Source organism: Hyperoodon ampullatus, assembly GCF_949752795.1.
Source record: "Hyperoodon ampullatus genome assembly, chromosome: 3".
NCBI classification, from domain to species: domain Eukaryota; kingdom Metazoa; phylum Chordata; class Mammalia; order Artiodactyla; family Ziphiidae; genus Hyperoodon; species Hyperoodon ampullatus.
Window position 1 is genome coordinate 172,362,407 of NC_136916.1, and position 144,179 is coordinate 172,506,585.

At 42.5% G+C, this 144,179-nt stretch overlaps 2 protein-coding genes across 3 annotated transcripts; one reads left to right on the top strand and one right to left on the bottom strand.

Moving 5' to 3' along the window:
* Positions 1 to 12,778: 12,778 nt before the first annotated feature.
* VRK1 (VRK serine/threonine kinase 1) lies at positions 12,779 to 56,662 on the top strand (the record flags this gene model as incomplete). 2 transcript variants are annotated; one of them, XM_079699359.1, is made up of 12 exons in its annotated part: positions 12,779 to 12,943; positions 17,725 to 17,780; positions 25,713 to 25,782; positions 26,703 to 26,790; positions 30,719 to 30,827; positions 30,947 to 31,039; positions 33,056 to 33,188; positions 33,979 to 34,099; positions 34,395 to 34,453; positions 38,234 to 38,412; positions 51,586 to 51,676; positions 56,576 to 56,662. In XM_079699359.1, the coding sequence occupies 12 exons, from the start codon at positions 12,784 to 12,786 to the stop codon at positions 56,605 to 56,607; spliced, it is 1,191 nt and encodes a 396-aa protein (XP_079555485.1). In that variant the 3' UTR covers positions 56,608 to 56,662. The 2 variants fall into 2 exon arrangements, with proteins under 2 accessions (XP_079555485.1, XP_079555486.1); XM_079699360.1 differs by having other exon boundaries at positions 12,784 to 12,943; positions 51,589 to 51,676.
* Positions 56,663 to 67,258: 10,596 nt separating this feature from the next.
* On the bottom strand, positions 67,259 to 68,329 carry LOC307049357 (poly(rC)-binding protein 1-like; the record flags this gene model as incomplete). Its single annotated transcript, XM_079698873.1, has 1 exon — positions 67,259 to 68,329. One exon carries the CDS (start codon positions 68,327 to 68,329, stop codon positions 67,259 to 67,261), a length of 1,071 nt encoding a protein of 356 aa, XP_079554999.1.
* Positions 68,330 to 144,179: the final 75,850 nt, after the last annotated feature.

Below are 144,179 nucleotides of genomic sequence, written 5' to 3' on the forward strand. Positions count from 1 at the left end.
GCAGGGTTAAAATGGAAGGTGCTGGGGCTCTTGTGGAGAAGGGCCTTTACTGTTTCAGAGTTCCCCTGGTAACCATGATGTGTAGCCAGGATTGAGAATTACTGCCTCTGACAATGGGTAGTTATGTAATCGAGTTTATACTTCTGCTCTGAACTTCCAGGCACTCACTGAAAAAGGGGAAACAGGAGTTTCATAGCTCTTAATGTCTTAAAAACTTGCATCACTGGAAGAGGCACTTTTTTCCCACCCTGAAACTAATAGAGTTGATGTGTACAACTGCTCACTGTCTTTCATAAATAGTTTTATCAAAGGATTCAGAAACATTCTTTACCTGGAGGGCTTTTTATTGATCCTTGTTTGAAGCTGATGGTATAATATTAAATCATTAACTGTGTGATGGTGTTTTTGCATGAAGCTAAGTGCAGCTTCTTGAAGCCAAAGGTTGCATTTTATTTGTGTTTATATTTCCAGTCCCTAGCACAGTTTCGAGCACATATTCTGGAGGTGTTTTATAAATGCCTTTGTAATCAATGAGTTCAAATGTTTAATTTCCTGGTGAACTAAATTGCCATAAAGATAGAACTTAGAAAATCTAGAATATGAGATGATTAGCATGTTTCCTAGACCATCTGCCACTAATATTGTTTGTTTCTACTTGGCACTATAGACTTGTTTTTCTGGGGGTGGGTAGCTTGTGTAAAGTTAAAAAACGTTTAAAAAACCTCTTATGTTCTTCTGTACCCCTCTCTTTAGCAGCTTAAAATCAGTTCAGTTCGTAAAAAATTGACATCCTTACTATTCAGTAAGGATGAATGCAGTCAGCAGTTATTCCAGTAGCAACACCATTGTAATAACTGGTAGGTGTTTCTGCCTTGCCCCTTCCAGTCTGTTTGACGCATCAACCAGAGTGACCCTTTGAAAACCTAAGTCAGAGCATGCCACTTTTCTGCTCCAAACCTTCCCATGATTTCCCATCTGACTTAGATTCAAAGTCAGTGTCCTTACAGGGGCCTGCATGTTGGACGTGATGGCCACACCTTGCCCTTTTATGTCTCTGACACCAGCTAGTGTTCTCCCTGGGCTCATTCTCTGCCAGATGCACCAGCCACCTTGCTGCTGCTAGGACAGGCTGGGCATGTCCTGGCCTTAGGCCTTTGCACTCGCTGCTCCCTCAGTGTGGGGAGCTCTTCCTCTAGATCACTGCATGGCTGACTTCACTCACTTTATTTACAGGTCTTTGCTTAAATGTCACTTTCTTGTGAGGCTTTACCAAACCATCTTTTCGGTTTCATCTCTGCCCCCCCACCACCCATGTCCCTGCTTTGTTACTTTTCTCCTTTAGCACTTATTACCGTTGGACGTAGCTCATGTTTTAATTTTGAAAAAAATTATCTGTCTCTCCTGAACAAAATGTTAGCTCAACGAGGGCAGAGATTTTTGTCTGATTTGTTCACTGCTTTATTCCCATCTTCTAGACAGTCCCTGGCACAGAGTATGTGCTCAATAAATACTTGTTGAGTAAATGAATTAATGAAACAGACACTGTGAATTGTAATAATATAGAATTCTGTGGGTTTGAGTATTATTTTTATTTTGAATTTAAAAGGATGGTAAAAGAATGGTAGAAGTTTTATATTTCTTGTCAAAAAGTTGCAACCATCTACTCTAGTAGCACTACCAAATAACTTAGTTTAAGTTAAAGGGAGAATAGGGCCTAGTCCTATCCTGTACTTTTGAGAAATGGAAGCTGATCCATTATAAAAACCATTCCTACCTTGAGGTGACTTTAGTGACAATGGCACTTAAGATTTTGGTAATCATGATATCAAGTTTAGCCTACAGATGAAATGCATTTTGAGGATGGAATAATACACGTTAGCCAGAAATACAAAAAAAAGTAAAAATTTTGGTGAGAAATTGGTCAGTGGGAGAATTCTTCTTGAGTGTTCAGAGTATGATTTTCATTTTGATTCATTTTGATTCATTTGAAGGACTGTGAATTAAAATGCAAGTATAAACCCGTTCCAAATATTATGTTTACCCTTTTGCTAAAGTCAGAGTCCTTATGGTGGCCCCTGGGGCTCCACTTGATCTGTTGCTCCCGTGTTCCCTCTCTGACTTCTCCTCCATCTTTCCCCCTGCTCAGTCCACACCAGTCACACTGGCATCCTTACTCTTCTCTGGTTGCGGGGCACGCTCCTAACTTAGGGTCTTTGCACCACTCATCCCTCCGCCTAGGATATCTGCCCCAGATACTCACGTGGCCTCCGTCCCGTCTTTGCTCAGATCTCACCTCCTCAGTGGGGCTGACCACGACCTCTCCGTTAATACTGCACGCTGCCCCCGGTCCCCTTGCACTCCCCGTCCTCTGTCCCCTCCCCCCAACCTGCTCTACTTTCTTCTTTTTTGAAACATAGCATCTACATTCTCTAAAATACTACCCATTCTCTAAAACTTACCCATTATGTTAGCTTTTATTATCTGTCTCTTTCTTCTCGAAAATAAGTGTCAAAAGGTAGGACCTTTTTTTTTTTTTTTTTTTTTTTTTTTTTTTTTGCGGTACGCGGGCCTCTCACTGCTGTGGCCTCTCCCGCTGCGGAGCCTCTGCGGAGCACAGGCTCCGGATGCGCAGGCTCAGCGGCCATGGCTCACGGGCCCAGCCGCTCCGCGGCATATGGGATCCTCCCAGACCGGGGCACGAACCCGTATCCCCTGCATCAGCAGGCGGACTCTCAACCACTGCGCCACCAGGGAGGCCCCAAAAGGTAGGACCTTTGTTTTGTTCCTTGAAGTATAACAAGTGCCTAGAACAAGTGCTTGGCCTGTGGCAGATTATCAATAAGTGTTTGTTGAGTGAATAAATGAACAAATCATTACTCTTCTTCATAAGTTCACATAATTCACCGTTAACCTTTATTTACTGCTGTGAAAACAAGTAGATTTATGTAATTAGCATGTATAAGAACAATCTTTGAAATAATACCACTTGTATTTGTACCTCCATGTTATAACATGAGTCGGAATTCCCTTCCTTTTTAAGGCTGCATAATACTGTGTTGTACATCTATACCACATTTTGTTTATCCATTTACCTGTGGGCGGACACCTAGGTTGCTTCCACATTTTGGTGGTTGTCAATAGTGCTGCTCTAAACATGGGTGTGCAGATATCTCTTCGACACTATCAACTCTTTTCAGATCTGTTAGCTTAAGGGAATATTCATATCAATCAATTATATTTTTTGTATATGCCTCCATCTTAATTTTATAGCTATTAATTTTATTTCCAGAGGTCTTAATTTTATTTAATGGCATGTTTTTCTTTTATGTAATTTATTCTTAGAGAATTTGTATTTTGATGTATTTGGTGTAAGACCATGTACGATGGTCTGCTTTTTTTAGCATGATACAATCCTGGAAAACTATACATCAGAAAGTGGAACAAAATCCTTGAAAGAATGAGCTGTTACTCACCGTTGTGTCTCCCAAAATACCTAGACTTTGAGTGGCCGGAAACAGTAGAGTGAAAACCAGTAGAGTGTGGTATTGTGAAAGCAAAAGGAAAGAACATTTCAAGAAAGAAAGAATTAACCGCAGTGTCGAGCACTGCTGGGTAATGAGCGGGGGTTCAGTGCCCTGAGCAAGAGCAGTTTGAGTGGACTTGTGAAGGGAGAGTCCTGGTGGAGTGAGTTGTGGGGAGGGTGAGGGGAAAGGACGCGTTCATAAGTCCAGGTTTGGTGCTGAAAGGGAGAAGAGAGTTAGGATGATAGTGCAGGGGGGTTAAAAAACATTTTTTTTTCCCCAAAGGCCAAGCCATGAGCATATTTAAAAGCTGATGGGAAGGATCTAGTTGAGGGAGATGTTGAACATTTGACAGAGGGGTTAATTAACGGTTTATGTCAGGACGTTGGAGGGGACGGGATGCAGGTGAAGAAGGAGCTGCTGTTTGATGGAGGAGGAGGGCTTCCCTACGTTGTGATCACAGAAGGAGGATGAGATGGATGTAAAGTTAGGCCTCAAGTGGGTGCAGGTGGTTTGTAGGTTTGAGTCTTGGAAAGATAAAAGGAATTCCCACTTGAAGTTTGTGGCTTTTTTCTCTCAACCAGCAGATGAGGTCATGTGTTGAGAGTTATGAGTTAGGAGGGGGAATTACACTTTTGAGGAGAATAAATCGGGTTCAACATGGATTTCAATTGCTGGGCTTTTAAAAGGAATGGGATTATATATTAAGGATAAAGTTAGATGTCAGGTACTTGAGGAAAAGAAACTTAGCCTTTCTGCTGTATAATTTTACGCATTTATTGAAATCCTACCAAGTGCAGTGTATTGTAAGACAGCTCTCTTACCTAGTGAGTTCATAAACTTACAGGGAACATTTATCAAATGCAATAAGAGGTAAGAACAGTGCTGAAGCTTCAGAGGTCGTATCTGACTGCAGAAGAGCTAGATCTTACGTTTGGTAGTGTATATAAGTCCATGCCACTCTCTCACTTTGTCCCAGCTTACCCTTCCCTCTCCCCGTATCCTCAAGTCCATTCTCTAGTAGGTCTGCATCTTTATTCCCGTCTTGCCCCTAGGTTCTTCATGACCATTTTTTTGGGGGGGAAGCAGCCGCATAGCACAGGGAGATCAGCTCGGTGCTTTGTGACCACCTAGAGGGGTGGGATAGGGAGAGTGGGAGGGAGGGAGACACAAGAGGGAAGAGATATGGGGACATGTGTATATGTATAACTGATTCACTTTGTTATAAAGCAGAAACTAACACACCATTGTAAAGCAATTATACTCCAATAAAGATGTTAAAAAAAAGAAAGAACTAGATCTTTGCATATGGAAAAGATTTCACAAGTGTAGATAGGGGAGGGTGAGAAAGTGCTTTCTACTACAAAGAGTGGAGCTGAGAATATGCTGGTACCATGTTAATGGCATGGTGAAAATTATCCTTGAATCACTGTGTTTCTATACAGTTTTAAAACATCAGAGAAGCTTATGACTTTAAAGAAAATTTCATAAAAATATATGACCCCCTCAAAGGAACTTACGTGCATACCTGTTTTAGGGAAAATTTATGACTAGTCATCCAGTATGTGACAGGATTTATACAGCATTGTAATTTCCCAGTTTGGGTATGATGAATTCATAGAGCTTATTAAGTGTAAGTGGCATTATTTGATTCATTCAAGCTTTTTTCTCTCCTCAGCAGAAGATTAAAAAAAATATTCCAAACTTGAATCCAGGACTTGGAAAATGCCGGTTGTCTAAATACAGTACCATATTGTGATAAATATAGCTATTGGAATTTTAAGACTCTTTTCACAAAACTTTTAATATTCACAGCAGAACTTTTTTTGGAATGTTATCTGAAAAACAGAGGACCATTTTATTACCAGAGCTGACTATTAATTAGGGTATTGTTTCAGATATAAAAGTTGATCTGCCACTGAAATTCTATTTGAATATGTATAGTCCCAAGCTTGCTTTGTGTATTTAATAACTTCAGTACCATAATTACTCTGTTTACAATTAAATTTTGGTGAATATGCTAATATGGGATATACCAGCAAGTGATTTCAGTAAAGGGCAGTGTTGATTTGCATTTTCATGTGCTTTTCACTTGCATCTGAATTTCATTTAATATCAGTGGGAAAAGAAGTGGTCAGTTTATGTAATGGTCAGTGACGGTAAACTTTCTTCTCTTTGAAATCTCTCTGTTGGATTGGCCGTCATAACCTGCTTTGCTCCAGGTGGGCAGAAATTATGCAGAAAGATTTAATTTGGTGGAGGTTTGTGCCCTCCATTTTATTCTTTAATAGAAACCTTAATGTAGGTATTGGTTTCATTATTAGGAGAAACCTATAATGTACTAAAGCAATGGTTTAATTCCAATGAGTATTTTAAGTTCTTTACTGAGGTAAATGTTTATAGTCATGTTATTACAGTTTTTGAGCAAGGACTTCTGGTTTTAAATAATTCTCCTTTCTTCTTTTCAGAAATCCTCTGAAAAGGAACAAGGAGATTTGAGACACATCGATTTCATATTCTCTGAAACTCAGAGACTTGTTTTACTCTGAACCAGAAAATAAGAGGGGCTGCCAAGTGCAGTGAAGGTCAGGTGGGGTTGTGGGAGGATGCTGAAAGGTGGCCCTCTCAGGTCTGGGACCCATCTCAGGCAAAACTGGCAGAGTAGGGTCCTCCAAAGGAAGTGGCCCACCCTGAGGGGCACAACCAGTGGCCTTTGTTTGGAAGAACAGGAATGGGTGTTGGCAGAAAAGGGCCCTAGGACACTTGATGGCATGATGAAATGTTCTGTATCTTGATCAGGGTGGTTGGTGCTCAAGTGTGTATGCATGTGCAAACATTTGTCAACCTGTGTATACATTTGTGCAGGTTATCAATTTATTGCTTCTCAACTCCAAATACACTTTTTATTGCTCTGTTGGTGATACTTGAACTAGACCCTATAAACATGTTTTCTTCCCCAGCACAAGGTTAGGTTAGTCAGTAGAGGGGGAGGGACAGACACTGCCAGGCAGAGTGGGGAAGGGGCTTCTCTTGCTGTTGTAGTGTGCTTTTTTTTTTTTTTTCTGTCTCTTAAGGTATGGATGCCAGCATGCTTACTCTCTGTGACTTTTCTTTAGTACCCTGGTGGGCAGTATCTTCCACCAGGACCCCGGTGGGTGGATTCCTGCGGACCAGCTGGCACCGTAGAGAACTCTGCCACCCGGTGGACTGTAGCCACAGCCTTTCCAGTGAAGAGTTCATTTCTGTGTTCTCTCCCTTAACCTTGTAGATAGTATCTGCTCCCTGCCTTTTCTATTCCTTAGAGTTCTCTTTTACCCCTTTTGATAGTCAACCACCTTTTAGAAATTAAGTTTTTTATATTAAGTGTTCTTGTTTAAGTTACTTGTGCATTTTTTTTCCTCCTGATTGGACCCTGTTACAACACTTAAGGTTTGTGTAATTTACCGTGTTAATTTTACATAACTGAAAAACTAGAATGAAATAAATCATAAGTGTATAACTTGATTAATTTTAATGACGTGAACATACAGTTCAGATATCACCCAGACTGGGGGTATGGAACATGACCAGATCCCCAGAAACCTTCCTCTTCCAACTCATAGTCATTTCCTCCCCCCAGTGGTTTCTGCTATTTGACTTCTGTCATCACAGATTAGTGCAGTGGAATCATGAGTGTCTCGTCTTGTGTCTGGCTTCTTTTTTTCAACTTAGCATTGGGAGGTTCATCTATTTTATTACGTCCATTTTTCTGTTGATGGACATGTGGGTTTCCAGTGTTTCGCTATTTTGAGTAAAGGTGTTGTTATCCTTTTGGTGGACATGTTTTCATTTCTCTCAGGTATATACATAGAAGAGGAATTGTTGGGTCAGGTAGCAGCTACTGCAGAACAGATTTCAGAATGGCTGAAGCACTGGCCCACGCGTGAGAACTCCACTTGCTCCACATCCTTACCAGCGCTCAGTGCTGTCAGCCTCTCGGGGTTGAGATCTTCACAACTTTTAAGGGATAGGTAATTCCAATGCTGTGTAAACTCTTTATATTGTGGTAAGAGAAGAAAAACTTCAAAAGTGTTTTTATGAAGTGAGCATAATACTGATATCAAAACAAATAAATATGTTAGAAAAAAGAAAACTACAGACCAGTCGTACTTATGAATATCAATTTTGTTCCTAAATAAAATATTAGTAAATAGAATCCAGCAGCACACTCTAAGAATCATAACCTTAATCAGGTAGTATGTTTTTTTAAAGGGTGGTTATCATGTTAAATTGCCCTGCATAACTATGTGGTGTTCCAGCTGCATTTGTTTAAGTCTACATTTTAAAAGATGAGTTATTGACCAAATGCTTATTTATTAATCCACTGCCATTGCCACCCCCTTGCATCCAGCCGAAGCCAGCCTCTGAGCACTGACATGGCTGTCGGTTGTCTGTGGCCAGCCTAAGATTGTAGGGCTGGCAGAAGGGAGGCCTCCGCATCTTTTTTTCCACAAGAAGCCACTTGTGCAAAGGGAGGAAGGGAGTTTCATTTAGGGGCATTTTAAAGAAAATTTTGTGTTGTAGCGTCCCCTGTCTACCAGAGCAGCAGAGTATATTTCAATGACTTCTTCACATTCATGTGGAGTAGATAGAAGTGTGAGGGAAGTTTTAACCCAAGCATAAAGTTAGTTTCAAATAGTAATTAGTAAACCAACATTGCATTCCATTCCAAAGAAATGTAATCTAGGACCTACATTGTCCAAGTTTATATGAACTTTTTCTGTACTTAGTGTACTTGCGTTGGTTTGATATATTTAAGTTCCTCAAACACTGTGGATCTCCCTAATGTGTATGGAAGGCTGACTAAAAGGAAAAAAAAAAGCTGGATTCCGACCTCGTATCTTATACCAATATAAGTGTAGACAGATAAAAAATTTACCAAGAAATTTTATGAAACCGTAAAATAACTAAAGGAAAACATGGAGATGTTTGAAAAAAGAAATTTGACTGGGAGAGGTCTTTCTAAGGATGACATAAAACCCAAAACCTAAAAATAAACAGTATTAGAAGATAAATAAGTTGGAAGAAGTATTTGCAATGTAAAGAGCTAATTTCTTTAATATATATAGAATATATAAGAAGTGCCTATAAATAAAAAAGCAAAAGGCTACTAATAGTTCACAGGAAATGAAGTGCAGATTTTACTTTGGAGACTTTTCTTTCTTTTTTTTTTGGATGTGTGTGATTGGACAAGCTCATGGAGTATGAAAAGATTTCCAATTTTGATCCTTTGGGGATTGTTAATCATAGGAGCAGTAATTTTTTAATGTTTAAAAACCATAAAATATTTCACAATACAGAAAATCTTATTAAGCAAATATAGACCGAATGAATTAGAAGGTACTTTTATAACCACCACCTATGTCAAGAGATATTACTGAACCCACCATGTGCCCCATCCTAATCACAACTTTCTTATGCTCCCCCAAAGTAAGTTCTAGCTTTTATGGTAATCGTTTTCTTTTCTTTATAGTTTTAGCACTCAGATGTGCATCCCTAAGCACTGTGGTTTAGATTTGCCAGATTTTGTTAGATACGTTGTTTTAAGTCTTTTAAAATCTAGTTTTCTTCTCCCTCATCTCTTCTTTTCCCCCCTTTATTTGTTGAAGAAATGGTGTTATATGCACTGTAGGGCTTCCCGCAGTTAGGATTTTGCTGATTGCATTCCTGTGTTACAATTTATCGTATTCTTCTGTTCCCTTCATATCCTGTGAATTGATAGGCTAAATCAGATTCAGGGTCCGTTTATTTTTTATTTCTTATTTCGCAGGATTACTTTATGGGTAGTGGCATGTTTTTTTTATCAGGAGGCATATGTCTGGATATCTCATTTTGATGTTAGTAGCTATCATTGCTCAATGTCTGGATCCATTAATGCATTAGGAGGTGGAATTAGTGTTTAGCTAAAACCATTCTTATTCACTTATTAAGTGAAATTTTTTTATAAGAAATTTCTCTTCATCTTCTATTTGCTTACCTAGTGGTACAATTCATGTAAGAAAGAAAGGATAGATGCTGGATTCTTTCCCTTTATTTACCAGTTTTCAAAACTGAGTGGTTTCCTGTTATCCTCTAGAGATGACCACTTAAGTTTTCTTACTATTATGAACTCTTGGATTGGCCCATTTTCTGTGTTTCAGTCCATTATGGTTATATTTATTGACTCAGATTGGCTCATCTTTGGTAGTGGGAACGTCTTTCAAGTTGACTCCTTAGACATATTTGACATAACTCTAGTAGTTTTTGATAGCTTCCTTGACATCTAGAAATGACGAGGTGTTCCAGGTTTATCTTGTACATTTCCAGCTCCAGACCTGGAATCAGTCATTTCTTCAAGGAACCTGGTTTCTTTTAACAGGAAATGGTATTTCAGGAATACTGTTTCTGTACTAGGGATGCTCATTGCTGCTGGGTTGTTTATTGTTTCTAAGCTATTTTTGTGAATGGGGCTAGGAAATACAAAGGTGTGTGTGTGTACGTATATATATTCTTTCTGTAAAAGATAAAGTACCTTCTGAATTAAAAAAATACTTCCAAATATAATCCTACCTCTTCTTTCAGCTGCATCCTTTTTCTTCCATATTTGAATCCTGATTTTTAAGGACACAGTGATGATAGAATTAAAACATCACATAAGTATTCATTTGCGTTATTCCACATCTGTGACCACAATAGCTGTAGTTAACAAAACTAAGTATCACCACAATATGATTACTGGAAAGTTGATTTTTTTTTTTGCATGTTTTCCCATTTTTTGCGATTGTACTATGTCCACATTGTCAGAACATATACCCATTATCTATTCTAGCCTCTCCTTTATAACCCTTGTTGAAACTCAGTTCTACAAATAAGTGTCTATTTACTGCTCACCGTCAGCTCTTAGAGTGACTTTTCTTTAGTCATTTTAGATATCTGAGGCTTGTTCTCTAGTAGATTCTTACTCCCTTTTCCCATTTCCGTGTTGATAACACTTTGAGGTCTTTAGATTTGAAATTTAACTGAGTATAGACTCTTTGGTTCAGGTTTTCTTTCCTTGAGTCTTAAATATGTTACTTCCTTTTTTTTTTCTGGCATAAAATGTTGCTGTCAAAGTGATGACAATATGATTTTACTTTCCTTACAAACTATCTTTTTTTGGCCTGCATGCACAAAGAATATTTTCTTTTACTATTAAGTTCAGTAATTTTACTAGACTAGGCTGTGTCTTAGTGTTGGTCATTCTGGGTTGATTAGTATGTGGTGTGATCTTTCACTTTGGGGTTTCACTGTTTTTTTTTTTAAGTTCAGGAAAGTCTTCTTGAATTAAAGCATTTAAACTGTCTTAATAAGGAAGACAGTTCCTTCTTACAATAAGGAAATCATCAAATAGGAGATTACTCTGATGATTTGATAAAGCTGGATAAAATTTAGAAGGCATTCATTTTAGTATTTGGAAGTACTGTGTGGCTTAGTTATTTCTCTTACTCAATCTACTGTAGCTTTAAAAGTCACCTTTTTTGGTGTTTTGAGTATGGGCTGTTATGGTTACAACTGAAATTCCATTCAGGAAAGTTTTATAATGATTACAAACATATTGAGAGAATTAGTTGATATGAAGAAATAACGGACACATTCATTTTGAAGATTCTTTTGTTAACTTAGAGAAGATTTAGACAATGAAGATGCATCAGTATTCTGTAGGAAAAAGTTAAATTTAAAAATCCCCAATAAATTAATAAAGAGCATTTGCATAAATGGAGTTTGTGTATGTGGAGTGATATGGATGAATATTTGCTAAAAAAATTTCCAATCTAATGTAGTATGTATGTATTGAGAATACCTAGGCTCAAAACCAAACTACTTATGTAAATTGTCAGATCTTAACAGACATCTTTCAGCTGAATAGCCATTTCAGATGATGCAGCCTACCTTACAACTCTTATCACCCTCTTTACTGTATCTCTAATACAGTTTTAGGGAACTATAGGATCCTAAAAACTATTTGTTTTAAGTCTTTTTCAATTAATAGATTAAAATAGATTAATCTCAGAGTTTGAAATCACACACACCACACACACACACAGTCTGGTCCATGCTTTCTTTTCTTCAGTCTTAAGTGTGTTACTTCCTTTTTTTCTGGGCCACTGAGTTCATACCCTTGCCCAAGAACTTGGCCCTTACTCTACAGCTTGCTAGCCTTGCTGGTCACCATTCCTGACCCACCCTTCCTTCACTCAGTGAAGTAAGTTATGTCTAAGTGCACTTAAAGCCCAGAGAGAAGTGACTTGATCAAGATCACCCAAAACTGGCCTCATACCTACACTCGAATCTAGGTCTTTTCATTATAGTCCTGTGCTCTTTTTGTGGTAAAACACTGCTTTCCATGAATGCTATGCTAAGCTTGTCTGTTAGTAAGTAAAGTAAATAGGAATTCATCTCCAAAAGGATAGTTGGTAAGGAGGGAAACTTACAAATGCTGGATATCACCAGCTTTGCCTTTTCTGTGAACCCAAATGACTAAACAGCCGTAATTTCCCCTGGTCACTCCATTATGGTGACTTTTGTAATTGTGGGTCATGTTGGTGAGGCTTTGGAGCCAGGGAATCCTCAGTGCAGATTTCTGTTGTTCGGCCACTTAGTAGGTATAAGACCTTGGACAGGTTGCTTAACTTTGCTGAGCCTTAATTTCGTCATCTGTAAAATGGGGATGATAATGTGATCTTCATGGAGTTGAGAGGATGGATGGAAGCCTGTGTGTAAAGCATCTACTATCTTGCCATAAATACTCTTTCCCTTTCCTCTCATGTTAACTGTCTTGTGTTTTCAATGTCTATTGTGTTCTTTTCCCATCAACATTGACCTTTGTAAACTCCTCATTTGTATAGAGTGTGCGTTCTAATTGGATGTACCTTTCCCCCTCAGCTTCATAGAGCAATTCTTTTGTTGTTGTTGCTAAATAGCATTTTTAGTCATAGATGATATTATACCACTGGAACTTTAAATATTTTCTTGAAAGTAATTGCATGGATCATTTTATTTATTGCTTCCTCTCCTAAGTTAAGAGATAATCAAAAGGATTGAGCACTTATAAATTAGAATTAACAGATGTCCTTTATTTAAGTTTTGGAGTAAGTAGGAATTTGAATAGCATCTTTGTTGCACAGAAGCTTTCCTTAGTGAAAAGGTTTTCAGCACTTCTAGGATTATAATCTTGAATGTTTCTTTGTTTTGTATTATAGTGAAAATGCCTCGTGTAAAAGCAGCTCAAGCTGGAAGACAGGGCCCTGCAAAGAGACGTCTTGCAGAACATTTTGCAGCCGGGGAGATAATCACTGACATGAACAGAAAGGAATGGAAACTGGGATCACCCATTGGCCAAGGAGGCTTTGGTTGTATATATCTTGGTAAGTGTATGACGACTTCTAATTGTCAGTCCGAAGATGTGTATGCTTTGTTATCAAAATATTGACAGTTTCTTAATTGCAAACTTTTACAGGATGTTTCTAATAATCTACAGTCAACATAATATTGTATAATTAGGCAAAAATGCATCTGTGACCTGGGAGTGGAGAAGACAGTTAGTTGATTTAATCACAGTAGAAACAGGATAAAATATCTGTAATATTGTCATTAGTGAGCATATGGCTTTAGATTTTTAAGATATTCTATATAATATTAATCTCCTTTGAGACCCAAAGAAAGCCATACCTTTCTTTCCCCACCTCCACCCAATTAGGATGTATTCCCTTTGTTTTGGTTTAATTTGGAGATTTTCAGATCTTTAATAGGTATGGATTTACCTTTTCTTTTTATACAGCCCTGATAGTCATCATAGTGGCATTTAGGAGAATGACCTAGAAGTTGCATATTAGGCCTGAAATGTGCTATTTAATTAGCATACTTACCCTGCAATCTGGGGGGACCCATTGTGGAACCCTGGGATTCTGTAAGTTAACTAATTGGTTGATTTAAAAAATATTTTACGTGATTACTTCTAAAGCTGTCTGCTTCACCAGGAATATTAGTAGTGATACAGTGCATTTCGTGATTGCTTTTGCTATTTCTTTCTAACTTTTCTGTTATATATTCTTACTCCACCTCTAATCTTGATTTAATTATTTGATTTCTGCCATGCGGTTTATAAAATTTTATTTTTAGCAGTGAACGCTTTTTTATTTTCAAGCAACATCTTAACTCAGAATACTAATATTAATACTAGATTAGCGTCATGGGAAAACTTATTAGAACTGTACATTTTCGGGTCCCACCCCAGACCTACAAATCCCCACCTGTAGGAAATGTGATTGAAAAAGCCCTCCAGGGGATTCAGATACCTGGGAAAGTTTGAGAACCACTGACATAGATGAAAGAGCAGCAGCTCTTACTCAAGAGGTGTCTGACTCAACTGGGACCAATGGGCTGTAGTTGGTTAGCCGCAGTCTCTGGAGGTATGTTCATGAAACATCGTTTAAAAACCAGCGCTTTACTGTATTTTATAATCTCTCTAGGTTAGTGCACCTGTCTTTGGGGAAATAGTTGTTGATTCTTTAGTTTTGTTTGGAACCAAACCCATTCCAGTGAACTAGGCTATCTGATGTAAGCCGAAAGCCCTCATAAATCATGAAAGGTTAGGGCTATATTAGCCAGGTATATATTTTTGACCTTGTGATTTAGAGATGGCAGATTATATAAGCTCTCCCTACCACAGAATGTGTGGACTTAGGACATCCTATATTAGGGATGGGAACTTGTCTTAAAGCAAGTAAATTCTTCATTTTGTATTAGTTAGTTTCCTTTTGTAACCGTTGGCAAATTTGCAGCTTGCTTTGCATGTGTGCTAGCTGTTGTATTTGTGTTTGTATTTATCATCAGAAAGTGCCACCTAATATTTTTTAAATCTAATGGTTTGACAAATTTCTGTGACAAAACTTTGCTTTTTAAAAACTGGATCGATCAACCTGGAGGAGGGATTTGCTTTAATACTGCTGCCTCCACTTTATCTCTCTGTGCCCACTGACACCAAAACAGCCGTATTCAAGAGCATCAGCAATTTCTAATGATAATTTTCTGCTAAAAGGTTGCTTCTGAATTTTGTTTAGATACTTTCTGCAGCATTTGATACTGTTTATCTTTCTTTCACATAAAAATTGCTTCCATTGTCTTTCATGATAACATACTTTCACCTCTGTTTTTCTCCTACCTCTCTGGATATGCTAAGTCATCTTTGTAAGTACTTCTGTGTTCTCCAGCTTTCCTTCCTTAGCTCACTTTTCCTTCTGTTTAGTCTCTCCGAGTAATCTCATCGAGTCTCTTGGCTTCTGTTACTGTCTCTTTACTGCTGATTTCCAGGTCTTTTATCTGTAGCTACGGACGTGATCCCCTGAGTCCAAGCCCATAGCCAGTGAGTGGCCTATAAGGAATCTCTATTTGGATGACCCACAGGCATGTCTAAAATTTATATCATCCTCTTTCATCTCGTGATTCTCTTATGATCAGGAGAGGAGTATCTGAATGAATGACACCCCTCAAGCCAGACTGGGGAGGCATTCTCAAGTATTGCTTCACTCATATTCCTAGAACTTCATCTGGTCCTGTTGCTTTAACTGTCTGACTTCTCAGATCCATTGATATCTCTCTATCTTTGCTGATACTGCCTTAGTGCAGGTCATTTTCATGTTTTGTCTGGATTCTCACTGTGGCTGTGAATTTTCTCTGCTCAGCCTTGCCCCCTTGCATCCTATTATTCACACTGTGACTTGAGTGATCTAGTCTATTTAAACTTCTTTAATGGCTCCCCAGTGCCCTTAGGATAAAGTATCAAACTTTGAGAATGGCATACCAGACCCTTCACGTAGTTTGGTCCCTATGTAACTTTTCTCTTCATCCCTTTTATTTCCTCAAAAATCTGTTCTTTGACTATCATGCTGCCCTTTGCCTCTTGATCTTTGTGTGTGATTCTTCTTTTGCTTCATTTTTCCAGAGCTGAGCTTAGGGCAGGTGCTATCTGTGTATAATGCCCCTCCGTTAACCCTTTCATAGTACTTTCCATGCTGCCCTGAAATTACTTTTCTTTCTTCCAGAATAAACATGTCCTCCTTGGCAGTGAGACAGTTCTTCTTCTTGTTGTTTTCCTAGTGCCTGGCATATTTTGCAGTATGTGTTGTTTGAATGAATTATTGAACTTCCCTTTTCCCCCTTTTCTCATTCGAATTGTGCAGTATTATTGGGATGCTATACTTACTCTAATATTTTGTGCACTAAATGCTGATTTTAAAAAATTTAACCTTGCTTTATTATTAATTCAGTATCTAAGTGATGTGTTCCTTGGGGCTGTTCGTTAAGGAGCTCAGACTTATTCATTTGCCCATTTAGCCATTTTTATGACTTGGTGTTCCTTCTGTAGTCTGAAGTATTTTAGCTTCAGCCTTTTCACAATACTGCTGCTTCCCAGCTGATTGGTGGTTTCTTGGTTTCCTTTGCCTGTCCCTCTTCATCTCTTCAGCTTCTAATGTGAGAATGCCTTAGGGCTCAGTCCTAGGATTTCTTCTTTTCTCTGTCTGCACTCATTCCCTAGGGGCTCTTCCATTTTCATGGCTTTAAATGAATAGCATTTCTATCTTGATGACTCTCAAATTTCTTTCTCCAACTTGGACCACTTTTCTGAACTCAAGACTTGTATGTCAGCTGCCTATTTAACACCTGAATTTGGATGTTTAGTAAGCATCTCAAACTTAAGACACCCCAAAGCACCAGCTCCTCCTGCAATTTTCTCTGTCTTAGTAAGTAGCAACGTTTTCTTTCCAGTTGCTCAGGCCAAAAACTTGGAGTCATCCTTATCTCTTTTTCCCCCTCTTATCCTCTATAACTAATTCATGAGCAAATCTTGTTGGCTGTTCTTTAAAAATACATCCACAATCTGACCACTTACCACCGCCTTGTCTGCTACCACTCTGGTTCGGGCCACCGCCATTTCTCACCCAGAGTATTGTAGTAGCCTAACTGCTCTCCCTGCCTCTGCCCTTGCCCTCCACCCTCCATTCTCCACAAAGCCGCCTGGAGAATTCTTTAGAAAATCAAAGTCTGAGCTTACCATTCCTCTCTTAAAACCTTCCAGTGACTCGCCGTCTCATTCATAGCAACAGCTTTAGATCACCTATCCAGTTCACTGTGTTTGTTCTCTGCTGCTTTTCTGATCTGACCCCTGTTGCTTTCCACCTCACTTACTCTTCTCCAGCTACATCAGGGCCTTTTTACTGGTCTGCCTGGAATGTTCTCCCAGATATTTACGTGGCTTATTCCCTCACAGCCTTCAGACCACTGCTTCAATGACACCCTGTCAGTGAGGTTTCTCTTACTAACTTGCAACACTCTCTACCTTCCTTTCCTGCTTAATTTTTCCTCTCTAGCACTTACTCCCATCAAACATACTTTACATTTTAATTGTTGTCTGTGTCCTACCACTGAAATGTTAGTTTCATAAGAGTAGAGATTGTTTTTTTCCTGTTTACTGCTAAATCCATTTCCTAGAAACTGGCATGTAGTAGGTATCTGGTAAAAAATATGTGTTTAGTGAATATGGGCAACCTTATATTCCTAACTCAGCATTTCAGGGCACCTGTGCTTCTTTATTTGCATGAAGTAAAATGATACCACATTAAAATTATTCTGGATGGCAGTTCAAAGTTCTTGTGTCAGTATCCTGAACTGTTGATCTTGATGAATTTTTTTCTCCCGAACGAAAGTTTTTTAGAGCTTTAGCTCCCTCTTTTCTTACCTTTCTAATGCTCCTTCTTAAAAGGATTCCCTAGTTTGTTAAATTTAAGAAATTGTATCAGTTATCATCCTTTTGGGAATTCACAGCATACATTAGCATATCAAAGGCCATGAGTACTTTTGAATTAAAGAAGTCTTTAACTCAGTTTTTCATACTTAATTGATGATCATGTTGAAGATAGCAATTGTAAGATGCCTTCCAATTTCAGACATGTTAAATCGTGAAAAAAAGTTTTAAAATTGATGAAATATACAGTAGTGATATCCTGAAGCACATATTTGGGAACTGAAATTTATTCTAGTAAGAGGTTATAGATACACAGATCTAAATACTAATAAAGGGTTAGTAACAGACTATTGATAATAATGCTACTTCTTGTTCTGATATTACATATGTCACTTTTTCAAACAGCTGATGTGAATTCTTCAAAATCGGTGGGCAGCGATGCACCCTGTGTTGTAAAAGTGGTAAGGAAATATTTCAGCTGATTGTTTTCTTTGCGGTTGATTTAGTTGTAGTATTTATTTTGTAAAACATTCTTTTTGATAACTAGAATTAATTAAACCATAAGGTACTACATTTTTAGTAATGTTTCATAAATGTTAAGTGAGACACAAAAGTAGCTTTATAGTTTTAAATAATTTGAGTTCAGAAATTCTCTCCCCTCTCTTTTGAGTTAGAGTGGCACTAGTATCTGTGGAAAAAATGAATGAAAGCCTGGAGTTTTGCAGATGTGGAATAAAAATATTCAGCTCATTCTTTTTATTTCAGCTATATTTACAACAGATGGGATGCTTTTTATGTTTATATCCTGCAAGACTGTACTACTTTAATGAAATTTTACTGTATTTTATCTTGCATTTGCTTCTGAACTTACATTTGGTCAATTTTTTCTTTTTATTTCCAATTATCTTTCCTCCCCTTTCATTTTAGTAAATGAAATTATTTATTTGTGGTCACTTTGAAACTTCTTTTTGCTTTACTGACGTTGAAATTAGTTTGTAACGAGTGAAGGTAGACAGTATCCTGTCTAACGTAGGCATACTCTGAATAGCCAGGTCAATTTATATATTGGTGCGCTAAATGACATTTTAACTCCTATTTTTTTTGTTAGTATGCAAGGTAGTGTGCATCTTTTTGCTTGCCAGCATTTGTAAGTCCCCTCTTTCAAAGTTCTTTAATACGTGTGAAGAACATGTTTTTGTTAAATAGAAGAGGTAACAGGGTCTGTTATTTGGGCAAATTACCACATAAGTCCCCTCACCCTGCTTTATTTTCCTAAAGGCTACAGATTTTCGAATTAGAATCACCCCAAGGTCTTTTGGTTTGATTTGTTTTATTTTACTCTCTTTTCAAAAAAGAATATATTTGATCTCTTGTGAGTTAATAACTTTTGGGCCTGAATTGTTTTAGTGATTGTTTTCACCAACTTTTTATTCAGGCATAGTTTTTCCAAGGAAATAGACAAACACAATTTGAATACTTTTGACAAATGCATATACATGTATACCCTAACCCCTATTAAAATATAGAGCATTTCCATCATCCCCAAAATACTACTTTTGTCTTTTTCTGGTCAAACCCCTAATTTCCCACACCCTTGGAAGAAACCGTTTGGCTGAGGTTTTTTATGTTTTTTTTGTTTTTGTTTTTGTTTTGCTGTGGATTAGTTACTCCTGTTCTAGAATGTCATATAAATGGTATTTATACAGTACATTACTGTTTTGTCTCTGATTACTTACATTCAACATAGTGTTTTGAAGGCTCATTTATATTGTTGGCATTTCAATTGCTTGGTCAGTTCTACTGCTCAGTAATATTGTACCATAGCCATACTAGAGTTTGTTTTCCATCTCCTGTTGATAGACATGTGGATTGTTTCCAGTTTTTGGCTGTTATGAATAGAGCTTCTATAAACATTCTTATACAAGTATTTTTGGTTTTCTTGGATCAATACCTTATAAATTTATAAGAAGTACCAGACAGATTTCCAAAGTGGTTTTTACCATTTTACATAGCCACCAGTAATGTATGAGAGTTCTGGGTGCTCCATGTTCCCCTTCAACAACACTTGAAGCTGTCGGGTGTGTTTGTTTTAGCCATGATATCAGGAGTACAGTAGTGTCTCATAGTTTTAGTTTATATTTAGTTAATGACTGATTTTGAGCACTTTTTCATCATGCTTATTGGTCATTCATATATTTTCCTTTGTGGAGTGCCTCTTCAGTCTTTTGTGGTCAAACTCCCCCCCACCTTTTTTTAATAACTAGGTTGTTTTGCTTTTTATAATTTGGTAGTAAGAGAGTTGTTCTGGATACAAGTTCTTTCTTAGATATATATGTTATAAATCTTTTCTCCCAGTTTGTAGTTCGCCTGTTTACTTTCTGAATACTTTTTCTGCATCTACTGAGGTGGATCATAGGATGTTCTTCCTTTATTCTGTTAATGTGGCAGTTATATTGATTGATATCTGAGCGGTGAACTAACTTTATATTCTTAACATACACTCCACTTAGTTATGATGTATTATGCTTTTAACATAATGCTGGAATTGATTTGCTAATATTTTGTTTAGGATTTTTATTTTTTGTTCATGAGGGATATTGGTCTTTAATTTTTTTCTAATATTCTGAAGATTAAAACATTTCTCATCTCATCGTTTGGTGTTGGTGTCAGGGTTTTTGGTGCACTGGGTTTGGTCTCCCCTTCTGGCCACACAGCATCCTAAGTGTCCTGTCATGGGGCTCACTTTGCTTGTTTCCTGTCTTTAGAAGTCACAATCCTATACTGCCTGTTTTGTCTAATGTATGAGAATAGTAATTTCCTATATTTTGTCCAATATTTGTATTTGTTTACAGTAGGAGGGCTAATTGGATGCCGGCTATTCCACACGCCTATAGGTAGAAGTAACGCTGGTAACTTTAGTGGGGGGGTTTATTGGTTTGTTTCCCCTGCTATTTCACTTTTCTTCATGCCTTTTCATGAAGTAGTGGATAGCATTCCTTTTGAAATATTTAGTTTGCTGCTATATCAGAGGAACAAAAGTTCTTACTATTAAATTGGGTCATTTGCATGGAATATTATCTGCATTTGTCTTTGATATGACAGATTAAAATATTAAAATCTATGGGTAAGATTAGTTTCTTTTTAGGATCTTTAAATAGTGTCCATTGTGAGGAGAAAGCAAGTCCCCTTATGACTTCTCACCCTCATGAGGTTCAGAAAACACAGTTCCCTATGACCACACGGCAGCTGCTTCCCCAGCACAGTCGTTTCTGTGTCGCGGAAGGAAAGTGTGCCTGAGCCGTGTCTCATAGGTGGGGCTGCTGTGTCACCATGTCTTTTTTCTTCTGTATAACCTGAGCTTCTTTAAATTGTGTTCTATTTTAGAATGACAGTATTCTTCTTCATTATGAGTAATCCTAAGTGTTTTATTTGTTATTCAATGTATGTAGCTTTAGTTCTACAATCTTTTTCACTTACAGAGTTATGAAAGAGAATGGGTAGAAACAAGTATTTCCTAACTGCAAATTGCAAATTTAACGTAGCAAATTACTTTACATTTCTAAGTTTAAAACCATTTGTTACCAACCCTAGTTCAGTACTCTGTCTCCTGTCTCCTAATTTAGTTCTGTTTCCATTAGCCTACATTACTCCTTCTCTTTGCAATTAGGACAATGATAAATATTCAGTTGATTTCTCTTTTGCATTTAATATTTCAGTAACATTTTCAAAGTTGTGGTTTGTCTGTGATCCTGGAAGAATGCCATAAACAAAACAATGTTGACTTTTTCTTTCCTCTCTAAGGGACCGCTTAGTGACTGCTGTTTGCTTGTTTCTTCCCTAATACCTGTCTTTTCTGAACTCCTTTAAACCTCTGTAGCACTCATTCTGTTTCCATTTATTTTACAGTTTCACTTGCTAATGTCCTTTCAGGCCACTACCTGTTTTAGTTTATGTGTTTATTTTATCTCCCTAACTGGATTTTAAGTTTTTGATGATAAGGACCTTGTTTTAACTTTTGTTTTCTTTATGCCACCCTTAAATGCCTGTGTTATCCTTTTGAAAACTTTTTAGGCATAATTGCTTACCACCTTGCAGCTGCCTGATGCCGCCTACTTCTGCCTCTTGTCTGTGCCTTTTAGTGCAGGCCTGTATGCACGATTTACCTTCACTTCTGATGGGCGTGGCCATAGCTCTGTCCATTACTATTCTGCAGTTCTTATATTCTCAGAGCTTTGTAGTATTAAAAGTCAAAATGCTTCACCAAATATATAAAATGATTATCACTTCTTTCCAGTATTAAAATCAGAACTATTCACAAACACTTGCCATTTTAACCTCAGAAGCTATTAAATATCATGTTTTCAAAGAACATGTACTACTCTTTGGGGAAATTTCATAATTAATTACCAAAGAAAAGCAAGATACAGCATTATTTATGGTATAGAGGTAATTTTATAAAATAGCTATATATGGAGAAAATATATCAAAATATTTTCAGATTTTCTAAAGTGAGCACTTTATCTTTAGAGAAAGAGAAAAACTCAGCAAATGTTATTTAAGAAATAATCAAAGCCAAATTGATTTTTTTTTTTTTTTTTGCGGTATACACGGGCTTCTCACTGTGTGGCCTCTCCCATTGCGGAGCACAGGCTCCAGACGCGCAGGCTCAGCGGCCATGGCTCACGGGCCCAGCCGCTCTGCGGCATGTGGGATCCTCCCGGACCGGGGCACGAACCCGTGTCCCCTGCGTCGGCAGGCGGACTCTCAACCACTGCGCCACCAGGGAAGCCCCGGCAAATTGATTTTTAATGTGAAATTAGACTTAATAGTGTAATAGCATATCAAATCAAACAGTGGTTCTCAGCTCTGGTTCTACAGGATAATTAGAATCTCTGGGTACAGGGCCTGGTTATTGGTATTTTTAGTAAAGTCTCCTCAAAGGGATTCTTTTGTGCATCAAGGTTGAGAACCACTGGTAGAGTCTGTTGCACAGAGCACCTTAATTATTTTCAGTGGACTCCTGTGCGCATGCTCATGTTTACCTTTGTGTGGGGATCCTTTTATTCAGTAGCGGCACCAAGTACCCTGTGCTTCTGATAGGGCTTCCATGTTAATGTGGAAGACTTGTTAGAACATTTGGTTGCTTCTAATACGGATATCTGCTCTGTGAAAGAGCTCCAAATATTAACCCACACATTTCTTACATTTGGTCTTGAAATGAAGTTAAGACTAACATATTTAAGATAGGTGTTTCGGTACATGCTAAGTACATTTTCTCTCCTCCTGAATGACTGTGTCTGGTTTTGTTTAGGGCCTTAATCCTTACTGATTTACGGGAGCAGCCTTGGAGTCGTGGTGCTGGGTCACAAGAGATAGCAAACTTGTATTCTCTGCCTCTGGATAACTGGGAGACACTATCTGTATTTTAGTTCAGGAAAGTAAATGTGCAGAGAGAAATGGTAAATTGATCATTAAAATATTGGATAATGCAAGGAGAAAAATTTCCTCTTGTGATTTCTGGTTAATGGATTGTATAATAAATTAGTTCTTTCAGTCACCCTTTGCAGTCATGCCAGTGAGCTAATAGCAGAACTGGAGGTGGAGGCCAGCCTTTTGGATCTTATATTCTAACAGTTCTTTATATCATAGTCCTTTTCCAGCATGTACTGATAGAAATCTGTGTTCTGCAGTTCTCTGGAAAAAAGTTTGCAGACTGATGTTTAATTTCCCTCATTGATGTTATGAGAAGTGACCTGAATTTTCAATTCATATCTCATAATTTGGTGGGATGGAGAAACTTTATACAGCTTCATTTTTAAATGGCAGCCAGTTGCTTTTAGATGGTGCCATTGAAATATATCACATTTTAATCTTTTTTCTGTTGTCATCTTCATTTTGACACTTAGAAGTCTTAAAGAAACGTTTAGTGATATTCTAGTTAAAATGTCAGTCCCAATTTCTTTTCTAAATCTTGGCTATTACAGAGTTGGCAAAGTATTTTAGATTTGAAATATGTTAATAAAATTTTAGTTATGAGTTAAGGTATTTTCTTTAACAGAAATAGCTAGCTTTGGCTCGAGTGCAATGCCAAGGAAGTAGCTCCTTTATTTTGTTATAATGGAATCTTATTGGATTAGAAAAAGTATGAAATGAGCTCAAAGAGCCTTTATTGTAATGGGGCTTTCAATATAATAGCCTGATTTATATAGGTTGATTCTCATTACTATAAGTTTAATAAATTATTGCCTGAAGGAAAGCTTGAGAATTAAAGTTGATATGACATAGATTGAAACTGAATCAATCAGACTTTTATACTGATGATAATAAGCCAGGATTAGTCTTAGGAAAACCCCTTTCAGACCTGAATTGTGTTAATGAGCTACTCTAAAAGTTAGCCTTTGGAGAGTAACTTTACCAAAATTCCTTTCCTGAATTTCCATTTCTTTTTTCATTCTTGCACTGAGTTTGTTACTCCTGCTGAAGGCCTGTTCTCAGCCATGGGCTCTAAACATTCACAAGTGTCTGTCTAGCTCCCACTGCTGCAAGGAAAGGAACCACAGGTTATGGTGAAACTCAAGGTAATGAGTCCACAAATTAGAGATTTGGCATACCTTAGTACATTGTTAGGTTTTACTTCTTAAGGGGTAATGACATGCCAAACCCTTGTATACCATTCTCTTCCAAGGCTGGGCTGTAAAGTATACTTACTTGTAACAAACAAGGCTAGCTTATTTTCAGGTTCTGATCCCAGTGCTATATACGTTGCTCTTTTGCTGTCCAATATTCTTAACTGGCTGCGGCCTGACTCTTTGCATATTGCCTAATCAATCTTCCTATAAGTACTTTAACTAGGGATTCCTATGTTTCTGAACTGTAAGAAATCTGAGATATTAGAACTGTGCGTTTAGAGTAGTTCTGTTTAAACCTTAAGGAGCAAAATTAACTTCTCTGAGAGTGAGAGTATCTTGAATAAAAAAAAGTGAACATATTTTATGTATTTGCAGAAGGCATCTCCAGTAACAGAAACCTACATATTTTCACAAATTTTCTCTCAGTTAAGGTAGTAGACCTCATTTATCACTTCTAATGCTCCACTGACCCTGCAACTCCAGTTACACAGATATTCTGTCCAAAATAACTTTCTTCCCGTACTTCCTAAAAGGAAAGCAGCCCCAAAATTAGTTTAGAAATGTTAGCTTCCTTATTTGAAGTTTTTGCTACTTTTCAAAATTTTTCAGATTCTCAATAAACAAGATAATATCAACATAAAATATCAAATAAGTATTAATCAATTTTAGACAAAGTTTACTGTATAAAAAGTCCACAAAATTATAAGATCTTTCTCACCACTCCAGATTTATTTAACAAGGCAGAACTCCTAACAGGCTGATATTTCTCATTTGTCAAATAGCTTTTTGTGAATATAAGAGTCTTTGCAAATAATTTTAACTGTTAATATCCCTTAAGAATATGAAACAAGTGTAGTTTAGTAAAGTTGATGGAAAACAATTCTTATTGAGCCTTATTTTCCTCTTGACTTTAAATTATCATGTGGGAAGTAAATTGTAGGGCTCCTTAGTTTGAAAATCATGAGAATCGGTGTCAGGAAAGGATACAGTTACATGGACAGTGCTTGTTTGCTCTGGGAGTTCCAGAACACTCTTCTTTGTGATAAGGTTGGTTTTCTGCCAGTTTTGATAATAGATAAAATTGTAATGAGAAACAGGAAAGGAATGGGATTTTGCCACTAATTGGTTAAATCAGGTATTGAAATTTTATTATTCAGTAAATCTCAGAAATATCTTGTAGCCCTTTGGTGAAACAGTTAACATGGTTGCTGATCTTTACTTAAGAGAAAGCTTAATAGTGATGGAAATAAGGTTAACAATTTTTCTTAAACTTCTGCAAAGACTGAGCTGTATGTCTGATGTTGTATAGTTTATCACATGTAGAAATGGAACTTGAGAGAAATAAAGACTTACGGACTCTTCTGAGACTCTCTGAAACATTTTTGAAGAGTTTTACTTAATCTTAAACTTTTTTTTTTTTGTGTGTGTGTGGTACACGGGCCTCTCACTGTTGTGGCCTCTCCCGTTGCGGAGCACAGGCTCCGGATGCGCAGGCTCAGCGGCCATGGCTCACGGGCCCAGCTGCTCCGCGGCATGTGGGATCCTCCCAGACCAGGGCACGAACCCGTGTCCCCTGCATCGGCAGGCGGACTCTCAACCACTGCGCCACCAGGGAAGCCCCTCTTAAACATATTTTATAAACTGAAGTGTCAAAATCGTATTGTTTGGAAAGAAAATTGATTTATTAATCTTTTTTGAAGGTTCATTGAAAATTACTCAGTAATTTTAACTACTGCTTGTGCTAATGAACTCTTTTGTTTTAAGGAACCCAGTGACAATGGACCTCTTTTTACTGAATTAAAGTTCTACCAGCGAGCTGCCAAACCAGAACAAAGTAAGAAATACAGTACACATATGTTTGTGCTTTTAAATGAACACTGGTTTTGTTTTGTTCTGTTTAAGCCAAGACTAGAACATTGGATCTTATATTGTGATGTTTTGTTATTTTTTACTTCACAGATAAATTCTATTTAAATGAGATTTGTATGAAAGAATTTTGATCTCTTAACAGGTTTCTTATGATAAGATTTCACTTATATTGATAATATAGAGTTTATAAATAATATATGATTTAGGAAATATTGTTAAAAGTTGAGAATTAACCCTAATCCATGAGTATGCCTCAAGGATCTCCCAATCTTTTTTTGAGTGTTTTTCTAAATTCTGGAGACCATAACTTGCAGGGATTCCATCACTTATGAACTAGAAGACTATCAAGGGAGAGAGCAGGACCTCTTCTAGCTACCCTTGTCCTCCTATCTTCCAATCCCCTTCTCACCTTCCGTCCCCTCGGAATCTCCTGGTAGGATGGTATCAGGCTTGGGAATCTCTCGAGGGGCTTGTCTGTCCTCAAGCTTGATTTCCTGGTTGAGGACTTTTAGAATGAGGTAAAAAAACTTTTAGATAGGTGTAAAAAGTAAGTCTTTCTGTGGAAACAAGTAAACATTTACATAATTGGAGATATTAATTGTAATTGCATGTGGTTTGACTTTTTAAAAAATGTTTTTTGCAGATTTTTCATTTTAAAGACAATGTTTAGGACAGCATAACACAATTTTGTGGGTTAATAAAAATGATTTCATTGTAAAGTACTGTTCATTTGTTAGGTACAATGTATTGTTCACTTTCTTTTTTTATGAATAAAGGTGAAATCTTATTGCATGTATATCTTAGGCATTCTGTTCTTGATTTTTCTGAGAAAAATTGCTGATGTATAACAAAATTGAAATCACAAGCATGTGTTTTAATTTGTAGTTCAGAAATGGATTCGTACCCATAACCTGAAGTACTTGGGTGTCCCTAAGTATTGGGGGTCTGGTCTACATGACAAAAATGGAAAAAGGTAAAAATATGCATGTTTTGTTTTTCTCCTTCCTTTTTGAGCATGCGCAGTTCAGTTGTTTAGTCAACAATTATGTACTGAGCACCTACCTACAGTACTGCGTGGCCTTCACCTGGGCTGTGTGGAATGTATTCAACAGAGATGAACAAGGTGTTCTCTCTCGTCTGGGGGACTTGTACCGAGTGGAAGCAGCTGCCTGGAACCCAGCTGACAAGTAGGAACAAAGCCAACTGGCCTGCATTGTTTTTTTCCCTTAAAAATGAATAAGCAAACAAACAGAAAATTCCATGTTATTTATGTAAAAGGGAGCCTGCAGGCTTCAATTTGGCATCTCCCGTTAGATACATAATCTGCCCACCTTTGTGAGGTTTCAGTCTAGCTGAAGAGAAAAAACAAAGCTGTATGAAACAACCAGACGCCAGTTAAGTGCCACATTGTGTGATGCTGACTCTTAACATGTCTTAGGAGTTCAGACTGGAGAGAATATTGCCGGCAGAGTTGAGTTGGAGAAAACCTCCAGTGCTTTTGATGCATAATTGACACTTTAAAAATATTTAATGAATGAATGGAGCATCGTTCACCAATGCTGGTAGCTGAGATTTGAAGAGTAGATTTAGTTGGAACTGGGGTGTATTGGTTAGGATGCTTTCAGCTGCAGGTAAAGATAAAACTGACTCAGCTCTCTTAAGTAACTGTCAAGTGCCCAGCTTCCTTTATCTTGCCCTTTTGCCTTCTTGGCTTTGTTCTCTATTAATTCTCCATTGTATGGTCTCAAGGTGGCTGCCCATCTCTGGGCTTCGCCTGCAGACACAGTACCCAACAGCAGAAAATGGGATTGCTTCTTGTGAGTTCCACTTCCCTGGCAGGGACACCTTTCCCAGGGGCCTCGTGGCAGACTTCCCCCCATGTCTTCTTGGTCAGAGTTGTATCGCTGCTCGTTCTTAAACCAGCCACTGGCAAGGTCAGAGTGATCACAGTGATGAGTGGGGGGAAAGGCTGAACCAGAGTGGCGCTCTGTCAGAGAAGAGGGAGCACAGAGGAGCTGCTGGGGGTGGGGGTCAGCCGGCGTCGTCCACCAGGAAGTTCTTGTCCTGGAACCCAGGCACCTCTGAGGGAGCGTGGGAGCTCCCTGGAATGACGAGAGAACATTTTGTTACATGTGGTTTTGCTGGGACAAGTTTCTACCGTTTTTAGAAATTTTCTGGAGAACTAGTATAGAGCAAGGGTTAAGTTAAGAGTCAGGATTCTAGAGGCAGACACTTGGCTTCAAATCTGTGCTTTGCCCCTTAAAATGTGCGTGACTGGGTAAGTTACTTCTTTTTGCCTCAATTTCCTCATCTGTGAAATAGAGTAACACCTATCCGCATAATAAGGGGTATTAAATGTAAAGCTCTTAGAATATGTGTGTTAGCTTTTACTCTCAAAGGGGTCTTTAATCCCTTAAATATTAAGAACTGCTGGGTTAAAAAATCACTGTAGAGAAGGAGTAGCATCTCAAGTGGGGAGTAACATGAACACACAGTCAGAATAGGCTCCTGGCCTGCTGGCTGGCCTCTTGGCCCTCTTTCTTTTTTTTTTAATGAATTTTTTTTCAGACATGACATTATTTTATGCATAATTGGCCATCTTTCTTTAACAAAGAAAGGGGGGACTTGCACACACATGAGAAAGAGAAGGAAATAACTTGGAGAAAGAGGCTGAGGCAGGTAATGAAGATGGGGAGGAAAGGGCTGTTTGGGGCCTGTGTGCAGTAGGTAGTTGGAAGCTACTGCACGTGGCACGTGTTTGAACAAAGGGACAGACACCCTCGAGGTACAGCTGACTCACCATTGACTTGTGACCTTACAACTCGGCCTGTGTCTTCTGTAACACAGAGTGCCTAGAAGTATTTCCTAAATGGGAACATTGATCACCTATAAGATATTGATTTACTTCTTAGGTTGAAGCTCTTAAAAATAATCATTTTAGTTCTCTTAGTTCTTTTTTTTTGGCTGTGCTGCACATCTTGTGGGATCTTAGTTCCCCGACCAGGGATTGAACCTGGGGCCCCATGAGTGAAAGTGCCAAGACCTGACCACTGGATCGCCAGGGAATTCCCTCATTTAAGTTCTTACAAAAGTAAAAAAATAGAAAGTAAGGTTGTCCTTCCAGCCCTCCTCCCCTGCCAGAAATCCTTACTTTCCCCTGTAACTCATCTGAAGTGATATGAATATAAGTGCTTAGAACAGTGTTAGGCTCATAAAAATGTTAGCTGCTATCATTATTAAATCATTTATACTGATTTATATATTCCCATTATTTGCATTGTTTTTGCCAAGTCCCCAGGAAAGTATACGTCAATGGTTTTACTTTAGAAGAGTTACTAAAAAGTAGCTTTCCTTTTAGTACTCAGTGGTAGACATACCCTTGCAGAAGAATGTGGTGAAAATTTATATGCAGTATTCAGAATCATGCTTCACTTGATGTGTATAATTTAGACCTGGTGAGGCGATTAAGGGATTGTTGAGAGCAGTGGTGGAGTGATCTGTGAATAAAAACAAAGGTCTACTTCATGTAATATATTAATAGATCTCTGGTTGAATTAACCAAGTGTGCTTTAGCTCCCTTTCAGAGTAACAGCAGAGATTGTATTCTTGTTACCTACATATTATTTCATAATAATTACACAATCACATCACTTATTTATAAAAACAAATGTATACATTTGTCCTTGGTCTCATCCCTCAACCTCTCAAAACCTGTTGTACAGAGGAAATCAGGAAGTCAAAATCACTGTCCTCTCTAATATTTTAGAGGTCAGCGTACTGAAAATCTTACAAGAATGAAGACATTTTGCCACTGACTAATTCTGTGACTTTGGACAAATCAATTTACTGCTATAGACATTAATTATTTCATTAAAAGATAGAAAGATCTCTAATTCTCTTCCACTTCAAAAATAGGTAGAATCTTGAATTTTTTATTTCGTGTGTTGTCTTTTAAATGTTAGCTCTTCCTTCTTTTTTTTTTTTTTTTTTTTTTCCGGTACGCGGGCCTCTCACTGTTGTGGCCTCTCCCATTGCAGAGCACAGGCTCCGGATGCGCAGGCTCAGCGGCCATGGCTCACGGGCCCAGCCGCTCCGCGGCATGTGGGATCTTCCTGGACCAGGGCACGAACCCGTGTCCCCTGCATCGGCAGGTGGACTCTCAACCACTGCGCCACCAGGGAAGCCCTGTTCTCTATTTTTAAGGCACATTTTAGCAGTATTAACATTCTGTTAAAATCAGGACTATCAAGAGATGCTGTAACAATAGCTAAATGCAATAAAACTGCTTAAATGATGTAAAAGAATTGCATACTAAGTACTCAACAAATAAGATTTGGGGAACAGTAAATGTCCTGGAAAAACATGAAGATTTTTGGTTTTGCCACAAACCAACTCTGTCACCTTGGCCAAGTCACGTTTCTTCTTTGGGCCCCAATTTCCATAGGTGTGAGGCCTGCGTACCGCAAAAAAAATAAATAAATAAATAAAAATAACAGTCACAGGCAGGAAGCTAATATACAGAAACATAAATTAACATTAACTATGACAAAAATTAGTGACATCAGTCTTGCTCAGTTTATTTAATCTTTACTGTGAAGTGTCTGTTGTCTTCTCTCTGTGGTGTTTTCTTACATTGAATATTGTCTCGTAACTTGCTGAGACCACGAGGCCCATAAAGTAAAAGTCAAGACAGGAAAGGTCTCACAGCTCTTGAGATTTCTAGTTGGAAGAACTTGTTTCAAATCTTTGTCTTTCCTTCCTTCTTTCTTTCCTTGTCTTGTCTTTCTACTTTCTTAGTAAACATTGCCTTGAAAAAAATTACTTTGAAAGGAGAGTACTCAGTGCAAAATAGGTTTTCCTGAGTTACATTTTGTTCATTGACTTTTCTTGTTTGTCTTTAGTTACAGGTTTATGATAATGGATCGCTTTGGGAGTGACCTTCAGAAAATATATGAAGCAAATGCCAAAAGGTTTTCTCGGAAAACTGTCTTGCAGCTAAGCTTAAGAATTGTATGTGAGCTACATTCTTCTCGTTTTTAATCCAGTGAAGGCTAGTTGTGTTGAAGTTCGGTCCTCTGCTGGTTGGTGTTAGGTACTGCATTAATTTATTCTATATGATGCTTTTATAGCTGGATATTCTGGAATATATTCATGAGCATGAGTACGTACACGGAGATATCAAGGCCTCAAATCTTCTTCTCAGCTACAAGAATCCTGACCAGGTAGTTTTGTAACTTTAATTTTTACCGTTTAAAACCTGTTGTTTGAAAACAAATATGGTTGCTACGAACTTTTGAACCCATGCAGAAGTTTTACTTTTTCAGGTAGATATGGTAATAATAATATTTCTTCTTGACACTTTTATCTAGTTAACATTCTACATTTTTGATGCGATTTGTTGGCACTTTATCAAGTTGGCTATTTTGCCCTAAATATTAATATTCAGAAGAAGTACTTGTGATACAAAATGAATTTCAAATAGCTATTTGAGGGTGGAAGCTTAAAATTATATAGTGCACCAATGAATTATGTTTGCCTTTCTGCTTTGTCATTTTTTAAATTTCCTTTGTTCAAGAAATCCATCAAATGTAAGTGTTCTGTTACTTGGAGAATTTGGTCTTTAACATGTTGATTATTGAAATCAGCTGATTTACAGAAATATCTTAACTGTCTAAATTTTGTAGGGTTTGGAATTCAAATATGCATTTTTTAAGCCTATTACATTCACTTTGTAATTTTCACTTTTTAAGGAAAGGAGAAAAGCTAATGTTATTATACCTTTATTTGGGTCCGTTTAGTTGGAGTAGAGGGATTTGTAATTTTCTTGAAGCTGATTCCATGATTTTGGTAAAAGTAAGGTTTCGTTGACATAGTTGGGCCACTGTATTTAATCCATTGCATGTGTGTTCTCACTTCTTACTTGATCTTGTATAAGAAAGGAATATTTAAGCATTTTAACTTAAATAAAGTGTATGTCGGTATGCCATACTTTATTCTTCTTTGTCTCAGACCTAACTTTGACTTCCTCTTGCTTAGTTTTCCCTTTTTCCTTTGGCTCCCGTTTGTTTTCCGGTCATCTCATACATTTGCGTCCCCTTCCCCATCTCTGTTACAGTAGCTGTAAGGGATCTGTATACGCAGAACAGAAGAAAGTTTCTGGTCTAGAGCAGGCTAATGGAGAAATCCTAAAGGCAATCACAAAATTTCCAGGCAACTTGTTTTAGATGTGTTTAGGTTAAAAATAAGCAAACAAACAAACAAAACATAGCTTAGAAACCTGAATGGTAAGGATTCTATTAGTTGAAGTAGACTGGACTTGTATAATAAATACAAATATAATTTATTCCCATTTGCAGTTGACTAAAACATGCTGCCTTTTGTTTAGATGGAAGTATTTTTGCAGCTTGGTTATCCTTTGGGCATATGTTTTGGATGGGATAATTTTTCTAGTATTAGATGTATGTGTTAGATCCAGCCCCAAATTTTTACTTCAGTTCCCTCCTGTGACCAGATACATACATCTGTGAGACAGTTACCCAGAATTAGAGATGTAATATGTGGCTCTGGAACAGAGGAAAGCCAAATTTATTAGCTTTGTATGCTAATCAGATATACACATACATGCCCATAGAAAAGTGTATATATAATACTAAAATTTAGTTCTAATTATGAAGACTTGACTTTAATATATAATATTTAAATGTAGCTAAGAGCCTCATCTAAAAGTTCTTCAGATCATTGTTATAATCTGTGAAATATTTTTATGAAGTGAATTGATTATTTTATAAGTGAAGACAGAGGGGAATAACTACCATAGCACGTGTCAACTAAGTTAGGAGTCTTACAGTCAGCGTGCAGCAGTTGTATTGCAACAAGTATTGATGGTTTACTCTGTGCTCAGTTTTGTTTTAGATGCTGTAAGGAAAAGTGTAAGATTTATAATCCTTGCTCAAATTGAGGAGACAAGATTATTTACAGGTGTAACACATACTTGTCTAAAGAAGTCAGGTGATATCTGCACGATAGCTACATGGTCATTTAACGTTTTTCTTTAAAAAGTCTTTCAGAATTAAGTGCTTGCTGTTGTTTGCGTGTTGGATCTAACTTGTTTGGGGTGCTGTAGTATGGCCTTGTGGATGAATCTACCCTCAAGTGACAGTATTCTGTTTCTGGGCTTTAAAGGAGTATATGTGTAGTCATTTTGCCTTTAATTTGTTTTGGTGTTTGGACATTTATAGGTGTACTTGGTAGATTATGGCCTTGCTTATCGGTACTGCCCAGAAGGAATTCATAAAGAATACAAAGAAGACCCCAAAAAATGTCACGATGGCACGATTGAATTCACCAGCATCGATGCGCACAACGGTGTGGGTACGTCAGTGGCACCTGAACAAGAGATACATTGCCAGTGCTTTCAACTGAATTCCTACACAGTTCTTCTGTAGTAAACACTTAGACAAGTAAATCAGAATTGAAGAGGCAGGATAGGATGGGGGAAGAAGGGAGAGCCTAGGCTCCTACATTTGTGCAATGTGAGGGTACCTGTGTTCCCTCCCTGTCTTCCTCCCACCCTTCAAAGATCACCAGGGTTTCAGTAGCAGAGGTAGTTCGGTCAGCTGCAATAAGGCTTTCTTTTGCTTTTATTTAGCTTAATTGGAATGTTGGGGTTTTTTCCCCCTAAAAGTCTGTAAGTTTCTTATACAGCTACAACTTTGTAACAGGTAGACTTTTATTTTGTCACCTATTAAGTTGGCCTGTTTCTTCAGCAGTCATTTCTTTTTCTTCTGTACCCAACACTGGAGGAGCTAAAATCCCCAGTTCTCTGGGCTTCTTAATAGCTTATAGCATTTTTAATATCTTCACATTTTCCAAGGGCACTATTTAATGTGTCATTGTTTTATAATTTATTTCCTAGGCTAATAGTCTCAGTGTGAAACTGTAAAGTTTGCCAATTTGGGTTTTAAAGTAAATTATTAGTTGGAGGTAAATTATTTCTTTTATACTGCCCAGTATTCGGTGCTTTTTTCAAAATGGAGTCAAGATTTGATGATGAAAAACAAGACTGTAGAGTTGACCCTTTTACCTTATTCCTTTAGATATACCTGAAATTCTACCTTAAACATTGTTTCAGTGTGCTGAATCTGCTTCTTTTGTTTCACAGCCCCATCAAGACGTGGTGACTTGGAAATCCTTGGTTATTGCATGATCCAGTGGCTTAGTGGCCATCTTCCTTGGGAGGATAATTTGAAAGATCCCAACTATGTTAGAGATTCCAAAATTAGGTAAAGGAAAACTGATAATAAATTATTTTGGGCAAAATCATGATAAGGCAGATGTTTAGTCAGAACTTCTTGATGGAGACTATAGTTTTAACTGATACTAGTGTAGAAATAAGAAAGTACTTGTTAAACAGTAAGATTCCTTGGTCTTTTGTTGAATTTATTTTAGAAGAATGTCCGTAAGCGTATTTAGGATGTAGCACAATGCTGCTTATCGTGCTTTTTACTGTTATTAAATATTAATAACTTTCCACGGCATCAAGCTTCAAACAGTGACTCAGCCTTTAATTTTTAACAGATACAGAGAAAATATCGCAGGTTTGATGGACAAATGTTTTCCTGAGAAGAACAAGCCAGGTAAGAAAAGACTTCTTGAATGTTCGTAGGGATCTTGTTTTCTGCAGGAAAAAAAGCCTTGAGGTCTGTGGAATATCCCTTAATGTAGGAGCTTAGGCATTGTTAAGTGTAATCATTGCACTGCAGCCTGCACTCCTGAAACAGGCACTTCCCTTTCCACAGGTGGGCCTTATTCAGTTATTATTCAGTGCTTTCAGTAATGGAACCGAATTTCATTCAGTAATTCAACTATTTTTTTTATTGAGGCTTTTTTGTGTGTGAAGGACCATTCTAGGCACTAGGGATACACCAGTGAACAAAATAAATAAAACTTCCTATCCTCATGAAGCTCTAGTTGGGAAAGGTAGACAGTAAACAAACGAGTGAATTTCACAGTATATTGCATGGTTAGTACTGTGGCAGAAAGAAGAAAGCAGCGAGTAGAGTTAGGGGGTATGGGGATGGGTTGGGGAGTGAAGCGAGGAGGTGGATTGGAATTGTAAATAGGGTGGCCAGGGGTGGCCTCACTGAGGAGATGACAATTGAATAGTTGTAGGAAGGAGATAGGGAGCGAGCTCTGGGGAAGTCTGGGGAAGAGCGTTTCCAGGCAGAAGGAATGTGAGTGCCAGGTGTACTTGAGGGATGCCTGCTTTTAAGCCATCATAGGGCTTTGGCTTTTACTTTGAGCAGGAGCACGTGAGGTTTGGAGGAGAAGAGGGACGTGAATTGTCTATCTTTAAGGGAACTCTCTGCAACTGCTGTTTTGAAGATCGACTGCTAGGGAAGCAAGGCCGGGTACAAACAGGAGCTGGTAGGAGGCTACTGCCATAATCCAGGCAAGGGAAGTAGCAGTGCAGGTAGTGAGGAGTGGTTGGTGTGGATATATTTAGAAGCCTTTTCAAGCCTTTGCTCAGTTATCTCCTTTTCAGGGAGGTCTACCCTGACCTTATGCCTTTTAAACTTGCAACCTACCAACCACATCTAGAAATAGAATGTTATAGGCTTTTTCAGAAACACCCCCTGGGGCCTCCTGCCAATCACGAGCCTCTCCCACTGGCCTAATGAATCACTAGCCTAACTTCCAACACTAAGGATTTGTTTTTGAACTATATAGAAATGGAATCATAGAGTGAACAAAATAGATAGTTTCATGAGGGCAGGGATTTTTAACGTTCTGGTTTCTATTGGAGTTCTTTGTCTTTCACTCAGTATTGCATTTGTGAAATTAATTCCTACTGTTGCATTTTTTGGATGTTTTTATTTACTTTTTAACTTCATTGAGGAATAACTGAAAAATATAATTGTATAACATGATGATTTGATATACAGGCATACCTCGTTTTATCGCTGTTCACTTTATTGCACTTTGTCGATACTGTGTTTTTTACACATTGAAGGTTTGTGGCAACCCTGAGTCAAGCAAGTCTGTTGGTGCCATTTTTCCAACAGCATTTGTTCACTTCCTGTCTGTGTCACATTTTGGTAATTCTCACAACATTTCAAACGGTTTCATTATTCTGTTTATTATGGTGATTTGTGATCAGTGATCTTTGATGTTACTCTTGCAAAAAAATTCTGACTCACTGAAGCTCAGACGATGGTCGGCATTTTTTTTTTAGCAATAAAGTGTTTTTTAATTAAGGTACCTACATTTTTTTAGACATCATGTTATTTCATACCTAATAGGCTACAGTATAGTGTAAACATAACTTTTATATGCACTGGGGAACAAAAAAAATTAAAGTAACTTGCTTTATTGTGATACTTTATTGCGGTGGTCTGGAACTGAACCTGCAATGTCTCTGAGGTGTGCCTGCCTGTACATACACATTGGAGAATGATTACCAAGATCGACATAATTTAATACATCTATCACCTTGCATAGTTAACAGAGTTAACAGCAGCCTTTCTTGAAAAGACCAGCCTTTCCCTGTGATGCCGCCTTTGTGTTAAATCAGGTGTGGATTTGTGAGTCTGTTTCTGGGCTCTTTCATTGTTCTTTTTTTCTCTTCTTGGACCCCACTGTCTTAATTACTGTAGCTTTATCTTAAGTCTTGATACATGGTAGTTTAAGTCCTCTAACACTGTTTCTTCTTTATACTTGACTTCACTGTTTTGCTTGATCATTTGTATATCTGTGTACATTTTAGAATCACCTTGTCAGTTCTGCACACATCCTGTCCCTCTGCACTTAGCTGGAATTCTGAGTGGGATTGCATGGACTCTGTGGGCTAACTGGGGAGCACTGGCATCTTTATACTATTGATACTTTATGTCTTCTGTTTAATTTGGTCTCAGTTTCTGTGTTACCTATGTTTTATAGTTTTAATCTGGAAAAAATCTTGCCCATCTTTCATTATAATTGTTACTAGGTATTTGATGCTATTGTTAAGTGATATATTTTTATTAAAATTTATTTTTCTAATTGCTTGTTGGTAGTATATAGAAGTAAAATAGATTTCTAAATATTTGCCTTATATCCTGTGACCTTGTTAAATTTACATATTGGTTCTAGAAGTTTTTTTATAGATTCCTTAGGATTTTCTGTATACACTGTCATGTTCATGAATAAACTGTTTTACATCTTCCATTCCACTCGTGATGCCTTCTGTTTCTTTTCTTGCCTTGCTGTACCGGCTAAAAACTACAGGACTTTCAGGCAGAATGGGAGTGGTGCAAGTGGACTTCCTTGCCATTTCCTTCTCTCATCAGGGAAGTGTTCAGTATTTTACCATAGTTGGTGATACTTGCTTTAGGTTTTCTATAGATCCCCTTTTTCAGATTAAGAAAGTTGAAGGGAGGGATTTTTGTTTCTTTTTTCTCATCTACCCAGGTATTTAGAATCATGCCTGGCATGTGGTGGGTGCTTAATGAGTACCTGAATGAATGAATGTGTATATACGTGTGTGTGTGTGTAGCACTGACATGATCTCTTGATTTATTGGATGTGGGGTGTGGGAATAGGATTCTTGGCTTGAGGTGCTGGAAGGATGGAATTTTCAGTAACCAAGACAGGGAAAACCACAGGGAGAACAGGTTTTAGGGGTTGGTCAGGAGTTTGGATTTACATTTGTTGGGATTTGATATGAGTCAGTGGAAATCAGTGGACATACAAGTCTGGAGAGCAGTGGAAAGGCTGGGCTGGGGATATAACATGTATGAGTCATTAGCCTAAAGATGGATTTTTAGATGGATGTTGAAAAGTGTTGATCTTGACTAGTAAGATTTCTTTTTATGGGTTTGGTTCTGCCTCAGTGTACAGTAAACCTTTCATCATTCAGAAGTCGATTTTTCTCTTATGGGAAAACCAGGCCTTGCTTCTTTTTCTTTTTTTCAAGCTGTTTTTCATATGTTTTATTTCTTATTTACGCAAAGAATGCAGCTGTCTTCTGTAGAACTAATGGCTTCTGTGGCAGAAAAAAAAATACTGGCTATGATATTTATTGTATACTTAAGCACATTTTACTTTATAATCTTTATTCTAGGTCCTTTTAAAAAATAGCTTTAAAACTACAGCAATTATTTTTTTGTATATATTTAAATGTTAAGCATGTCTTCTGTCTTACTATTACAATTAAAAAATGTTTTTTACATTGTTTCTCAAAATACGTTTTTTATTTGACTTATCTGACAATTCTTGAATTCAGAAGCATACTTTCCATTGAAGAAGTGATTGAAAAAAACATGTTTAACGAGCTATACATTTGCATTCTAATTTTAGTATAACCATGTATCATTTTCTTAGAAAGGTATGTTGTACTTATGACAAAAAATTACAAAATGATTGTGTTATTCTTTTAGATGAAATTGCTAAGTACATGGAAACAGTGAAGTTACTGGATTATGCCGAAAAACCTCTTTATCAAAAGTTACGAGATATTCTTTTGCAAGGACTGAAAGCTATAGGAAGTAAGGAGGACAGCAAGCTGGACCTCAGTGTCGTGGAGAACGGAAGTTTGAAAGCAAAGACAATAACAAAGGTGAGCTTTGTTACTGAATTTTCCTTTGGGCGTCCTGTGACTATAATTGCAGCAAGTATTAATTTTAGGTAAGAGAACCAGTAGCTCAGTAAAGAAAATAATAACAGATTGCTACGCAATTAAATATTTATCATCATTACATAAAAGCAAACTCTTTATGATATGGAAAAATATGTAGAGGGTGGTAGAAAAATGAATATTTATGTGTTTCTTATGTCCAGTAGCAAGTTAGGAAATTCCTAAAGAGATTCTAACTCAGGATACTAATGTCTGGCAGAGGGATTTCGGCAGGGCACTCAATTCATAGTCTGTGTGTTCTTTTCTCCCGCGTCACCCCTTAGGGTTGATCTTGTCTTTCACTTTTTCCTTGTTCATTGGTGTGGTCCAAGTATTTACTATTTGAAAATTGGCTTTGAAAAATTACCATTTGAAAATTACATTTGAAAGTTTCCTTGTTTGTTGTCGTGTTGTGTTTCCCATTGGAACATTGTTTTGCTCTTTACAGAAATCTCATTATGTAAAGCTGTGTATCTGTATATAAGGGAATTAGTTTTTTGGAAAGAAATGTTAAATAATAAACTTCATGGTAGAAATATTGCACAGGCATGTAAATAACTCCTGGTATCACTTTAAAATTTAGATTTTGCAGGTATACATCAACTTATTGGTTATTTTTAATAATTATTGATCAACTTAATTTTTTTTTTTTTTTTTTTTTTTTTTGCGATACGCGGGCCTCTCACTGTTGTGGCCTCTCCCGTTGCGGAGCACAGGCTCCGGATGCGCAGGCTCAGTGGCTATGGCTCACGGGCCCAGCCGCTCCACGGCATGTGGTATCTTCCCGGACCGGGGCACGAACCCGTGTCCCCTGCATCGGCAGGCGGACTCTCAACCACTGCACCACCAGGGAAGCCCTTAATTTCCTTTTTAATCTGGAATTGTTTACTAAAATGTGCCAGTTGCTTTTATATGGGAAAGGAAAACTGCTTTTAGAAGAAAAATATTTTTTTACATTATTGACTGTTCTAATTGTCGTTAACTCTGTAAATTCCAGTAGATTCCTTTGGAAATCTTATATTCCAAACCATGAGATAAAGAGTTAAAAACAGATTTTCTCCCTTTAAAGTAAGAAGCAGCATATTAAAAGAACTTACAAAGGAGATAGGAATTTTGACATTGGAACATTAATTTGACTTTTTTGCCTAATAGTAGATCTCTTTGTAATTTCATCACAGAATCTGAAATTATACATATGCATCTATATATACATCTTTCTGCTTTCATAAGTTTTGTCTTAATTGCACCTGCTCCATTTTTGTGGTCAACAACCGTGTGGAAAGCCATATCCAGCTTTAAGTGAAGAGGATAAATGGAAGGCTGAGTGGAATTTTTCAGTAAGGTGGTAAACTTACAGTTTGCATGCACATATAAACATACAGCATGCATCTTCTTGCTCAGGACAGATTTTTGTACGTTAATATTTATAGCTGGCTTCTGTAGTGCTTTTCTCTAAAATTTTGCTGATTGAAAAGTAAAGATCTCTGTTGAGGTAAGAACTTGTCCAGTACCATTCCCCTTTCCTTTGCAAGTCACTGTTGTTTGTACCTACATGCTAGAGAAAATTTGGTTTCTGCGGGTTGGCTGACTTTACAGCTGAATAGGTCAGTCTGCTGCAGAGCTAACATCTGTGACCTTATAATTCTCTTGTGTCCTTGGGTAGTTCAGAAAGCTGGAAATTTCTTGTTATATCATCCCCTACATGTATAAAGCTTCATTTAGGGGGGGAAAATGAATAAAAAGCTGAACTGTTAGATTTCCTTCATTAGTTTGCTGCTTTTTTTCCCCTCAGAGCTGATATAGGACTGTTTTTGTATTAAAAAGAAATTAATAAAAGTTAAGATTAGGTAAGATCATGAAGCTCCTTGATAACCATGTGTAACTGTAGGTGAGTTGTTAATTTTGTTGGCCTTTTTTTTTGTTTGTAAAGTGAAAGAGTTGGACCAGAGCAGTTTTTTTTTTTAAGCTTTCTTTCTTTTTCTTTTTAAAGCATCAGAACATTTTCTTCAAATAAATTGTAAATACGCCACATCTAAAACAGATAAGAGCAGAGCTCCATCCAACTTTTCAGTCTGGGGGCTCCCAACAAGAGAAAGCTCTCTTCTTTGAGAAATTAGTATTCCTTCTCTTTTTTAGGAAGGAGTATATAGTTGAGATTCTTTTTTTGCTCTGGTTACTAGGAAGTGCAGAGCTGAATATAATGCTTCATCATAGAAGCTGGATTAATCCTTATAATTGCATACTTGCTCCTTCTTTTCCTCTGTCATAATTTTTTAAAACTTAAAAAAAAAGTGTATGTTCTTTGTATTTAGGACACTCATATCTCTGAAAGGGATAAGTTTAATCAATTCAATATATATTTCTCTTTATATTCCTAAGAGATAAGGTAAAAAACCTATAAGAATTGATTGACACGTAATGAAGCAAGCCTTCTATCCATTTTCTTACAGCCATGCTTGATTATGGTATAGTAAATTTGGAAACTATCGTGAAATATGAATGTATCCACTTTGAACTGTTTTTATTCTCAATAACCTAAGAGTATTATTTAAAGCACAGAATTTGGGGATGACATAATCTGAAGTAGAAAGACACTAAGTATCACCATGCCTTTAAAAATCATTGTTAAGTAAATAATAAATAAATTCCTGCTGGCACTCAGCCTGGAACATGGTACAAAGAGTTGAAGAGGAGCAGAGAAAGGTCTTCCAACGCACATCAGTGGCCTGCAGCTCCTCTGGTGGACAACTTCCTATCCTTTGAGATGATCACACCTAATGTAGTATTAAATTTATACCATGTAGCCTATAGTTAAGGTCAGATTGCCCCAAATATACCATCTAAATTTGGTGAAGATCTGTCTAGCTGTTTTTGTGTGATAGAATGATAGAAACTATTTTAGTTATGTAAATTTAGATTGTTGCAGTTGATACATTTCTTTCTGGTTTTTTTTTTTTTTTTTTTTTTTTTGCGCTATGCGGGCCTCTCACTGTTGTGGCCTGTCCCGCTGCGGAGCACAGCCTCCGGATGCGCAGGCTCAGCAGCCATGGCCCACAGGCCCAGCCGCTCCACGGCACGTGGGATCCTCCCGGACCGGGGCACGAACCCGTGTCCCCTGCATCGGCAGGCGGGCTCCCAACCACTGCGCCACCAGGGAAGCCCTCTTTCTGTTTTTTAATGGTAGTTTAGCCTTAGTTCTGTATCCTAGTGGATTCAGTGTTTACTAAGAATTCCTTTCCTTAGATACCCCATTATTGAGTTCTTTATTTTGAATCTTGTCTTATTTGGTTGGATTTTGTCAAGTAATTTTTTCCCTAAATTTTCGAGTGAGATTATGACACATGTGTACAGAAAAGTGCACAAATAATTGTGGAATTTGAACTTCACAAAGTGAACGTATGCATTTAGACGTCACCCAAATCAAAATATGGATCATTGCAGGAACCCCAGAAACCTTTCTCAGGCCCTACTCCCAGCTATTACCCCTTCAGTAAGAGTAACCAGTTTTATGACTTCTAACACCATAAATTAGTTTTGCTATTAAAGAAAAACAGTAGTAGCACCATACATTTTGTACGCTTTTGTGTCTGTCTTTCATTCATTTGTATTTATTTTTCTTTTTGAATTTTATTTTATTTATTTTTTTATACAGGAGGTTCTTATTAGCTATCTATTTTATAAATATTGATGTATACGTGTCAATCCCAATCTCCCAATTCATCACTCCACCACCCCCTCCCACGCCGCTTTCCCCCCTTGGTGTCCATACGTTTGTTCTCTACATCTCTGTCTCTATTTCTGCCTTGCATTTCTGAATTTCCTTGCTGTCACAAGTAACAAAAGTCTTTTGTTTCTTTATTCCTCTGTAGTACTCCATTATATGAGTATATCATGATTCATTTATCCCTTCTGCTCTTGGTAGATGTTTGCATTGTTTCCAGTTTCTGGTGATTGCAATAATACTGTTAAGCACACTCTTATAAATTCTTTTAGGAAACATATATAATTATTTCAAGTTTGGTGTATACATAGTAGAATTCCTGGGGCGTAGGGTTTACGTATGTTTAGTAGCTTTAGTAGATACCACCAAGCAATTTGCCCAGTTTACTCTCCCACGGCAGCTTATGAGAGTTCCAGTTGCTCACTGACACTAGCTATTGCATTATGTTTAATTTTATCTATTTTGATAGATGTTTACTAGTATTTCTTTATGGTTTTAATTTGATCTCCTTGAGAATATTGATTTTGAGCACCTTTTCATAGCCTGTCAGTCTTGATTATCCTTTTTTTGTGAGGTGCATTTCAAGTCTTTTGTCCATTAAAAAAAATTTGGGTTGCCTGCTTTCCTTTGATTTGCAGAGTTAAGCACTTTGTATATATATACAATTATATGTATTGCACATATTTTTTTTACAGTCTGTGGTTTATCTTTTCACTCTCTTAATATGGTATCTTTTGATGAAGAGAAGTTCTTCACTTCAGTTAATCAGAATTTATCAGGTTTTTGTTTGTTTATGGCTAGTGCTTTGTGTATTCTATTTTAGGAAAATTTTGTCCACCTCAAGATCATGAAGACAATCTTTTGTCAAGAAATTTTATCTTTTTCATTTAGGTCTACAGTTTAACAGAAATTGATTTTGCGCATGGTGTGAGTCGGTGTTTATTTACCCCCTGTGGATATCTAGTTGATCTGAACTATTTATTGAAAAGATTATAATGTCCCCACAGCATGTAGCTGGTTTTCAGGTAACCATATGTGTTTGGGTCTGTTTCTGGACACTCTGTTCTGTGCCATTGGCCTGCTCATCTGTATTTGGGTCAATGCCACACTGTTTGAACTGCTGGCTTCATAATGATATTTGATAGTATAAATTCTCCAACTTTATTCTTCGTTAAGATTGTCTTTGCTGTTTTTGGCCCTTTGACTTGACATATAAATTTTAGAATCAGCTTATTAATTTCCACAAAAATTCTTCTGGGATTTTGATTGAGATTGCACTGACTGTCATTTTGGGAAAAACTGACATCTTCACAGTATTCTTTTCTGTTCCATGAATATGGTATACCCCTATATTTATTTAGGTTCTTTCATTTATCTCAGTGATGTTTGTAGTTGTCTCTCACTATATAGAGATCATATACATCTTCCATGTCTAACTGCTTAATTCTTAGTCTATTTCTTTTTATCCTCCGTAATCATCCCACACCTTTCCTTCATTTCATTTAGTTGTCAGCTCAGTCTGCTGTTTTTCAATGTTTCTAATATAAGTTCTATAATGATTATTTTTCTATTTATTAGCTATGCATTTCCTTGTTTATCTCTGGGTTTTTAAAAATTATCATTTCTCATTTCCTCAATTTTTTAAATCTTTTTTTTAAGCCCTAATGCATTTTATAAAATTTTCTTTTTGAGGGGAGGACTTTGTTTTCTTTCAGAGTGGAGTCTTCAGCTATTTTTTTGCATGTTATGATCTGGGAGGGCACCATACCACAAGTGCCTCAGGTGATTCTAATGTAGATGAAAGACAGGGATGGCATCCTTGGCTGCATATTAAAATCAACTGGGAGCTTTTATAAATCCCATTGTCTGGATTGCACCCCAGACCAATTAAATCAAAAGCTTTGGGGGTGGACCTGAGCCCCAGGATTTTTAGGTGATTACATTGTGCAGACATAGTTGAGAACCACTGCAAACCAAAATTTGAGTTACCTTGGAATTCTAGCTTCTATGTAGAAAACAACCCTTTTGCAGATAGGCAAAGCAGATATTGGGCATTTAAGTCTAAAAGACTTTAAATAATAGTACGTATCAGCCACATGACCAGCGTATGTATGTAGGCAATTATTCACACATGCCATGTTGCGATCTTTATTGTAAGAGATATAGAAGGAAATTTGGCATCATATAAATGCCTTGAATGGTACCCAGGGGGATTTATTTTTTGACATAACAAAAAGATATGCTTATAAGATATGTTCAAAACTTAGATCACAAAGGACAGTATTGGAGCAGGATTCCCTTTTTCTTTGATATCATGACTAGTTTTTAGGAATTATGTTAAACATTTGTGTGAGTTTCTGTTTAATAAGTGATACATTTCTTTAAAGCTGTCTTTCTGTGGAAATAATGTTATCTATCTTGCTTATAAGATTGTTGTGTGGGTTAAATGAGATTTAGAAAGTGCTTAGAACAGTGCTGAACACATAATAAGTAATCAGTAAATGTTAACTGCAATATTATTGTTAATGCTGTTGTTTCACTGACTTTACATTTTCTCAAGTCTTTCTGGTTTCTTGATGTCAAGAAAATAGCAGAGCATTTTCATTTGAATCTTTTGAACTAAGATCATACATCCTTAAAAATTCAGTTTATGAAATAGAGTATATTGGGCAGATGTGAATGAAGACTGGCTTACATTCACTTGGTGAGTATGTGTGTTCAAATTGATTGTTTTGAATAGTAAATGATGGGGAATTGGTAAAAGTTGATTTTACAACAAAGACAAGATGGTAATTACTGTGAAATAAAGGTTCCAAAATGCAGCTCCATAACTTACTCATATTAAAAATGGATAAATCACATTAATGAGTTTGAAGTTAATATTTTTTCTTGAAGCTGTTGATTGGTACTAAAGGACCATAGGTAGTTGACATAAAGCAGAGGACTTCTGAGTGCCAGAGAATCTGTGTTCACTGTTTTCTACCTATGTGTTTAGGAAGTATGTATTTTGTGGACATAGCCTTATTGGGGGGAGGTCAGGCAGTCTGTTTTTAATAGGAACTCTAATGTAGCCTGGTTTATTTTGTAAGAAACTTGCTCAAGTGTGGCTTGAGAGCATTTAATTCCCCACTAGTACATACATAGGGTTTGGTTTTCATTGAAATATGTATTTTTATAAATATTGGCCTCTTTATTTTGCAGTGTTATAGCTTCAGAGTCTTGTGCTTTTAATTCTTAAGTTTGAAAATTCTCTAGGGGACTTGATGGTGCTCGGTGCTGGTAATAGGATGTCAACCCTTTAAACTTTAGGTTATCATTGAACATTTATGTATTGATAGTGTTCTGTAGTCTGTCAATATTAAATTATTTTACATATACTTTACAGCACTGATACGAGATACATCTGCTTACAAATGATGAAAGTGAAATTCAGAAGAGGTTAGATGACTTGTCCAGGGCCATGCAACCGTTAATTATTATTATGCATTTACATAGCTTTTTTCCTCAGAGGAGCTCAAGGCACTTAAAAATCTCCTAGTGATTTTAAGTATAAAATATTAAAGACAATTAAACCATAACCAGCTACTCATTCGCCTCTCCCCATAAGTTGCCCTTGAAATAACCTTAACTTTGCTAAAAAGTTTGACATTAATGGTGCAGGTCATGGAACCTTCAGAGGAAAATAAGCGTGAAGAAGTGTCATATTAATTCCAGTATAGAAGAGAATACAGTGACACATTAGTCTTTAGACCTTTGTTTATTGAATCTCTGGAAACATCTCTCAGTTGTTAAGTGACTACAGGTTTGATTGTATTGGAAGTTTCGTGGTCCTTGTGATATGAATGATATTAGAGTCACGAAAGGCCACTGTTGCCAACTTTGGAAGATGGATTCACTGTTTTCAGAAGTGCTGTTGGGAGACCTTTCCAGTCTGTGATTGCCATTATTATATGAAAATTCGATGAGAGTAAGTTCTCAGTCATGTAGTACTCCTGAAGATCATGTGATCAGGTTCAACTTTTTTTTCAGCCCATTATCTCCTCAGTGGCTGTGTTTTTTTTTCTAGGAGGATGGGTGACGGTAGGGCTGTAAAGCAGCTTGTTTCTAGATCCTCAGTAGGCCCGACTTCAGAAGGGACACACATTCGCTCCAGATAAGCAAGTAGACAAATATGCCTATTTTGTGAAAGCAGTGCTTTTGCTAAAAAGTGTGCTGCCCATGGAGCAAGCAGTCAATTCTGCTTGCCACCTAGATGCAGTTTTTTTCATTTGTTTATTTATTCTGACAGAGTATACAAATGCATCGGTATCATTTGCTAACTCATGAGTTAGCAATAATCTTTGGTGCACCATTTTCAGATAATGACAGCAAATTCTTCATTCTTCATGGCATAAGAGTGGGATAGCTTGAACTAGTGAAGGACATAGATACTCCACATTTTGTTAGTCATGCTTTTTTTTTATTTTGCTAAACCCGCAGACCTGCTAATAAATGATAAAATTACTCGAGTAATATGTTAATTATTAACTATCTTCAGAATAGATAATTAAAAATGTGGACAGGAGAGATATCTAAATTTAAACAAAAAACAAAATCAGGGTTTGGCCATGCACTCATGCCTGTGCTACATTTACAGATGGATTGATATTTCACAGAGTGAAATCCCATGTGTGTGGGATTACATTGGTCACTTACTCAAAAAGACTCATTTATGGAACTCTGAAGTGACTTCTTATAGGGCTTACATAAATGCAAACAGTTTTAGAATTTTAACTTGTGTGTGCTTAATGTTTTTATAAAAGCTAAAATAACTCTTTTGCTTTAACGATTTGTTAGTGTCTGTTTTTCTCCATGAGAATGAAGCCTGAAACAGTGCCCAGCACACAGTAGGTGCTTAGAGAATACATGATGGGATTCCTACGTCTGTTCTGATAGAATCAGGGTTACTGTGGAAGGAAATTGTAGTGTGCGTTATTCTTATCGCAGCCTTTACCATGGAAACTTGTTTAAAATAATAAATCACTTCAGTGTATCGTAACAGTTTTTTAGACCATTCTTCAAATTCATCTGTCATTTAAGTCACTTACTCATTTCCTGACCCACTTCCCATCTTTTCATCTGTTCTCTTTTTAGTTGTGTCTGACCTTTTCCTGCTTTTTCTCAAAACATTTCTGTAATTACTTAATGTCCATTTAAACATTACACAGTTTTTGAGGGGCTTTTGGTAAAACACGTAGTCAGCTCTTTATTACTACAATAGTAGTGGACTAGTTGCTCAGCAGGTGCAGACCCCTAGATATTTGTGTATGTGTAAGGTACATAGTAGCACATGGGGAAAACCCCAGTCCTTGCCCTCCAGGAGTGTCCAGGGTGGGAGAGAAGGAAAGTAGAGTGTGGCCCTGGGCTTGCCAAGTACACATGTATGTATGTGTGCGCTAGCTCTCTAGGAAGGGATCCGTTAAAAGGAAAGCACCACCGCTGGAAACTGCCACTTCACACCGAAAAGTCCCGTGGTTCTGTGGAAGAAAGTTCTAATAAGAACCAAGAGCCCTTAGCTCTTGTCTTCTCACCACCACCAGCTAGAAACACTGAGCAGCTTCTCCCAGCTTTCTTTTGTCCCCAGCCTCAGTTTTTTCTGTCTAGATAGGGAAGTTTAACTAAAATCCACTGGTTTTGTAAATATTGTGGTGTAGCACATACGTTTCTTTACCTTCATAGAAGATATGTCCTTTTTCTTTTTAGTTACCACTGAGTAACAAATATTCTATTTTTGGTTACTATTAAGGAATGTAATAGTAATTTTTAAAGGGTATACATTTGCTTGATGATTTCAGTGGCCTTAATCAAATAAGTCCAATAAGATTAACTGCGTATTGCAGTCTCATGTTTGTGTTTAGAGTTCTTTGTTCTTTGACACACACACGTGCAGTACCATTTAAACATTTTAGGCTGTACCTTCTAAGTTTCTATAATGAACATTCATGACTTTTGTAATAAGGGGGAAAAAACCAACAACAGTTCTTCAGTACTCATCTCCTTTGATGCAAGCATGAATCTGATTGGCTTCTCTTAGATGCTGTTGAAAGCATTTAGAGGGTATCTTTGGATGTTTGAGTTGGGATGTGAAGAATTGTCTTTGGTTTTTGTCTCTGGAGACTTTTATTCTCTTTTCCATTAAAACAGCTTTAAGTCTATAACTAGTCTCCAGTCAGTGTTTAGATTGTTAGTAAATTATCAGTCCGATGCATCTAGCTGATTTGTCTTCCTGTTTCTAAATTGGAAGTGAGAAGCTGCTAATTAACTAAGTTTTAGCCTAGCATATCTGAGCACTGTAAAAATACACTATGTAATATATACACTAATGCCCTTTAAAATAAACCTAGTTTTTAAAGATATTTTAGCCATGCTGAATTAAAAGAAAACTCTATCCTAACTTTATGAATTATTCTTGTGTGTCATGCAGTATTTTGATTTCATTTATAAATGTAAATAAAGGCACCTGTGAGACCTGGTATGGCATATGGCAAAATCAGAGATGAATGCACTTTGTGAAGCCATTTTCTGTTTAAAGAGAACCAAACTATGCACTATTTGAAGCCCCAAAAGTTGTCAAATAACAAAATGAAGCATTTGGTGATATCAGTAGAAAGAGGCTGGCAGCAAATTGTTTGGAATTTTACTCATCACCTTATGCAATGAATAACAGACTTAGATATTCTTTAACTTGAAGGTTGTTGTTAATTGGTCTTAGTCTGTAGACTGTTGGTCCTTTCTATCCGAACTATTGATATATACATTGTCAGAAAAGTTGGGCAAGAGATACCCAACTGAAGTGTGGATTAATGAAATTCAGTGCTTTCCCCAGTACATACTGCTGAAATACAGGTGTTTCTTTTGTTGGTGGAATACTGTCTGATTTTCATCCCTATGTAATTTACCTGCACGGAGATTAAGAAAGCTCCTTTTTATTAAATAAGCTTGAAAACAAGATGAATGCACTAGGTTCTTAGGTAGAACATATTGGATAGCTCCCTTTATAATGAGCATTTAAAAATCTGCCCTCCTAAAGCTGGAAAATGCATTCTCTCCTGTATGGAAAGCAATATAGTACTGAAATATTCCTCCTTAATTTTGGTCTGAGCGAACAAAAGTGTCTGTGTTTATTCCTGCCTAATGCATCACAAATCTGCTGACATGCTAACCTTGGAGTCTTGGCTGGCGTTAATCAGGCCTGTGCACCGGCAGGAAAGATGTACCTAATGCACTCCATCAGTGCAGTTTGCATATGGAAGTTCTCACAGGGGAGCTGCCCTGTGCCAGCTGAGGGTTACCTGCCCACTGCAGTTATTGTATGTAATTATCGAACCAATCTGTTCAGCCCAGCAGGGTTTAGATAGTAATCATGAAGCAACACTTTGGAAAAGAAAGATGTAAGGCACTCTCCCCTTCTCTCATCAGTTATATGAAGTTACAGCCACTCTTCCAGCTATTTTTGAGAAGTAATACCTCCATGTACAAATCTGCTAAATGAATGCCTTTGAAAGTTTTTTAAGGTTTAGTCAAGATGTTATGTTTATATATGTGAAGCATTTTCTTCAGGACCATGATGGGAATCTCTGAGTTTTAATCTTTCCACAGCCACCGTAAGAATATTTTGAAACAGTGGGATTAACTGTAATACATAGATAATAACAGTTCTGACCATTCGGGGGTTTTAACATAACGTGGCTTGAGTAGAGTCGTGCTTTCCCACGTAGTTCTCTTTGGAACAGAACCCATGGTTGCCATTAGGCAAAAGAGCAATGTCCTGTCAGCAGACATTATACCCTTTTATAGCTGTGCACAAAATGGCCCGAAGTGAGGAAAATTCTTAGGCAAAGTGTAACTTAATATTGTTAGGAAAATATAAATGAGGACATTCTGATGTGCCGTGAATCTGTGAAATTTGGGAAGTATCAGATGATTTCCTAAATGCTACAGACTTATTTTAGGCAACCTAGAGAAGTAATGAATTCTGATGTAGATTTTAACACATTTAAATTTGAGATTACATGGGATAAAGTTGTATGAAAAGTGCAGAGTTTTCAGTTCCTTACTAATGTCCTTCTATAGTTATATCTACGTATAGAGATGTTAAGTATTTTAAAACTTTACACAGGACTGAGCTAGTTAAGAAATGTTGTAGTGATAGAAAGTAAGAAAAAGAAATTGTATGAACATTTGGGAAGAATGGATGGTGACAGAACGTAGGCATTAACTCCTAAGTAACAGTCAACTAGAACAATATGTAGAAAACAGGAAAGGCCTGAGAGAGTGCTGGAAAATCCAGCCTGTTTCTGAGATGTCAGGAGAGCTTTGTACTTTTAAGACTCTTCTTTTACAGTAAGGTTTATGGCCCTCTTAAACTTTAAATTATAAAACATTTATTGGAAGTTTGCCATTATTGATCCACAGAATTTCCCCATCAGTTTAGGGGGCATAACCACTGATGCAGTACATGGGCCAGGCACATATTTTCCTATTTATCAAGTACATTTACCCCACCCCACACATGCAGCGTAAAATGGGGAAAAATAAGTATCATTGTCCTGAGCAAGTATCGGCTTTCAAAGAGAGTTTCTGTATGATCAGTCCTGATGGTTAAAACATGGCTTTCAATAATAAATTATATGAGGCATAAAAAGTTAGAGGTGGCTATAAGAAATATACCCACTTCCAGACTAACTGTATAGTTGAAGTTTCCCTTAATCCCCTTTTCTTTCACCCTCCGCCCCTTTCCTTAGGTGACCCCCACCATGAAGTTGTGTGTATTCTTCCTGTATGTTTTTTTTTTTTTTTTTTTTTTTTTTTTTTTGTGGTATGCGGGCCTCTCACTGTTGTGGCCTCTCCCGTTGCGGAGCACAGGCTCCGGATGCGCAGGCTCAGCAGCCATGGCTCACGGGCCCAGCCGCTCCGCGGCATATGGGATCCTCCCAGACCGGGGCACGAACCCGTATCCCCTGCATCGGCAGGCGGACTCTCAACCACTGCGCCACCAGGGAGGCCCCTTCCTGTATGTTTTGACACACCCACATCTGTATAGATTCATATATATATATGCTAATATCTGATAAGTTTGTATATTTTTTTTTTTTTTTTTTTTCGCGGTAGGCGGGCCTCTCACTGTTGTGGCCTCTCCCGTTGCGGAGCACAGGCTCCGGACTCGCAGGCTCAGCGGCCATGGCTCACGGGCCCAGCCGCTCCGCGTCATGTGGGATCCTCCTGGACCGGGGCATGAACCCGTGTCCCCTGCATCGGCAGGCGGACTCTCAACCACTGCGCCACCAGGGAAGCCCTGTATATTTTCTTAATTGACCATCATGCCACATCTTTCTTTTTTAATTTTTATATGTAAGAAGAGAAAGAAAGAAATAGACCAGAGCACACAACCTGGTGTTGAAGATATGGAATGCTCAGATACACAGGCAGAAGAGGCCATACAAACCCGTAAGTTGAACAGTCTTACCTATTAGCTCTTTTCTTATATATAATAAACACAAATTTCATTTCCTCCCACTGAATAAGGGGTTAACTATTTGGGTCATAACATTCTCATTTTATAATTTAAAAAATGTAGGAGAAGATCTTATATTTATACAGTATGTGTCACAATGTCCTTTGTTCACATTGTGTTATTTACTATAATCATGTTTACAATAATCATTGAGACCGGGAATTACTCTCATTTTGCAGATATGGAGCCCAAGACACAGAGCATTTAAATGACAGAACTGTTGTGAAAGGGTTAGACGTAGAGACCAGAACTCTTACCTCTCAGGCTACTATGTCTCTGGTTCCCCACACTTACCACCGAACTCTGGGCATGAGAGGGAATGTCAGGAGTCAGGTGGTCAGTACGTGGCTTACTGCAGAGTCCGCCAACTCTTCATTTCTCTCAGCAAGTTGGGATGCAAGGAATTAAAGCCTTGAATCATCACTTCCCAAAGGTCTTGAAGCAAAAAGCAAGGTATAAAGTCATTTCTTCAATGGCTCATGTACTGGTGCTGAAGGCACTTCTAGTATGGAGTAGTTCCAGAAGTGACATTAGCAAAGGCAGCACCTGCAAAGGGCAAGACTAGGTTAGACTTTGGTCTGGTTAATAAATGGCCAGTCTGTGGTGTGTAGGCACACCTGTGGGGCTCAGAAGATGGGAAAATGTGTTCCAGGTTTCATGAGAGATGGTTTACTTGCCTCAGTGAGGAGAGATTCAGAGCTGGCTACAGTACCACTTCCACCCTCTGCCAGATATCTCTTCTATCTGTCTGCCTTCTATTTATTTATTAGTTTATTGGTCCTGAAATATTTCTGATTTCTAATAGAAAAGGCTTATTTTTGGTAAAAGTTTCATCAAAGTGTAAGTGCCCAGTAGAGTTAGGCCAGGGATGTATTTTTACCTTCCCTTTGACAGTGGTAGCCGTGCATGTTTGCGGAAGGCAAAAATTGACTTTCAAAGAGAATCATCTTCACCCTGATTTTATTAACATTTTCTTCATCATATATTATGGATAGTACATCCTTAGGTTTATCTGAATTTACCCAAGAGAATCCTTGGGGATAGCTGAAGAGCGAGTGTATAACGTCACTCTGGAAGCTAAAGGTTTTGAAGTAGTCCCTCTTACTTTTCTGCTGCCATCTTCCATTCCCTCCTGTTTTTGTTTTTTTTCCCCTTCCTCCCCTGTCTTGTTCATTCTGTTACTAGGAGGTGAGGAGTCCCGAGCAGCAGCACATCAAAGCATGTGTCAGCCAGAGGCGGCAGCAGCGGCTGTGCCAGTGAGTGGGAGCAAAGTTAAGGAGCGTTTATGGAGATAGAGTAATATTCTTACTGAAAAAAAAGCCCTTACATTTTAAAACGGGAGATTTTAGTTTAGGAAAGGGCCTACATTGTTATAGTGAGGTTGATACCCATTTACACCAAAGCCAGTTCCCAGCTGTGCATAGGGAAGACTCACGCGTCTCTTCATGCCTAGAGGTCATTTGTTATTCGAACTTTGCTTAAGGAGCATCAGAGGTATTTGTTTTGATACATACATGATTTTAAATTTGACTGTAATTACGAAAAATGTTTCTTATACCTAAAATTTTAATTTAAGGTCCTTATACTGATGGTTTTTACTGTGAGAAAATATATTAGTATTTTTGTTTTATTTATTAATGACAAAAGAAGAGAGTAGACCCCATCACTAATTTAAGGAGAATAATCCAGATTTCTTTTTGATATTAAAAAATGAAGATAAAAAGTAATCAAATTCTCCTTTATTCATATAAACTCTAAATTGCTTTAATTAAATACTGTTATTTTCCAATTGTAATTCTTTTTCCCCCCCTAAAGTATAAGGCTAGTTAAGGTATTTTACTACCTAAATATTCGTAAATGAGAGAAATATTACCTGAGATAGTAAAATGTTATTGCTTCTAGCAAAGAAAATTAAAGCAATCCAAGGGTTCATGAAAATGTATGTATTTGTATTCATCAGTTTAAAGGAACCTGAATGAGAAGGCACATTATTACATTTGAAATTTTTTAAAGAAATATGTAATTCAGTGAATTCTGTGTTTTAGAGCTTTAGATTTTGTGTCAGAAACATGTTTCAAGAATGGTCACCTCTAACAGCTGCTTTAGAAATGTCAGTTTCTTCATTAACAATTTTATTTTCAAACACGATTTATGGTTTACATATGGTAAGAGATTTTTCTCACTGTGTGGTCTCTCAGAATGTTGTGCCTAGCAAAATGGGAGCAACTTTCCTTTAATATCTATTTAGACCATTTAAAAAACGTGTATAATTTTCTCGATACACCTAAACTCATTTTGACTAGCTGGGGGTCTATTGTGTAAGAACACATTCTGAAAGCTTTCAAAATGTGTCTTGTGTAGGTTTTCTCAAAGAAAGAGAAGGGTGATGGGGTTGTTTTCAAGAAGAACAGAGGCCTCTAATCCTTGTAGTTTTTATGCAAGGCATGATTTTTACCAATTGAGGAAATTTGGTAATTTGCTGCAAGTAATTTTTTCCCCACAAAATGATAAACCTTTAAAAACCACACATATTCTGGCATTTCAAAACCATGCCAATATTTCAGAACTGTACTAAAAAGTAGTTAATACAGCCATGATATTTATGGCCAGTATACTTTGTCCCTACCGTTCACACAACAGACAGAACTCAACAGCCTACTCTTGGTGTTGTTTTTGAAGTACCTTGGATTTTGGACCATTCTTGAGGAGTCTTTGAGGAAAGCATGACTTACGTTTACCCCTTGAATAGTTACGGTCTAGTCAAGAAAGAGATATTTTTAAGGCACCCTACAAAGAAATTTCCCACTTGTTTTTTTCCTTCTGCATTATAAAATCATAGAAGAGTATCCCAACCTTGTATATTTTATTTTTCAAATATTAAGTTTTACATATTAGTCTTATGGTTGGACCTTTTACCACTAGTAAAGTATTATGAAAATGAGTATATATTTACTAGTAAAGTATTATGAAAATGAGTATATATGGGATGGGAGGAGAAATAGATTTTTTTCTGCAACAGTCAGAATTGATTATTAGGAAAAATACTGAACTGATAAAGTCTCTAAGTTGCATAATATGATGATATAATAAGTTGCAGGTGGTGATGGCATTCTTAGTTGCAGTGAAAAACTTTAAATCTAGATTGAATGGGGATAAGCAGCAACGGAATTTAATCTAAGAGTAAAACGTCAAATTAGGACATTAATGAGAATATAGCGATAATCGCTGACTTTAGTGTCCTTTTTAATGTGACTATAGATTCAAATTTTATTGAAAGGGAGATGTACTATAGTATTGATTATGGACCTTGATTTTGTGATAGCCTGTTATTCCAATTTCAGACAATCACAGCATTCTCAGTTTTCTATGGAAAATTAATTACAAAATTGTTGAAGTAAAAACCTAAAAATCTACCATGGGATATTTTTAAAAGAAGTCTGTACCACAAAAATTGAAGAAAAAACTCAAAAGTTTAAACCCACCATAGTGTAGGCCATGCACTAAGAGTGGCAGAGAAAAAAAGATATTCATATAACTTTGAAGTTTGCATGAATTGAAATGTATGGCAATTGAATAAAAACTAGAACTTGGAAAAATAACAAACAAACTGATCTTCCAATTAAGTACCTAAATAAACCTGTAGTCAGAAGGCCTTTAGAAACTGTTTATGATTAGACATGTGTGGTAGATATTTTGTCCTAGATTCAAAGAATGTTTTGTATGTTTCAGAAGAGAAGTACTGATCTCTTTGCTGTTCAGTGTGTTTATTGATTGATCGTGGGCCCCACGCTGCCCTCATCCTGGTACTGTCGCTCTCTCCTGGCAGAGGGAAGCCCGAGGCCGTGGAAGGTGCACTCCTCTTGCCAGCACAGGCAGTTGTGGTCGGGCCTAAGCTTGTCCTTCTGACTCTGCTGTGCTCGCGGTGGAGGTGGCCTGGGGTGGGGTGGGAGACAGAGTCTCTTTGGGGAGGCGGATCCACATGCCCCCGGTAGAGAAGCACTGCTGCATTCTTCCAGCGCAGGAATAGTTGGAGAGGAACTGTCATAAGGCACTTAGGCCAGTATCAGATGTGATACTTTCCTAGAAGGCGACTCAGTTGGGATCTGTTTAATTCCTAGTGGACAAGACTTTGCATTTTGGATTAGCCCAGTGCTCTTCTGCCTAAAGAGTAGAAGGATCAGGCTTTAAAAAGCAACACATTTAGAAAAAATGCCTTGCTTTTCATAATATGCATATCCTCCGTGCTTCCCCCCAAGGAATACCTATCTTTTTTTTGTTTTAACTTTTTATTTTATATTGGAGTGTAATTGATTAACAACGTTGTGTTAGTTTCAGGTGTACAGAAAAGTGATCTGTATATATACATATACAGATATCTATTCTTTTTCAAATATTTTTCCCATAATATTGAGCAGACTTCCCTGTGCTATACAGTAGGTCCTTGTTGCTTATGGAATACCTGTCTTGTTGCTATAGTTTACATTAGGAGTTAATGTTTTTAATTGTACAATAAAAATTTGGGGGAGAAATAGTTCAGGACCAGTGTAAATGGGGTATGTTTTTACCAGTGGATGCATTCTGTATAACTTCAAACTAGAAGGTCGGCTTTGTTTTAGCATATTTTTTGACACACTAAAAAATTAACACAATTTCCTAAGATTTTTAGGGTATTAACAGTTATAACTTTGTGTATCAGTTTCGTCTCCACAAATCATCATAGTCAATTAGACTTTTAAATATTAATAACCATATATGGAAATATTTATATTTCTGTTCTTTTGCTTTTGTAAGTTAATGACTAGTGATTTAAATCTCTTTGTTTTCTTTTCAAGGTTCGAGAACCAGGAAGAGAGTCCAGAAGTAAATCAAATATTGTGAACCAGTTTTTCTTTTCTTCCTTTCATTTGACTCTTTCCTCCTTTCATTTCACTTTTTCCTCTTTTTCTGTATTAAGTGTTTTATTTTCATGTGAGTCTTGTGGAGTGGGAGAAACAATGAAGTACCTATGTCTTTGAAAAGCAGACTCTTTTTTATTAAATACTTTGTAGAATTTACTCAAGCCTAATTTATAAAATTTCACAGTATTAAGGTTATACCCTTTAAGCTGTCCCATGCTGTGTGTTTGAGGTTCTGGGGTACATATAAGAAATATTACTATGACATGCACTTTTCTAATCGTTGTATATTTCCTAGAGTGTATAAACTGTTTGGCAAACTCCTTACTTTTAAGGAAATACACAACTTAAAATAAAGGTCTCTTTTTGCTTGATACAAATACACAATTTGTTGTGGGCATAAGATTTGTTTCGTATTGATTTTGCTCAGTTCCACGAGCATTTATTAAGCACCTGCTCTAGGAAATGAGAGGTACAAAGAAGAAAAAAGATTATGAAAGAAAAAACGGAGTAGTAATTATACCTGTGAGAGATGAAATACATGTATTTGAAAGATTACATGAGAATTATGTAAGTATGCAAGCTTTACGATCAGAAAACAGGCAGTTATCAAGTGGTGGCCAGATCACAGATTTTTTTAGACTGGCTTCCTTTAAGGAAATACTGTCAAATATATATATATTTGGCTTATGGTTCATCCACAGGAGGTTATTTTTCTTCCAAGTTTTTGTTTGTTTTGTATGGTATAATATTTGTACAGTAAACCAAGCACTTTAGAGTTTTAGTGATTAGAAATTTTAAAATATAGACTATATAGTTGCCTTGGGAACAAAAGCTTGGAATTTCAACATGAACAATTTCAAGATTTTCTTTGTTAGAGAAATCGGGATTGGATTGGATTTTCTAGGGGTGGTACACCTTACCACTTGTAGCCTGTACAATGTTTTTAGATGGTGTATAGGTACACTTATTTAAATATGTAAGCATTTATTTAATATGTATTTAGGATATAAATAGCACATTAAACTGGTGATTTCTCTATTGCTTAGGACAAGCCTAAAGTAGGTATTTCAGTTTTTAGAAAAGCAAGTTGATTTGAAGAAAATATTAAGTAAATAATAGTACAGGTGGATGTAGACATGTCAGAAACTGTCAGGGTTGTACCAATTTTGAGCAACTCTGAACCAACACAAAGATTTTACCTTTTGGCTCTCTGATGTGGTATTTAGTTGTCACACGAAGCATTTATCACTGCAGTGGTCGGATACTGAAAAATGCAAAGCAGATCTGCCGACTTTCCTTTGAAGGTTAACCTTTTAAATGCCTCCTGAAGTTCTAGGGCTCTGTGACTTTACAGAATAGAGAACTGGATTTTGGGCAGAGCCTCCTCCTGTTTTCTGTAGAAAGTTGGATTTTAGTCCTCATCGGTGTTATGGTCCCAAGTTTATTTGTAACATCTAAATCCACTCACAAGTTCTGTTTCAAACACATTTATGCTTAAAATAGGATAAAATGTGTGTGGTGTGTTTTTGTGTATGTGCCTTGGCCTTTTTTATTTTTCAGAACACAAAAACATAGCAAAACCTGTTGGTTAAATATTAAGAAAACAAACATTTCCTCACATATTGTTTTTAATAAGTGCTGGCATTTTCTCAAATGTTGCTCTATTGGCAGGGCTGCAGAAATGAAAAACTAGTAGCCATAGTAGCCAGTTTGATTAATTGGCTGCATCCCCTTGTTCTGCTGTTCTGTTCCCTACCTTACGCTGGTTTTTCTTACCCCCCCTTATTTAAAAGAAGTGGTTTAATAACGTCCTTGTCAGTCAGAGTTATGCTTTTCCCCTTGCCTTTTTCAATTCCATACGTACTGTTTTTTATCTTGTGTTGTTTCTGTTGTCTTTCCAATCCCTGCATCCAGTGGGTTTGCCTTCCTTTATCCTCCCTTCACAATCCAGCGTCCGTATGGACGTGCTCCTGGCCCCGTGTGTCCTGCCTTCGCTGCCATTTTCTTAGGTCCTTAGTGAGCTGAGGGTTTCTAGTCTGTTGAGGACCCACACCTGTGCAGGCTCTTGTCCTTCAGATGACGGGAGCTACATGTGCGCTATATTTTCTAGACAGCAGCTGATAAATCTTTGATAACCATCTAAGCCCTGATGTAAAATATCTTCTGGGTGTTCTTCAATAGTGATCTTTTAAGACAAATCAAACACTAACAGGCCAGGGCAACAAAACCCCAATTATTTCTTTGAATTACTAACTTAAATGTGCATATCAAGAGCTAAGTTGCACAGCAATGAATTAGTGGTGGAAATATAAATACATTATATGTATTTGTGTGCGTGTGTGTGTATGCTTGTTTATCCTTTAAAACTATATTCATCTGGTCATCAAAGTGTATTAATAGTACTTGATCATTGTAGAAAATTTAGAATACACAGAAATGTGTCAAAAGACAAACTAGCCATATTACTACCACCCACAGACAACCACTGTTAACATTTTGACACATTTTTTTCCAGCCTTCTCTATGCATTTTTATCTTTAAATATCATACTTTATAAAAGGTTTATATTCTGCTCTTTAAAGTGAACATTAAATACTTTCCATGTTATTACAAATACTTCATAAATATAGTTTTTATGTTTCTATAATATTTTTTCTTATGGATTCGTGATACTTTCATGACCATTTCCCTAATGTTGGAGGTTTAAGTTGTTTTCAGTATTGGGATATTATAAACAATATTCTTGAATAAAATTGGGCATAAGTCTTTGCCTACATGTACAAATATTTCCTTAGATTTTCAAAAGGGAACCATTGGGTGAAAGACTATGAAAATGGAAGGTTATTGGTGCATGTTATCAACTTGCTTTGCAAAACTCAGTCAGTTAACACTTGACCCAGAAATCAGTGCTCAACTTACATTTTTGTCAACCTTGAGTGCTACTGATTTTTATAATTTGATAAGGTAAATTTTTTTAATTGCTAGTGAACCTGAGCAATTTTTTATTTTTAAATTAATCATTCTATTTGCTTTTTGATGTGTGTGTTTGTACTGTTTGTATAGTAATGATCTTAACCTCTGTCATGTTTGTTGCTGACTTTTTCCAGTTTATTTTTTGTTGACGATTTAATTTTTATCTCTTTAATCTGTTGATCTTTTTCACTGTAATTTCTGCTACTGTTTTAAAATATTTCCCATTCTGATATTAGAAGTATTTACCAGGGCTTTTTCTAGGATTTGTGTTTTAATGCTTCTGAATTTTTAATCCATATGAAATTTAATGTGGTGTATGTATGCCATGAAGTGAGGATCACAATGGATTTTTTTCCAAATAGCTAACCAGTAGCTCCACTACCATTTGTTAAATAAATTCTCTTCCTCACCCCCTTTCCATCCTGGTTTGTGTTGCCTGTTTTATTACAGATTAAGTTCTTATACCAGGGTCTGTTTCTGACTGTCAGTTCAATTTCATTGATCTGTCTGTCTGTTCTTATGCCAGCGCCACACTGATTTAATTAGTGCCATTTTACTTATTAATTCTTATTTACTGCCCAAACCACATTAACAGAAATCAAAATGAAAGAAAAGATTCATTTATGATCTCACCACCACCACAAAAATCAAACGCTTGTCCTTTGGCTGTGTTATTTTTCAGTCCTGTTTCATGTTTACATAATTTTTCCTAGTTGTAATAGTTGCATTGGTGAAGTTTGGCGTGTGTGTGTCTTTTAAAGTTCCACAGTTTATTCTATATATACCCCTGATTCATTAAGCTCTCCTGGTATAAAGAATACAAGACACACTGAAGAAGTGATTCTATGCAGTATACTGCTGACCAGATGGTTTAGGCAGCTCTCTTTATCACTTGGGTGTTACTTTACAAATAAAATGCTTACTATTTTCACTGTACTAAGGCTGTGTTATTCATATATTGGTGAGTTTTATTATAGCAGTAGTATTTTGCAACTTATGAGTAGTATTCCTGAATTTTTGTAATTTTGGCTCGTCATGAAGTTACCTGTAAAATTTCTCCATTAAGGAAGTACAGTTTTATTTATGAACCACTGCAAAGGATCTTCAGAAAACTCTTTCCTCTTTTGGCTTGGTTAAGTCAACCGTTATTTAGGGGTCTGAGTTATCAGTGGAGTTGGTCTATAAGATAATCTTTGTGCCTGGAGTACGGAGGCAGGAAGGACTATTAAAGGCACGGATCCCGCCTTGGGTGGGGGGCTGGGGAGGAAGTGGGACAGTAGTCTGAAATCTGTTTCCATTTTTCTGTAGGTTGTCTTTCTGCTTCTGGTATCTTTTAGAAGCCAGTGAAAAGTGATCACACGTTATGTAAATGAAGACCTTATAACACCTGGACTACAGGTTGTTTAACAACTAAAAAATGGCTGTATTTAGTATTTTTTCTGACCTTGACATAAAAAGCACAGTACAGAAGTTCATGGTGCGCCTTCTCGGTATAATTCTCAGATGTGAGAGATACCTCAAACTTTCCTTATAAGGGTCGGATATGAATTTAAAAGAGTAAAGCGACTGAAGGGTCTGCTAAGCCTGAACTCTGGAAAGTTCTAGGGCAGTATGTATCCAGGGAAGGTTACAATTGGAAGTACATGTTGACTGTTAGATTGCCTGGCCAAGAGAGTCATGGTTTCCATCTTGAACTTTTCTAGATAGAGGAATGTGCCTTGAAGATCCTTAAGAAGACTTTCATGTTCTAAACATTTTAGTTCTCCCCCCCAACCCCCCAAAAAAGAGCTTTTGTTTTTTTGTCTTCCTTTATTTCATTTACTCTTGTAGAACATTTTGGGGCTGACGCATGAGTCGGTCCAGCCGGAGAAGTGCCCATCCTAACCTGCTTAACACTGGTTGCAAAGGTGTGTGATGTGGTCCCCGTGTAACACCCCATCGCCTCCTACCAGCCCCCTGAAGTTCTTTTTTTTTTTTTCCAGTTTTATTGAGAAATAATTGACAAACATCACTGTATAAGTTTAATAAGGTGAATAGCACCCCTCAAATTTCTCCTGTAAAAATCCTTGGCAGATGTTTAAGAGCTTAAGACAAATATTTAACTTACCCTATAATTTATAATTTAAAGGAGGACCATTTAGACATTTCTTAAGATAGACATGCAGTCACAGTGGGCTTCCCCCCCGACGCACCTTTTGTTAAACTTCCCAACTATGCTTTTGAAAAAGAAGTCATCTGTATTCCAGGTGCTGCAGGCCCAAAATAAGTCTTCGATTTGTCATGCAAAGTGTTCAGAAAGCAAAGGTGGCTGAAATTATATCAAAATGGCTCCTAAGGCCCTGACTGTTCCTGTCGAGGTCAGAGGAGCCACAGCCCGCAGAATCACAATCGGAGGTCAAGAATCCGGAACCCCTGCTGTTCCCAAGGAACTGTGTGATGCACACAGAAGATGTTCAGAAGGGAGGGGTCGAGCTGAATGAACAGTCATGATAATACCTGGTCGGTCTTTCAGCCGCAAAATTGGGGGTGGGGGGAGGAATATGAAACTTTTTAAAACCGCGGGTTTTTTTTTTTTTTTTGGTAGTATTGTTGATATCCCTATTTGAATGTAAAGTCCCTAACAAAAGAAGCAAGCTGCCTTTAGACTGCATTTACTGCTCTTGATGACTCCAGTTGTGTGTAAATATTAGAAAACAGCAGGGTCCTGCATTCCAAGAATCACTTGAGCAGTGCCACGAAGACAAGTGTCCTGCCTGGTATTGTAGTCATACTCCCCAGCCCTCCTGCTGTTTCTAATCTGTGCGCACAGCCGTGAAAAAACTGGACTGACATTTACAGGCACAGCAGGGAGACACTTGACTAGGGAATGTTAAAGACTCCGGCACCTCCGATTCAAAGTGGCCACCACACATGATAAATCTTCACGGGAGAGCTAGTCTGCACTTCCACTGATGCCCTAATGAGGGTATCTGTAATGAAGCAAAGAAGTGAAACATTTTCCCCCCACAAGCTCAACTTTTTAGCAGTCAGATATTTATTGTTGTCTTTTTCAGACCTAAGTATCTAACGGGAGAATCTCATCCTGTGTCGGTGAAGGATCTTTTCCTTTTGAACTGCTTTTTGGAGTCTGTTTCCTGTCGTCCTCACTCCTCCCTAGGGTTTTTACAGGGAGTTTCCTCAGGAAAGAACACTTCCCCATCAACTGTGAATAAAAATAAAATTTCCCGGAACCTGCTGTAACTGGTATGGAAAAGAGGGTCCGTTGCTTTCTGCCTCGAGTCTGACAGACTTCCCTCCCTGTTTTGTCCCAGCGAGCTGCCGGATTTGTATCCCATAATACCAGTAATGCAATTAGGTTGGCTGCACAGTGTCTGGTTGACTTCAGTTAAGAGTTTCTTTCCCTATGGGAATAAGACCAGACAGACTGTCATTTGCTATTACTAATTCTGCTTAGCATTATCACTGGAGCTTTTTTGTAATTAGCTATCTTAGTTGGCTCTTAAATTTTAATAGCCAGTTGAAGCTACGTTTTAGCCAAGTTCCATATCTAAATTGCACTCAGTCCATTAACAAAGTTGGTTAAAAGGCTATTAAAACAAAAGCCAATATACGGTGGTTCGCACTTGCATCTTTGCCGCAGGAGCAATGCCAGCCTCCCCCCTAGTTCTCTAAAGGAACTTTCTCTCCCCAAAGTTACACATAAGCTGAACTCAACTTCCTGAGGGGCAAGAAATTAACACCAACAAGATTTTTAGTACATGAACATATCCAGACCTGTCACTGCCAACCCCCTTTTCCTCTCCGTGAGGGTTCTTTGGGGTTTGGTTTTATTTGGTTGATGGCGGTACAGGGAGGAAGAGGGGCATTTAATATTCCAACTTAAAGTTGATGGGTTTGAAAAGTGAATAATTGAAATGATGTTTTTCTCCATTTCAGCTGATCAAAATTATTAGCAAAACCATCTGAGGCACCTTCTGGTAGAATTGTAGTCTTGCTGAGTTTAAGTCTGTAAAACATTCTGCCAGACGTTAAAAAAAAAAAAAAATTGTAGACGAGCCAGCACATAGGCTCAGAGCCCTCGTGCCTAACTGATAGTCCCCATTGTTCGTGGTTTTTAATTCAGATCATTTCTAACACTGACACGCACACCCACCCCAACCCTTTGCAAATTGGTTTGCCAAGACTTTACTTTCTTCATTGAGTGCCCGCTCCCTCCATATTGGGACAGTGGGTCTGTTTTCCATTTTCAAAGATCCTTAATTTCAAAATTTTTTAGAATTTGTGAAGCAGGCTGTCAAAAGAAACTAGACTGGTGCAGGCACATTCAGTTGACGTTTTTTTCTCTGAACCATCAGGACCCTGGGAATGAAGATGTGGAGAGAAACTACTAGGCAAATAGGTCCTGTCACCCTGACTCAGCTGAGTGCCCCTGAAGAACATCTCCACCCCCAGTCTGTCGAATTTGCCGATGTCCTCTTTTAAAATGAATAGTTTATCCACCTCAAAAATATACAGGCTTTTTTTTTCTTAAACTCCAAATGGTGGCTTTTTCTATTTCCCCATTCAGAAGATATTAGGAATTGTAGTTTAATCTTAATTTTTAAAGCAGTAAGCGGCAGGTTGAAATACTTTGCACTCCCCAGTGTCTGGCCATTCTTCTGGTTAGCTTTTCTCTTACTCAGAACTGCTGTCAAGCTGTAGCTTTGGTGGTGCTATCCTCCCTACCGAAGGCCACCTGGCAGACAAATTCTAGTGAAACCCAAGCGTTCGTTATAATTATATTTCCATTTTAAGTATGTTGAGTAGCTCACATTCACATATGATCTTTTGTCTGGATTTGCTTCTCTAGCCTTTGGCTAAATGGCTGGGTTGCCATCAGTGAGAGTGTGGCCTCCTTGACAGAGGTGAAGAGCTTCACCTGTCTTAACAGGCTGGAGGGCCTCTCTGGTGGTTTTTGTCCTCTGTCAGAAGCTGATGGAAGAGGTCAAGATCATTTTATCCAGTGTTAGATGATATGCAGTGAAATTAATACACTATTAAAAATGTATAGGTAATGAATTGACCTTTGATAAAGATAGAACTGGTTTTGAAAATCGGGTCACAAACTCTCTAAGAGGTCAGGGTTGGTGGTTTCTCCCATGAAGACTGAAGGCAGGAACAGCCCTACCGTGGATTTTCAGGGGACCCTCTAGCGTTGATGGATGGCCTTTGTGGGCTCTAAGTGAATGTCTGCAATATATGTTAGACCTCACCTACCCATACTTTATTTTAAACTAATTTTTAGGAGATACTCATAGGTAATACATGTATGGTACATGATATAAAAATCAGTAGGAACAAAGGTAAATAGTGATTATATTGTACACCTGTAACTTATATAGTATTTTATATCAACTGCAAAAAAAAAAAAAAACTACAGAAAGGATGATGGGAAAAAAATAGTAATTGGCAGAAATTTTAAAATAGCATACCATATCACATATGGGAACATATTATATAAAATATATATGCTAAAAATTAACTTTCAGCATCAAGAATATATAAAAATACTTTCATTAAAAAAAGGTAAATGGTGAAGTCTTAAATTTAAGATTATGGACCACCAAGGAATCTGGATAGAAGATAATCCTGTTTTTGTTTCATGAAAAACTGAAAGAATCCATGACAAAAAAATTAAGAACCTTTCCTTTTCCGTAGCCCTAGGTTCCCTCCCCAGAAATAAAAACTGTTACAGGTTTGGATAGCCTTCCAAAGCCACAAACTGCATATCCATTTATGGGGGGGGGGGGCAGGAGGGGGAAGGGGAAAGAAAGAATGCAAACTTATGTTTTCTATATTGCAATTTTTTGGGATAAAGGCTCTAGCCAAGCTATGAGGTCAAACACCTATTTTAATGTAACTGCTCACGTTTGGGTGTATATCATCTCATCATTCGGTCGGTTTTATATTATCATCTTGGAAGATCTCAGTGATTCCATCAGTAGAAGAGACTAGCTTTGCCTGTCTATGCTGAAGGCAAGTGGCTGGCTCTAGAACCCAGTGCAGGCCTGGGGCCCAGGTTTTCAAAGCCTCACCCACCTGCGCAGCAGTCTTCCTGGGTCGCTTCTTCCCCCCCGACCCTGGGGTTTCCTCTGCATCCCTTCCGTGTTGGATCACCTGTTACCTGGCCCAGTGTGTTTCTCCTTGGTTTACCCCTCTTATCGGGAGGAGCACATCCTCCATTAGTTCCCTGAGAAAAAGGTGTGTGGGAGGTAAGTTTTTTGAATTCTTGCATGTCTGAGGATGTCTTTGTTCTACCTTTCCTCTTGGCTGATAGTTTGACTTGTACAGAATTATGGATTGGAAATAATTTTTCTTCAACGTTTCGAAGGCATTACTCTGATAACCTTCTAGTTCCAGAGTTGCTGTTGAGCATACTTGAAGCTACTCTGTTCTCTCTTTCTGGAGCTTCTGTTCAGATATTGGGAATCGTAGGCTGATCTTCTAAGCTTTCTTCCTTCCCCCACCTACTTTCTGTCTCTTTTGTCTTTTTCCCTCTACTTCCTGGGAGGTTTCCTCAATATTTTCTTCTAACTCTTAGGATTTTTTAAAATTTCTGCTGTCATTTTTAATTTCCAAGAGCTTTTTCTCCAAATGTCCTTTCTTGTGCGTGCAGGATCTCCTTATATCTCTGAGGATTTTCATTATAGTATTTGGAAGCTTTTTTGTCCCTTCATAGTCTCTGTTTCTACAAATTGCATTCCCACTCCCCCATCTTGTTTGGATCTTTGTCCTTTATTTTATTTTATTTTATCTATTTAATTAATTTATGGCTACATTGGGTCTTTCTTGTTGGGGCTTTGTTGCTGTGCAAGGACTTTCTCTAGTTGCAGTGAGCGCAACTTACTCTTGTGGTGTGTGGGTTTCTCATTGCGGTGGCTTCTCTTGTTGCAGAGCTCAGGCTCTAGGCATGCGGGCTTCAGTAGTTGTGGCACTCAGGCTCAGTAGTTGTGGCTCGTGGGCTCTAGAGCGCAGGCTCAGTAGTTGTGGCACATGGGCTTAGTTGCTCGGCAGCATGTAGGATCTTCCTGGACCAGGGCTCGAACCCGTGTCCCCTGCATTTGCAGGTGGATTCTCAACCGCTGCGCCACCAGGGAAGTCCCTGTACTTTATTTTAGGTGGTTTCTTCAAATGTCTGGCACTTCCTTGGTTGTCTATTTATATATAAGTGCAAGCCATTAAAAGGTGAATGGGAGTTCTGAGTCTGTGTGTGAGGGGGAGGGGTTTAGAGCTGGCATTTTGGGGCTTCCATGGAGAGCAACTTGAATCGGCCATTTTTATTTATTTTTTTTATTTTTATTTTTTACAGAACTAAACTGAAATTTATTAACATTCCACTCTTACATTTCTTATCGACAAACAGAAATAAAATTCATTACCCAAAAACCCAAAACTAAAAACAGGGAAAAGCTTATAAAACTAAATATGGATCCCAGCATTAACAGCTGAACAGAGAATGTGATTTTTAAATTCTTAACGGATGATAAAGTTGTGTAGAAAGTGAACACTTACAAATTATTTAAAAGCTGGAATCACTGACCAGAAATTACACAGTTGGATCATGGGAAAACAGCAGAAAGGGGTTATGAGGGAACCTACACTGTTCTAGCTGAACCCCATGCCCTTCTCAGAGGAAATCCTGGCATTGATTAGATATTGGGCCAGACTGATACTGGCAGCAGAACCAGTGATAGTAACCTGCCTACCAGAAGAGCCTTCCACTGGGTTAGCAATTTTGATCTGGGCCCCAGACCTCTGGCGGATCTCATTAATGTTGGTGCCTTGGCGCCCGATTATGCAGCCAATTAAGTTATTTGGAATGGTGAGTTCATGGGTAGTTTGAGTAGATGCATGCAAACTTGCGCAATAGCCTTTCACCTGTGGAGAGCTGGAGCCAATTCCGGCGAATCCGGTCCCGCCGTGCATCATGGCAAAGTGAGACTGTTGTCTTGCCACCTGGTTCAGCTTGGCCAGATCGAGCGGAGACATGGTGTGTTGTCCTTGAATCGAGCAGGCATCTAGAGGTGGTCCCTCCAGGTCATGGGTGGCGTGAGGGTAGCCAGCAGCGTCGCTGCACCGATCTTGGCCGCCCGCGCAGATCACTGGAGAGCTGGCCGGCGTGGGCTGGTAGGGAATGGCCATGACTCTCCCTTGCGGAGACTGGGAGAGCGTCTCCAGCATGACCAGGCAGATCTGCTTGACACACTCGGTGACAGACTGCGGCACGCCAGCAACGGTGATGGCCCGCTCGGTGGAGTTGGGCAGCATATCCCCCGCCACCTGGACCTGGGCCCCCGTACTCTCGCGGATCTCTTTGATCTTACACCCGCCTTTCCCAATCAGGGAGCCGCACTGGGTGGCCGGCACCACCAGCCTCAGGGTGACCGGGGGCCTGCTGGCCGCCGTGCTGTTGGTCATGGAGCTGTTGATACCTTCTTCCAGCTTGTCGATGATCATAGCGAAGGCCTTAAAGATGGCATTGGTGGGGCCGGTCAGAGTGATGACTGTCTCCGGGCAATTCCCCTCCGAGATGTTGATCCGTGCGCCACTCTCCTCGCGGATCCTCTTAACCGACTCCGCTTTCTTCCCAATGATGCTTCCTACTTCCTTTCCGTGCATAAGCAGCCGAATGGTGAGAGTCACATTTAGTCCACTTTCGGTCACCCCGGCATCCATGGCGAGCGGCGGGCGGCGTGCGGGGGAGTTGGGCTCGTTACGCGGTCAAGTCTTTGGTGGCTGGCTGGGGGCGGGGAGGTGTAGGCCCAAAACTGCCGGCGCGAGGCGAGCGAGGGCCGCGGGAGCGAGCGGGCGCGGGCGGGAGGCCGCGGCGTCGTCGCAGGGGCGGGCGGCGGCGGCGGCGGAGGGGGCGAGCGGGCGGGCGAGGGCGCGGGGGTGGCGACTCCGGCGGCAGCCTCGGCCGAATCGGCCATTTTTAGAAGAACCCCATCCTTACCCAGAGACCTTCAGAAAACTGCACCTGAGATGAAGGCTTATGTGCATGTCATTTATTTGTGAATGTGGTCCCAGGGAACAGAGGTGAGGGACAAGGGAATGGAAACAGGGAAGGAGGGAGCATAGTTACAGGGATGCAACATCAAGTTGGCTACGCCTGAGAGTGACTGACCTCACATCCTGCAGAACCTTCCAAAGAGCCCATTGAAATGCATCTCACAATCTCCAACCCATCTCTCTTCCTTTGGGTGTGAAGTTTCCCACACTTCTGAGTTGCACATGTGGAAGGTCCACTATTCCTGGCAGGCATACAAATCCCAAAGAAGGAAATATAAGAGAGGCCATCAGGGGCCATCCACTCACGAGCTGGTGGAAGCCTGTGTGGAGTCTGTCACTGCAGCTTGGGCTGGAATGAGAGAGGATTTGAAGCGATGCACTACCATGTGATTATCCTAAGGTTTTTTCTGCTTGGACTAGTCCATTTCCATAGAGAAGTTTCTTTTGCCCAGAGAGTTGAATTATGAATGCTAAACTTAAGAGATCTCCATTGTCTTAGCTTGGGCTGCTTATAACAAAGATACCAGAGACTGGGTGGCTTATTTCTCAGAGTTCTGGAGAAATAGATTAGAAGTCTGAGATCAGAGTGCCAGCATGGTCTGGTTCTGATGAAGGCCCTCTTCTGGGTTGCAGAGTACCAGCTGCTTCTATCCTCACATTGAGGAGAGCAGAGAGGGGAAGTGAGTTTTCTTGGACTCTTATAAGGGCACTAATCCCATTTATGAGGGCTCCATCCTCATGACTTCATCTAATCCTAACTACCTTCCCAAGGTCCCACCTCCTAATGCCATCATATTGAGGGTATGAATTGAACATAATGAATTTGGGGGAACACAAACATTCTATAACACCCATCCCCTGTGGATTTTGCCTTGTATGGATTGTGCTTTTGGTATCAAGTCTAAGAACTCAGCCTAGCCCTAGATTTTCTATTTTTCCCCAAAGTTTTATTTTTGTGTTTCACATTTGTCTGTCATCCATGTTGAGTTAATTTTTGTGTAAAGTCTGAGTTTTAAGTCAAGATTCAGTTTTTTTGCCTATAGATATCCAGTTGTTCCAGAACCATTTCTTGAAAAGACTGTCCCTCCTCTGTTGAATTGCTTTTGCACCTTTGTCAAAAATTAGTTGGACATATTTGTAAGTGAGTGTATCTGTGGATTTTCTTTTCTGTTCCACTGATCTCTATGGTCATCCTTCTGTCAATACAGCGTGCTGTTTTGATTATTGTAAGATATAGTAAGCCTTAATGTTAGGTAGAATGATTCCTCCCACTTTTGGATTTGTAAGATTGTTTTAATTATTCTAGAACCTTTGCCTTTCTATAATAAATTTTAGAATAAACTCATGTCTACGAAAAAAGTTTGCTGGAATTTTAATAGAAGTGACATTAAAACTTTGATTAATTTTGGGAGGATCAACATCTTTACTATGTTGAGTCATCCTACCTGTGAACACAGTATGTCTCTCCATTTATTTAGGTCTTTGATTTCTTTCATCAGTATTTAAGTTTCAGTATGCAGATCCTTTACATATTTTGCTAAGTGTATACCTAAGTATTTCATTTCCTCTGGAGCAATCGTAAATGGTGTTGTGTTTTTAATTTTGGTTTCCACAGGTTCATTGTTAGTATAAAGAAATGTAATTAAGTTTTTTGTGTTGATCTTGAATCTTGTGACATCAGTTAACTTACTAGTTATCAATTTTAGAACTCAAGTATTATGTTCTTGTTATGGTTTAAAAAAATGAGAGATCTTTGCTTTCTTCTACTCTTTCCTATCATCTCAATAAAATTATATATTTTTAGATAAATTCGTAGTCAGTGTTTATATTATTTCAATTAGGTAGATATTGTTTATTTCAATCATGTCAAAAAATCTATTAACTTCTTTCTTTTTCTAATTAGAGGCCTGCCTCCTGGAGCCTTCCTTCTTGCTCCGTTGAATACCAGTTAGTCCCCGAGTTCCTGCAGAGCTCTTCACCTAGGGCTCCCCCTCATTGTAATACTGAACTTCTTTACCACTTTGTTGTATTGAATCTCTTGTTCCTGGTTTCTATAGCTTCTTTCTTGATTTTCTCTCTTACTTTGCACTAGTACATCCTCCAGAAGCTTCTTTAAAAACATGTGTTGGAGGTTATTATTAATTTTTTTAATCCTTGCATGTCTGAAAAAATATATCTTTAATGTCTCTTCACATCTGATAGTTTGGCTAGGTATAGAAGCCTAGGTTGAAAAGTCTTTTCCTTCAATATTTTAAAATGTTGCACTACTGTCTCCTGGCATTTAGTGTTGCTTAGGGGAATTCCAATGAATTCTGATTCCCTTTTCTCTCTCCAACTCTTAGGATCTTCTCTTTACTCTTGCTGTTATAATATGTCATACCTTGGCAAGGCTTCTTGTCATTTGCTGTACTGGGAACTCAATTATTTGTCAAATATTGAACATTCACTTTGTTCCAGGCACTGTTCAAAACTCTGAAGGTTCTGCATGAATAAGACAGATGAGGTTTTCCAGAGTTTATAATCTTGTAGGGAAAAAAAGATATGAAATATACAAATAACTACAATAATTTCAGATTATGACAGTACAGTGAAGAATATAAAAGAGAAAAATGAATTTGGAGAAAGTCTGTTGGACAGCGGGTGCTATGTTAGTCAGGGTGACCAGGGAAAATCCCTCTGACAAGATGATTTCAGAGCTGGAGGGCAAGAAGGAGGGGGCCACCTGGAGAAGATGGTTCTAGATAGAGGCAAATAGAAGAGTGAAGTTCCTGAGCTCAGTGCGTTTGAGGTGCAGGGGGTAGAGTGTGGCTGGAGTGGTGGACAAAAGACTGGCAAAAATGAAGTTGGACAGTTCAGCAGAAGCCATATCGCATCACATAGGGCTATGGAAAGGAGTCTGGATTTTATTCTACTCGAAATGAGAAGCACTGGGAAAGTTACACACAGAGGAGAGATAGGCTCCACTTTCCCCTTTTAAAAGACCACCTGAGCTGTTCTGGGAGAACAGGCTGCAGAGGAACAAGAGTAGAAACCAGCGGTGACCACTGAGCAAGCTGTTTCAGATTTTCACATGATGTGGCTTGGATTCTGTGCCCCTTTCCTACCAGAAGACTTTGTTTCTCAGTTCTGAGAAGTATTCTTTGATTATTTCCTTCCCTCCAATTTCTCTGTTTTATGTTTTTGGACCTCTTAGCAGTTACTTGTTGGACCTCTCCTGTTTTTTCTCTATGTATTTCATCCCAGTTTGGGGGATGTTTCCTTCATTTTATTCTTAAACATTTTTAGAGATGATTTTAAATGTTTTAGGCCATGCTGAGTGGGGAAGGAAGGCTAGGGTCCAAGTGGGCTACCTTGTTTTCAGCCCCTGCAGCTCTCTCTCCAGCTCCCCGAGGAACCTGGAGTCCTGTGCTGCTCAGGGAAGCCCTTCAGGGGCTTCCTCTGCTCTGCTAGGTCAGTGGGTACCCACTGTCTGCCAGGCACTGAGTAAATGTTGGCAGATGAAAGGACAAGCAGAACTATTAAAGGAAAAATACTTCTCTAAGGGACGCTCAAAGCTCAAGAGAAGTATGGAGTTGGGAGGAATAGTTGTACACGGCATATGAATCCAGGTGTCCAAGCACCTACCTCCTGCACCCTAGGGGACAGCCAGAATGTGCTGGCATGTGGTAGTGGAAACACGGTGATTTTTGAGTAATCATGGAAAAAGTAAAAAATGCCAGTGACCGGGAATGGGCAAATCTTCAAATGTCATTGTCACACCATATTCTGGATTTAGTTATTTAAACAAATGATGCTAACCTAAATCTTTTTTTTTTTAAATTTTTGACTTTTCCTTCCTTCCTTCTTCCTCCTCCCTCCCTCCCTTCCTTCCTTCCTTCCCCTTCCTTCCTTTCTTCTTTCCCCCTCCCTCCCTCCCTCCCTTGTATATTTACTTTGCCAATAGTTAGGAGGAATAAAGAGTGAAACTTTATTTTAGCAAGGCAAAGCATCCTGGAGAATGTGCAGAAATGTGGGCATTCAAGAAGCACATGAAAAGCTGCTCAACATCACTAATTATTAGAGAACGGCAAATCAAAACTACAATGAGGTATCACCTCACACCAGTTAGAATGGGCATCGTCAGAAAATCTACAAACAGCAAATGCTGGAGAGGGTGTGGAGAAAAGGGAACCCTCTTGCACTGTTGGTGGGAATGTAAATTGATACAGCCACTCTGGAGAACAGTATGGAGGTTCCTTAAAAAACTAAAAATAGAGTTACCATATGATCCAGCAATCCCACTACTGGGCATATACCCAGAGAAAACCATAATTCAAAAAGACACATGCACCCCAATGTTCATTGTAGCACCATTTACAATAGCCAGGTCATGGAAGCAACCTAAATGTCCATCGACAGATGAATGGATAAAGAAGATGTGGGATGTGGCACATATATACAATGGAATATTACTCAGCCATAAAAAGGAAGAAAATTGGGTCATTTGTTGAGACATGGTTGGATCTAGAGACTGTCGTACAGAGTGACGTAAGTCAGAAAGAGAAAAACAAATATCGTATATTAACGCATATATGTGGAACCTAGAAAAATGGTACAGATGAACCGGTTTGCAGGGCAGAAGTTGAGACACAGATGTAGAAAACAAACGTATGGACACCAAGGGGGGTAAGCCGTGGGGGGTTGGGGATGGTGGTGTGATGAACTGGGCAATTGGGATTGACATGTATACACTGATGTGTATAAAATGGATGACTAAGAAGAACCTGCTGTATAAAAAATAAATAAAATTTAAAAATATATATACAATTTAGGTCTCAGATTATGAATATGTTTAGTTATTCATAAAAATATATACATGTCATATATAAGAAAAAGAAATGTGTTACCTATTCACACTCCCAAAAGAAAAGGGTACATTTGAAGTAAATATTTGTATATATGGGTATTCTAAAAAGCTCTGTAGTATATATATGATTAAATGTTTATGTTCCTGTTAACAAAAAAAAAAAAAAAAAAGAAAGAAAGCTGGGCATTGTATAAGCAGGTGGAGTCATAGCTGGCTGGCAGAGGTCCCCCAGAGGAGTCCGTTCTGTCCTGCTGTCATGCTCAGTCCTTTTGTCCACATTTCCATTGTCTTTTATATAAAGACATAGAAACCTGCTTATCATGTCTACAGATGAAATAGTTTACTAGCCATAGCAGCTTATACTTTGGATGATATCAAGAGTCAGAAGAGTCTGGACGTCTTTCTGATTGTCCGTCAGCCTCCCTTAGCAGCCTGTGAGCCTCTCGTCTTGGTCTTTGAGCCTCAGTAATAAGCGCAGCATCTGGCACATGGTTGATGTGGGATAAATATTTGCTGAATGAATGAATGACTGGCTGGAAGATGAGGAAAACTGGGAAATGAAATTAATCCACCAAGTGTTAGTATTCAGGAAAAAAAAATCAGTTACCCAAAAATAGGATGAAGAAGACATGGCCCAGCAGCAGGTCGTGGGGAAAGGAAGGAGGCTTGAGCTGATGACCATCTTCTGGGCCAGGTCAACGGAAGGTGATGTCCACACCGAGGCTGCTTGGCTGATCCACTCTGCACACAACAGACCACATCTTGGTGCCCCATTTGCATGGACCTGGACAAAGTGAGGTGCTTCCAAAGAGGGTGGGAAGGATGGAGGATGCTTAAGAAACCATGTCACACCAGGAAACACCAAAAAAACTGGGATGATTTATTTTGGAGAAGAGTGTGGGGAGTGTGGTGGAGAAGGTTGGTGTCTAAAATATTTGAAAATCTGTCGTGTGAAAGAAGACTAAGAGTCACTGCAGTCCCTGGAGAAGGCAGAACCAGGCCTGATGAGGTGGAAGTTAAAGGGAGACGGCACCACACAGAGAAGTGACTGATAGCTCTCAGATCCAAAGGGAACCAGCAGCCCGAATGAGGCAGCAAACGCCTCACCTCTGGAAGCTTCAAGCAGAGATTGCTAAATATGGAACTTCCCTGGTGGTCCAGTGGTTAGGACTTGGCGCTTTCACTTCAGGGGGCCTGGGTTACATCCCTCGTCAGGGAACTAAGATCCCACAAGCCGTGTGTTGCAGCCAAAAAGAGAGAGAGAGAGAGATTGTTAAATAATATCGTTGTGGGGTTCTTATCCTAGAGCCTCCATCTTGTAATAATAAATATAAAATTTTACTATTAATTTATTGAGTGTTTACTATGTTCTAGGCATGGTGCTCTTTTATATGTATTATCTCATTTCATCTTCATAGTGACCTTGTGACAAGTGACCATAGTGAAAATCAGGCTGCTCTGATTTTCCAGGAATCTGATGCTTAGAGGAGGTCAAATGACTTGCCTAAAGTCACACAGTTAATGAGTTATACAACGTAATATGAGCCCAAACTTGTTTGCCTCCCGAGCCACCCTTTTTGCCACTGTCCCCTGTGGCCACAGTCTCTAAGGGTAACTCGGTGCTGTGCTCAGCCATTGCAACCTGGCCCTCACACCTCCAAAATATTTTCAACCCTGATTGTATCAGTTAGTGTGGGCCAGGTAACAAACAACTCTAAACAATTCTAAAATCTCAGTGGCTTAAAAACCACAGTTTTGTTGTTGTTGTTCTTTTCCAGGTTCCATGACCCAGGTTGCAATAGGAAGAACTGGGAGTACTTGGTGAGGAACATGAATGGCTTTCATACCTAAGCAGGAGGAAGTTGAAAATAACAATAAATTATTGGTGTCAGATCATGACCTAAATGGTAACAATGTTAAGTAATGAGACTTGAATTTCCTTGTAGCTTATGGAAAGTGATCTTGTTATTTTATAATTACCAATGGGCTGCAAGAACGACCTCAGTCATTAACTCCCTTGGGTGCAAGGCTTGGTGGCAGAAGTGAGCCATGATAGCACTGCTTCTATGGTCAACAGAAGTGTAGAAGCTTTTGGATGACCCCCCGCCATCTCTTCTGGTAGTTGGTCCAGGAATACAGGTGGGAATCCATCAAGCATCTTCTGTCTGTAGCTGAGGGCAAGTCCTGGGCTACACACAGTTTCAGATCTCTCTCTGCGCTCCCCCCTCTGTCTCTCTTTCCCTCTCTCTCCGTCTCTCTAGCTGTGGCTCTCACTCTCCTCTACCCTTTCCCCCCCGCCCCCTACCCCACTGCTGACTTCTCAGGTATAACGTGGTACACTGTCCTTGTTTGGAAATCAAGCACCAAATCCAGAAATAAAGCAACTTAGAAAAGGGCAGAGGTTCTTAACTCAGAGCTCCCCTCTGTTTCCAGAAGAACATGGCAATGATGGACAAAGTGGCGGGAATTGCTCACAGGGCAGTAATTAAAATCACTCAGAAGACATTCCGGATGGCCAAAGCCACGTGCAACGTGTGTGGAGTCTGGAGGACTCCTTCCTCTGCTTTCTCCCTACTACTCCAGCAATACCTCTGAAGTTCATGATGTTTCTAAGCTAGGAGGTTCTCATTTCAGGTCATGAGAATGTTGCCATGCCCCACCTTCTCTCATAGATGGCCCTCCTCTAGCTGCTGCATACAAGGAGTTAGTGTTGGCCAGGGGAGACAATGGACATGAAGCACATCTTCCATAACCTGGAATCAGAAAACTGGCTGCAGCTGTGTCACATTGAACCTCACAGATTTCTCTTACTCTTTTTGATTTCTGAAAGTTCCCTAACATGAGGGTTTCCAGATAAAATACAAGATGCCCAGTTATATTTGAATTTCAGATAACACATAACTTCTTAGTGTAAATAGCTCCCCAGTACTGCCCGGGACGTGCTTCTCCTAAAAACATGATTCATTATTTATCTGAAGTTCCAATGAAACCGGGTGTCTTGTGTTTCTGCTCCACCCCACCTGAAACGCAACTGCTGCTCATTTTCAAATTATGTGAGACAGAGCTTGGGAAGGCACACTGCCAAATGGCCCCATGGAAGCAACGTCTCAGACCATCTTCCCAAACACATCATTTGGGAATCAGGTGCACAGCGGAATGCCAAAGACAAATGGCTTTCATCTGCTTCCAAGAAAGGCCTGATACTGCGTCTTGGGTTACTAGAAATCCTCTGGGTTACCCTCCACAAGGAGAGAACCACAGCAGCAAACATGCTGCAAGGTAACAATGAACCCTCAACTGTAGCTGGATGCCTATAAATGGGGGTAAAACTAATCCCCTCTCTGAAGCAAGCGTGTGATGCCAAAGCCCAAGGCAGGCCTTTCCACTGCACTAGCCAGTAGCCTGACAGTGAGAAGCAAAACAGAGTGGTTCTAAAGAGATGGTTTTACTGACTCTTTGTCCATTAAAAGCCTCTCCTAGAATTCTGTCTTCTGTTTACAGCGGCAACAGAGAAGAAAAAGTTGGGAGTGAAAATCTTGCGTTTGGATTGGTTGGTTACTGTTTCTCTCTATGCTGTGGGCTGCATTGCAGAGAAGGGGCCTCGGCTATTTCATCTACTCACTTGGCATGTTTTTGAGCCACTGGGTTCTGGGAGAATAACGGATTCCATCCTCTTGGGAGCACTGTCCGGGAGCCTTTCATTCCTGTGCAGAGAGACGCTCCTGGGCTGGGCGCTGGTCTTCTCCATTTGTTGTAACAACCCGAGGGACCCGTCCCCATTTACTAGATGGAGACGCTGGGGCTTAGGGGCAGGCCTCGCTGGGATTAGGTGTCCTTTCCACCGCCTTGCAGACACCCTGGGCATCCCGTGCTCCGTGTAACACAGCCTAAAACGCACCCATCTAGGCCGAGCCTCTCATTGGAGAAGCAGAAAGAAGGCTCAGTGCAATTAGGTGAAATGCCTGAAGTCCCTGTGTTGAGTCAGGTTTGGGGTGCACAGCTGCCCCACCTAAGGTCACCTGGTGACTTAAGCCGGGTCTCTGGGGAAGGAATCCTGAGCTGAACTGGGGTCTTGCTGCAGGAAGTTCACTGAGTGGGGACTGACAGTTGGGCACATGTGCAGGTACAAGTTTAACCACAACTTCCTGGTGGGGAGGAATCCTGATCTGCAGTTTGCTAATTCCCATGGTGTAAATTTCCCCCCATGGCCGATTTCCAGCTGTCGCCCTGACGTGACTGGATGCAGACTTGGGAAGAGGTGCCCAGGATCAGCCCCAGCACATCAGCGCCCGTGGGGAGTGAAGGAACCAGGCGAGGCAGAGGGTAAGGTTAGACCATGCTGCGGTCACACAAAGGCTCCAGCAACCCCAGGGAAGCTGGCCTACCCTGCAGGGTAGTCCCAAACAGGGGGTGAGGCCCGAATCTTTGTGCTCCCCTGTACGACCTTCCCCGTGTCACCCTGTCATTAGACGTGGGTTGCCTGGGGTGAGGGTGGGCTGGTGCCCTCCTTCCTCTAAGTTTCCACAGCATGGGGGGTGCAGCCCTCCTAAGCCCCCATCCTACGGGGTGGTCAAGTCTTCTCACTTGTTGCTCCTCATCAGCAAGAAGCAGTTCACCCTGCTTCACCCTTGCATCCCCCATGGTTCTTGACACCTGGAAGATGCTTGGCAAACGTCAGATAATGGAGAGTTGAATGAACCAGTGATCAAGTGAACTTTCAGTGAAGGTCTGATGACCACGGCTCCAGTTCAGCACACGTCTCAGGCTCTTGTCTGCATTGTGTTGTGTGTTGCTGTTTCCTATGGGAAAGCCCATTTCCCCACCCGGGATGATGAGTTCATTTGCACCAGCCCCAGGCCCTCTGTTTCTCCTGTGATCCGCACAGCAGGCAGCGTCGCCAGCACTCACCACTGAGAGAGATGGTTTGAGTCGGGTGTGGGCATAATTGATAACATTTGATAAGGAATTTCCCTTGGCTAGATTGACCTTTCAGAAGAGTTCTGGTTGTGATACTTCCCTTTGCTTTGGGTAAATGGGAATATTAGAAATTAAGAAAACAGTTCAGGGCTTCCCTGGTGGTGCAGTGGTTAAGAATCCATCTGCCAATGCAGGGGACATGGGTTCGAGCCCTGGTCAGGGAAGATCCCACATGCCGCAGAGCAACTAAGCCTCTGAGCCACAACTACTGAGCCTGCGCTCCAGAGCCCGTGCTCCGCTACAAGAGAAGCCACCGCAATGAGAAGCTTGCACACTGCAACGAAGAGTAGCCCCCACTCGCCACACCTAGAGAAAGCCCATGCACAGCAACGAAGACCCAACACAGCCAAAAATAAATAAAAATAAAATAAATAAATTTATTTTTTAAAAAAAGAAAACAGCTCAAAGTCACTACCAAGTTAAGAAGTTCCAATGAATGGAAAGCCTTGGATTATATTTGCATGACATGGTCTGTGGGTGGGCATCACACAGAGTCAACATTTCCAGAAGTCCTCAAGAGGTCAAGTCGTCCCCTTCACCCGTAGCCACGATACTTTCATTCCTGAGCGGACAAATAGGATCCTGGGGATACCCTTGATACTGTGACTAGGATCCTGGTGAGTCCCAGCATGTATACAACTCAGTCTCTGCTCTGCAAGTGTTCCTTTCTGACAGAGTAGCCCTCATTTCTGGGGTTCCTTCCCCAAGCATGCAATCACTTTTGCTGGTCTAATCAACCCTCTACCTGAACAAATGACCCAAGAGCCATCCCAGGTGGCCCCTAGATGTGTGTGTGTGTGTGTGTGTGTGTGTTCACACACGTTGGGGAGATGGGATTGCAGAACCCAGCCCCTTTTCATGGTTGACTTTGCATCTGCCATTTTTCCTGTGATGGTCAGGGGGTCGCTTCCTGTGACCTCTGGATTCTCGTTTCACCAGCCCTTCTTCCAAGAGCTTCCCTGTTCCCTCTGTCCTCTAACTCCCATCCATCTCCCTAGAAATCTCTGTTACCCTGGCTTATGTATCCTCTCTAATCGTGGCTATTTCCTAAAAAATGGCATAGACTTTTGACACTGATTCATCATCACACCCTGAGGGGAAGAAGAAAAAAGACTCCAGAAGGAGCTCTATTTATTGCACAGGAAAAACCAACCTGAAAGAAAGGGCTTGCCACTCATAGTTCACGGTGATGTCATGCGTCTTAAACGGCTGGCAGTTCTTCAAATGAGCTGCTCCATCTAACCTCCGTGTCTTTTTTTTTAATCTTTTAATTTTATTTTTTTATACAACAGGTTCTTTTTAGTCATCAGTTTTATACACATCAGTGTATACATGTCAATCCCAATCACCCAATTCATCATACCACCGTCCCCACGCCCCCACGGCTTTCCCTCCTTGGTGTCCATATGTTTGTTCTCTACATCTGTGTCTCAACTTGTGCCCTGCAAACCGGTTCATCTGTACCATTTTTCTAGGTTCCACATACAGGCGTTAATATACGATATTTGTTTTTCTCTTTCTGACTTACGTCACTCTGTATGACAGTCTCTAGATCCATCCACGTCTCAACAAATGACCCAATTTTCTTCCTTTTTATGGCTGAGTAATATTCCATTGTATATATGTACCACAAGTTCTTTATCCATTCAACTGTTGATGGGCATTTAGGTTGCTTCCACAACCTGGCTATTGTAAATAGTGCTGCAATGAGCATTGGGGTGCATGTGTCTTTTTGAATTATGGTTTTCTCTGGGTATATGCCCAGTAGTGGGATTGCTGGATCATATGGTAACTCTATTTTTAGTTTTTTAAGGAACCTCCATACTGTTCTCCAGAGTGGCTGTATCAATTTACATTCCCACCAACAGTGCAAGAGGGTTCCCTTTTCTCCACACCCTCTCCAGCATTTGTTGTTTGTAGATTTTCTGATGATGCCCATTCTAACTGGTGTGAGGTGATACCTCATTGTAGTTTTGATTTGCATTTCTCTAATAATTAGTGATGTTGAGCAGCTTTTCATGTGCTTCTTGGCCATCTGTATGTCTTCTTTGGGGAAATGTCTATTTAGGTCTTCTGCCCATTTTTGGATTGGGTTGTTTGTTTCTTTAATATTGAGCTGCATGAGCTGTTTATATATATTGGAGATTAATCCTTTGTCCGTTGACTCATGTGCAAATATTTTGTCCCATTCTGAGGGTTGTCTTTTCGTCTTGTTTATGGTTTCCTTTGCTGTGCAAAAGCTTTTAAGTTTCATTAGGTCCCATTTGTTTCTTTTTGTTTTTATTTCCATTACTCTAGGAGGTGGATCAAAAAAGATATTGCTGTGATTTATGTCAAAGAGTGTTCTTCCTGTGTTTTCCTCTAAGAATTTTACAGTGTCCAGTCTTAAATTTAGGTCTCGAATCCATTTTGAGTTCATTTTTGTGTATGGTGTTAGGGAGTGTTCTAATTTCATTCTTTTACATGTAGCTGTCCAGTTTTCCCAGCACCACTTATTGAAGATACTGTATTATCTCCATTGTATATCCTTGTCTCCTTTGTCATAGATTAGTTGACCATAGGTGCATAGGTTTATCTCTGGGCTTTCTATCTTGTTCCATTGATCTATGTTTCTGTTTTTGTGCCAGTACCATATTGTCTTGATTACTGTAGCTTTGTAGTATAGTCTGAAGTCAGGGAATCTGATTCCTCCCACTCCGTTTTTTTCCCTCAAGACTGCTTTGGCTATTCGGGGTCTTTTGTGTCTCCATACAAATTTTAAAATTTTTTGTTCTAGTTCTGTAAAAAATGCCATTGGTCATTTGATAGGGATTGCACTGAATCTGTAGATTGCTTTGGGGAGTATAGTCATTTTCACAATATTGATTCTTCCAATCCAAGAACATGGTATATCTCTCCATCTGTTGGTATCATCTTTAATTTCTTTCATCAGTGTCTTATAGTTTTCTGCATACAGGTCTTTTGTCTCCCTAGGTAGGTTTACTCCTAGGTATTTTATTCTTTTTGTTGCAATGGTAAATGGGAGTGTTTCATTAATTTCTCTTTCAGATATTTCATCCTTAGTGTACAGGAATACAAGAGATTTCTGTGCATTAATTTTGTATCCTGATACTTTACCATTCATTGATTAGCTCTAGTAGTTTTCTGGTTGCATCCTTAGGGTTCTCTGTGTATAGTATCATGTTATCTGCAAACAGTTACAGTTTTACTTCTTCTTTTCCAATTTGTATTCCTTTTATTTCTTTTTCTTCTCTGATTGCCATGGCTAGGACTTCCAAAACTATGTTGAATAATAGTGGTGAGAGTGGACATCCTTGTCTTGTTCCTAATATTAGAGGAAATGCTTTCAGTTTTTCACCATTGAGAATGATGTTTGCTGTGGGTTTGTAGTATATTGCCTTTATTATGTTGAGGTAGGTTCCCTCTATGCCCACTTTCTGGAGAGTTTTTATCATAAACGGGTGTTGAATTTTTTCAAAAGCTTTTCCTGCATCTATTGAGATGATCATATGGCTTTTATTCTTCAATTTGTTAATATGGTGTATCACATTAATTGATTTGCATATATTGAAGAATCCTTGCATCCCTGGGATGAATCCCACTTGATCATGGTGTGTGATCCTTTTAGTGTGTTGTTGGATTCTGTTTGCTAGCATTTTATTGAGGACTTTTGCATCTATATTCATCAGTGATATTGGTCTGTAATTTTCTTTTTTTGGAGTATCTTTGTCTGGTTTTGGTATCAGGGTGATAGTGGCCTCATAGAATGAGTTTGGGAGTGTTCCTTCCTCTGCAATTTTTTGGAAGAATTTGAGAAGGATGGGTGTTAGCTCTTCTCTAAATGTTTGATAGAATTCACCTGTGAAGCTCCCTGGTCCTGGACTTTAGTTTGTTGGAATATTTTTAATCACAGTTTCAATTTCATTACTTGTGATTGGTCTGTTCATATCTTCTATTTCTTCCTGGTTCAGTCTTGGAAGGTTATGCCTTTCTAAGAATTTGTCCATTTCTTCCAGGTTGTCCATTTTATTGGCATAGAGTTGCTTGTAGTAGTCTCTTAGGATGCTTTGTATTTCTGTGGTGTCTGTTGTAACTTCTCCTTTTTCATTTCTAATTTTATGGATTTGAGTCCTCTCCCTCTTTTTCTTGATGAGTCTGGCTAATGGTTTATCAATGTTATTTATCTTCTCAAAGAACCAGCTTTTAGTTTTATTGACCTTTGCTATTGTTTGCTTTGTTTCTATGTCATTTATTTCTGCTCTGATCTTTATGATTTCTTTCCTTCTGCTAGCTTTGGGTTTTGTTTGTTCTTCTTTCTCTAGTTCCTTTAGGTGTAAGGTTAGATTGTTTATTTGAGATTTTTCTTGTTTCTTGAGGTAGGCTTGTATAGCTATAAACTTCCCTCTTAGAACTTCTTTTGCTGCATCCCATAGGTTTTGGATCATCGTGTTTTCATTGTCATTTGTCTCTAGGTATTTTTTGATTTCCTCTTTGATTTCTTCAGTGATCTCTTGGTTATTTAGTAACATTGTTTAGCCTTCATGTGTTCGTGTTTTTTATGTTTTTTTCCCTGTAATTCATTTCCAATCTCATAGCATTGTGGTCAGAAAAGATGCTTGATATGATTTTAATCTTCTTAAATTTACTGAGGCTTGATTTGTGACCCAAGATGTGATCTATCCTGGAGAATGTTCCATGTGCACTTGAGAAGAAAGTGTAATCTGCTGTTTTTGGATGGAATGTCCCATAAATATCAATTAAATCTATCTGGTCTATTGTGTCATTTAAAACTTGTGTTTCCTTATTTATTTTTATTTTGGATGATCTGTCCATTGGTTTAATTGAGGTGTTAAAGTCCCCCACTATTACTGTGTTACTATCGATTTCCTCTTTTATAGCTGTTAGTAGTTGCCTTATGTATTGAGGTGCTCCTGTGTTGGATGCATATATATTTATAATTGTTATATCTTCTTCTTGGATTGATCCCTTGATCATTATGTAGTGTCCTTCTTTGTCTCTTATAACATTCTTTATTTTAAAGTCTATTTTATCTGATATGAATATTGCTACTCCAGCTTTCTTTTGATTTCCATTTGCATGGTATATCTTTCTCCGTCCCCTCACTTTCAGTCTGTATGTGTCCCTATGTCTGAAGTGTGTGTCTTGTAGATGGCATATATATGGATCTTGTCTTTGTATCCATTCAGCAAGCCTGTGTCTTTTGGCTGGAGCATTTAATCCATTCACGTTTAAGGTAATTATGGATATGTATGTTCCTATGACCATTTTCTTAATTGTTTTGGGTTTTTTTTTTTTTGTAGGTCCTTTTATTCTCTTGTGTTTCCCACTTAGAGAAGATCCTTTAGCATTTTTTGTAGAGCTGGTTTTGTGATGCTGAATTCTCTTAGCTTTTGCTTGTCTGTAAACCTTTTGATTTCTCCATCGAATCTGAATGAGATCCTTGCCGGGTAGAGTAATCTTGGTTGTAGGTTCTTCCCTTTCATCACTTTAAGTATATCATGCCACTCCCTTCTGGCTTGTAGGGTTTCTGCTGAGAAATCAGCTGTTAACCTTATGGGAGTTCCCTTGTATATTACTTGTCATTTTTCCCTTGCTGCTTTCAATAATTTTTCTTTGTCTTTAATTTTTGCCAGTTTGATTCCTATGTGTCTCGGCGTGTTTCTCCTTGGGTTTATCCTGTATGGGACTCGCTGTGCTTCCTGGACTTGGGTGGCTCTTTTCTTTCCCATGTTTGGGAAGTTTTCGACTATAATCTCTTCAAATATTTTCTCGGATCCTTTCTCTCTCTCTTCTCCTCCTGGGACCCCTATAATTACTATAATGACTATAATGACTGTTGTTGTGTTTAATGTTGTCCCAGAGGTCTCTTAGGCTGTCTTCATTTCTTTTCATTCTTTTTTCTTTATTCTGTTCCGCAGCAGTGAATTCCACCATTCTGTCTTCCAGGTCACTTATGCATTCTCCTGCCTCAGTTATTCTGCTATTGATTCCTTCTAGTGTGGTTTTCATTTCAGTTACTGTATTGTTCATCTCTGTTTGTTCTTTAATTCTTCTAGGTGTTTGTTAAACATTACTTGCATCTTCTTGATCTTTGCCTCCATTCTTTTTCTGAGGTCCTGGATCATCTTCACTATCATTATTCTGAATTATTTTCCTGGAAGGTTGCCTATCTCCACTTCATTTAGTTGTTTTTCTGGGGTTTTATCTTGTTCCTTCAACTGATACATAGCCCTCTGCCTTTTCATCTTGTCTGTCTTTCTGTGATTGTGGTTTTTGTTCCACAGGCTGCAGGATTGTAGTTCTTCTTGCTTCTGCTGTCTGCCCTCTGGTGGATGAGGCTATCTAAGAGGCTTGTGCAAGTTTCCTGATGGGAGGGACTGGTGGTCGGTAGAGCTGGCTGTTGCCCTGGTGGGTAGAGCTCAGTAAAACTTTAATCCACTTGACTGCTGATGCGTGGGTCTGGGTTCCCTCCCTGTTGGTTGTTTGGCCTGAGGTGACCCAACACTGGAGCCTACCTGGGCTCTTTGGTGGGGCTAATGACAGACTCTGGGAGGGCTCATGCCAAGGAGCACTTCCCAGAACTTCTGCTGCCAGTGTCCTTGTCCCCACGGTGAGCCACAGCCACCCCTTGCCTCTGCAGGAGACCCTCCAACACTAGCAGGTAGGTCTGGTTTAGTCTCCCCTGGGGTCACTTCTCCTTCCCCTGGGTCCCGATGCACACACTACTTTGTGTGTGCCCTGCAAGAGTGGAGTCTCTGTTTCCCCCAGTCCTGTCAAAGCCCTGCAATCAAATCCCAGTAGGCATCAAAGTCTGATCCTCTAGGAATTCCTCCTCCCATTGCCAGACCCCTAGGTTGGGAAGACTGAAGTGGAGCTGAGAACCTTCACTCCAGTGGGTGGACTTCTGTGGTATAAGTGTTCTCCAGTCTATGAGTCACCCACCCAGAAGTTATGGGATTTGATTTTACTGTGATTGCACCCCTCCCACCATCTCATTGTGGCTTCTCCTTTGTCTTTGGGTCTGGGGTATCTTTTTTGGTGAGTTTCCGTGTCTTCCTGTCGATGATTGTCCAGCAGCTAGTTGTGATTCTGGTGTTCTCACAAGAGGGAGTGAGAGCACGTCTTTCTACTCCACCATTAACCTCCGTGTCTTTGCGTGGGACACTCCTGCTGCCCCCAAAGTCCTTTCTCATTTTTTGCAATTAGCTGATTCCTATTAATTCTTTAAGAGTCTGGCTTCACTTCCTCCAGGAAGCCTTCCCTGATCCCATCAACCTGGCTTAGGTGTCCCTCCTATTTGCTCCCTGCTTTACATTTATAAACAACTATTTTTATAATTACATATTTATATGTTGTCTTTTTCCAAAAAGCTCACAGAAATACTGGAACGATGCCCAATGTCTAGAACATAAGAGACACTTAATAAATGATTTATTTGTGGGTTAAATGAATTATAAAGTTATTTTTAAAAGAAGAATTGTATTGCTTCAGAAGGGATTTGATCTTTGAATGCTAAAGAACCCATATTTGCTGAGTTGGGTCACAGAGAGATTGGGTAACCAGCAAAATAAAAGGAGATGGGCAACACTGTGTTCACCCATTTTATTTCAAAATCTGATTGAAATAGGCAGAAGTCAACAAAATGTAATTCATTCAAGTATCATGCTATACATGCTTCCAAACCTAATATATGAAATTTATACCTTTTGAATCTTCATAATGAAAATCCAAGAGCAAAGAGTAAGAAGCAATGATTAGTCACATTACTTAAGTATGAAATGAATACAAAAGATTCAAATATACATGACTTTTCCCTGCTATTTGTACAGAGGTTGCTTTATATGTAATAATGTGGGAATGGGGTGGGGGCATAAAGAATTTTGGCATCTTCTCTGCAGCTGGAGGAAGTCTAAAGTTCTCAACATCCCGAGATGCTCTCCCCTCCTGCAAAGCCCCGAGGGTTCGCTGCTCGGAGTAGTATGTGCTCTTCCATATCTTCCCAGTAATTAGGCAATTTTTATGTACGAGATGGTTTATAACATGCACACCTACATCACTCTGACCTTTCTTCCGTTTACCTGCAGCGTGTGGTATTTTGGGAAGTGAACTTTTCCTGGTGAATGACGGTGTCATCCTGCTCGTCAGCACCCGTGGAAAGCAGGGCAGCCAGCCGCCCCGGTTGCCCTCGGGAGCAGGGACCACAGACCCCCACCCAGGTGCCTCGTTCTGGAATTCCCAGCCTGGAAATACCAGTCCTTCTTTCCGATGCTCTGTGTGGTCCCAGGGCTTTATTTTCAATAATTCACAGCATGTAATTCCGAGAGCCAAGGTGGGAGTCCTAGAACTGCAGTGTGCTCCTGGGGTGGTGGTTCTGGGCTGGGGTCTCACACACCAGCCTGGTGTGGGGAGGCGCCCCCATGCATAATAACATGAGGGGAATCTTGCGACTCTCACGTTGGTCTAGAAACGGCTCTGGGTTCATGCATCTGGGTTCAGGATTGTATGCCCTTGAAAAAGATTTTGCTGACATTTTTAATAGAAAATGCTTTGCTACCCTCCCCAGCACTGTCTGCATACAAGGTGTAGATTTTAATTACTCATCAGACTTTTGGAAACAAACATTCTGTATTATTTGTATCTTAATAGGTATGTTCTCTCCTAAAGTAAGCATAACATCTTATAGCTCTTTAACCCCCAATCCAAATCTTGGCATCTTTGGCTCCTCTGGCTGACCTTGAGCTACAAGAATGGGAAGTGAAAGTGTGTGTGTTTAGATAAGGGTGAATAAATTGGGAGTGGGGACAGGGCCAGCTTAATAATCACACAGAATGATGTAGACACCTATGGACACTCAGAATCATCAGCCTTTGGCACCAGGTCCCCTGCCCATTTCTCTGAGCATGCACAGTTCAGAGGCCATGCTCAACTTCTGAGGCTGGATTTCATGTTTGGAGATAGTTTCAAATTCTTTGGAGCCAAATCTAGCAAAAAATGGATAGTTGAGCTGAAGAATATAGCACTTGGGATCAAAAACATCGTATTGCTATATAAACAAAATCATTATATGGCTTACAAATGGACTCCAGTGGCAATTCTAAAATAAGACTCCAAATGAGGTTGGAGTGATGACAGCCCCAATGAAATGAGTAGGTGGCTTCCCAAGAGGGTGTCATGAAAGGTTCCATGTAAACACGGAAGTGGGCGACATATTTGCAAAACAGTTGGATAGCACACGCCCACAAAAACTGTGGATGTTGTCAAGGCCAGGGACTTGAGATCAGTCCACTCTGCCATGCTCGTGGCACATGCATCCTGGGGAATTTCTTTCCTTCCCTGAAATAGGCAACACATTTGTTTGCTGCTCTAACTGGGGTGACTTAACCCCCTCTCCACCAGCTTGATTCCTAGATATCCTTCAAGACTTAACTTGACTTTTACCCCCCCACACAAGTGCCCATGGAGAGTTACTCTCCTCTCTGCCCCGTCTTGCATTTCTATAAATCTCTGTCATGTAGACTTTCCCGATGCATTACTACAATTTTTTTGCTTGTTCTCTCTCCCCACCCCACCCCCATGCTGTGAACACCTTTCCTTATTCGTGTCTGTATTTCCTGCTTGACATACAAGTAAGTGTGCAAGAAAGTGCATTGGGAAGAACTGATCCAACTTTAAAACTGAGCCTCAGTTTCCTCAGTTATCTCTTGTCCTTCTAAGCTCACCAGGTCTTGTAAAGTGAGAGAAAAGACGTCAGGATTCTGTGATCATGTGCATGGTTGCTATATGCACATGTGGATCATGCCATGATTTCTGTCCACTGATAATTGTTTGAACGTATCGGGTGGCTCGTGTTTTTTGAGCACTGGCATGTGGCGGGCACTGTTGGGGGTGGCCAGATCTGCAGAGCTGACTCTCCTAATGAAATTCACTTCTAGATCCATCATGCCACTCAGCCCTGCCAGTAACACTCCCATTTAAGTGCAATACATAACCAGTAGTATATGAAAGTCAATTACCAAAAGGATCCAACTGCAGAATGAAAAAGAACTAACTGTAGAAAATTAGAAAGCGACACAGAACAGTCTTTAGTCTCAATTACCAACATTTCCCCGTCTCCCAGCAGCTGAGCTCAGGGTGTCATTTGAGCGGGAGCTTGGGCCTGGCAGCTTGCAGCCCTCTGTTGCCTCTGATGTCCCCAATTATGCAATAATGGTAATCACGGACCGAGGGCTCAGTGGAGAAATGTCTGTTTCCCCACGTCTAGAGCTCAGTAATCATGGGGGAGGATTACGTTAGAGCGGAATTCATTGATTTCAAATTATTGTTTGAGAAGGCACTGAGATTGGGCTTTTACAGCCTGGATCGTGCAGACTGAGGATGAGAGCGCCGCCCTCACAAGGATGGCTCAGGCAGAGGCGGACCAACCTCTGAAAGAGGGTCTGCTCTGAGCCTGCACTCCACCCCCATCTCCATCCCCATCCCCATCCCCATCTCCGTCCCCATCCCCATCGCCATCCCCCAAAGTTTAAGGACCATTTGAGACAGAGCAGAAATCCATCTCTGGCATTAGCTCACTTACCACTAAAAATAACTGGTTTTTATGCCGGAGGGCTGGGAGGTAAGGTTAAGGCTGCTTTCCCACTTCTCACATCCCAGAGGGCTCCCAGTCTTCTATCAAATCTGGCCATTGGCAAAGGTTTTCTGAGCTCCCTTTAGATGCCTTTGGTCTTTTTGAACAAGTAAGGGCAGCGGTGGATTTCAACAACAGCCACAAATCCCTGCCCTCCCATCAAGAGGTACAGTCTCTTCCTCTAATCCTTGAAGCTGGGGTGGCTCTATTTGGGCCAATAGGATATTAGCAAAATGATGCAAACAGGAGCTTGGAAACACCACGGCTGCCACCACATGAAAAAGCGTGAGACATCACGTGAAAAAGCCTGCCAGAAGGTGAGACACACACCAAGGTCACCCTTTAAACAACATGTGAGTGAGGTCACTGATTGCCAGCACACACACCAGTGAGCCCAGTCAGGCCAGCAGAAGGACCTTGCAGTTGAGGAACATCCAAATTGCCAAAGGACAGAATCGTGCGTTAAATAAATGATTGCCGTTTTAAGTCACTACTTTGAGTAGTTTGTTACACAGCAAACACTAACTGATACATAGCTAACACTTGTATAACATTTACTAAGTGCCAGGCACTGTTGTGAACATCACGTGTATTAACTCATTTCTTGCTCACAAAACACCCTGAAGGACGTATTATTTTCATCCCCATTTTGCACATGAGGAAGCTAAGATTCAGTGACCTGCACAAAATTACAAGGCTGGGCTGTTGTAGGGGTAAGGGTCACACCCTGGCAGCCTGGCTGCTAACCATTGCCCACTCCTGCAGATCTGAGCATGTCCCAGCCCTGCTCAGACCCTCCACTGGCCACTCTGGGGCCTCAGGAAAGGAGCTACTATGTAATACCTTAGCATGTGTGTAAGACGGGCATGATTCCATTCATTCAATAAAGCTTTTACCGAGGCTGCCTATATGCAAACGTTGTTCTAGATCCAGGAGATGTGGCAAAGAAGAGAGCAGACCCAAATCCCTTCTCCTGCAAGAGAAACAGTACAAGTAAATAAGTAAAATAGCTAGTACGTTGGAAGGAAGGAAAGGCCAAGGGCCAGTGAAGCTGCCTGACTGGCATGAGATTGCATGGTGTGAGCTGGGATTTGTCTACCTCCCTGGCTGGAAGTGGAATGAGGACGCTAGGATGGGGGTGGGGGCTGCCTTTTATGTGCGGGGGTCGGGGAGGACTTGTCAGAGCTTTTTTTTTTTTTTTTTTTTTTTTTTGCGGTATGCGGGCCTCTCACTGTTGTGGCCTCTCCCGTTGCGGAGCGCAGGCTGTGGACGCGCAGGCTCATCAGCCATGGCTCACGGGCCCAGCCGCTCCACGGCATGTGGGATCTTCCCGGACCGGGACGTGAACCGGTGTCCCCTGCATCGGCAGGCGGACTCTCAACCACTGCGCCACCAGGGAAGCCCTGTCAGAGCTTTAAACAAAGCCTCCTGCCACCCCAACCCGTCTCATGACCACTGTCTCCATTGGAGCCTTCAGCTCCACTTACAGGCAGCTGTTTGAGGTCCCTCCAGCTTGCTTCCTTTTTGATGGGCACCTGTGCCCCAGTGGTTATTTTACCTCGAATATCTGCAGGGCGTTGGGATACAGCAGGAAGGGCGCAGGGTTTAGAGGTACACAGAGTGAGTCCTTGTGTGTCTCTGAGACTCAAATCTCTCATCAGTGCAATGCAGGCAACGCCTTCCCTGTAGCACAGGGCGGCTGTGCAAGGACAGTGCTGGCACAGCCCTTTGGGTTTGTTGTTCACTCTCCGTCAACATCCCTTGACGAGCCGCTGTCACTCTTCTTTCCCACCATCTCAAAGATCGCTTCTTCCAAGAAGCCCCCCTGACTTTCAACTTGCACATAATTTAATACTAACCCCGTTGTATTGGAACCATCCCTTGGGCGCCAGTCTCCCCACCTGCCTCCAAGGCTGGGCGCAAACGTGTGTGTAAGGTGGCTGGAAGCAAGGATGCATGGGGCTCAGATACTCTGAGACTTGCCTGGAGCTCCGGGCAGAGTGTGGATGTGGCAGAGACGCCCACGGTGGTCTGTCCACCAAGCCTGCTCTGTGGCTACAGCCACACGTATTTGTCTGCATGTTAACCCCCTGTGAGTGAAGCCATCTGACCTCGTGGTTTCACAGTGTGACGTGGGATTGGTCTCCTCCGCTGCCTGGAGCTCCCCATCCCCATCCTCTTCCAATGTTCAGAGCTCTTCTACGCTCTGCAGACGTGGCCTTGGGCTCCAAGTCCTCGGAAGTTTTTCTGCCTCCCTCTCCTGCCCTGAGCCTTTAATGGGCATGCAGTGAAATAGGCAACTTGCGGAGAGACATAAGTTTTGGAGTCTCATCTCCAGGCTCAAATGTCAGCCTGGTCCCTATGAACTGTATGTCCCCAAGCAAGAAATCTTCCCTCTCTGAACCTCGGTTTCTGCATCTATAGAGTGTGGATATTCATGGGCAGATGGTTGGGAGACTAAATGAGCACCTGGCATACAATAGGTGCCCAATAAATGGGAGTTTTCCTCTTCCTGGACCTGTTTCTCCATCCCACTGTCTGAGAACCTCAGTTTCACCAACTGGAGGTGGTCAGAGTTGTGAGGATTAAATGAACACAACATGTGATATTTGATATTTTCTTTGATATTTTCAAGACCCCTCTCTTGTTTTTGTCACTGTTGTTCCTGTTGTTACTTACTTAGTTATTTCCTCCACTTTTTCCCCAGGCCCCTCTTTCTTTATCTTTCCCTACAGTAGACAACCATCCCAATAGGTTTAGTGAGAATTATTGTTTTGATTTACACAAACAGTCATGTGTGTGCATCCTGCCCAGTGCTTCTAGCCACTGCCTAGTCTCTACCTCATCTCTCCCATCATTCCCAGATGACTGCCAAGTCCACAGATACCAAGTTTCAGGGCTTCTCAGATGCACGTGTTTAGTTAAATTCTCTGAAATCGGGTGGTCTCTTGCACTCGCTATAGGCGGGTGTGATGTAGTTGCCACTGCTCGCCCCTCACAAACATCCTCAGGACCAGAGCTGGAGCTTGTGCAAGGGCGACTGAAGCCTGAAGAGAGTCAGGAGAAAATAGCAGAGCAGTCCTTTAAAAAACGCTTGGTGATCAGTTCTCTGAAAGCAACGCAGTTGGGAAAAAGACGGGTACCGAGAACTCTGAGTCATAGGTGAGCTCTGGACACGAAGGAGGCTAGGAACACTTCATTCAATTAGTTTCATGTATATTTTCCTTTTTACGTGTGCCTAAGAGTGACAAATAATTTTTAAGAAGAGTTATGTCTAAACAAGTCTAAAAAGAGCCCTTTTCATGAGTATAAAAATTCTAAGTGGGGCTTCCCTGGTGGTGCAGTGGTTGAGAGTCCGCCTGCCGATGCGGGGGACACGGGTTCGTGCCCTGGTCCGGGAGGATCCCACATGCCGCGGAGCGGCTGGGCCCGTGAGCCATGGCCGCTGAGCCTGCGTGTCCGGAGCCCGTGCTCCGCAATGGGAGAGGCCACAGCAGTGAGAGGCCAGCGGACCGCAAAAAAAAAAAAAAAAAAAAAAAAAAAATTCTAAGTGATAAGAAAGCACTTTGTCCTTCTTTAACTGGCAGATTTTTTCCCCTTTCTTGGATGTACATAAAACACTGGTGCTTCTCAAAGTGCAGTGAGCCTTGTTTCAGTGAAACATTGTAATAACATTGTAATGCTGCAGTGAATGCCCTCAAGGTCCCTTCTGGGTCAGGGTAAGAATTCCTTGGGGCTGCAAACCCAGAAGTGGGATTGTTTGAGTCTCAGAAATCTAAATTGAATAATTGTTGCCATTGCCCACATCATCGCCGACACTTGGCATAACTCGGCTTTCTGGCTGTTTCCAGTCTACTGTGTGTGCGGTGCGAGATTTGTTTTAAGCAGCATCTCCCTGAAACTCACGTGCCTGAGCACCTCTTCTCCTACTTCTTGGATCTTTCGTTTTCTTCCTCTGTATGTTGCAGGTTCTTTTCTTTTGTCCATTTTTCTATTAGGTCTGCTCTCCTTTTCTTACTGATTGGCAGGAGTTTTGTGCCCATTCTAGATACTAACCCAATGCTAGCATAAGCATTTCAAATGTATTTTTCCTGCCTGTCCCCCCGAGCTCTTTGTAAGTGGCAAGGTGCCTTCCAGGAGCTGGTTAATTACAGGCTCTCCACGTGCTGCGGAAATGATGGGATTCAGCTTTCCAAATGACCACTTGGCCATGACCTGGCCCTTGATGTGCCTTGCCTTCCTCTAAATCACTAAATCAGTTCTTCAAGGAGCTGTGTATTGAGGGAACCCTCACCAGACCCACTTGCTGCTGCCAAGGCCAATGCTGTTGAACTTTACATTTACCTGTGTCTGCATCCCTGGCTGTCTCAATCAAGTCAGCTAGTATTTTCTGAGCACTGAGTAGAAATTAGGCTCTGGGCTTTCACTGATGAATGAGAAAAGCTTGGGTGTGGCAGAGACGCACAGACCCCCAGTGCATAATGTTAGAGGAGCAACAGGGACAGGGTAGAGGGATCAGGAAGGCTTCCTGGAGGAGGTGGCATTGGCCAGGCCTTGAGGTTAGGAGGCATTTCTCGCCTTTCTTCCTTCCCAAGCTACCAGGTCCTGAGAGCAGCGTCCCCTGTTGGCAGGTTCTGCTTCTTCTGAAGACCAGCCAAGACTCCCAGGTAGAGAGTCCTGCCCTTCAGAGGTGGCCATGCACGGTGACCAGGGGAGACTGCGACCTTCCCACTGCCCTGGGGGATGAGCCCACGTTGAGGAGACCAGCACTGAGGCTCACAGGGGCTCCCTGGGCTCAGTGGCTTTCCTTCTCTGCTCCCAGCCTGACTCTCCCACATGCCAAGGCAGCTTCTACTTGTCATCACTTGTAACTGCTCCCTTGGCCAGAGCAGGCTATCCCTCCCATGGGGGTGTGTCCGGGGTCACCAACCTCCTCTCTGTCTTAGACTTGTACTTGCATGGCCCACTGAGCCCCAAAGCTCGGGACGATCAGGAAGACCGACGCTGTCCTGTGGCCCCTCGGAGCCCCGCACTCATCAGGCAGGTCAGGGGGCAGAGGAAGCGGGGTCTCGGCAAGTCCTGAGGACGGGCCTGGGGAAAAGAGCCTCAATTCAATTCCGTTTTGCTTTTTCTTTCCCAAGAAGTCAAAGACACTCTGGAGTTCAGCACGTGTGTTCTCCTCACGTAAGAGTGCAGTAGAGAAGAATTCAATCGTGTTAAAAGAAAAAGAGTCACAAAAGATATACATTAATAGAAAATATATTGCTGGAAGTAAGAAGAAGTAATGAAAAACATCCACATAATAGTTACTAAAAGTGAGATCGTCCTCAGCTGTGGTTACAAGTTGAATTTGAATTGAAGGTGCCTTTGTAATGCTGACAGAATAGCTGTCCTTTCCAGGAAGAAATATATTGTACTGTATATTATAGTGGCCCCAAGAGGGAGAAATTAAATAGGAGGAAAACAGCTTCAGGAGGACATAGGGATACCGTGAGGTGTGTGAACAGTGGCGTTTCTGCCTTGGAGCCATTACAGTGTGCAGGGTTTGATCAAAAGCAGCAAAGTGTTTTATCTCCATTCTTGTGCTTCTTCTTATGGGAGGGGTGTACCTCTGAGCCTGCTCATGGGCTGTTCCCAGCACCTTCCTGCCCACTTCCCATGGAGTGGGGCTTACTGGAGCTAGGGAGAGGATGCTGGGCTGCGTGGTGGAGACTCGGGCACAGAACCCCTCTCTGCCCCAGTTAATTAACTAGGAATGTTGTGTGGCTTGTGCTGGTTCTGACCTTGCCTGACACCTCTCCCAGGATAGCCTGGATACCTCCTCCATGAAGCTTCTACAAGGCCCCACTTTAAGCTGATCTTGCGTAAGGCTGTGTGGCAAACTCTACTGGCTGTCTACCCCTCACCCTTGCCCACATTCCATGCTGGAGGCTCAAAAATCCTGATATTCCCTTTGCCCAGCTCCCTTGCAGCTAGGGAAGGTCATATCTTCCTATTCTGGATTATGAGGTGCACAGGAAAGCTTCTGGGAAAGATTTTCTTCTCTGACAAGAAGAGAGAGGTGTATATGGGGAGCTCCTTTTGCTAGAGTCCTCCTTTTTATTTCTTTCTTTGGATGCTATAGTGTGAAGTTGTAATGCTTGGGGCTATGGCAGCCATCTTGCAACCATGAGGGATCAGCTTGAAAACAAGAGCCCACTCACTGAGGGTGGTGGATCCTAGTCTTGGGGAAGCATGCCTCCTAAACTGGCCTGGCCAGATTCAAGAGCCAGAAAAGGAAAACCTATATTTCATGGCTGGAGGAACATTATTTTTAAAATCCCTTCTGCTTGTCCTGCTGGGTGTGAATCAGGAGACATGCAGTCCTGATTGCCCTAGTAGCCCTTTTATTCATTTGTCCAACACAGACTTATTGATGGTCTGCAATGTTCCAAGCACTGCATGGCACTGGTGATACATTAGAGCTTAAAACAGACTCAACTTTCTGCCCTCATGGAGCCTGCATTCTTGTTGGGGAGACAGGAAGTAAGCAACTCCCTACCCTTGAGCTCATCATTTATCATTTATGCTTTTTCCCTTTCTGCAAGAGTGATGAAGTTGAGTGTGGTGATAATGGAGGCCACATGTTAAAGATACAGAAGCCAGGGGATGGAAGGACCCTAGGTCCCTGAATCACACCTTGAAGAAGAGACACCTGCCAGTCAGAATCCTGCTTTGGGCTTTACATGAATAAGAAATAAACCTCTGTGGTGCCTGGAGCCATTAATCACTTGTGAGTTTGCTTTTGCTTGCACTATGGTCTCCTTAACGCATACAGTATGCCTGAAGTTTGCCCCACTTCTGGTCTTACACTTTCAGAAAGTGAAACATTTCCTTTGAGATCGAGGCAGCTCACGGGAGAGCTTTGGTTTATTGCAGCCCTCAGCATCCCAGCTGATGGAATGGTTAGGATTTACTGCTGAGACCTCTGGGCACTGGTCTCAGCACATAGCCCTAGGAAGCTGGAGGTCTCCCTCCCCCCCAAAACCTAAAGGTTGGCATTTGAGATCAAAATGCAGGTCCTGCTGGACCCAGTGAAGGACGTGGTGGTAAGAGGGCAGGACAGCAGCTTGGGCTGGCAGCCTGGAACAGCTCCAGGTGGGCAGAGCGCCTCTAGAATCAGAAAGACCCTCCTCTTTAGCCCCAGCCAGCCCTGGAAAGATGAGATCTTCCTTAAGCTCAGACAGACTCCTGGCGTCGCCTGGTAAATGTCCCTTTTCAGGCTTCAAGGGGAGTTGGCTTGTTTCATGCTGGTCCAGAGGCCATTCCTCCCCAGCTTCTCTGCCCACCTGAGCCAGCCTCTATCCTTGCCACCATGTTAATGGTTCAGGAGCTCCCTAGGCTGGGGAGGGGGGTCCACCCCAGAGAGCTTGGATTGGCTCAGGTGGGTCTGGAGGCCTGTGACTTAAGTCACAGTCATCTAATCGACTCAGAGTCTGGGCAGATTGTACTGTTGAAAGGTGATCACTGCAAGTTCTGTGATCTTCTAGAACTTCACCACTTTCCCTCCAGAGGTGGAGTCTGATTCCCTTCCCTTTGAATCTGGGTTGGCTTGTGTCTTTGGTTTCCTGGGGCTGCCGTAGCAAATTACCCAAACTGGGCGCCTTAAAACAACAAGAATTTATTCTCCTGTTGTTTATTCAGGAACATCAACGGCTCAAGGTGTTGGCAGGGCCACACTCCCTCCGAAGGCTCTAGGGGAGACTCCTTCTTTGCCTCTTCCTAGTTTCTGATGGCGGCCAGCCATCCTTGGCGTTCCTTGCGGCTGTATCCTTCCAGTCTTTGCCTCTGTCTTCACGTGGTCTTTTCCCCTTGAGTCTCCTCCGTGTTTCTGGATCTGAATCCCCCTCTCCTTATAAAGACACCCATCATACTGGACTGACAGCCCACCCTACTCCAGTAGGACCTCATTTTAACCATCTGCAAAGACCCTATGTCCAAATAAATTGAAATGCTGAGGTTCTGGGCATACATGGATTTGAGGGGACACTCTCCAACCCAGGACAGTTCATGACGTGTGACCCACAGAAGGGGGCAGAAGTGATGCCCTGCCTGACTGCACACCTGCCAGCTTGTTGGCTGGTCACTTGAGTCAGAGCCCTGTGCTGCCATGTAAACCATCCTGCTGCCTGGGGAAACCCAAACTAGTCCCCCTGGAGAGACCCCCTGGAGAATCCCTGAGACTATGTGAAGAGAAAGAAATGCCCGCCAGTCCCCACATGCTCCAGTCCCCAACATTCTATCTCAGCCACCATCTGACCGCTATAGCATGAGAAACCCTTAGCAGAACTGCCCTCTGGGCCCTCCCAAACTCCTGACCCGCAGAAACAGTGAGAGATAAATCGTGTCCACCTCCTCCACATTATATGCTACAGTCCTAACCCCCAGTACCTTAGAATGCGATTGTATCTGGAGATCAGGCCTTTACAGAGGTGATTAAGGTTAAATGAGGTCATAAGGGTGGGGCCCTAATTCCAATATGACTCGTGTCCTAATAAGAAGAGGAAGAGACACCAGGGCTGTGTGTGCACAGAGGAAAGAACACAAGGGGACACAGCGAGAAGGTGGCCATCTGCAAGACAAGGAGAGAGGCCTCAGGAGAAAACAAACTTGTTGACACCTTGATCTTGGACTTTCATCCTCCAGAACTATGAGAAAATAAATCTCTGTTGTTTAAGCCACCCAGTCTGTGGCATTTTGCTTTGGCAGCCCAGCAAATGAATACAGATAAGAACACAGTTGTTGTTGTTTTAAGTCACTAAATTTGGGGGATATTTGTTATGCAGCAACAGTCACTGATACAGAATGTAAAGAGCTGGGGAAGTGAAGATGGAAAACTCAGGGATCTGGGGTTCCACTCCTGGCTCTGCCATTGTCTCACTGGGTGGCCCTGGCCAACACTTTACTCTGGTCCTTGGTTTCCCTGTCTGTAAAGTGGCCAGATCAACTGGCTTCTAAGGTCTCTCACAACCCTGTGATGAACTGACTTTCTGGACAAGTTCTGAGAAGAGCTTAGTTCAACAAAGAAAAAGATTTGCAGCTGTATTCCTGGAGACTTCCTTGGCTTAAGACACATTTGCTGAGAGCCTAAGTAATCTACTAACAATAATACCTACTGTTTAAGAAGCTCCTTCTGTGTCAGATCTGAGGTGATTTACATATATTATCCCATTAAATTAAATCTTCAGTAACTCCAGGGAAGGAGTTATTTTTGTAGCTAAGACAGCTGAACAGAGAAGTAAATTATCTTGTCCAGGGTCACACAGCTAGTATGGAGGGAGCCAGGGTCCAACAATAGTCTGACTCTCAAGTCCATGTTCTCTCCATGGGGCTTCTCCAGTTGACGCTTAGGGCAAAGGTGCATGAGTTTCATCTGTCACATCCTAATTAAAATGGTCTCTGTCTACGAGGGCTTTTGTCGGCTTCATCCTCAGTTGAAAGTGACCGTCCCTTCCTGACTCTCTCAGATGGAGAGGCAGGCGAGGGAGCAGGTGGCTGTCCAGCCATCTGTGAGGGGCTGGGACATAAATGACGTTATTGTTTCTTAAGTAAGAACAGACAGGATTTGAATGTCAAGGCCAAGCGAGGGGAGATGAAATCTGCCCTTTGAGGTCCTCTGCCATCCAGACCCAGGACAGATGGCAAACTGTTGTTGCTTGATATAGAATTAGGCCAAGTCGAAGTTCAGGTTGAGAGGCCAAAGTTCAAGTTTCCATGCAGCTGTCGGGAAAATGAGCTCCCCTGATGAACGGCCTCCCCTGGCTACTCGGATCCCCTTTTCTTTTTTGAAAACAGCTTTTGTTTCTGACTGCTCCTTTGATCACGGCGGTGCTGTTCATTTGGGGGATTTATGATGTTCTGGGCGCCCAGACATCACGCCCCCTTTATTCAGGGTGTTGGTATTAGCTGTAGGAGACAGGTCCGGGGTGCAGCGGACGGAGCCCAGGCCTGAAGGAGACTCTCGTCTCCACGGCTTTGTACCCGTGTGATCTTAGTGTTTCCCAGCCCCAGGATCCTCCCCTGTGCACTGGGAGTCAAACCCCAAACCCCAAGGGTGTGTGTGAGGAACGAACCCGATCATGCCACTGCCCCACAGAGTAAGTGCTCATTTAATGCTAATTCCTTCCCCCTTCCACTTCCCTCCAGCGAGTGATGTATTCATTGCTTCCTTGCTTATTTAACAGGCATTTACTGAGTGCCTACTACGTACCTGGCCCTCTTTGGGGTGCTGTGGCTATAGGGACACACTGGTGAACAAGACCCCTAATTCTCCCCTTCCAGTGGGGCAGGTGGGCCACGGACACGGGAGCAAATAAAGATACTCTCAGGAGTGACCATGCTGTGCCTGGGGCCGTGGGGACATCTTCCTTGGAGCTCTCGACCTCTCTGCCCATCGTGTTTGATGCTCTCATAGGTGGGATTCCTCCATGACAGAGCCCCTCCCCAATCCTTCCTACTATAGCTTTCTGATTTTAACGAGAGACCTTATGGCAGGTCCCTTCACCTCCATCAGGAAGGCTCGTTATTTCCTTCCTACACCTGTTCCAAATTTCAATTACATGAAATATCTTTCACACATAGTTCAGCCAGATTCCTTAGGAGGAGGGGGAAAAGGGGCGCTGTAAGTATTCATAATGTGTTTGCATTATGGAATAATTATACATAATTGCTCTGCCTTGTAAATAAGTCTAAAACATTTACCAGTCTCTACAGTGGGAGAAACGTGGAGCTGCGTCTCCCTTGGAAGACGCCCCTGGTGGAAACCCACACCAGCAACTGGCGATCTTTCCAGCTCACCAGGCACATTTGTTATTTCCATCAGCAAGGTGAGTGGTCATTTCTAAGACTGTAAAAATTATGCCAATGTCTCTATTTCTGCTTTGGAAATAAGTTCATCTGTATCATTTTTCTAGATTCCATATATAAGCAATATTATACGATATTTGTTTTTCTCTTTCTGACTTCACTCTGTATGACAGTCTCTAGGTCCATCCATGTCTCTGCAAGAGGGGCTCTATGTATACGTATAGCTGATTCGATTCACTTTGCTGGACAGCAGAAACTAACACAACATTGTAAAGCAACTATACTCCGATAAAAATTAATTTAAACAATCATACACACGTATTGGTTTACACTTATATATTCTCTGATTCTTGCACTCCCCACACATGAATGGAACCCCCCAGTATGGCAGAAACTGGGGATACAAACAGTAATAACAGTTCCGGTTCATCCAGGGGGCCCCATGTGCCGGCACTGCACTGAGTGCTTAGAGCATCCTCTAGATTCTCATAGTCACCCTATAGGATGGAGACCACAACTCTAATTCTCACGTGGCAGAAGAAGGAACCGAGGCTCACAGGGTATAGGAAAGTTGCCTGTGTTCGCTGAGCTATTTAAGGACGAAGCTTGGAATTCAAACCCAGGCAGCGCGGCTGTGCACTTGACCGGTCATCATGATGATCCGACACATACCACCCTTGATTCCCCTTTACTTTGGTCCCACCTCCCGTGGTAAATGGTGGACTGACTTCTGGAAGGACCCACACCCTCTAGTTGGTTAGATGTGAGGAGGAGCTAGGTCAACACATTTTGTCATTGTTGTTGTTGCCGTCCCAGGGTTATGGGTTGACTCATGTTCCCCACCCCCACACCAAAAAAGACATGTTGAAGTCCTAACCCCCAGTATCTCAGAGTGTGACCTTCCTTGGAGATAGTCATTACAGAGGTAACTGAGTTAAAAGGAGGTCCTTAGGGTGGCCCCCTCATCCTGATATAAAGGGGGAAATCTGGACACAGAGACGACCATAGAAGGAAAATGATGTGAAGACCCAGGGAGAAAACCATCTACAAGCCAAGGAACACTTGAAGCTTCCAGAAGCTGGGAGAGAAGCAGAAACAGATTTTCCCTCACATCGTTGGAAGGAACCAAGACTCTGGCCTCCAGAGCTGTGAGACAATGCATCTTGGTTTACTTCAATGTGTGGTATTGGGTTGGCCAAAAAGTTCATTTGGCTTTTGGTATAACGTCTTATGGAAAAACCCAAATGAACTTTTTGGCCAACGCAATAGCCGTAGCTGACTGTTAAATGCTGGAACCACCCTGCCTCCCCCAGGGATGAGACGCCATCACCATGGCAACAAGACTCAGGGTGGTCTGTGGCTAACAGACACATACGAGGGTCCTTCGCAGATGGATTTTAAGGGTCTAATTGTGAAGTCATTTCTCTGCAAGGCCACCGGCACATGGGCCAATGGGCACCCAGAGAGGGAAACGACAGATCCGTGACCACACAGCCCAGAATGGTGAAGGTAGGATGGGAACCAGCACAGGGCTCCCTCCTGCTGCTCTTTTTCTCCTTATACCTAGGAAGGCTGTGTGTAATAATAATCATAATAATCATAATAATATGTGAGCCCACATTGGAAGGCCGCTATGCCAAGGCCGGAGTTGCTAATGGTATGTGAGACGTGGCTGGACCCGGTTGGTTGGTTTGCTGGTAGTTATGATGCAACAGCCCCACCCTGAATTCCCCAGTTTTGGCTGGTAGGTGGGTCCTGTGTTGGCTGACCCTCTGCAGTGTCCCAACAGGGTGTGTTAATTTCCCCGGGGCTGCCACAGTAAATTACCACCAGCTGGGTCACTTAAAACAATGGGAATTTGTTTTCTCCCAGTTCTGGGGGGCCAGAAGTCCTAAATCAAGGTGTCATCAAGGTTGCGTTGCCTCGGAAGGCTCTCAGAGAGGACCTTCCTTGTCTCTCCCAGTGAATGGTGGCATTCCTTGGCTTGTGGCAGCATCACTCTAATCTCGGTCTGCACATCATCCGTCTCCCCTGGGCCTCTCTGGGCCTTTGATCTGCTTCTGCCTTTTAGGGCCCACCCTAAACCCAGGATGATCTTATATGGAGATTCTCAACTTAATTCTATCTGTGACGGTCTCTAATTGTAAGTAAGGTCCCATTTATAGGTTCTGGAAGTTAGGACTGGGACCTATCTTTTGGGGGGACTTCATTCAACTCACTACACAGGACTTGGACCATTGCCTCTGAGCCTGTCAGACCTCCAGTCACACTGTGCCTGCACCCTCCTGAAGAAGGGCTGGGATGCCATTTGCAGGAATCATTACAGGAACTATTATGGCCCCCAAGGAATTTTCCCATCACACCCCCTAGCAGAACCCTCTCCCTGACTCACAGAGTCCTGCCTTCTCTTTACCTTGCGGGGGGCAGCCTCGTGCCCTTTTTCCAGGAAAGTCCACCTTCTCTAACCCAGAGCCCCCTGTACTTTCTCAGCTCAGGGCACCCTTAGTGTCTCAGGAATTTCTCACACACCTCTCAACCAGAAGAAACACCTCACAGTTCTGTTCATTAAGTATTAGGACCAGACGACCTAATGCATATTTATGTCCTAACATCTTAGTAGCCATCTGAAAGAAATAATACATACAAATTGAAAAAATATATTCTGATTTTATTCTTAAATAACTGCAATTGATTGCTAATGGGATGTGTGCTTCCTTTAGGCCCTGCACAACTTCTGGAACCCATAGGCATCAAATCTGCATCTCCCAGTTATTTGCAAGGCAGAACATCTTTGTATATGTTTGTGGTCTCTTGGTGTCTCTTCCTTTGTGAAAAGCCTGTTCACAGTCTTTTCTTTGGATTCTTTCTGTTGTTTTGGTTTTTCTTGTTTTTGACTGATTTGTAGACCTTCTTTGTATATCATTCCCTGCCTTGGCTGGTTATGTGCATGCAGATATCTGTGGTCTGTTTTTTCACTTTTTTTTTTTTTTTTTTTTTTTTTAGCGATACGTGGGCCTCTCACTGTTGTGGCCTCTCCCGTTGCGGAGCACAGGCTCCGGACGCACAGGCTCAGAGGCCATGGCTCACGGGCCCAGCCGCTCCGTGGCATGTGGGATCCTCCCGGACCGGGGCACGAACCCGTGTCTCCTGCATTGGCAGGCGGACTCTCAACCACTGTGCCACCAGGGAAGCCCTGTCTTTTCACATTTTTGATGACTGGAAATTTTAAGTTCGAATGCCGCTTGGGTTTCCTCTACCCACACTTGCCCCGATGGCCAGGTTGTCCCTGGGCTAACCCCCCTGCATAGGCTCCCCACTGCCATCAGAGCGCAATCCCACCCTGGCCCCTCCCTACCTCTCCAGCCTCTTGGGCTCCTCTCCTGGCTCACTCTGCCTCAGGCACTCTGGGTTGTTCCAGTTTCTGGAACATTCCAGCTCATTCTCATCTCCGACCTGTGTATACCCTCCCTTCCCTCTGCCCTCAGGTCATCTCCTCCCAGGAGCACCCCTCTGCTCACACCACCTGACCCGGCTCTGGCCCATCCCCTCCACTGCCTCCTCTTGAGCAACTCCAGGGTTCAGTGAATTACAGTTTGTCATTATTCTCTTCATCAGTCTTGCTTGTTTGCTTGTTTTCTGTGGTGTGTCTCCTCTTTCAGCCTCATGACAAGGGAAGGTTTTGTCCTGTTCACTGCCCTTTTCCTAGTGCCCAGAAGAGTGCCCAGCATGCAGTCCGTATTTGCTTCCCCTAGCTGGGACCCCTGCAGTCACGCAGGCCAAGGAGACCCATCCCACACCTGGTCACACCACGGAAATACGGGAACTCACTTGTTGCCGGTGGGGAGGGTGGCAGCCTGGGGCCGCCATGCTTTTCACGTCTGAGGCCTGGCAGAGGAGACCTCCTCCAGGGGATGCTCCTGGCAGGGAGGGGAGATTGAGCGCGGGGTTGGGGGGGCGGGGCTGGCAGGAGGAGCGGGGCTGGCAGGGGATGCATCTGCATCGGAACTAGACTTAAGGGGGAAATGAGTAAGGGGAGCAGTTGCCCAATGGGAGGTCTGGGATTTGTCTTCAGCAAATTTTCTCTGATTTCCCCAAACACTTGAAATTAATTTGGTGGACCAGAGCCTTCAAGAGCCTCTCTCTCGGTGGGAGTCTCACCCCTGCCAAGGCTGGGTCTGGCAAGCCTACAGCAAGAGTCCCAAGGTTTCTCCTGCTGCCCTGCCCTGGTCTGTCCCGTGCGTCTGCCGCTCCTTGCTGCACTTCCTCTGAGTCGGAGAGAGCCTCCTAGGTAAGTCTTTGTGCATTTGCACACCTGCCAGACACACAGCTGTTGGATGGTTTCAGGGCTCCTGGCCTACTGGGACCAGGGGACAAGGCCACCAGAGGGAGTGGCTAAACCCATGGTCAGTTACCCCGTGGAGAGGCCCACCTTGGGGAGGAAGTGAGGGCTGTAGAGGTGGGCTTCCCACTGAGGAGTTCCCTCTCTGGGCTTCCTCGGAGGCCAGGCCTGGACTTGGTGGTGCAATGGTGTGGGGTGCACCCCCATGGTGTGAGCTGAGCGGCTCCTGGGTGTGGAGGTGGGAGCGGCATTCGGCAGTGTCTGTGGTCCCCGAGGCCCCCAAATCTAGAAGCAGGTGTTCAGTTCTCTCCGTTACGCCCAAGGCTTCCCTGACATCTTGAAATAGCCGAAAGCCTGGAATCAGCAGTGTCAGATGGAATCAAGGCAGCAGCTCCACCCCAAGGCCAGAGGGCAGGGCAAGTGAGCAGTGACCACGTGAGTAAGAGGCTCAGAGGAAAGTGACCTCCTTAGGGTGGCCATTGGCAGCTGCGATGTGGCGGCTTCACATGCGACCCACAGAGGCATGAGATGGCAGCCCGGAGCTTCTCATAGTGCCGGGCTGTGCTCATGGGGTGTGTGTGTGCCCAAGTTCTCGCAGGAGTTGGGGATGCTGGAAGTCAATTTCAATGAAGGTCTTTACAAAATGATTTAGGAATTTTGTGAGTAGGTCATGCATTTACATGGCTCAGCATTCAAAAGGTAGGGAAGAGGAGCTGGGAGAATGGTCCTGCCTGCCTGCTTCTCAGCCGTTCATTCTCTTCCTAAAGGCAGCCAGTGTTACCAGCTTCCTGGGTCAGAGACGTTTTATCCACATGCAGGGAGCTGTATATCTCCCCCTTCTACCTAATGGCACAATTCCATACATTCTGTTCTGCATTTTAATTTCTTTACCTCAAAATATATTTGAGATTATTTCCTATTGGGACACAGTGTTTTCTTTTTTTCTAATTAAAATATATTCTATTGATGGGTGTAAGATCCATTTAATCAGTTTCCTACTGAAGGACACTTTGGCTGTCTCGCATCTTTTGCCATGACACGGTGGGCATTTAATGGAAGAGTGACCTTATTCTGCCGTCACAGGTAGGCTATGGCAGAGATGGTAAAGCCTCGGATATTCCATTTCTCTTTCCACGTGTCCCAGCCCCCGTGTGGGTAGGCACGGTCATGTGACTCGTTCCGTCCCAAGGACTGTGAACAGAAGTAGTGTGTGTGACTTCCAGCCAGGGGAAAGCCCACGTGGGATCCTCTCCCCTCTTTCCCTTCACCGTGGTGACTGAAGAGGCAGAATGTTCCAGATGGTGAAACTCCTGTCAGCCTGGGTCCCTGAGCAGAATCTCCTGCAGATCCATGATGGACTTGGTGATATTTTGCAGGAGCAAAAAGTCAACTTGGTTGCATTCAGTCATGAGGCACTTAAGTTGTTTACTTTGGCCTAACTGATTCACAGTGAGAATCAATGCATAGATATTTGGATACTGAATTTCATAAGTGACTTTTAAATGAATAGTTGATCAAAAAATTTCCTGGTGAGGCTCCATGGAACTTGTGGAACTGCAGATGCAGACAGGAATTCTTAGGAGACCCTCCCTGGTATCTGCATCTTTCCCCTCACTCCAGATAGTGTGTGATCCCCAAGTCACCTCTCGCCATCAGACCCCTTGTCCCCAGGCACCCTCACCAGGCTTTCTGCATTTCTCCACGCCTCTCTTGTCTCCTTTTATCACAGTGGAACTCTGGGGAACCCTTGCAAAGAAGATCAGTATATTAGAGTCAAAATTGACAGGAGGCCGTCTATAATCATGAAAACACAGAAATAACCTAAATGTCCGACATGAGGGGCTATATTCAGTTATTTATGACATAAGTTGAAATAGCCATTACCAATGAGATCAAAGAAAAAGGATAAAGGAAAATGTCTATGATGCTTTTGTTGAGAAAAATAAAGCAGATTACAAAGTAAGATCCCACTTAAAAAATGTAGGTCTGTATGTATAGAGTGTGTACTATAGAAATGTGCAAATGTTGCCCCTTGGGTCCTTTCCAATTTTTCGGAAATACAGTCTTTGATTACAGTTCTCTCTTCTACTCTTGCAGCTTCAATTCCCACCAATGTGCTGAGGGCTCCCACATCCAGTTGTTTTTTTTTTTTTTTTTTTTTTTTTTGCTAAGATGTCAACATTTACCAAATGGTCAGTTTATTCCTTCCTTCTAAAACTTGCTATTTCTCTGTGCTGCTGTCTTGGTCACTGGTTCCATCATGCTACCAGAGACCTTGGAATCATCTAGAATTTCTATCTCCATTTTGTAAATCCAACCAGTTAACATGTTTCTGTTGATCATTTCTGTCTAACACCCCTTATATCTGTCTACTTCTTCCAATCTCTTTCAGCACTTTATCTTGGGGTTCACTATTTCATACCTGGAAGACTGCGGCAGCCTCCTCCCTGGTCACCCTGCCTCTGCTCTCATCTACCCCCGTTGATTGCACACACTGAAGCCAGAGTGATCTCTCCACCAGGCAGACCTGGCCATGTCACTCCCAACTTGAAAGCCTCCAATAATTATTCACCACCTTGGACAGTCCACGCTCTTACATGACATTTGATTCCCTCAAGGAGCTGCCCCAGTCACACCTGTGGATTCATTACTTCCTGTCTTACCTCTGTGCCCACCCGTCCAACCATCCACATAACCATCCATTCACTATCCATCTATCCACCCATTCATCAATCTACCCATCCATCCATTCCCCCATCCATCCATCCATCCATCCATCCATCCATCCACCCATCCATCAATCTACCCATCCATCCATTCCCCCATCCATCCATCCATCCATCCATCCATCCATCCATCCATCCAACTATCCATCCATCCATCCATCCATCCATCCAACTTTCCATCCATGCATCCATCCATCCATTCCCCCATCCATCCATCCATCCATTCCTCCATCCATCCATCCATCCATCCATCCAACTATCCATCCATTCTTCCATTCATCCAACTAACCATCCATCCATCCATCCATCCTCCAACTATCCATCCATTCCTCCATCCATCCACCCAATAAAATCCAACAGCACTTCTTTATGCATCCCTGTGACTTGGGTATAAAAACATCACTGTGCCTAAGGACAAACAATTCCAGAGATGCCATATGGGAAGCTAAAGACAACAAAAAGAAACAAAACGATAGGGGATTCTATCTTCCCTTCTTAATGCCTCCTATTTTTGTGGCCTCTTGATCTAATTTTTCATAATGATACCTCTTACCTGCTTGCTTGCTTGCTCTCTCTCTCCCTCTCACAGTTTGCATTTTGCTGGAGGTCAGAAGACAGTCATTTGCACTGGAGACCAATAAGAAATCTCCTCTTTCTGTGCTTTTGTGAAACGTCTGTGTGATGGCCTCTGCTTGGGAAATTGGACTGTCTCTCAACGTGCTCACAGAAATATTTGTACCAACACACAGAGGTAGAAACATTTCATTCCGGAGTGTGGGTTTCCTTGATCTTGGTGAAGTTAAAGGAAGAAATAAAGAAACCAATCATTAATGTGGAAGAAGAGGTCACAGAGAAAGGTCTTATTTTATTTTCAACCCTCAAAAAAAATTACAAACATTTGGATTTCCTTTAAAAAAAAAAAACCCATACAAACAGAAAAGAGCTTTGTCCATGTGTTGTTCATTTAGGATCTTATTTATTATTTATTTATTGTAATGATGGAAACCCCCATCCAAGGAGGTGCGGAGCCCTAATGAGAACGCGGCATCGGGAGCGCTCCCAGCATTCTGTCCTCAGCCCCACGCGTCCCGAGGCGTCCTGGCATGCATATGCCTCATTACGGACACATGCCCTGTCATGTGTTATTCCTCACTTAGTGACAATTTGTCACTGTCACCCTTGACATGTCACTCCTCGGCAGACGGATTTGACTCCAGTGCCAAGTCTGACACCCGGATGAGAGGCAGTTGTAATCTGAACTGAAATAACGGGTCGAGGGTGGCTAATTTCACTCTGACATAATTCTAATACCACGTAAAAAGAGAGAAGTGCTGTATTTAAAGGGGAGGTGCTTTTTTTTTTTTTTTTTTTTTAAAGCTTTTCCCTCCCTGTTCTCTCTGGCTCTGCATCTGAGTATTCAATTATTCTTTAGGATCATGCTTTTATTTTTGAAGGATTAAGTCTTGCATTTTAATAACATGCATTTTCAATTAAGTGCACTAAGATCCATGGATATAACTATTACTTAAACTATAAGTAATGTTTGCATGTAAAAATTAGGAAACATTGTGCTTTAGATAAATGACATTCAAATTAGTTCTTATTATAAATGGGATAGAAAATGGATTTTTCAGCTCTGGCTGGCCAAAGAGCTAACATTTGTATCTACTTCATTTGTTTAAATATATTTCAAGCCAGATTGAAATCCATACGGCCTGACATTAATTGAATGCTGCCACATCAATGTACTCAAGTTTCCTAAATCACTGAGGAGTGAGTTTTTACTGGCTTGAATTAGAAATATTCTAACCCTCTTACGCTAAAATAGTATTGTTTATGTAGCGATTCTTTAAGTCATCATCAAACGGTATAAATCTTAATAAAATGCATTTAAAGAGACCATATGTGGGGTATGGCTGGGTTTTTAAGGACCTGTATTTTTTTTTTTCCCCCAAGAGATGATTACTTTTTTTTCCTGTGGCAAGAGATTCTTTTGTGCGGTATTTTCCAGTAAACCTTGCTTTCCTTTTACAAAGAGATGAGAACGAGATGCAAGGTTAGTGCAGATTTTCTCTCCTTCCCACCTTGCCTGCCTTTCTGGGGGATGGGAGGAGACAAAGGGAGAACCATTTCAGTATTGGTCCTGGGAGACAGGATGGTAGCAGGCAAACATGTAGGTTTTCTGCAAGGGAGTCACTCAGTACTTGTTTCAGTTTTTATGAGGCCAGAATCCAAGTTGCTAGTTTGCAGTGAGGATTATAAATGTGTGGATCGGAATTCTTGAATGATGACCGAGGTTTTCTCTCTCCGTGGGCAGAGCTCGCCAGAGCTGCGGGGTCATCATCAGACGGTTGCTTGGTGCTCATGGAACCAAGTGAGGGATTTACAGAAAATCAGTGTCCAGTAGCATCAGGCCACTGCAGCCCAATGTGTGCACCTGTGCAAAATGCACTAGTTCAACTATCATAACCACATCTTTACCGAGCACCTGTGTCGTGTGGGGTGCTGGGGATGCTGCAGGGAAAGGGCTGAGAAGTGAGAGGAGCTGAGGGCCATGGTAAGTGGTGCAGATGAAGGAGACTGATGCCAGGGAAACACAAGGCATGACGGGAGCCTGGTCACAGCAGAAGAGAAGGATGGCCTTTCCGGGAAGCTGCATCAAGGAAGAGGCTGAGGGCACGGGGAGGAGCGCACAGGTGTTTGAAAACACCTCGCAGTGTTTGGGGGAAGCTGGAACAGCAGGAAGCAAGGCTTGGTGCTCAGAGTACACAGGGGTAGCGGAGGAGCTGGGGGAAGTCTGAGGCACCGGGCATGCAGGGGACACTCCTCCACACCCGCTGACTTGATGAGCTATAAGGTGACTTTGTCCACGGAGCTGACCATTGGCAGGCCTCTGGCTGGGCCTTGACATCTGCTTAACTATATATCAAGGGACTTGAGCCATACTTCTAAAAACTGCAGGCTCTGACATCACCTGTATATGACTGTCCCCACTGTATGTGGTATGTTGTGTTTGTCATAAAGAGACTGTGTCTTTAGAAGTTGGAGACGCCTGTACACAAAGACCATTCAAGAGTGGAGAGGTCTCTCCCTGGCCTGCTGGCCACCATGTTCCTGGTTGGAGTTCAGTGCTATCAACTCACCTTTGTTACCCATTGTGTGTTATTCATTCATTCATTCAACATATAGCCAGTGCCACTGCTCTGCCAGGCACTGGACAAAGTGGTGTTTGCTCGGTCACTAACTCACCTGGATTTACAGCTTAGTGGGGATGTGTGATAGTGTCTTAATGAGAATACAGGTGCTGTGGGCCCAAACTCCTGGAGGAATCGCCATGAAACTGAGGCCTGAGGATGGAAGGGGTTGATGGGAGTTGGGCAGGTGAAGGCAGGGGGGTGAGGAAAGAGATGCCAATAATCTTGGAGCCAGAAATGGGGTTCCAATCCCAGCTCCGACAGGTAACTTCAGAGATCTTGGGAGAGTCAGCTGATGCTGGGACCTCAGTTGCCTTATCTGTAGAATGGTGATGATAATGGTGAGAACCGAATGGGATGAAGCCTGACAGGGCTCAGTGATTGTTAGGTGACTCTGAATCGAACACAAAATTTTCTATGTATTTAAAGGATGGCAGACAGTCCAATGGCAGAGCAATAGGTATTGACTGTCAGTATCAACCATTGCTGTAAATCTCAGCAGCTGTGCCTACAAGCTACGTGCCATTATCCCATTTCACAGGTGGGGAAACTGAGGCTCAGGAGAGGAAGCAGCTTGCTTGGGGTCATACTCAGCTGGTGAGGATGGCAGCGTGGGTCTCACCCACACATGTCTACCCTTGCTCGGTGGTGCTCAGCCGAGGGCCGTTCTGCCATTGGGGGACATCTGGCCACGTACGGGGACATTTTGGTTGTCATAATGCACATGAAGTCCCCTCACAACAAATAACTAAGTGGACCAAATGTCAATAGTGCTGAGGCTGAGAAACTCTGCTCTCATTGGAGAGAGACACCAAAACAAATGATGTCAGGTCTCTGCAATGAATGAGTTTCCTTGGTCAATAAAAGCTATTATGGGGACAGAGCAAAGGAAACTTCAACTCCAGCCTGACACTGGGTTTGGGGGAGCTGAGGGCTTGATGGGAGAAGTTTTCCTGAAGGGGCTGAATCTGCAGGGACACCTGGAGGGTGGAAAGGAGTGAGCATAAGGGCATCCAGAGAGGGTGCGGCTGAGCCAAAGCCCAGGGCAGAAAAGGGCAAAGGGCGTGTGAAGAGCACAGCCATTGGCATTTCCTGAGATAGAGACGGAGGATGCCTGTGGCAGGAGCTGCAGACCGAGGCCTTATGTTATACCCTAAGGAGCTTGGATTTTAGGCAAAGGCCATTAGGGAGCCATTGAGGGATTGTGAACAGGGAAGGACTGTGACCAGATGTGCATTTTCATTAGACTGAGAGGTTTCGGGAAGCTTAGTGACTGTACTCAAACAGGAGGTTCTGGAGCAGAAATCCTTATCCCAACCCAGCTGGGAGGAGCTCATTTATTTGCATTTCCCCTTGGGCATCCCTAGGGACGGCTCCACATTTATCCTGGGCCCATTTTCCAGGTAGCCAAGGAACTGTTTGAAGACTCTGGTTCTGTGAACCTCGCCCTCCGGAGTCACCGTCAGGACCCGAATGATCAGAATGGACAGGTGGCCTCTTGAGGGTGGAAATTGATTCCTGGCCACCGAGGGGCCTGGTGTTCACTGCTCAGACGGTGGCCGTGCTGGTCTTTTCCAGGGAGGGAGAGCAATTACATCATAGCAATTTAGCCCTCCTTCCAAGAGCTGGCCTGAGAGTCGCTTTGCCACTCTGTTTTTTTTAAACCTGGGGTTAATTGGGGACTGCTGTATATTTAATAAGGAGCTTCTGAGACAAAGCTGTGTGGGTTCTCCGTCATTCAATAGTCCATTAGCCAGGGCCTTTAGAGTCGGAATGGTCATATGAATCTCTGGAGAGAGAACTCATTAATGGGACAGTAAGTTCCAATTAGTGGCAGGGCCCGAAAGGACCACGGTGCAAAAAACACAGTCCTCAGCCCCTCTCCCGAAGGGCTCCCATTATCCAGCTGCCTGCCTCCTGCTGGGCAGACGTGGTCACAGACAACACAAATACTTGCTCCCAAAATCCATCTTTGTCATCTGAGTTGTCAACTGGAAGGCAAAAAAAAAAAACCCTTCCAAACACTGAGAGGAAATAAGAAAGGCCACTGGTTTTCATGAGGCAATTTCTTCTCTCAACAAGGAAAGAGAAAGCCCGTGGGCGTGGCTCAGCACTGGGTGTCTTTTTGTCTGGCGTGGGAAGCTTGGGGATCCCAGCTTTGGAATGAGGCGTGTCATCTGCACGTCGGCGGCTGTCTTCCTCCTGCCCAAACACCCCAAGGAAGCCCTGCTGGCACCTGGGACAGGCCTGTGACTCCTCCCGCCAGCTCTGGCCGGGATGGCCTGGAGAATACTTGCCTGGCTGAGAAGGGGCTATTTCTCCCAAGGGAGGTAGAACCTGGGTTTTGACTTTGCAAAGACACGATTTTAGCTTTCTCTGTAGCTCAGACAAGTCAGTGGACCATTCTGAGTCTCCACTTGCCCATCTTCAGAATGGGGATGCTTATAGTGCCTGGGACATTGCAGGCACTTGGCGCGTGTGCGTGCGCGCACACACACACACACACACACACACACACACGAGCATGCTGTGGCCAAGGCAATGGGTACGCTGACATTTTTAGTACACTTTCCCATCTGTTCCTCTGTCCCAAGAACCCGTGATGTGGGCGGGGTGAGTTATTATTCCCATTTCAGAGGTGAAGGAAGTGAGGCTCAGCCAGGGCCACTGGTTTACTGAAGCCTTGACTGTCCATCCTGGACCCTCTCACCACGAGGCCGTGATGCTGGCTTTGGCCAGGTCCTGAAGCACCCGTTGGTTCTGATGATCTGCGCAGTCTCGGGAGAGAATCCTGCCACGTGGCATTTTAGGAAGCCTTTATTTTGGAAAGTCGAGAATTGGGAGGAAAGCACAGTCCCAAGAGCTGTGAACTTATCAGCAAAGCTGGCTGAGCAAGGCAGGGCTAAAGACAGAGACTTCGGGGCCAAGCAGACTGGGTTTGGACCCTGGACCCACGTGGACTGTAAACAGTTCCCCTCTGAGCACAGTGGGGACAGCAGGACCCACCCCTTTGGGTTGTGTAAGCTCTAAACAAGCTCATGTTTAGTAAAGGGAACTCGGGAAACGGTGGCTGTTCTTTCTCCGTTGATTTGGAAAGCATGGCTCAGGGGACCAGACACCAGGAGATGCTCCTTTAGGGAGGTCCTCCCCCCTCCTCCACTGCCTCCGCTCTCATCACCTGGTTTATTTCTGTTTGGCTTCTCCATCCTGGGCTGTGGGCTCTGTGAGGGTAGGGCTTTGTGTGTTGGATTCTCTGCTGGGTCCCAGGGCGGACAACGACGTTTGCTAATGGTCACCGCTCAGTGATGACTTGTCCAGCGACTGCATGAATGAATGGACCGCTGCCCTTTCTGCATGTTCCTGACGGACCATGCCTCTCTGTTTTCTCTCCATCAGACAGTGGCTTCCCCCTCAAGGCCTGTGTCTGCTGCTGCTCTAAGGCCCTTCTCCCTTCTCCCACCCCCCAACCCTCAGCAGGGCCCACTGGCTATGGCTGATTCCAGAGCTGGAAGGCTCTGGGTTCCAGTCTTGGCTTGGCTGGGTGGCATCCTCGGCAAGCCTTTTTCTCCCTGTTTTTCGAAAAAGGAAGCTTGTGATCTTTATGGCCTCCTCCGAGGCCTGCCCATCTGTTCTGTCAGAGAACACTGGGTTTAGGTTAAAACTGGGCAATGTGTTAAAATCCATTTTCACACGCTCAGGGCGCAGAGGTCTTTCGGCTGCAAATGTGACAAATTCTAAGATCCTGGGGGCTGTGTGTCCACTGGAACAAATGCCTGGTTCCGTGGGGGTGCATGCCCCCCGTGCATCAGATGCTATGAGAGAGCCGTTTCTTTCCATATTTTAACTTCACTGTCTCTCCATCGCACGGCCATGATAATGGACGGTGAATATTACCATGACATTCTGAAATTATGTTTAGTGATGCAGCAGAAAAAGAAAATTAATTTCATTCATTGACAAGCTTGTCAATTTACTCATATTGACTTTTTGATGCCTGCACCACAGATGGCAAAGTTCATATACTATTAAATACATCATTATTAATATTGTCTTGAGCCATTGTAAGTCTTTGGGAGCTGAGAGATAGGGGGCTGTTTCTTCAAATCAGATAAGTATTCAAGAATATAAGCTAGTGCATATTTGTATTTATATTTTATATTAAAAGCACCAAAGGCATCTTGAATCAGTCATCTTTGCCTCCCTCCTCCACCCATCCAATCAGTTGTCAGGCCCTGTCAATTCCACTCCGTATTTCTTAATTCCATTCCCTTCTCTCCATCACAGCTGCCTTTGTCCTGGTTTAAGCTGTCATTCCTTGATAACTGGACTACTACAGCACCCCAGGAAGACTTATGCCTCCAGTTTCTCCCTTCCCCAAATCCATCTTTTCCCTGTGCTCACAGCACTCATGGCACCACCCCTCCCTCTAAAGCCTTCTGTGGCTCCCTCATGACTTCGGGTTATAGACCAGTGACCAAGGGCCACTGTGGCCTGTCTTTAGCCTGTCACCCCTTCTCCCATCCCCTTATGGACTTGTGAGTCTCTCCAAAGGTCTGGTTCTGCATCTGAATCTTGAGCAGTGATTTGGTCAGAGATTCCTGAGCCCATTCCTCATAGATCCTGACTCTGAAGGGGCCTGGGAAACTGCATGTTAAGAAGAACCAGGGTGGGCTTCCCTGGTGGTGCAGTGGTTGAGAGTCCGCCTGCCGATGCAGGGGACGCGGGTTCGTGTCCCGGTCTGGGAAGATCCGACGTGCCGCAGAGCGGCTGGGCCCCGTGCCGCTGAGCCTGCGCGTCCCGCAACGGGAGAGGCCACAACAGTGAACCGGGGTGATGTGATGTGGTGGAGCCATAGTCCTGCCGATCTGCTCAAACCCAGCCAGCGCTTGTCCCCCATCTGTTCCCACGGCCCTCCCTGTGCCATGACCCCTGAGCTCATCTCCCCACCTCCAAGCTGAAATGCCTCCCTCCCGTGAGGGGCTCCCTGCCCCACCCCCCAGCTGAAAAGAACCTCTTCCTTTTCCCACACCCCACAGCCCTTTAAAGTCTCATCAGATTAGACTGTTCAGCGTTGTCCTTTCACTCTGTTACCTGAACCATAAGCAGGTCCTTCATTGTTCCCTTCGGTGGTTTCTTCTGGTTTTCATGCCTCTGGCTGAGTGGCTAGGACGTTTAGAGTTGTTTCTGTTGTTGATCTCAATTTACGTTCTTAGAGTACTTTAGAATACTTCCAAAATAATTTTAATTGTCTTCACTCATTTAACTAAGATGGAGAGCCTACTCTATGTTAGCCATGGTGGTATGCCCTGGAGTTAGAACACTGAACGGCCGCCGTCTATTGGGTGAGACAGATGGGTCACTAGATACTTATGATAAAATATGGACACTTGATGGATGACCGTATGGGTTTCCCATGTCCACCATTATAGCCTCAGCATTCAGCACGGTGCCTGGCACTTGGCAGGTGCTGTAATTGAAACACTATTTACTGGAAGGTATTCAACGTGTCCGAATTAAAGACAGGTGGGTGTGTAAGGAGTGTCTTGAGGGGATGATGGGCTGCTCTGTCCAGAGAGACAAAAGAGATATTAGGGAAAATCGACTGTAGGGTCAGTAAGTTTTCATAATCTGCCCCACCATCTTGTGATTCAGGCAGGTGTCATAAGCATAAGTCCTCAAGGTAGCTTCTGGAGTGACAGTGGTTACCAGAAAAGTGGCCCCAACAGCATGGGCACCAGGGCCTCTGACTTCTTGGCCAGCAGCTGCTCCATAAGGCCATAGCCTCTGTGTCTGGGAGGACTCAGCTGAGTGACTCTGGGCCCCCTTTCTCTAGCTCAGTCCTGGCAGCACTAGACTTCCAGGGGTTCCCGCAGCAGGAGATTTTCTGGCTTTTCTGGCTGTCTCTTCTGGCCTGGTGACTCTTGAAGGAAGCCCTGATCTCAAGCAGGAGCTCAAGGTTCCCAAAGAAATCTTGGCTTCAGTGTAGAGCTCCACTATTTCCTGTCGGCTTATCCTAAGAGGAACTTGTGACCCAGGTGTCTGACTCAGGTGAGACAGATTTGGTGTGTCAGGGTGTCACCTCCTGCCCTCACTTCCTCAGACTGACCTTGAGTTTTCAGCAGTGAACTTGAATTCTTCCATGGAATTGACCTCAAGCACGGTCCTTGTTCAGGACTGTCGTGGCAGTCGCCTCAGCTCTCCAGTGGAAGGGGCAACTCTCCAGGGAGAGAGGGGAGTCCGAGCCCATGGAGCAAGTCCCCCTGGGCTTCTGTCCTATGACGGGGGGATTCTGTGGAGCACCAGCCTGGGACTCGTGGCCCAGGGAGCCCTGAGATCCTTGCCTTCAATTAAACCTCTCCTCTCTTCCTCCCGTGGCCCCAGGATCAGAGTCCTGGTGGGCTCCATCTTCCACTCCCACACTCACAGAGGATGTCACAGGACCCTTTCATCTGTGGAACTTCTTCCAGTTTGGATCAAAGTGGCACCTGGAAAAAGTCTCCAAGTGCAGTCTTGCAAATCTGAACGGATTCCAGCAAACTTTGGCAACTGGTTTGCTAATAGTGTTGCAAAATGTCATAAGAGGAGAGAGTGGCTCTGAACGTCCTTTATCCATGGATAAGGAAGACAGTTTACAGAAGCCCAAGTGGGCAGCCAGGACAAAGCTGCGTTTGGGGGTTACCCCTCTGGGCACGGAAGGGAAGCCATGTCTCTGCCCATGGTCCTGACCAGCCTCGGGTTCCATTACTTCTCTCTTGTTGCTGGTGACTCCTGACCTCACTTTTCCAGGAAATTCTAGCCTGGCGGAGAGGCAGTGAGGGAGGGGTGAGGACAGGGAGACAGCTGGGCAGAGGCTGGTGGAGTGGCTCAGCCATAAAGAATCGTGAGGCGGAGAAAACTGTCTTTCGTATAACTGCAGTTGCCAAGACAATTTATTTATTTTTTTGTTTTTTTTCTCTCTCTCTCTCTGTCTGGGAATGAAGGGGAAATGTGCTTCCTGGGAGCACCCACCACCCTCATCCTCTACAGAGTAGACTGGAGTGTTTATCTTGACCCCCAGCCTGAACTGGGGTCCTCATACTCCAGCCACACTGATTCCTCCTTCAAGGCCCAGCCTGAATCTTCCCGGGAAGCTCTCCCTGCATCCAGGCAGAGCCGATCATTCTGTCCTATGCTCCTTGCAAATTTCACTTAAATTGCCTACACTTTATATTGTGACAATGCGCCTGGCAGGGGCTGGATGTTGTTTATCTCTGTGCCCCAAGGATGAGCCCTGAACGGCCCTGAACAGACCAAAGGCTCAGAAGAAGTGTCTTGGGTGGGTAAACCTCTCCCCAATACTTTCCACCTACCCGGGGCCCCGGGGTCGTTCTCTCTCCATCTACCCTGCCACCTGCCTTGTAGATAGCAGCCCAGGGGACCCCACCAGCAGCCACCACATTGTCTGACCACCCTGCTCCATTCATCTTTTTTCTAGATCCCTGTGCCTAGTCTGACCTTGCAGACCTTGGTTGCCATGTGGTGTCAGGTAGGGTGAAGCTACTACTCTTTGCCCAGGAAATCGCACAGCAGGCTCATGGGAGGGTCGGGAGGTTTCCCAAGGCCCCGTCGCTTCGCTGTGGTGGAAGGGTGAGTCGTATTGTGTCAGCTTCAATTAAACCGGTGGTTTCTTTTCTTTTCTTTTTTCTTTTGGTGAGAAGTTCTAAGCAGCTGCTGTTGTCTGGACCTTTGAAGATGCTCATTCTACTTTGCTGGTTGGAAAGGACTCACTGCCCATGTCTGGTCTCTGTCATGTTCAACTTCTAGATACTTCCACACCGAGCTTCCGCTCTCCCAAGGCCCCCACCAAAATCTTTCTTGTACATTTACTGTGTGCCAGGAACTCACAGCCCTGTGCAGTCAGCATGATTATCCCCATTTCACAGATGGAGATCTGAGTGCATCTGGGTTAAGTGACTTGCTCCAGGTCAGAGCCAATAAAAGCTGCAGAATGTGTTTAAACCTGGAGCAAGCTGTCTCCTGTGATGCTGCGTTCCCTTTGGTCTGAAATCCCTCATTACCGATGTCTGGGGAACATCTGGTCGGGTATCCAGATCAACAAACCTGTGGGCAGGAGCCCACCCTGTGATTTAGTTTTCTCTGAAGTTCCCAGGATATTTTTTTCCCTTTCTTTCAAAATGCAGTCCTGCCGTATTTCCCCCCGAGGTCATTAGCCTCAGCACAGGTTAAAAACAAAGTGTTTGTGTCCATCCGTCTAATTGCACAGAAACCATCAAACCCTCATTACCATCAGCCTAATTATTTTGAAATCCAGCATTTTATCCTGTTGAACAATTAGGCGGATGACAAGCCCTTGCCCCACCTGCCCAGGGACAGGAGGTAAACCGGGCAGGAGGGAGGTGGCGAGGAGAGGCCCACGGGCTGCTTTGGGAGAAAGGGAACCGTCTCCACTCGCAGGTCTGAGACAAGGGAGCGTGCAGGCACCCACCCACCTGCTTCAGATTATTTTCTGTCCCCGACTTGCGAAGCCACTAACGAGAGAGTCACCTTAATGAGCAGTGGGGATGGGACTCGACCGGTCGGAGGCGACATCGTTACAGAGCTGGTTCCTAATTGTCACCACTCAGCTTTCTAGGCATAAATAAAGTGCTTACCTGGGGTTGGTAAACAGACCTGGCTGGAAGGTTTTCTAAGAAGAATTTTTAATCTGAGTACAGAGTTGTCCTCTCTGTGGCCTCCCTGCCTCTCCACGCTGGTGGGTTCCATTCCCAATGCTGAGAGTGACTCAGGGGACAATCCTGTGCGCGTGGGGAGGGCTTTGTCCACTCGGCAGTCTGAAATGCACCCCAGAATTGAAACATTTAGAGTGGACGGGAGCTTGGTGGACAGTTCATCTAATCCCCTTGTTTTATAAATAAGAGGGATCGTCCAGAGAGGTAAAATCCTTTGCCTGAGGGTAATGCACCAGGCGTTCAGAGCTCGGGAGTCACAGGAGGGATGGGTTAATGGCGGCAGGGACAGCTGCCGTTGCCTGAGCAGTTGCCACGCCTCTGATCTTGTTCCTAGTGGCTTCTGTGGGCTTCAGCCGCATGATGCTCCTGTGACTCACTTATTCTTATTCTCTCCATTTTACAGATGAGGAAACTGACGCACAGAGACTTTAAGCTACATACCCAAGCTCTGAACCCTATTAAGTAGCAGAAGCAAGATTCGAACCCAGGCAGCCTGACCCCGTGGCCAACAGCCCCAATTATTCTTCAACCTTCCTGTGCACTGCCATTGCTACTCAAGCACCAGGCGACTAGTGAAGAGGTTCAGGCCACCAGCAGGCAAAGTCCTCCCCCAGGCCCTGAGACTGTTCCTAGGGTCACTTCCAACACACCTGCAAAAAGAAGCAACTCACTGTGCCCCCCACCTAGCAGCTTTCATTCTGTTGGGAGAACAGCACCAAGATGTTTATGACCCAGAGGGGTAGATGGGCAGAGGATGCAGGGCCTGTGGGCACTTAGCCCGGCCGTGCCTGTGGCCAGGGGCCTGGAAGGTTTGGACAGGGTGGTGGTGTTGTCTGAACTAAATCCTGAAGGAGGTTTGTTGTTGATCCAGGGCCAGGAGCACAGCTCAGGAGTGGCCTGCAGGGGTGAGAATGAGGCTTTCCCCACTCAGCCCATGCTTGTTTCCTCCCACCCAGGGTCTCCTTCCTTCTCACCGGGTCACAACTCCCTTCTGGATGCGCTTGTGACTTGGCGCAGTGGGAAGCCACCAGAGGCTGAGATGCTGCCTCACCAGGACGACTCAGAAAAGCAGGGGAGACAGTGTGCCGAGCTGGTGTGTGGGGGCGGCAGCGGGGGGAGTACTTTCACGTCGGTGATGTTGGTGCACGATTCAGATGCAACCAAGGGCGGGGCCGGGGCCCAAAGATGACATCCCGCTCCTTGGAGCTGGTTCTCCATCCTTCCCTGTGTCTTGGAGGAGGGTCACTAAGTCAGCCTCACCCAGGGCTGAACAACCACATGGAAGAACCTCCCCGCACCAGGTCCTGCTACCATCTCTCCTACCTGTGTAATTTCAGAGGGCAGCCCTTTGGGGACTGGTTCTTAGAAGATGCAGAAAAGATCCCACAAAGACCTGAACTTCCCACGTTTAGGTTTATGTTTTCTATGGGAATCGGCTAGGAGCAGATCTAATGAGAGGAGGAGTCACAAGATGGGCCTTAACTTTCCTGGGGGGCAGAAAAGCCTGAGAAAGGCGCAGGTTCTCTCAGAGGCTAAGTACCAGCTCATTACACAGGCCAGAGGCTTCCAGGCCTCGGTCCCCCTAACCGGGGCTCCACTGGAGGGAGTCTCTGTGCCTCTAAGGCCCTTTGTTCAGTCCTTGCCCAGGAAGTCACAAAAAAATCACCAGGTTCCCACCAGCTCAGGTCGCTGGGGACCTAGGGTAAGCCGTCCATCTCTGCCTCCTACCAGCCCCAAGCCCTGGGCAACCCTCTTCACCTGAGCCTCTATTTCTCAACTGTAAAATGGAGACAAGTAACATTATCTACTGCATGAATTTCCTGGGGCCCCAAGCTGGGTGGCTGAAGACAGCAGAGATTTCTTGTCTCAAACTTCTGCAGGCTGGGAGTCTGTGGTCAAGGCGTCTGAAGGGTCACATTCCCTCTGAAGGTGCTGGGGAAGGATGTATTCCAAGCCTCCCTCCCTGTGTGCCTCTCTGTCTCTGATCCAAATTTTTCCTTTTCATAAAGACACCAATCATATTGGACCAGGGCCCCACCCTATTCCAGTGTGACTTCATCCTAACCTGACTAATTACATCTGCAATGACCCTCTCTCCAAATAAAGTCACATTCTGAGGTTCTGGGGGTTAGGCCTTCAGCACATGAATCTGGCTGGGGAGGGGGACACAATTCGACCCACAGCATCTTCTTTCCGGGGATTCTACCACTGCTAACTTCTTTAAAGAGTCATTGAATTGAAATCACTTCTTTAAAGAATCATTCAAACGTGACTTATGACTTGTGTTTCCTTCTCAAATAAGCTTTGAGAAGTGATCGCTCACCTTGTTCAAAGCTTAGTGAACACATCTTAGGAATGGGGTTCTGTGGAGGTGACGGATGTGATGGAGGTCTGGGTAGCACCTACCTCCCCTGGTTTCTAGAAAACTGAGAAGTGAGATGGGCCAAAGAGAAAAGCCAGGGTAGACCCTAATCCTCAGGGAACTCCAGAGTGGGGAGGGCAGCTGGGAGGTGGCAGAGAAGGGGTGCGACCCATCGAGCAAAGGGGATGTCAAAGAAAACAGTCCCCTAAGACCACCTGAGGATCGAGGAATCATTCAGTCATCGTGTGACCAGAGGAGGCTCAGCTCACCTTGACCTTGAAGGATAACCCAGGTGAGTGGGGATAGGATAGCCAGCACCCCGGCAAGGAACTCGGGCACGGGTGCCTCAGCCACGCGTATGTTCATTTACATCACCAGCATTTTTGGGGCAATTGCTGTATATCAAGTGCTGGGCTGGACCCTGAATAGGAAATTGTATTTTTTCCCTGGGCTGCGGGAACAAAGTACCTCAAATTGGGCAGTTGAAACGACAGAAAGGTATTGCCTCACATTTCTGGAGGTCAGAAGTTATGATCAAGGTGTCAGCCAGCTGACACCTCAGTTCCTTCTGAGGGTGGTTTGGGAGGATCTGTTGCCTCTTTCCTGACTCCTGGTGTTGCTGGCAATTCTCAGTGTTCCTTGGTCCCTCAGCTTGTAGAAGCATCACCCCGATCTCTGCCTTCATCTTCGCATGGCATTTTCTCTGTGTGCTTCTCTGAGAAGAAATATCTCCCTTGGATAAGGATGTAGTCCTATTGGATTAGGGCCCATGCTAACGCCTCATCTTAACCTGATCATGTGCAAAGATCCTATCTCCAAAAAAGGTCACAGCTACAGGTACGAAGGATTAGGATTTAAATATCTTTTTTTTGGGGGGGGGGGGAGTAGTGGTCCAATTCAACCCGTAACAGAAAGTAAAAGGATAGGACCCCTTCCCTAAAGGAGTTCTCAGCTATTGCTAGAAGCAGAAAATGCTCATGGGGAGAGTGAAAAGAAAGTTCAGAAAGGTGAATACAGGCCGTACAATCGATAGAAGATGGAATTGATTCGCAAGGTAAGCCCAGGAGGCTGCAGCTCTTGCCCTGAGATCCAGGACACAGAATGATGCTAGAGTCGATTCCACATCTCACTCTTGTTTTGACTTCAGGTGGGCCTCCTCGAGGGGCAGTTTCCAGAGATGGGTTTCTCCCTTACTGCCTTGCATGCCACTTCCCAGCCCCGTGAGTTCTGCAGGGGATGGAGAGTGACCACTAGTGGATCACCTCATCCCTGGGCAACTTGTCACGTCCAGCAGGGCTAGGGGTCCTCCATCTGCCTTTCCCGCCGTGCTCCTGGAATCTGTCGTCAAAACGCAGGGTCCGAGTGTAAAGTATTGAGGCTGAGTTACCGGCTCAGAGCCTTAAACACCTCCCTCTGAAAAGAAAAATCTCCATGCAAGTTGGTAAAAGAAAAAAATAAGAAAAAAGTTTTTGTTTCAAAATAATCTTCATTACACAAGGATTATAAGAATTGTCACTTCAATTATGCTGAAGCCTAGTCTTAAAAGTGGGTAGGTGGCTTTCCCCTTCTCAGTAGAAACGGCTGTCATTTGGCTGGCAGTTCATTTCATCACCGAGCTGCCCGCCACTAGGAGGGTTTAGCGGAGACGCTGGCTGATTTCTCTTTTCCTTTCCCTCCCCTCCTCTCCCCGCCCTCCTGTTTTTTTCAGGACAAAAGCACAAGAAGCAGCAGAGAACATGGGCTTTTGAGGCCCTGAGCCCTGGCTTCAAATGGCAGTTCTCAGCTCGACAGCCGCGGGACTTTGGGGTTTTTGGTAACTGTAGTGAGTGTGTGTGTGTGTGTGTGTGTGTGTGTGTGTGTGTGTGTGTGTGTGAGGGGCAGTATGACACGATGAGGTGGAGGAGGAAGAAAACAGTGTGAAAATTTCCCAGGACTGTGTCCAGCCCATCCCAAGGGCTCCTACGCAGTGGCCACTATGTTTCCCCTGACCGTCCCATTTAATGAGGCCCCTCCCATTTTCTCCTGTCACTTATCGAAACATAACAGTTATCAACATTTAAAAATTATGTACTATTTACTGGTTTTTTTGTTTATCCCTGGTTATTGCTCAGTAGCTCGTAAGCTCCATGAGGAAAAGGACTGTGTTTTCCTTTCACATAGAACCTGGCGAAGAGCAGGCCCTCAACTGAATAAACGAAAGCCCCTATACTCAGGCTCTCTGTGTGTCAGTGTCTGCATCTGTAAAATGGGTGACTTGGGTGACTATTTCCTTTCCCACTTTGGGGAAGTTTTCCACTATAATCTCTTCACATATTTTCTCAGACACTTTTATTTTCTCTTCTTCTTCTGGGACCCCTATAATTCGAATGCTGGTGCATTTATTTCCGTCCCAGAGGTCTCTGAGATTGTCTTCAATTCTTTTCATTCTTTTTTCTTTATTCTGCTCCTCAGCAGTTATTTCCACCATTTTGTCTTCCAGCTCACTTATTCATTTTTCTGCCTCAGTTATTCTGTTATTGATTCCTTCTAGTATATTTTTCATTTCAGTTATTGTGTTGTTCATCTCCGTTTGTTCTTCAGTTCTTCTAGATCTTTGTTAAACATTCCTTGTATTTTCTCAATCCGTGACTCCATTCTGTTTCCGAGATTCTGGATCATCTTTACTATCATTACTCTGAATTCTTTTTCAGGTAGATTGCCTATTTCCTCTTCATTTATTTGGTTTTGTAGGTTTCTACCTTGCTCCATTATCTGTGACATATATATTTTTTTAACATCTTTATTGGAGTATAACTGCTTTACAATGGTGTGTTAGTTTCTGCTGTGTAACAAAGTGAATCAGCCATACATATACATACATCCCCATATCCCCTCCCTCTTGCACCTCCCTCCCACCCTCCCTATCCCACCCCTCTAGGTGGTCACAAAGCACAGAGCTGATCTCCCTGTGCTATGCGGCTGCTTCCCACTAGCTATCTATTTTACATTTGGTAGTGTATATATGTCCATGCCACTCTCTCACTTTGTCCCAGCTTACCCTTCCCCCTCCCCATTTCCTCAAGTCCATTCTCTACGTGTGACCTATATTTTTGCCGTCTTATTTTTTTTTTCCTTTTTTTTTATGAGTGGGGTTATGTTCCTGTCTTACTGGTTGTTTGGCTTGAGGTTTCTAACACTGGAGTTTGTAAGCTATTGGGTAGAGCTGGGCCTTGGTGCTGAGATGAGGACCTCTGGGAGACATCACTCCGATGAATATTCCCTGGGGACTGGGGTTCTCTGTTAGTCCAGTGGTTTGGACTCAGAGCTCCCACCGCAGGAACTTTGGCCTGACCCCTGGCTTGTGAACCAAGATCCTGTTTGCTTGGGGGTTCTTCCCGTCTCCTTGGGCATCAGGGTCTCCCACCAGCATCTGGCAGGTGCCCTAGTTGTGGGGAGACGTGAACTCTGTGTCTTCCCACACCGCCATCTTGACTCCGCCCTGAGAATTTGAAGTAAGACTTATAGAATGTAAACTGGTGATAGTTCATCTTGCTGGAACTTTCTTGTTTATACTCTAGTTTTTATTCTGGTCATACATGTATGAATTCTAGAATCAAATCATTCTACACAGCTTGTAGTGAGAAACAACAGCCCTGGTCCCACCTTTCCACGCTTGATTCCTACTCCCCAGAGGCAACCACTTTCAACTGTTTTAACAGTTTCTTCTGATATTTACCTCTCTGGTTCTAAACATATGCTATATATGTGTGTGTCTGTGTGTTTGTATAGTTGACCCTTGAGCAACATGGGTTTGTCTGCGTGGGTCCACTTATACGTGGATTATTTTTTTTTTTTTTTTTTTTTTTGCTGTACGCGGGCCTCTCACTGTTGTGGCCTCTCCCGTTGCGGAGCACAGGCTCCGGACGCGCAGGCTCAGCGGCCATGGCTCACGGGCCCAGCCGCTCCACGGCATGTGGGATCTTCCCGGACCGGGGCACGAACCCGTGTCCCCTGCATCGGTAGGTGGACTCTCAACCACTGCGCCACCAGGGAAGCCCTGGATTATTTTTAATAGTAAATATTACACAATCTGCAGTTGGTTGAATTTGCAGATGCAGAACTGTTTATAGGAAGGGCCGACTGTAAAGTTATCTGTGGATTTTTGACTGTGTGGAGAGTTGGCACCCCTAACTCCCCTCATTGTTCAAGGGTCAACTGTATATATGTGTGTATATATATGTATATATATACACACATATATCTTAATATATAAAAAAACTCTCTTTTTCTGGGATGGGGCCACATAGACACCTTGTGTCCATCTATCACCTAGCTTAGTTTGAGCTGCTATAAGAGAACACTATAAACTGGGTAGCTTATAAACAACAGAAATGTATTTCTCCCTGTTATGGAGGCTGGAAGTCCAAGATCAGGGTGCCAGCATGTGTGTTCTGGTGGGAGTTGTCTTCTGGGCTGCAGACTGCTGCCTTCTTGTATTCTCACATGGCAGAGAGAGTAGCTAGCTCTTTGGCTTTTTCTTATAGGGACACTAATCCCATTCACGAGATGCCAGCCTCATGACCTGATCATCTCCACAGGCCCACTTCCTAATACCATTACATTGGGTGTTAGGTCTCAACATATGAATTTTAGGGGGGGAACACAAACATTCAGTCCATAACTATATCTATTGTCTATCTACTGTCTATCTATGTATCTATGTATCTATGTATCTATCTATCATCTATCTATCATCTTACTGGTTCAGTTCCTCTGGGGAACCCTGACAGATACATTATGTATGTGACTTCGTGCAGGCTACTTGATCATTTTGGGCTTTAGTTCCTTCACTGGTGAAGTGGCTCTAGTAGAATTTATCTCACATAATGGATTTAAGAATTAAATTAGATCATACCCATTAAAGACTCAGCAGAGTGCCTGGCACATAAAAAATACTAAATAAAACATTAAAAAAATTGTAACCATATTTCCTCATATCTAAGGTATCACTCCTTCGTTAGACACAGTGTTTATTTTATGAACCACTAAGTCAGGAAAAAGCGCTGCTACTTAACTGTATGAACACATCAGTTGTTAGAGGTATTCTGATTTCCAAAGATGCTAAAATAAACAAGCAACTCAGAATGCAATATATCTCATTCTTATTCTTACTGACCGCACTGCACAACCTCTTTGCCCTCTGCTGAATCATATGTAAAGTCGTATTAATGCAAGTTTGATTGGAATGAAGTGAGAGAGTTCGTGTGGGTGGTTTATAGCTGTTAGTCCTTAGTTATTGCTCTGTCTATAACCATGCTCCTTCATACAAAGTGTGAGAAGGGGGCTTCCCTGGTGGCGCAGTGGTTGAGAGTCCGCCTGCCATTGCAGGGGACACGGGTTCATGCCCCGGTCCGGGAGGATCCCACATGCCACGGAACGGCTGGGCCCGTGAGCCATGGACGCTGAACCTGCGCATCCGGAGCCCGTGCTCCGCAACAGGAGAGGCCACAACAGTGAGAGGCCCGCGTATCGAAAAAAAAAAAAAAGTGTGAGAAGGAACAGGACTAACACTCACTAAGACCTTCTTGGTGGGACTAATATAATCCCATTTCACAGATGGGGAAACAGAGGCTCACTGAGCTTAAATAACTTGCCCCAGATCATATATTCCTAAATGTTTAGCTATTATTTGAACCCAAGCCCATCAGAGTTCAAATCAGTCTTCAGGCAGTTGACTTGGTGACTTTGCCTCCTTTTCCTACCTGAGACATGTGTCTGTAAACCAGCGTTCTGAGTTTTCCCTCCCCCACTGACCTGCTTCTCTGTCAAGGCCCCTTTGGGCTCATCCCCATGTTGGAGGACCCCAGGCTCAGGACAGTTGGTTCTGCCACGGACTCTTTGCATGACGCCATCAAGCCCTGCTATGGTCGCTGTGAAGGTCGCTGTGAAGTTTTAATCATACCCAAGACAGGAGTTCCAAACAGGCAGCAGAGCTTGATCTGCTGTGGGACTTTGGGAAAGTCACAAACTCTTAGATGCCATAGCATCCTCCTTCATAGTTCCCAGCATGCTCTCTAGTGAAGTAGTTGGTCCTCTGGCCAGTTAAACAGCTACCAGGAACCACTGCTATTCTGGGGGCTCTGGAGACCTCAGAGTTGGGACTGCCTCTGCCTTGTTTAATCAATTGTGAGCCTCCTTACTGCAGTGCTTGAGAGGGTCCACTTTGGAAGGAAAGAACTTACAAGAGCAGTAAAACTGTCCTCTTGGCACTGGGCTGACACTGCCTTTTACCTGAAGGAGACACCTAGGCATCCAGGCAGAGAGATTCTCCTAGAATATAGAACACAGCCTCCTTGAGCTTCCTCAAAGTCACTTTGGTCAATGTCTGTCTATGGTCAGTGTCCAGAGTCAGTCATAAAGATGATCACAATCATGGTCATAATAATGATAGTCATGCGTGCTTGCTAAGTGCCAAGTACTCTGCTTAATGCTTCGAACACACTGACCCACACACCTTCTTCTCACACCAGCCCCGTGAGGCAGGTGCTCACGTTGCTCCCATTTGACAGATGAGCAAAATGAGATGCTGTGAGGTTAGGTAACTCTTCATAAAGCCATTCAGTGACTCTTTGGCAGACCTGGTATTTAAATGCAGTTGTGCCTAGGTTTCTGATCACGAGGTGATTTTGTCTTTTACAGTGAGTCTTTTTTAAAAAATTCGTTCATTTTTTAATGTCAGAATGGACCATGCATTCTAATTATTTTATTTGGTGGTTTAGAACCCATTACTATCACTATGTATTTCATTGCTCAACTATCCCAGAGTTGGCCAGTGGCAGCTGTTTCCAATGGCTTCCTGTGTCCTTCTGACATCTTTTCATCTTTCTTTGATTACTTTCTTACTTTTTGGCACACTAAAATATTCCAGGCTCATCTTAGATATTTCCTGCCTAAGCCCTGAGATCAGCATTTTTTCTATGGAGCCTTGGTTCCCTTCAGTGGATAAGGGTACTTAGAAGCCAAGATCTGAGCATATGTGTGCTTATTGCTTCTAGGGCATCACTGCTTCCAGGCCCTGCCAGCCCATTTCTAAAAACTCCAAGGAAAATCAGAGACCACAGTCCTTTCTGGTGCTGACAACATTCAATGGAGAATTATTTTAATTTTACCATCAGAAAAAAATCTCCTTAAGTGGCCATGGAATCCAAAGACCCTTTTAATCCCTTTGATACTTATTTCTTTGTGTTCAAGACTCACCAGAGGGTGTGAGCAAATGCTTGTCATTCTCTGCTTTGAGCTGCTTCGTGAGACCTCAGACATTCTAGAAGAGAGTAAGCAGGGAGAGGAGATTTCTAAAGATTGTCTGGGCTTGATGTGAGCCAGGAGTCTCGTCTGTATTGGATGTTTTGCTGTCAGCTCCCTCCCTCACTACCCCTCCTCTCTCTCATGGGCCCTAAGTTTTCTGGACTGTCTCTGAGACACAGCAATAAACAAGGAAGACAAAATCTTTGCCCTGAAGTAGCTGACATTCCATTTGGGGGACAGACAATCCAGAGTAATTAGTAAACAAATATTCCAGATAAGAGGTGTGTGCTAGGAGGGGAAAGGACAGGGTCCCACGATACAGGAAATATGGAGGAGGAGGCGGTGGTGGAGATGCAGCTTAATTTAGAAAATGGTCCAAGAAGACCTCTCTGAAGCAGAGACCTGGAAGCTGAGAGGGAGCCACAGGGAAAGTGAGGGAAGAGCATTGCAGGCAGAGGGAATGGCATATGAGGATGCTCAGAGGCAAGAGAGAGCTCCGAGCATTCCAGCAACTGACAGGAAGCCGGGGTGGCCTGTGCGGTGAGTGAGGGGGAGGGGGACATGGGATGGGGACAGATCACCCAGGTGGTCACTGCAGCCGTTTGGATTTGGACAGTGCAGGAACCCCCAGATTGGGGGAGCACATCTGGTAATTGAAAAGATGAAAAAATTAATAATAAAGTGCTCATTCGCAGACAGCCACAAGGAAGATAATGGATGGTGGCCAGGCAGACCATATGCACTTGGCTAACAGAATTAATCATGCTCAGTACGGCACAAAACAGGGACGACAAGCACAATAAAACATTTAAAGACGAGAGTGGATTTTAATTTTCCGAGTAGTCTAAAACAATATGATAATGGTGATAGCCAAGTTGGCCCTGTGAATGTAAAATCCAAATAAGACACAAATTAAAGTCATAAATAATATTTAATTTGCTATTCCAATGCATTCTCAAAAGTCATATTGATGAAAAAAGTTATTAGAATGAATCAAATGAAGACTCTCATATGTCTGGAATATTTAGTGGACTGGAGAATGCTAGCAGAAAAAAAAAAATCTATACCACGATGTATGAGTTGGAAACTGGGTGAGAACATTATGATTTTCAACTTGCATTTATCGAGCCAACCGCAGACTATATTTCCAGGGCCATTTAGTTAGATAGAACAAATAAGAGAAGACTGATTTTTAAGAACTTGTGATTAATGACATGCAATTCCTTTAGTTTGTAAATACTCTATCCCAAAGATATTTTGTGCTCTCATCTGTTACTGAGCCTTGAGCAACGGGGCTTGAGGGACCTTGTTTTGCTGTCACCAATGGTTTCTCCTGTGTATCGTAGTTTTATGAGCTTGGATCTTAAATTCAGGGAGTGTACTTCATATGTTGCAGGCACAGAACTGGGAGAGGTAATGAGAGATGCCACAAAAGAGAGACAAATCATGAAAGAACAGCTGTTAATTTTCAAAGTATTAAGTATGATTATAGGGAATGTTAAGAAGAATGGCTAAATGCAAAGGGCTAGGAGAGAACGAACAAGGCAAAAGGAGAGGGTAATTACTGATGCGAATGAAAAACACAACAAAAAAATGTCAGGGCTGGGGGATGGGCTGTCAGTCTGGATCAACGTGTCCACTTGACAAGTGACGTTGACCATGACTTTATAAAAGAACCAGAAATGAACACGAGTGTTTCCCTAAGAGCATATTGTGTTCCCTTTTCTATGAATGGAACAATGGTGTTCTGTAAATAATGCTGGGACACGACTGTTCCATAGGGTGTTTTGAATGAGCTTTCCCCAAGCCCAAGCTAAAAGGTCTCCAAATGCTTTGTGGAAACCTAAAATATGCATTCGGTGTTGCCAACCCTAGGAGATATTATGACTGACTTTGCAGAGTCAATCAGTCAAAAATTAACCAATGGTGGACCTCGTTGTCTATCTCTTTTACATATAGGAGTGTATATCTGTTATTCCCAGACTCCTAACGTATCCCCTCTCTTTCCCCTTTGGTAACCGTAGTTTGTTTTTTACGTCTGTGAGTCTGCTTCTGTTTTGTAAACAAGTTCATTTGTATCATCTTGTTTAGAATCCATGTGTAAGTGACATCATATATTTGTTTCTGTCTGGCTTACTTGACTTAGTATGATCATATCTAGGTCCATCCATGTTGCTGCAAATGGCATTACTGAACTATAGTCATAATCTTGTAATAACTTATAATGGAAAAGAATGTAAAAAAGTGTATATATACACTTTCCTGTACACTAGAAACTAGCACAAAACTGTAAATCAATTAAAATACTTCACTTAAAAAAAAAAAGCTGTGGTGAGAGGCATCCACTTCGTCTCCAAAGAGAATGCCATAGGGGATGTGACCATGGTCACTCTGACTCCTGGATGGTCACAGCCTTCTCAGAGGTCATAAGCCGCCACCAGACTCTCCTTGAGGGGTCTGGCTTTGGGTGGCCCCAGCCCTCCTGCTTGCTTCACTGTTCACATGAATACGGGTGCTGGTCTGGCTTTCTCCACTGACATTCCAGATGAGTCTTTCTTGTGCTTACCTCCATCCTCGCCTGAGACCCATTCGTCAGCCAGCCCTGCTGAGTCCCCTGCCTGAGCTGCCCCCATCTGGGCACCTCTTCCCCAGCCTCCCAACACCTGACTCCATCCTCTCTCACCTGCTTGGCTGAAATCGCCTCCTGGCTGGTCTGACTCCCTGCCTCTCATCCATCTTCCACGAGGCAGCCCGAGTGATCTTTCTAAATTGCAAATCAGATCCCATCAGGGTCCTTCTTAAAAACCCTTTTAATAGCTCCCTAGGGCGGTGTTTCTCAACCTTAAAAAAAATTCCTTATGTACTGGTTTGATAAATAATGATAATGTCTACTATTTATCAATAGCAATGATTCCTATTTATCAAGCACGTCCTGTGTGCCAGGCCCCGTGCTTGCATCAATGCGCTTAACCTTCACCATAACCCTTACATGCCTACCACGTCACAGGTGAGAATGTGTCTTGCCGGAGGCGATGTCCTGCAGCTGGCCCCAGACCCAGGTCTGACTGGGGCTGTTCAGCTTCTCTAATGCTCTCGCCTGCCCCGACACCTGTCCAGGGCACTGGGTCTCCCTCCATGTGGGGGCCTGCCCCCCTGCCTGCACATAGATTGCATTCCTTTGGGGATCATTGCCCTGGATCTGTAGGATAGCCTCCAGCATCCTTCTTGTGGCTCACAAGGCCACTGATGGTCAGCCCAAGCTTTCACCTCTAACCATCCACTCTACTGGTCCTATTCCCTGCCTTTCTGCTCTGGATTTCCTTCCCTCACCTCTTCTGACTCTTGTTTCTCCTTGAGACTCGGGTAATTACCATTACCTCTTCCAGGAAGCCCTCCCTCACACCCCAGGTTGGATCAGGGGACCCACCTGAGCTGCACCAATTACCTCTACCCTCTATCAGGGTGCTCTCCAACTAGCTGTCTTCCTCGTCTTTCTCCTCTTCTAAACTGTGAGTTCCCAGAGGGAGTAGATCATGTCCTATTTATTGATTCATTATTCATTCAACAGATATTTACTGATCACCTTCTGTGTGACAGGCACTGCGCTGGGCACTGCAGATACAGTAGTGACAAGAACAGACAAGACCATACTCAGACCTGCCATTGCACAATTGCTCACCCTCTCCGAGCCCCAGTTTTCTCATCTGCAAAATGGGCATCAGACTCTGCCTGGAGTTCACTCCTGATATCGTTCCACAGACAGGTGGAATTCCAGCAACGTGACAAGCCTGTGCTGGGTGTTGTGGATTTGGCCTTGAACTAGGGCCTGCCCACCCCTAGGAGGTCTGGTATCAAGCCTGGGGGGCTTAACCTGTGGTCTGTGCACCCGGATGCTTCCCACACGGCTTTAGGGGGGTTTACAAGCCCCGATGTCCTGTAAGTAAGTACCTTATCCTGAGCAGAGGGTCTGGAACTTTCACTGAATTTTCAGGCAGACCCTCATCTAAAAAGCCAGAGAGGCCCGAGGCAGAGAGGAGAGCTGGCTGGGTCATGGTGGGCCCTGAGCACTGCGGGAGCCTGGCCTTGTGGGCTGGCCAGTCTCTCATCGCTGTCACCTGCTCGGCCACAGAGCAGGGGTCACGGCCCGACCCATGCGTTGGTCCACCCCTGGGACCCCTGGGACCCCAGGCGCTGTGCCGGGTGAGTGCGGGAAGCCCCAGATCCCCCATTGCTGCCTGCCCACCTCGCAGCAGCCACAGAAAGAGCTTAGGGGGAAAACACATTCCTAAATAAATAATAAATACAGGCAGGAAACATAATAGAGAAAGTGCTTGCCTCGTTCAGGACTTCTGACAGGCCTGCCCTGCCAGCTCTGGGCTCGCGCCATCTCTCCCAATTACCGCCTCTGCCTCCACGTGTTGCCATAGAAACCCTAAGTCAACTCACCGGCTGCAACTGTTGCTGGAAAGTTCTCAGCATCCACCTCTCAGCTCCTCTGCAGCTCCCCACCAACAAGCAGCTGCAGGAACGGTTCTTCCTTGGGAAACCTGCCCCGCTCCGCCCCCCACCCAGTCACAGGGCAGAGGGAGGGGTGGAGAGGAGGGGCTTGGGCGTCAGCCCTCCAGGTTCAAATCCTGGCCCTGCTTCCTCTACTAGCTTGACAGGTCATTCAAGCTCCCTAAGCCTCCGTTTCCTCCTTTGCAAAGTGGGAACAGTGATGGAGCCAACCTTGGGCAGCTGCATTTGGCACGTAAAGGGCTTGGTCTGTTGTGAGCGCTCGAGCAAAGCTGGTGATTATTGTTATCACAGTGAGGGCCTGGGAAGGAGAGGGCGGTTATTCTCTCTGTACTGAGCTTGGCTTGTAGGAGAGGGGCTGGGGCCAGGGTATCAGGAGGCTGAGCTCTCACTGGGTTTTGCTGACCCACTGCCCCTTGGTAGACCTCAATCTGCACACCTGCTCTGTGGGCAGCTTGCTTCATTGGAAGGTCTCCCAGGTCGACTCCTTGGATGCCTAGGGAGACGTTGGTCTGCAGCACACTGCTGGGTTTGCGGTCAGAGGACACTTCCTCCAGCGATGGGGACAGGTTGCTGAGAGAACAGAATCCAGCGTCTGCAACCCCTGCCAGCCCTGCCCCATCACACCCCTCCCGGCCCCCTCCTCTCTGCGTGCTTGGTCTTGCCTCGTGGTCCCCTGTCCAGCTGCCTGCATCTCGACGCCCCTCCACGGACCTCAGCCTCCAATGCCTTGGGCAGATTGCACCTCCCCCAGGAAGCCTGTATCGGCCAGGGTCCAACCAGGATATGGAACCACACGAGTTGTTCCAGCAGAGCAAAGTTAAAGAAGTGTTCCACTCCACACCTATTAGCATGGCTATGATCAGAAGAACAGAGAACAAGTGTTGGCAAAGATGTAGAGAAATCAGAACCCTTGTGTGTTGCAGGTGGGGATGTAAACAGTGTAGCCGCTACAGAAAATGTTATGATGGTCCTCAAAAAATTAAACATAGAATGACCATATGGTCCAGCAACTTCCCTTCTGGGTGTATCCTCCAAAGAAAGCAGAGACGAGAACAGATATCTGCGCACCTACGTTCATAGCAGCACTATTTAAAATAGCCAAAAGTTAGAAGCCACCCAAGTGTCCATCAACAGATCAAGGGATAAACACAGTGCAGTATACACATACAATGGAATATTATTCAGCCTTAGAAAGGAAGGACATGCTGACACGTGCTCCAGCACAGATGAACCTTGAGGACATTATGCTAAGTAAAAATAAGCCCATCACCAAAGGACAAATACCGTACAATTCCACTTCTGTCAGGTACCCAGAGCAGTCAAATTCATAGAGACAGAAAGCAGAATGGTGGTTGCCAGGGGCTGGGGAATTATTGTTTAAGGGTGACAGAGTTTCATTCTGCAAGATGAAAAATGTTCTGGAGATGGATGGTGGTGGATGATTGCGCAACCCAGTGTGCATGTACCAGAAGGCCATTGAACTGTACACTTAAAATGGTTAAAATGGTAAATCCCATGTTCTGTATATTTTAGCATAATTAAAAATGAAGAAGCGTTACCTGGCTATGAGATTGTTTCTCGGGTCATTGAAGGAGCACATTAAGATATCCTAGGATCGGGAAGCAGGCCCCCAGGGCTGGGGGATGAGGGAAGAGGCTGGAATTACCAGCACTTAGCGGATGCTTCTTGTAGTGCTGGGGTCTCTGAAGTGGGGCGGGTGACCAAGCATCCTGGTTTGCCCAGAATATAGGGTGTTCCTGGGACTTTCAGGGCTGACACTTGGTCTCCCCAGGCTGGGGCATGGGAGAGCTGGTGTGAGAGTGTTGAAGAAAGGGCAGATGGGATTCAGCTGCTGCCAAAGGAAAGGCCCTCTGCTGTGGGGTTGGTGGTGGGAGAAGCAAGCCCAGGATGATGCTCGGAGGACCAGCAAGTAGACAGGGAGCACCAGTCTCTCCTTCCTCCTCTGCACCTGGCGGGGAGCTGTCCCTGCCCTTTGCAGGGCTCGGGCCCCAAGTCCTGGAGCAGAGAGGAGGGGTTGGAGCTGGAGTGAGGGATGTCTGTCAACCCTCCCCGACGACTCCAGTCCCCAGGATCCCCTGCCAAGGCCAGGCTGCCCGGCTTGGCTCATCATCACTGGTTAATTTTTGGGTACTGGCCCCTGTCACACCCCGCTTGGACTCTACCCTTCCTGAGGGTAAGCTGGGACCGGACCTAATTCATTTTTTTTAGCCCAATAACAAACATACGAATTATCTGTCACACGCCTGTGACTGCGATGAGGTTTTTCTAGTCTTGCCACAACTCTGCTCCCACCTTGCCGTTGATGATATAGCGCTCAGAGACAGCAAGCGATTTGCTCCAGGTCACACAGCTTTGGAAGTGGAAGAGTTTGAAAAGAAGCTCAGGTCTATCTCTCTGGTGTCTCATATCCCACTGTGTCCCGCCAGCCGGGCTCTTAGTAGCAGCTCCATCTCACCTGTTGGTTACATGTCCGACACGGGAAGGATGAAGATGTAGTGGATGAAGGGTTCCCGTCTGCCTTCCACTTGGGAGGGAGGGTGATGATTCCAGGCCTTCCCCTCAGGAGTCAGCTGAGCGGTGAAGGAGGAGATTTCCTGTCTTCTCACCCCTACAACCCCGTCACAGGTCCCTGGTGGGAATTCATCTCAGGGAAGGTGAGGGACCACGAGAGGAGCTGCTCCAAGTTCTGCATAAAAATAACGAGGTCAGAGATACACCGTTCCTATCCGAGTTGCAGAGGTGTTTTCTTTGTCTATTAAGTGGAATGCAGGAGATATACAAGCCTGTCCTGGATAGGGTGCTGTGTTCCCAAGGGGTTTGCACAGAAACTTGACGGAGGGTGGGAGAAAGAGAGAGAGAGAGAGAGAGAGGGAGGGAGGGAGGGAGGGGGGTGAGCGGCACTGAGCATAAGAATGACAGATGCCCTGGTGTAAAGGGTGACAATGTGCCTACACAGTGAAGTGGCTCTGTCAAGACATCAGGGTATTTGGGGACTTGAATTCAGAGAGGAGGTATTGGAAAATGCAGGCAGCCGGGAGCCTCTCGGTTGCCGCAGAGCTCCAGAAGTGATGTTTTGTAATTTTGCCTTATGATCTGTGAGGGTTTATTATGGCGCTAATCGGCCTAATGATGACGGGAACTCAGTCATTCCCACTTAGATGCCAGGTTTTAAGTAATAATAGGCGCTCAGCAGGCCCCTCGGCTGTGCGCTGGGAGGACCTGGGGGCGATGGGCCCTCTGTGAGCTTCTGGTAAGTGAGCTCAGCTCCTGCTGGGTCCCCGCAGCTCTTCTGGGCTGCAAACAGCCCTCACAGGCCCCTTCCCGCTGCCTCTGCCTCCTGGTCCCCAGTCCGCAGAAAGGACGGCATCCCTGGCCCACCCATCCTCGGGCGAGGACCCCGGTCCTTGCCGAAGGTGAGGGCTGCATGGCCGCTGCCCAGTCTTGTCCCTGGGAGTTGCCACCCTTACTGGGAAAATTTAAAACCCGTGTTTATGATAATGCCCTTGTTCCCATGGACACCAGCGAACTGCACAACCAAGATTAATGGAGAACCACCGAGACCGGTCCTAAAAGATGGGGCCTCTTGTGGATTCCGGTCTGTCGCGCGGCATCCATTAGCGCCCGAGCGCGGGGCCCTCATCATGTTGGTATCATCGGGACCCGCGCAGCCACTGCAAGATGGCATTTCCACCGCACATCAACAGATCATTTCACCACTGCTCAAGGCGTCGTAAATTGGACTTATAGCTCAGCTGCTGGCATAAATAAGTCCCTTTGATAGTTAGTGGAAGACGTTATGACACTCCAGGGTACAGGAGGGGACATTGGCACTGTCATTTTTTTTCTCCAGCCCTGGCACCCTGGTGCCTGTGATCTTTCTGAAGATTCAGGGCACGCGCTCTTCATTACGGCTTGGGCACCAGGGACTTGTTTTTTTTGCAAGATTAATGAGCGCCACGGAAATTCTCCAGCGCATCTCGATAATTAAGTCTTTGTTTATCAAAAAACAAGTTATATTAGGAGCAGAAAATTCGCAGTAATTATTCATAATTCTAACAATTCAAGTATAGCTACCTCATTTGCCTGGGTAATTCTGCTTTTTAATTTCTTGCATACATTTGCATATTAATTTTGCCCGTCGGCTGCAGCAGGCTTGACAGTTTGCTACTATGTGATGGTTTTCACAGGGGTGCGACTCAGTTGGGTGGCATTTCGACTGGGTGCAATGATAAATTATGAATTTTCTAATTTGCTGCATAATGAAGTAACCCCTTCCAACCCAATTAAAGAGCATCACCAGGATCTGCACTTTTTTGTTTTTTTGGTAAATATATATTTTCCAGGTATTTTGTCTCTTTTTCTTAGCTGTTTACAAACAAGGCATATGTATTTTTTTCCTTTAAAAGAAAAAAAAATCCACCAATGGTTGCATTTGAAGCCTGGCTGGATGATGGCAACTTTCTATGCCTCAAAGTTGACACAGGACTGGCTTTTCCAAGAGGTATTCAGGCCTGTGGTTGGCCACTCCTCTGCTTGCCTAGCCAGCACAGGCGTCCAGTCCGATGGACAAGTTTCTGTTGCATTCGGGTGGCACCTTGCGTGCAGAAGCATGGGCGGACTGGTATCCACGGTCAGGTTAGAGAGACGTGCAGGTTCTAGGGATGGACAGCTATTGCTGGTGAGGGCGTTTCATCGTCCACGCCAGGCCTGCTGAGCTGAGCAGAGGGTCAGGCAGCAGGCGAGTGCCTTCTTGCCTTTCCAGATGGTTCTGGTGTAACACAGATAATATTTTCTAATCAAACACACACACACACAATTTTTTTTGTACAATCTTGTTGCCGTTTTGATGTAAAACCAGCCCTGTGAGTGGCCAGATTTTCGCCCAGCTTAGCTTTGCCAGGAGCACACCTTAGCGTGGGGCTGTATAGGTGGAGCAATGTCAGGGGTGACCTATGGCCTTCCTACTGGCAGGAACGTCCCCCTCACAGAGCAGGTGAAAGACTCGCCGCTCCTATGTGTTCAGGCCCAGCACTTACTGTCAAGTACATTATCAGATGCAAACCTGCTCCTTGGGCAAATTGGACCACCCCAAACTGGAGGATGCAAATTTAGTTCCATCAAGTCCCATAGAGGCACAGAGTCTTGAAATCTCTGCGTTAGCAGGAAACACAAAGACCAACTTGTCCAGCTTCTGCTGGATTCCTTTGTGCAATATTCCTGTGAAGGAATGTCCAGACTTCCCTTGCACACCTCCAGTGATGGGGGACTTACTGCTTTCCTGTGCCATCCTTTCTGTTCTGCTTGTTAAAAATCACTTTCAAGTATGCCTCCTTATAACTGCTCCTCACTGGCTCTGTTTTCCTTCCCAGGGCCCACATAGCACACGCCAACTTTTCCCTTCTCATCCAACGGTATGCTTCATCTCTTGTTTCCTGGCGGTCTATATACTTTTCTTTTTAACCAGACCATGCAGTCCTTGAGGTCACATAATGGCTTACACTTTTCTGAAGGACCCCATGCCTTGTGCAGGGCTGATTTCACAGTAGGGGCTAACATTTTCTGGTTATGAGTTAAAAACTTACATAAATTCATTGCGAAAGTCAATCCAGAGAATTCAATAGGACGGCGGGGACAGGCAGTGTTAGGACAGAGCCTCACAGAGTGGGGCCAGGATAAGCCATGAACAGACAGCCCCATTCTTGGAGGCTGCAGAAGGACAACCTAAATCGGGGAACTCTTTTCTGTGGTCCTCTCTTGTTTTCGGGAAGTTTGCAATATTTATCTTTTTAGCCAGACTATGAGCTCACTAAGATCCGAACACCATCCTCAATACACAGTTATTGGCAAATTCAAGCATCAGGCCGGCCACGAGCTACACAGTCTTCATCTATTTCAGTCTTTTTTTTTTAATATGCAAGATGGTCTCTTAGTGTTTACTCAATAAATATTAACTGAGCTTGAATTGTGTGTAGATCCCATGCCTCTGTGGGTGAGGAGGACAGGCCTGGCCCCTGCCTTCAGGGAACTTCCTGGTTTTGCTCAAAATAGAAGTTGAGTTGAGGTGAGCCGTTTCCCATACTGTGTGCCACGGAGCCCTGGGGTTCCACAGAGGTGTCTCAGGGACAGAATTGTAATGGCCACCTCATGAGTGTATTCAAAAGATAATAATAAAACAGTTACCAAGTGTTAACTATGTTCCAGGCACTGTTCTAAATACTAAATTAACTTACTGTTGAAGTGCTATTATCCCCATATTACAGAGGAGGAAGCTGTGGAAGGTTTACCAGACTGAAGACAGGACACCCAGTTAAACCCAAATCTTAGATCAATAACACTTTTTTTTTCTTTTTTTTCTTTTTCTTTTTTTTTTTTTTTTTTTGCGGTGCGCGGGCCTCTCACAGTTGTGGCCTCTCCCATTGCGGAGCACAGGCTCCGGACCCGCAGGCTCAGCGGCCATGGCTCACGGGCCCAGCCACTCTGCGGCATGTGGGATCTTCCTGGGCCGGGGCACAAACCCGTGTCCCCTGCATCGGCAGGCAGACTCTCAACCACTGCACCACCAGGGAAGCCCCAATAACACTTTTTAAAGTCTAAGTATGACCGAAATATTGAATGGGACATACTTAGACAAATTTTTTTCCCATTGTTTATCTGAAGTTTAAATAGAGCTGGGCATCTTGTATTTTTAATTTGCTAAATCTGGTAACTCTAAATTAAGACCCAGAGAGGTCTGGTCACTTACTCAAAGTCCCACAGCTAGAGAGTGTTTTCAGAATCTGCACTTTTAAATCTCTGCTATGTTGCTTCTGTAAATTCCCTAGGTATATCAATTGAACAAAACAAAGTATTAAAAATGCCTCACTCAATGCCTAGGTGCATAGTAGGCATTCCATAAATGCTAGTTCCCTTCTCTCTTGCCCATCTGCCTTACCCTCATGGGGCTCTGTTTGATTAACCCATTCTCCAGACTGTCATCATCTCTGTACCAAAGTTATCACCATTCTTTGCCATAGTGAGGTGTCATCTGTACTTTTATTTATTCAAGTACTTATTTTTACAAAGTGAATTTTTTCTTTAATTTTACACTTAAATATATTTACTTAAAAAGCAACTTTTATTATACTATCCTAAATGGAAAAATCAGAATGATTCCATGCCATAAATTAAAAGTAACTCTAAAATGTACAATGAAAATACAACATTACATATTTTTACCTACTGTCGGAGTTGGGCTTAGAGCAGGCCCTTTGTTAAATAGAGAGATTTACAAACATCACAAAGGTGTTAAAGTCACACTAGCACTTACCAGAAACTTTCTGCGGGATGTGTCAGAAAGGATAACAGGTAATCAGCATGTGAGTTAATGTTTTTATGCTGTACTATAAACCACCGAAATCATCTCATCCTCCATCCCCAGAAAGACATGTCCTCTGCTTTTGGTGAAATACTGAATTAATGACCAGGACTGTGATCTTTCAATAAGCAATTACAAAAACAATGTGTTTGGGGCCACTTCCTCGTTCAGAAAGCTGGTGACCCAACAAGGTAGGGTCATTGCACTCTGAGGGTGGGCATCACCTCCAGATCTGACACATTCCAGCTGGCAAACTCCACCAGGACCTGGAGGAGTTGATGCATCCAGTGAGTGGCTGGGCTTCACCTTTTGGCAATTGTGGTTCCCTCCGACTCTGAGATTCTAGACCAGGTGATCGCCCCACCCATACAGCCAGCCTGACTGGCAGGCCTAGAGTTGTCCTCAAATTCCAATTACAGTTATAACGCTGAGGATGGCAATTCCACATCAACTCCATCTCTTGGTCCCAATTCCCTGGCTTCAATGGTAGGTCATGATTCAACAGTGACCCTCAAATTCTCCCCTGGTCTATCTCCAAGCCCTTAACTTCTCTTATCCCGACCTGCACCCCGAAATGACTTGTGAGGATTTCCAGCAGGCCTTTCCACACCACATTCTGCTTGGGGACACATTAGTTAACATTGAACCCCTCCTCCTGCCCTCTGCCCTAGCTTCCAAGGGTCTAAGGACACGAAAATGAATGCTCACAAAACATTAAGGACAACTGCAGCCTTGACAAAAGCTAAGCTTTTGCCTCGGTAGGTTGCTGAAAATCTCACACAGCAATATTCTTGTTGTTGGTTTCCTTAATTCTTATGAGTAAGTCATGACGGGGATCACTGCATATTTGTTTCAAATAAGGAAATTAAGGAATAGAGAAATTAAATGGTCTTCCAAGCCAACACAGCAAATTAACAGCAGAGGTGATCTTCACACTAGGTTTTTTGGCTTCAAAGGTGCTGTTCTTTTGGGTACATTGAGCTCTCTTGTATCATTAGTTGGATTAAAGCCACATGATCAGGTCCTCAGCCTCAACACCACAGTCATTGAAATTGGTCGATTTTACGCTTAGGTGAATGACTGTATGTTCACGATAAATCCTCCTCCTACCTCAGCCTTATAATTCTATCAATACCAAATCAGATCATGGAGCCAGTGGTCTCACTTCTTGGCTCCAAACAAGAGTAGTTTTAGTTTCATTCGGAAGGTGTAAGCCATCTGACCCCAAATGATGTTAGGGGATTATCAGCATTGGCTACAATTTATCTTGTCCTCTAAACAGACTTTATATTCCCTCCCTTTCTAGAGGAGAAGACAATGTCTCACTTTCATTTTGTTCCCTTCAACTTTAATCCTTGCAGGAAACTTGGTATTTGCATATAGATCCAATTTGACCTTAAATATACCAACAAATCATGAAATTTAAAATAACAGCAATGGGGGCTTCCCTGGTGGCGCAGTGGTTGACAGTCCGCCTGCCGATGTGGGGACATGGGTTCGTGCCCCGGTCCGGGAAGATCCCACATGTCGCGGAGCGGCTGGGCCCGTGAGCCATGGCCTCTGGGCCTGCGCGTCCGGAGCCTGTGCTCCACAACGGGAGAAGCCACAGCAGTGAGAGGCCCGCATACCGCAAAAAAAAAAAAAAAAAAAAAAAAAAAAACCCAGCAATGATAACAGTACCCTCAGAAGAGTACGATTTTGCTTATAGTTGCCCAGATTTTACATTTTGTTAATATCTTGATGTGGATGGGTTCGTTTAGTTGTTCGATTTCCCATGTATTGAGATTGTATCAAAAGTTCTGCATTAAGGAAAATATATTCTAAAGAGAAGAACACATGTTTTTTCTCTTACTCATCTTTGTAGCCATCTATACATCCAACAGACTGTTATTGAATGAAGGAAGGAATTTACGTATTGTCTAATTTGTCCTCTCTACAATCTCAGTTTCTCTCCGATGAGGGAACTGAGGTCCAGACTTGTAAGAAACTTGCTTGAGCCCCATAGGCTAGTAAGTAGTAGAGCCAGGACTATATCACCAAAGCCCCAAATCTTAATCATGGTTTTATACTGACTCTTAGGAAAGCCATTCTTTTACAGGCTCTTTGGTGACCTTGATTTTCCTCTTGCCAACTTATTTTCTTTCTTTTTTCTTCCCCCCTTATCTCTTTCCTTTCTTTTCTTTTCCTTTCTTTTCTCTTCCTCCCTCCTTTCCTCCCTCCATCCCTCCCTCCCCTTCCCTTTCCTTCTCTCCTCTTTTCTTTCTCTCTTCCTCTCTTTCTTTTTCTTTCTTTCTTTCTTTCTTTCTCTCTTTCTTTCTTTCTTTCTTTCTTTCTTTCTTTCTTCTTCTTTCTTTCTTTCTTTCTTTCTTTCTTTCTTTCTTTCTTTCTTTCCTTCTTTCTTCTTTCTTTCTTTCTTTCTTTCTTTTTCTTTCTTTCCTTCTTCATTCATTTAGTGATTATTCAACAATCACCTATTGGGTGCATCCAACTTATTGTTGGATGTTAGGAATATAGAAATGATTAAGACAAAAATCAGGCCTTTGAGGACCATTCCATCTTCTTTTATTTAATCTTTAATTATGTGCAGATCTCTCTAGTCTTAGAAAAGTTCTCTGCTGACCTTGTTTTCCAGTTTTGTTTTTAGCCCATATCAGTTTATTTATTTATTTATTTTGGTGGCTGAGTTTCCTGAACTGGTGACCATTTTACTTGTTACTTTCCATTCATTACCTTCCAATCCCCTGCAAGCTGGTGCTAGTTTGCATCCTTGAGATACTTGCGAGGGAGGGAGTGTGGACAAGTGACAGGACCTTAGGATGTGGAATCAGAAGAATTGAGCCTAAAATTCATTTCCACAGGACTGCATGTTGCTGAGGTATAGCAATGGCATCTAGAATTTGAAGAACCCTATACCCCCAATGTGAGACCTGTTTTAAGGTTGGGCAATTGGAGGTCTAGGCTGAAACAGACCTAGAAACCAATTGACAGAGAGAGCCTCATGGAAAAAATTCCATGTAATTTGAGCTCTTAAACAAAAATTTAAAAGCACATGAAAAAATTCAATGCAATAAAAAGACAGTCAGTATACCCCTCACATGGAAGAATTCAATCTGAGGAAATAGAAATAATAATAAGAAATAGAAATAATAATAATAGCTATCATATTGAAGGCAGAGCATGTGCTAGACACTGCTTCAAATGATTTGCATGTATCAACTCATTTAATCTCCATAAAAACTCTATGCAGTTTGCATTGTAGTTATCATCATTATTAAACAGAACTTAAATAGAGGTACAGTCAGGTTAACACAAGATTACATAACTATAAGTGGCAGAGCTGGAGTTGATATAAACAGTCTGGCCCTGAATTCCTTATTCTTAACTGCTATGCTATGTTACCTATACTGCTGTAGAGAAATCTGAAAGGATTTAAAATTTTTCAACTAGATTAAGGTCGTAATATCATCCTTAAAGTGAAGAAAATGTTGTTAAATATGAGGAATAACCTATAGGAAATATTGGAAATAAAAGATAGTTATTTAAAAAAAGATTGAAGGGAGAAAAGAAGAGATTAGAGACAGCTGGACAGAGAATTAGTGAATTGAAAGCTTCAAGTGAGTAACATTCTATCTCACCCCTGAAAGCAGCATAGAGAATACTTTTTCCATCTTAAA